We start from the raw sequence: 144,179 nt of genomic DNA, 5'->3' as shown, positions 1-144,179 counted from the left end.
AAGCCTACAGTATGTAGTATCACCCCATGTATGTAAAAAAGGGAAATGTATAAAGGAGTCTAAAAGACTACATACCACATTTTTAAATGGCTGCCTCCGGCAGTTGTGTCTTGGGAAAGAGGGCAAGGGCAGGCATGACGAAATGCCCTGGAATCATTTGCGCAGGTGTCCCCCTATAAGACTGAGATCTGGAAAGCCAGACGGAGTGATGGAGACTGCAGGTGAAAGCAGCCTCTCCTCTGACCCCAGCTGGCTTCTGCTTGAAGGGAAAGAAAGAGAACTAAGGGGAGAGATGTTCTCCAATTACAGGAGTCCCTATAAATAAGGTACCACAAGCACAATGAGGGTGGGTGGCTTAATGGGAGGCTTAGAATACATTTCATTTAGCACCACTCAGCTAGTTATTCCTGGCTGTAATGCCCTCAAGAAAAGGGAGATAAGAGGGTCTGTTGTAACACTGGGGTAGAGTGGGGAGGAGGGAGTGTTGCAAAGTGCTGAGGAACTCTGTAAACCCCCAAGCCTGGCATAATGAGTTGTGCTCTGACATCGGCAAAGGGGTGATAAGGAGGACTACTCACTTTATCAGGGAGAGAGGGAAATGACATCAAGAAAAAGGCAATAACTTGCCTTTTGTGAGTCATCCAAGAGTGTTGGGACAGAGTACCTTCAGAGTCACACTCCACAAGCAGTCAATTGGAAAACAGGCCCAGGGCTTTAGCAAACAGGAAACACCACAGTGTAGTGAAGGCAACCTGGTGCAACCCTCAGCAGGTGCAGGAATGTTCCTATCTGTAAGCCCAGCTCCAACTTTTTGGAATCTGGTGCTGAGCCATGTGCATGGTACAGAGTGGGAAGGAGCTTCAGTCTGTGAAGAGTGCCAGGGCAGAGATGAAAGTTTCCAAAGCCGAAGAAAGCCGCCGAACGGTACTTTGAGAATGAGAGCTACTGGTGAATAGAACAGATGAGATCAGGGTTCCCAGGATGCGTCAAGGTGAAAAACTTCCTCTCTCATTCCTCTCCCCCAACAGCCATGGCTATGCCCAGGAGTGACTAATTCAGAATTCCAGATCCTGGAGGTAAAGGGAGGAGCACAGTTTTTAGTGATTGGTGCTCTATCTCTACTCCCGACACTGCCAATAGAGACAAAATCTACCTACAACTAAGTATGGACTTGGAGAGAAAGAGTATCTTAGATTTAAATCATCTGGTGGACTACAGCTCTTGTCAAAGGAACCAAGGAAGTCTTGCTTTGGATGTAGGCAAGGAAAAAGTCAGGGTACCCCCAATCTTGATGCGCAATTCAAACTCAGGGCAGCCAAGATGAAGTTAGACAAAAACAAAGACACTTTTACTAGGAGGTCAGAGAAAGAGCCATCTCTGCTTTCTCAGTAATGTTTTATTCTTGAATATTTTAAATATTCAAACGGATTTTCTAGAAGCCAGAAAGTAATTATAGGACCAGAGACAACCCATGACAAGGATGGCATAAATGGTTTCATTGTGACATCTGAAATATTTTCACATGACAGGCTTAAACATGTTAACATTTTCATTTCATTATACTGGCAACATAATTAGTTTCAGGATATAAGTACTGAAGGTGTTGATCCAAATGTAATCTCTGTATTTTAGCTCTGAGGTATAAATGTCAATGAGTTACCGTTGTCTGAGGCACTTAAGAAAGTCAAAAATATAGAGAGAAATAGCTTTGCTTTGTACTTTTTTGGCATGTCACAGCTCAAGTAAGTGGTGAAATAGTGATGACAGTAAGTGTGAGGGCTTAACCACACTAATCAATTTAAAACTTGTGAGGTTTATAGATATACCCATCAATGAAATAAAAGAGAGAGTTCAGAAATTTTTGGTGTACATATATGTTAATTGATTTTCAGCAAAGACGAAAAGGCAGTTCAACAAATGGTGCCCAAATAAATGGACATTCATTTGCAAAAGAAGGAAGGAGAGAAAGAAAAGAAACTAGGTCAACACTTCTTCACGTTTTTCGCAAAAATCCACTCAAAATGGGTCGCAGACCTAAGAATAAAATCTAAAACTTTAAAACACTTAGAAAAAGAGCAAATTGGAGGGGTTAATGAAAATATTCTTTATTTTGACTATGGTGGTGGCTACATGACCCTACGCAGTTCAACATTTATTGAACTGAATATTTTTCAAAGGTGAATTTTAATGTATACAAATTATATATTAATTTAAAATTTTTCAATGGCCAGGTGCAGTGGCTCACACCTGTAATCCCAACACTTTGGGAGGCCAAGGTGGGTGGATCATTTGAGGTTAGGAGCTCGAGACCAGCCTGGCCAACATGGTGAAACTCCATCTCTACTAAAAATACAAAAATTAGATGGGTGTGGTGGCACACGCCTGTAATCCCAGCTACACGGGAGGCAGGAGAATTGCTTGAACCTAGGAGGCAGAAGTTGCAGCAAGCCGAGATCATGCCACTGCACTACAGCCTAGGCAACAGAGTGAGAGTCCATCTCAAAAATAAATAAAATAAAATAAAATATTTCAAAATTGTAACTGTTAAAAAAAGGGATCAATTTACATAAAACCAATCAACTCTGCCACTAGCCATCAAATGTGACCTGGGCAAAACTTAAGTTTCAGGGCTCAGTTCTTTAATTAGTATACTGAAGTTAATATAAGTAGTATCTGGGACATAGAAATATATTCACAAATGTATCTTGGATTGATTAGAATAAGGAAAACACTGAATTATACACAATTTAGAAAATATGAATTACATAAAATTCAGAAATATTATTACCTCAAAATGCTATTTCTTAGCCCTTGAAAACAACTTTTAAAAGAGTTGGTGGCCGGGTGTAGTGGCTCACGCCTGTAATCCCAGCACTCTGGGAGGCTGAGGCAGGCAGCTCACTTGAGGTCAGGAGTTCAAGACCAGCCTGGTCAACATGGCTCTACTAAAAATACAAAAATTAGCCAGTGTGGTGATGGGCACCTGTAATCCCAGCTACTCAGGAGGCTGAGGCAGGAGAATCGCTTGAACCCGGGGGGCGGAGGTTGCAGTGAGACAAGATCATGCCACTGCACTCCAGCCTGGCCAATAAGAGCAAAACTCCATCTCAAAAAAGAAAAAAAAAAGGGGGGGAGGAGCCAAGATGGCTGAATAGGAACAGCTCCGGTCTACAGCTCCGGTCTACAGCTCCCAGCGCAAGCCACGCAGAGACGGGTGATTTCTGCATTTCCATCTGAGGTACCGTGTTCATCTCACTAGGGAGTGCCAGAGAGTGGGCGCAGGTCAGTGGGTGAGCGCACCGTGCGCCAGCCAAAGCAGGGGCGAGGCATTGCCTCACTGGGGAAGCGCAAGGGGTCAGGGAGTTCCCCTTCCAGGGGTGACAGACGGCACCTGGAAAATCGGGCCACTCCCACCCGAATACTGTGCTTTTCCGACGGGCTTAGGAAACGGTGCCCCAAGAGAGTATAGCCCGCACCTGGCTCAGAGGGTCCTACGCCCACGGAGTCTCGCTGATTGCTAGCACAGCAGTCTGAGATCAAACAGCAAGTCGGCAGCGAGGCTGGGGGAGGGGCGCCCGCCATTGCCCAGGCTCGCTTAGGTAAACAAAGCAGCCTGGAAGCTTGAACTGGGTGGAGCCCACCACAGCTCAAGGAGGCCTGCCTGCCTCTGTAGGCTCCACCTCTGGGGGCAGGGCACAGACAAACAAAAAGAGAGCAGTAACCTCTGCAGACTTAAATGTCCCTGTCTGACAGCTGTGAGGAGAGCAGTGGTTCTCCCAGCATGCAGCTGGAGATCTGAGAATGGGCTGACTGCCTCCTCAAGTGGGTCCCTGACCCCTGACCCCCGAGCAGCCTAGCTGGGAGGCACCCCCCAGCAGGGGCAGACTGACACCTCACACGGCCGGCCAGGTACTCCAACAGACCTGCAGCTGAGGGTTCTGTCTGTTAGAAGGAAAACTAACAGAAAGGACATCCACGCCAAAAACCCATCTGTACATCACCATCATCAAAGACCAAAAGTAGATAAAACCACAAAGATGGGGAAAAAACAGAGCAGAAAAACTGGAAACTCTAAAAACCAGAGTACCTCTCCTCCTCCAAAGGAACGCAGTTCCTCACCAGCAACGGAACAAAGCTGGACGGAGAATGACTTTGACGAGCTGAGAGAAGAAGGCTTCAGACGATCAAATTACTCCGAGCTATGGGAGGATATTCAAACCAAAGGCAAAGAAGTTGAAAACTTTGAAAAAAATTTAGAAGAATGTATAACTAGAATAACCAATACAGAGAAGTGCTTAAAGGAGCTGATGGAGCTGAAAACCAAGGCTCGAGAACTACGTGAAGAATGCAGAAGCCTCAGGAGCCAATGCGATCAAATGGAAGAAAGGGTATCAGCCCTGGAAGATGAAATGAATGAAATGAAGCGAGAAGGGAAGTTTAGAGAAAAAAGAATAAAAAGAAACAAGCAAAGCCTCCAAGAAATGTGGGACTATGTGAAAAGACCAAATCTACGTCTGATTGGTGTACCTGAAAGTGATGGAGAGAATGGAAACAAGTTGGAAAACACTCTGCAGGATATTATCCAGGAGAACTTCCCCAATCTAGCAAGGCAGGCCAACATTCAGATTCAGGAAATACAGAGAACGCCATAAAGATACTCCTCGAGAAGAGCAACTCCAAGACACATAATTGTCAGATTCACCAAAGTTGAAATGAGGAAAAAATGTTAAGGGCAGCCAGAGAGAAAGGACGGGTTACCATCAAAGGGAAGCCCATCAGACTAACAGCAGATCTCTCGGCAGAAACCCTACAAGCCAGAAGAGAGTGGGGGCCAATATTTAACATTCTTAAAGAAAAGAATTTTCAACCCAGAATTTCATATCCTGCCAAACTAAGCTTCATAAGTGAAGGAGAAATAAAATACTTTACAGACAAGCAAATGCTGAGAGATTTTGTCACCACCAGGCCTGCCCTAAAAGAGCTCTTGAAGGAAGCGCTAAACATGGAAAGGCACAACCGGTACCAGCCACTGCAAAATCATACCGAAATGTAAAGACCATTGAGACTAGGAAGAGACTGCATCAACTAACGAGCAAAATATCCAGCTAACATCATAATGACAGGATCAAATTCACACATAACAATATTAACTTTAAACGTAAATGGACTAAATGCTCCAATTAAAAGACACAGACTGGCAAATTGGATAAAGATTCAAGACCCATCAGTGTGCTGTATTCAGGAAACCCATCTCACGTGCAGAGACACACATAGGCTCAAAATAAAAGGATGGAGGAAGATCTACCAAGCAAATGGAAAACAAAAAAAGGCAGGGGTTGCAATCCTAGTCTCTGATAAAACAGACTTTAAACCAACAAAGATCAAAAGAGACAAAGAAGGCCATTACATAATGGTAAAGGGATTAATTCAACAAGAAGAGCTAACTATCCTAAATATATATGCACCCAATACAGGAGCACCCAGATTCATAAAGCAAGTCCTGAGTGACCTACAAAGAGACTTAGACTCCCACACATTAATAATGGGAGACTTTAACACCCCACTGTCAACATTAGACAGATCAACGAGACAGAAAGTCAACAAGGATACCCAGGAATTGAACTCAGCTCTGCACCAAGCAGACCTAATAGACATCTACAGAACTCTCCACCCCAAATCAACAGAATATACATTTTTTTCAGCACCACACCACACCTATTCCAAAATTGACCATATCCTTGGAAGTAAAGCTCTCCTCAATAAATGTAAAAGAACAGAAATTGTAACAAACTGTCTCTCAGATCACAGTGCAATCAAGCTAGAACTCAGGACTAAGAATCTCACTCAAAACCGCTCAACTACGTGGAAACTGAACAACCTGCTCCTGAATGACTACTGGGTACATAACGAAATGAAGGCAGAAATAAAGATGTTCTTTGAAACCAACGAGAACCAAGACACAACATACCAGAATCTCTGGGATGCATTCAAAGCAGTGTGTAGAGGGAAATTTATGGCACTAAATGCCCACAAGAGAAAGCAGGAAAGATCCAAAATTGACACCCTAACATCACAATTAAAAGAACTAGAAAAGCAAGAGCAAACACATTCAAAAGCTAGCAGAAGGCAAGAAATAACTAAAATCAGAGCAGAACTGAAGGAAATAGAGACACAAAAAACCCTTCAAAAAATAAATGAATCCAGGAGCTGGTTTTTTGAAAGGATCAACAAAATTGATAGACCGCTAGCAAGATTAATAAAGAAAAAAAGAGAGAAGAATCAAATAGATGCAATAAAAAATGATAAAGGGGATATCACCACCGATCCCACAGAAATACAAACTACCATCAGAGAATATTACAAACACCTCTATGCAAATAAACTAGAAAATCTAGAAGAAATGGATAAATTCCTCAACACATACACCCTCCCAAGACTAAACCAAGAAGAAGTTGAATCTCTGAATAGACCAATAACAGGAGCTGAAATTGTGGCAATAATCAATAGCTTACCAACCAAAAAAAGTCCAGGACCAGATGGGTTCACAGCCGAATTCTACCAGAGGTACAAGGAGGAGCTGGTACCATTCCTTCTGAAACTATTCCAATCAATAGAAAAAGAGGGAATCCTCCCTAACTCATTTTATGAGGCCAGCATCATCCTGATACCAAAGCCTGGCAGAGACACAACCAAAAAAGAGAATTTTAGACCAATATCCTTGATGAACATTGATGCAAAAATCCTCAATAAAATACTGGCAAACAGAATCCAGCAGCACATCAAAAAGCTTATCCACCATGATCAAGTGGGCTTCATCCCTGGGATGCAAGGCTGGTTCAATATACGCAAATCAATAAATGTAATCCAGCATATAAACAGAACCAAAGACAAAAACCACATGATTATCTCGATAGATGCAGAAAAGGCCTTTGACAAAATTCAACAACCCTTCATGCTAAAAACTCTCAATAAATTAGGAATTGATGGGACGTATCTCAAAATAATAAGAGCTATTTATGACAAACCCACAGCCAATATCATACTGAATGGGCAAAAACTGGAAGCATTCCCTTTGAAAACTGGCACAAGACAGGGATGCCCTCTCTCGCCACTTCTATTCAACATAGTGTTGGAAGTTCTGGCCAGGGCAATTAGGCAGGATAAGGAAATCAAGGGTATTCAATTAGGAAAAGAGGAAGTCAAATTGTCCCTGTTTGCAGATGACATGATAGTATATCTAGAAAACCCCATTGTCTCAGCCCAAAATCTCCTTAAGCTGATAAGCAACTTCAGCAAATTCTCAGGATACAAAATCAATGTGCAAAAATCACAAGCATTCTTATACATCAATAACAGACAAACAGAGAGCCAAATCATGAGTGAACTCCCATTCACAATTGCTTCAAAGAGAATAAAATACCTAGGAATCCAACTTACAAGGGATGTGAAAGACCTCTTCAAGGAGAACTACAAACCACTGCTCAAGGAAATAAAAGAGGATACAAACAAATGGAAGAACATTCCATGCTCATGGGTAGGAAGAATCAATATCATGAAAATGGCCATCCTTCCCAAGGTAATTTACAGATTCAATGCCATCCCCATCAAGCTACCAATGACTTTCTTCACAGAATTGGAAAAAACTACTTTAAAGTTCATATGGAACCAAAAAAGAGCCCGCATCGCCAAGTCAATCCTAAGCCAAAAGAACAAAGCTGGAGGCATCACGCTACCTGACTTCAAACTATACTACAAGGCTACAGTAACCAAAACAGCACGGTACAGGTACCAAAACAGAGATATAGATCAATGGAACAGAACAGAGCCCTCAGAAATAATGCCACATATCTACAACCATCTGATCTTTGACAAACCTGAGAAAAACAAGAAATGGGGAAAGGATTCCCTATTTAATAAATGGTGCTGGGAAAACTGGCTAGCCATATGTAGAAAGCTGAAACTGGATCCCTTCCTTACACCTTATACAAAAATCAATTCAAGATGGATTAAAGACTTAAATGTTAGACCTAAAACCATAAAAACCCTAGAAGAAAACCTAGGCAATACCATTCAGGACATAGGCATGGGCAAGGACTTCATGTCTAAAACACCAAAAGCAATGGCAACAAAAGCCAAAATTGACAAATGGGATCTAATTAAACTAAAGAGCTTCTGCACAGCAAAGGAAACTACCATCAGAGTGAACAGGCAACCTACAAAATGGGAGAAAATTTTCGCAGCCTACTCATCTGACAAAGGGCTAATATCCAGAATCTACAATGAACTCCAACAAATTTACAAGAAAAAAACAAACAACCCCATCAAAAAGTGGGCGAAGGACATGAACAGACACTTCTCAAAACAAGACATTTATGCAGCCAAAAAACACATGAAAAAATGCTCACCATCACTGGCCATCAGAGAAATGCAAATCAAAACCACAATGAGATACCATCTCACACCAGTTAGAATGGCGATCATTAAAAAGTCAGGAAACAACAGGTGCTGGAGAGGATGTGGAGAAATAGGAACACTTTTACACTGTTGGTGGGACTGTAAACTAGTTCAACCCTTGTGGAAGTCAGTGTGGCGATTCCTCAGGGATCTAGAACTAGAAATTCCATTCGACCCAGCCATCCCATTACTGGGTATATACCCAAAGGACTATAAATCATGCTGCTATAAAGACACATGCACACGTATGTTTATTGCCGCATGATTCACAATAGCAAAGACTTGGAACCAACCCAAATGTCCAACAATGATAGCCTGGATTAAGAAAATGTGGCACATATACACCATGGAATACTATGCAGCCATAAAAAATGATGAGTTCATGTCCTTTGTAGGGACATGGATGAAATTGGAAATCATCATTCTCAGTAAACTATCGCAAGAACAAAAAACCAAACACCGCATATTCTCACTCATAGGTGGGAATTGAACAATGAGAACACATGGACACAGGAAGGGGAACATCACACTTCGGGGACTGTTGTGGGTTGGGGGGAGGGGGGAGGGATAGCATTGGGAGATATACCTAAAGTATAATAATAATAATAATAATAATAATAATAAAAGAAAAAAAAAATTAAAAAAAAAAAGAGTTGGTGGTTTTTTTTTAACCTTTGGGAACATAAATATTTCTTCAAAATAAAACAGTAAGGTGTAAAACAACCAATCAAGGTTTTTCCCTCTTTCATCATTAACAATAAAGCTTCTAGTGCAAAAAGCAATACAAAGTTGCCATACCATGCCCAAGCTCTGTATTTTCAAAAAGCTTGCTACACATAGCAGTTTCCCAGCAATGCAGATAAATTCTAGGACACCTTAGGCCTATCTCTTCCCTGCACGAAAGCTCCTGCAGAAGGAGAAAGTTGGCTTCTTGGGAAGCTGTGTACAGGCATATTCTCTCTCCTTGCCTGATAGGCACACCTGTGAGCAATGTCCCTCTAGCCCTGCTACACAGAAATGCATGCTTGGTGGCTGAGGTCTCTGAGGTCTTGTTGGGAGCATAGCTATGGGCTAGGCTGGTCGCATGTGTATAATCTGCTGTGGAGAAGCTCCAAGCCTAACCTCACCTGCAAACCTGAAATGCAGCTCAGGACACCTACATCAGCTTCCTCAAAGGCCATCACCATTATAAATGGGTAAGTGGATTTAAACTCTATTTAGACAAAAATTTGGATGAGAAGTAGCCTTTTTCTCCTTTGGGAAATTTAAAAGACACCTTGCAATCTGGAGAGACAGATGAATCCAGAGAGTTACAGCCATCAACTGCTGATGTGGAACAGAAGTGCTAGTCTTAATCTGAAAGGAACACTTAATTGGTGAGTGATGAATTGCTGGAGGTTAAAGGTGGACTGGTGTGACAGTGAGAAACTCTCGGAGAATGCAGCCTTGCCAAGGGAGTGTGGCGGGGGGGTGACATACTTTCATGGGTTTTACCTCCAGGAACCCCACCAGGTTCTTGCAGTAAAAAGTCAGGAAAGAGCCCCTCTAAGGCTCTGTCAGGGGAATGGAAAAGTGACCATTGTGAAATACACCCAGAGCATTCCCCTACAAATGCCCACTCTCAAGGGAGAAGCACTTTACCAGAGACTTGCCCCATCTGGGGGAAGAACAATTCTCCAACTCCAATCCCAGCTAGACTTCCCGACTCGCCAAAGGGTGCAGGAGGCAAGAAACACTTGTGAGGATCACAGCCAGGAACACAGACCCACGAAAAGACTGAGATTTCATCATTAGAATGAGAATTCCATATTCATAAACATGACTTATAAGCAAGATCATTTGATTCTATAATCATAAAATCATAAAATTAGAGAACTTTTAATCTTAACCATAAATTTAAGATTTCTATATTGTCAGAAGATTATAGAACTTCCCCACATGTTACCTACCACTAGACCAACAGGGCACCAGTATGATGGCAGTCCAGTGGATTATAACTGAAAGAGCTGTAAGATTCAGACTACATTTAAGAAAGAAGCCCCAAAACAACAGGCAAGCACACTACAGAAATCTGAAGCCTCTGGCACCTACAGCTATAGAAAACATGAAACACAGCCCAACTCCTAGCTAGATTAACATAAAAACATCCCTTTAAGGCCTATTTATCTCAGTTCCTATTACTTGATACATAGTATTTGTCTTTCAACAAGAAAATTACAAAGCATGTTAAAGACAAGAAAAGCCTGGGTGCGGTGGCTCACGCCTATAATCTCGGCACTTTGGGAGGCCAAGGCGGGTAGATCACCTGAGGTCAGGAGTTCGAGACCAGCCTCGCCAATATGGTGAAACCCCGTCTCTACTAAAAAATACAAAAAATTAGCCAGGCGTGGTGGCAGGTGTCTGTAATCTCAGCTACTCGGGAGGCTGAGGCAGGAGAGTCACTTGAACCTGGGAGGTGGAGGTTGCAGTAAGCCGAAATTGTGCCATTGCACTCCAGCCTGGGCAACAAGAGTGAAACTCCGTCTCAAAAAAAAAAAAAAAGGCAAGAAAAAGTCTAGTCTGAAAAGGCAAAGCAAATATAAGAACAAGATTTAGATATGGCACAGATTTGGGGACTATCAGACAGGGAATTTTAAATAATTATGATTACGTTAAGGGCTTTAATGGGAAACAACAGACAACATGCAAAACATATGGGTAATGAAAGCAGAAAGATGGAAACTAAGAAAGAATCAAAAGAAAATGCTATAAATCAAAACCACTCAGTGGGTTTGAAGAGATATTAATAGAAACTTCCCAAACTGAAATACAAGGAGAAAAAATAATGAAAAAAAAAACACAGAGCATCCAAGAACTGTGGGACAAATTCAAAAGGCATAATATACACCAAGGGAACATTAGCGGGAGAGAACCAAGCAGAAGGTAATAATGACCATTTCAAAATTAATGATAGGCCAGGCACAGTGGCTCATGCCTGTAATCGCAGCACTATGGAAAGCTGAAGGAGGTGGATCACCTGAGGTCAGGAGTTCGAGACCAGCCTGGACAACATGGTGAAACCCTGTCTCTAGAAAAATACAAAAATTAGCCGGGCATGGTGGCGGGCACCTGTAATCCCAGCTACTCAGGAGGCTGAGGCAGGAGAATTGCTTTAACCCAGGAGGCAGTGGTTGCAGTGAGCTGAGATCATGCCACTGCACTCCAGCCTAGGCAATAGAATGAGACTTTGTCTCAAAAAAAAAAAAAAATTAATGATAGACACCAAACTAAAGATTCAGTAAGCTCAGAGAACACCAGCACTATAAATATTTAAAAATGACACCTAGGCATATCATATTCAAACTGCAGAAAACCAAAGACAGAGATAATCTTAAAAGAAACAGTGGGGAGGGGAGACACCTCACTATAGAGGAAGAAGTACAAAAATTATAGTGAACTGTTTATCAGAAACCATGAAAACAAGAAGAGATTAGAGTCAAATAGTTAAATGATCAACACTGTGGTAAGTGCTATGAGGAAGAGATAACATTATCTATAGCCAAAGAGTTAACTAACTGGGAAAAGGAGGTTAACATGTAAAAAATAGATAATTTAACAATCACAGCCGCATTTAAAAAGTGAAAATGCCTCCCTTTAATCCCATCTATTCCTATTCCCTAGGGGTAGCTGCTTGTAACTGTTTGGTATAATTCCTTCCAAATAATTTTCTAAGATGATAAAACTATAAGTATATATTTAAGATATACAATGCTTTCTTCCCTCCTCCTCCAAAATGGGATCACATTGCATAATTTACAACTTACCTTTTTTTTGTCAACAAAATATCAGAGATATTTTTATGGCTGTGAATGCACCTGAATCCAGCCTGCCCTCACTGTTTGCAGTGACTATATAGCTTTTTCCTATTGATGAAAATTTAAATTATTGATAATACTACAAATTACCTACTACTACAAATTAACTACTCTCTAGACAGTTTTTATGTATATCTTTGTCCAAGTATTTTTTCAGGATACTTTCCTAGAAATGGATTTGATAGATCAAAGGGAAGTATATTTAATATTTTTAGACCAAAAAAACTATATCACTTTAGGCTCTTATCAACCTTGTGACGTTGTGATCCTATATTCTCCAACTCTGAATACAACGTACATCTTTCTGGAGAAAAAGAATGGCTTCTCATGGCTGTTTTATGTGCCAGTACCTAATTCCACTGGGGAACAAGCATCTTTTCAGGTGATAATTAGCCATTTGTGTTATTATTATTTTTTGTAAATTGTCCATTCTCTATTGGCTTGAAGACACTTTTTAAAAAATGTTAAGAGATGGCGGTCTCACTATGTTGCCCAGGCTGGTCTTGAGCCCTGTGGCTAAAGCAATCCCCTCACCTCAGCCTCCCAACTAGCTGGGACTATAGGCATGTGCCATTACATCCAGTTTTTGAAGTCACTTTTATAGTAGAAATATTAATCCTTCATATATATGTTGCACACATTTTCCCCAGTCATATATCTTTTAAACTTGCTTATGACATATTTTGCTTCACAGAAATTTTGAATTTCTATAAAATCAAATCTGTAATGTTTTCCAGTAACAAGCGCATACCCTTCATTCTACATGTGTGGAAACTGTCAAGTCTCATGCCCAATTATATATTCCAAGCTAGTACTAGAGTTGGCATCAGGATCCAGGTCTTTCCACATAATGTCTTCCAACAATGATGAAACAACAACAAAAAAGATAAATGAAATCATTTAGTAGGAACTCTTAAGTTGGAGTAGGACATCAGTGGAGAGGGAGAGCAGAAGGGCTGGCCTAGCTGGGAGAGTCTTTATGGAAGAGAGAAAAATTTAAACGGAACCTTGATATATGGATAGTATGTGGATTGTTGGGAAGAGGACATGAAAAAGGCAGAGAGGCAGAGTGTGCTGGCATATCTATGGGATAAAGAGAAGAACAGCCTGACTAGATCACAAGATGTAACCTGGAAGTAGGATGACTAGGAAATAGGTATCCACAGAGAGAGATTACTGGAACCATAAGAATACTGAATTTTCTGCATATAAAGCAGGGGAATGAAATCCCTCTGTAAAATATTGGCTATTCACTTCCCTTAACCCATGAGATTGCTATGATGGTAAAGTCTCCAGAATGTCGAAGAGAAGTGGCAAAGCCAATCGCACTCATCCTCTCCCTGCTGGATATTCAGGAAAAAGCAGAGAGAGCGAAGGATAGTAGCAGCAACCAGTCTGAAATTTACCAATCAAAAGCTTGAGATCTATTGCTAATCAGGATATGAAGGGTTCAGTTTTGAAATCAGTCATTATAAGGAGCAAAAATAGGAAGCGGAACCAATACAGGAATCATAGAATGAGCATGAAGCAGGCCCAGATACTAAGGAAGTTTTCCAGAAAGCAAAGATGATTCTCAAAGGAATAAATCTTTCTACAGGTCCAGATCCACCGATAAACTAATGTTACTTCTCAACTATCTCCTTTGACATATTGGTAGCCAACCCTGGAGCCCACTGCTACCAGCACTGGTGACCCCACCCATCCCAGCAGTGAGTCTGCCTCATGCCTGTGTGCAATCCACAGGGGCCCAAGAACTGGCCCACCTGGGGCCTGCCACCTGAGACCAGCCTACCTGGGACCCACTGACTCCACATCAGCAAATCTGCCCCCTCTAGCAGAGGGGATGCTGCCCACCCACATGTGCCCCTCAGGGGCCCAAAACCCAGCCTATTTAATGTCCTTGTCCTCAGTAAACAAACAATCACAGCTTCCACAAACAATCACAGCCTAAGCCACTGAGAAACTTGTGGATATTGCTGACATTGATTACAGCTGAAGAAATCATATGGAGACTACACTACTGCACTCAACCAGAACCAAAGCCAGAGTATCATACTCAACCAACACTATAGATACATCTACAGAAAAAGGTCTTTCTCTATGAAACCTACTCCATAAAATTGGAAGAAGTGACTGCACATACATCAACACAGGGACAAAAGAAACATGATAAAGCAAAATATGACATGGCCAAAGGAACACAATAATTTTCCAAAACAGACCCCAAAGAAAAGGAAATATATGAAATACCTTTTAAAAATTCAAAATAATGCCTGGCCAAGATGGTGAAACCCCGTCTGTACTAAAAATACAAAAATTAGCTGGGCATAGTGGCAGGCTCCTGTAATTCCAGCTACTTGGGAGGCTGAGGCAGGAGAATCACTTGAACCCAGATGGCAGAGCTTACAGTGAGCCAAGATCATGCCACTGTACTCCAGCCTGGGCAATAGAGTGAGACTCTATCTCAAAAAAAAAAAAATTCAAAATAATAATCTTAAAGAAACTCAGGAAGATAGAAGAGAACACAGACAATACAAGGAAAGCAGGAAGATGATTCATGATCTAAGTGAGAAATTCAATAGAGATAGAAATCATTAAACAAAAAAAAAAACAAATCTTAGAACTGAAAAATTCAATGAATGAAATAAAAATACAATTGAGAGCTTCAACAACAGACTAGATCAAATAGAAGAAAGAAAAACAACCAAAAACAAAACAGAAGAGAATGAGGAGGACGTGAGGGTGATCTGGCAGTAACATCTGTCACCCCACTAATCGCCAGGGCTGATTTGACTATTCTGTCTGGCTAAGCAGGTGTCCTCTTCCTCCCCCACAACTCCATGTGTGTCCCTCCCTTCGTGCTTGGTTGAAGAGGAGGAACTTCCCCAACAGAGGAGGACCATTCTTTAGCCAAGGGTATACAAGCAGCTGCGCTCCCCTACTAGAACCTCCAAACAAGCTCTCAAGGATGAAGAAAGCCTATGTAACACATGGGACACCATTAAGTGAACAAATAATCCAGAAAGAGAAGAGATAGGAAAGAGCATAGAAAACCTATTTAATGAAAGAGGCCAGGTTCAGTGGCTCACACCTGTAATCTCAGCAATTTGGGAGGCTGAGGCAGGAGGATCACATGAGCCCAGGAGTTCAGGACAAGCCTGAGCAACATAAGGAGACCCCATGATATGGTTTGGCTCTGTGTCCACACCCAAATCTCATGTTGAATTGTGATCCCAAGTGTTGGAGATGGAGCCTGGTGGGATGTGATTGGATCATGGGGGATGGATTTCTCCCTTGCTGTTCTTATGATAGTGAGTTCTCACAAGATCTGGTTGCTTAAAAGTGTGTAGCACTTCCCCCTTCACTCTCTCTCTCTTCTGCTCCACCATGTGAAGATTATGCCTGCTTCTCCTTCACCTTCCAACACGATTGTAAGTTTCCTGAGGCCCCCCTAGCCATGCCTCCTCTAGAGCCTGTGGAACTGTGAGTCAATTAAACCTCTCTTCTCCATAAATTACCCAGCCTCAGGTATGTCTTTATAGCAGTGTGAGAATGAATTAATACAGAAAATTGGTACCAGAGAAGTGGGGCATTGCTATAAAGATACTTGAAAATGTGGAAGCGACTTTGGAACTGGATTATGAGCAGAGATTGGAACAGTTTGGTGGGATCAGAAGAACACAGGAAGATGGGGGAAGGTCTGGAACTTCCTAGAGACTTGTTGAATGGCTGTGACCAATATGCCGATAGTGATATGGACAGTGAAGTCCAGGCTGAGGTGGTCTCAGATGGAGATGAGGAACTTATTGGGAATTGGAGTAAAGGTCACTCTTGCTATGCTTTAGCAAACAGACTGGTGGCATTGTGGCCCTGCTCTAGAGATCTGTGGAACTTTGAACTTGAGAGAGATTATTTAGGGTATCTGGCAGAAGAAATTTCTAAGCAACAAAGCATTCAAGATGTGGCCTGGCTGCTTCTAAAAGCCTGCACTCATTTGCATAAACAAAGAAATAACCTGAAACTAGAACTTATATTTAAAAAGGAAACACAGCATAAAAGTTTGGAAAATTTGCAGTCTGACCATGCAGTAGAAAAGAAAAAAACATTTTCTGGGGAGGAATTCAAGGCTGCAGAAATTTGCCTAAATAAAGAAGAGCCAAGGCAATGGGAAAAATGCCTCCAGGGCATTTCAAAGAGCTTCACAGCAACCCCTCCCATCACAGGCCTGGAGGTCTAGAAGGGAAAAATAGTTTTGTGGGCCAGGCCCGGGGCCCTGCTGCTCTGTGCAGCCTGAAGACATGGCACCCTGTGTCCCAGCCATTCTAGCTCCAGCCATGGCTAAAAGGGACCACAGTACAGCTCGGGCCATGCCTTCAGAGGGTGCACACCCCAAGCCTTGGTGGCTTTCACGTGGTGTTGGGCCTGCAGCTGAGCAGAAGACAAGAGCTGAGGTTTGGGAGACTCTGCCCAGATTTCAGAGGTTGTATGGAAATGCCTGGATGTCCAGGCAGAAGTCAGCTGCAGAGGTGGACCCCTCAAGGAGAACCTCTACTAGAGGAATGCAGAGGGGAAATGTGGGGTTGGAGCCTGCACACAGAGTCCCCACTGGGACACTCCCTCGTGGAGCTGTGAGAAGAGGTTCACCGTCTTCCAAAGCCCAGAATGGCAGATCCACTGACAGCTTGCAATATGTGCACGGAAAAGCCACACGCACTCAGCACCAGCCTGTGAAAGCAGCTGTGGGAGCTGTACCCTGCAGAGCAATAGAGGCAGAGCTGCCTAAGGCCTTAGGAACCTAACCCTTGCATCAGTGTGCCCTAGATGTGAGACATGGAGTCAAAGGAGATTATTTTGGAGCTTTAGGATTTAATGACTACTCTGCTGGGTTTCAGACTTGGATGGGGCCTGTAACCCTTTCATTTTGGCCAATTTCTCCCTTTTGGAATGGAAGGATTTACCCAATACCTGTACCCCTACTGTAACTTGGAAGTAACTAATTTGTTTTTTATTTTATACGCTCATAGGCAGACAGGACTTGCTTTGTCTCAGGTAAGACTTTGGACTTGGACTTTTGAGTTAATGCTAGAATGAGCTGAGACTTTGGGGGACTGTTGGAAGGGCACAATTGTGTTTTGAAATGTGAGAAGGACATTTGAGGTTTGGGAGGAGCCAGGGGGAAATGCGAGGTTTGGGAGGTGCCAGGGGCAGAATGATAGGGTTTGGCTCTGTGTCCCCACCCAAATCTCATGTTGAATTGCTTTGGAAGTGGGGTCAAGCATTGGAGGTGGGGCCTGGTGGGAGGTGACTGGATCATGGGGATGAATTTCCCCCTTGCTGTTCTCACGATAGTGAGTGAGTTCTCATAGATCTGGTTTATTTAAAAGTGTGTAGCACTTCCCCCTTCACTCTCTCTCTCTCCTGCTCTGCCATGTAAAGATTGTGCCTGCCTCCCCTTCACCTTCCGCCATGATTGTAAGTTTCCTGAGGCCTCCTCAATCATGCCATCTGTACAAACTGTGGAACTGTGAGTCAATTAAACCTCTTTTCTTCATAAATTATCCGGTCTCAGGTATGTTTTTATACCAGTGTGAGAATGGACTAATATACCCCTACTCCATGAAAAATATTTTAAAAATTAGCCAGGCATGGTGGCCTACATCTGTAGTCCCAGCTACTCCAGAAGTTGAAGCAGGAGGATCACTTGAGCCTGGGAGCTCAAGGCTTTAGTGGGTTGTAAACACACAGAGAGGGAGAGAGAGAGAGAAGAAAAGAGAAAGGGAAAGGAAAAGAAGGGAAAGGGAGAGGAGAAGAGCAGAAGGAAGGGGAGAGGAAGGGAAGAAAGAGTAGGGGAAGGGGAGGAGAGGAGAAGGGAAGGGGAGGGGAGGGGAGGGGAGAGAGGGGGAGAGGGAGGGGGAAGGGGAAAGGAATGGGGAGGGGGAGGAAAGAAAAGGAAAGAGAAAACCTATTTAATAAAATAATACCTAAAAACTTCCCAAATCTTAGAAGCGATATAGACATCCAGATACAAAAAACTATCTCGAAATAGAGTCAGCCCCCCAAATCCTTTTTGAAGCACATTATAATTAAAACTGTCAAAAGTCTAAGTTGGGGTACAGGTGTGGTGACTCATGTCTGTGATCCCAGTGCTTCGGGAGACTGAGGCAGGAGGATCACTTGAGGCCAGGAGTTCAAGGATAGCCTAGACAACATAGTGACATCCTGTCTCTACAAAAAATAAAAATAAAAATTAGGCCAGATGTGGTGGTTCATGCCTCTAATCCCAGCACTTTGGGAGGCCAAGGGATTACTTGAGGCCAGGTTTGAAACCAGCCTGCCGAACATAGTGAAACTCCATCTCTACTAAAAAAAATACAAAAAAGTAGCTGAGAGTGGTGGTGCATGCCTGTAATCCCAGCTACTTGGGAGGTTGAGGAACGAGAATTGCTTGAACCCAGAAGGCAGAGGTTGCAGTGCACTGACATCATGCCACTGCACTCCAGCCTGAGCAACAGAGTGAGAGACTTTGTCGAGGAAGGAAGGAAGGGAGGGAGGGAGGGAAGGAGGGAAGAAAATTAACCAGGGTGTGTTGACATGTGCCTATAGTCCTCACTACTCAAGAGGCTGAGGTGGGATGGTCCCTTGAGCCCAGGAATTCAAAGCTGCAGTGAGCTATGATTATGCCACTGCACTCTAGTCTGTGAGACAGAGTGAGACCCTGTCTCTAAAAAGTAAAAAATGAAAGTCAAGACAAAGAAAGAGAATTCTAAAAACAGTAAGAGAAAAGCACCAAGTCACATATAAAGGAATCTCCAGCAGACCAACAGCAGATTTCTCAGCAGAAATCTCACAGGCCAGGAGAGAATGAGATCATCTATTCAATGTGCTGAAAGAAAAACACCTGCTAGTCAAGAATACTACACTCAGCAAAGATATCCTTCATAAATGAAGGAAAAATAAAGTATTTTCCAGACAAGCAAAAACTGAGGGAATTCATCATCACTATACTGGCCCTACAAGAAATAATTAAGGGGGTCTTACATCTAGAAGTGAAAGGAAGATATCTACCATCATGAAAACACACAAAAGTATAACAGTCACTGGTAGTACAGATACACAAATGAGAAAGAGAAAGGAATCAAATGTTATCACTACAGAAAGCCACCAAACTGCAAAGATAAACTGCAAAGGTAAACAATAAGATGGCTCATGCCTGTAAACTCAGCACTTTGGGAGGCCAATGCAGGAGAATCACTTGAGCCCAGGAGTTGGAGATCAGCCTGGGTAACATAGTGAGACCTCATTTCCACACATACATACACACACATACACACACACACACACACACACACACACACACACAAATTAGCTGGGTGTGGTGGCATGTGTCTATGGTCCTAGCTACTCAGGAGGCTGTGGTGGGAGGATTGTTTGAGCCCAGGAGGTTGAGGCTGCAATGAGCCATGACTGTGTCACCACACTCCAGCCTGGGCAATAGAGCATGGCCCTGTCTCCAAAACAGTAATAATAATAAATAGCAATCAGAGAAGAAGAAAGGAACAAAGGATATTCAAAATGACAAGAGTAAGTCCTCATCTATTAATAACAACCATTTAAATCCCCCAATTAAAAGATACAGACTGACTGAAAGAATAAAAAATAAGACCCAACTATATGCTGCCTACAAGTAACTCACTTCACCGGTAAAAACGCAGAAAAACAAAGTGAAAGAAATAAAAAAGATATTCCATGCAAATAGAAACCAAAAGCATGCAGGAATAGCTTTATTTATATAAGACAAAATAGATTCTAAAAGAGACAAGATAATTATATAATGATAAAGAGATGAATTCAGCAAGAGGATATAACAATTTTAATATGTATGCACCCAATACCAGAGCACTCAGATATATAAAGCAAATATTATTGAGTTAAAGTGAGAGATAGGCCCAAAAACAATGAAGTTAGGGGACTTCAGTGTCCCACTTTAAGCACTGGACAAATAATCTAGACAGAAAATCAACAAAGAAACACTGGACTTAAACTACCCTATGGAGTCAATGGACCTAACAGGCATTTACCAAAAATTTCATCTAGTAGCCGCAGAATACATATTCTTCTTTTTTTTGTAATTTTTTTATTATACTTTAAGTTCTGGGATACATGTGCAGAACATGCACTTTTGTTACATAGGTATACATGTGCCATGGTGGTTTTCTGCACCCATCAACCCGTCATCTACATATTTCTCCAAATGATATCCCTTCTCTTACCGCCACCTCCCAACAGTCCCCGGTGTGTGATGTTCCCCTCCCTGTGTCCATGTGTTCTCGTTGTTCAATTCCCGCTTATGAGTGAGAATATGCAGTGTTTTGTTTTCTGTTCCTTTGTTAGTTTGTTGAGAATGATGGTTTCCAGCTTCATCCATGTCCCTGCAAAGGACATGAACTCATTCTTTTTTATGGCTGCATAGTATTCCACGGTGTATGTGTGCCACATTTTCTTTTTTGTTCCCATCCAATTTTTTTTTATTGTGATAAAATATACATAACATAAAATTGATATTTAATCATTTTAAGTATACAGTTCTGTGGCATTAACTACATTCACATTGCTGGGTAACCATCACCACCATCCATCTCCAGAACTTTTTCATCTTTTTATTTTATTTCTTTTTTTATTATTATACTTTAAGTTCTAGGGTACATGTGCACAACATGCAGGTTTGTTACATATGTATACATGTGCCATGTTGGTTTGCTGCACCTATTAGCTCGTCATTTACATTAGGTATTTCTCCTAATTGCTATTCCTCCCCCACCCTCCCACCCCACAACAGGTCCTGGTGTGTGATGTTCCCCGCCCTGTGTCCAAGTGTTCTCATTGTTCAATTCCCATCTATGAGTGAGAACATGTGGTGTTTGGTTTTCTGTCCTTGCAATAGTTTGCTCAGAATGATGGTTTCCAGCTTCGTCCATGTCCCTACAAAGGACATGAACTCATCCTTTTTTATGGCTGCACAGTATTCCATGGTGTATATGTGCCACATTTTCTTAATCCAGTCTTTCATTGATGGACATTTGGGTTGGTTCTAAGTCTTTGCTATTGTGAATAGTGCTGCAATAAACATATGTGTGCATGTGTCTTTACAGTAGCATGATATATAATCCTTTGGGTATATACCCAGTAATGTGATTGCTGGGTGTGCCACATTTTCTTTATCCAGTCTATCACTGATGAGCATTTGGGTTGGTTCTGAGTCTTTGCTATTATGAATAGTGCTGCAATAAACATATGTATGCATGTGTCTTTATAGTAGAATGATTTCTAATCCTTTGGGTATATACTCAGTAATGGGATTGCTGGGTAAAATGGTATTTCTTGTTCTAGATCCTTGAGGAATCGCCACACTATCTTCCACAATGATTGAACTAATTTACACTCCCACCAACAGTGTAGAAGCATTCCTATTTTTCCACATCCTCTCCAGCATCTGTTGTTTCCTGACTTTTTAATGATTGTCATTCTAACTGGCGTGAGATGGTATCTCATTGTGGTTTTGTTTTGCATTTCTCTAATGATTAGTGATGACGAGCTTTTTTTCATGTTTGTTGGCTTCATAAATGTCTTCTTTTGAGAAGTGTCTGTTCATATCCTTCACCCACTTTTTGATGGGATTTTTTTTCTTGTAAATTTGTTTAAGTTCTTTGTAGATTCGGGATATTAGCCCTTTGTCAGATGGATTGCAAAAATTTTCTCCCGTTCTGTAGGTTGCCTGTTCACTGATGATAGTCTCTTTTGCTGTGCAGAAGCTCTTTAATTAGATCCCATTTGTTAATTTTGGCTTTTGTTGCCATTGCTTTTGGTGTTTTAGTCATGAAGTCTTTGCCCATGCATATGTCCTGAATGGTATTGCCTAGGTTTTTTTCTAGGGTTTTTATGGATTTAGGTCTTAAGTTTAAGTCCTTAATCTATCTTGAGTTAAATCTTTGTATAAGGTGTAAGGAAGGGGTCCAATTTCAGTTTTCTGCATATGGCTAGCCAGTTTTCACATCACCATTTACTAAATAGGAAAGCCTTTCCCCATTCCTTGTTTTTGTCAGGTTTGTCGAAGATCAGATGGTTGTAGATGTGTGGTGTTATTTCTAAGGCCTCTGTTCTGTTCCATTGATCTATATATCTGTTTTGGTACCAGTACCATGCTGCTTTGGTTACTGTATCCTTGTAGTAGAGTTTGAAGTCAGGTATCATGATGCCTCCAGCTTTGTTCTTTTCGCTTAGGATTGCCTTGGCTATATGGGTTCTTTTCTGGTTCCACATGAAATTTAAAGTAGTTTTTTCTAATTCTGCAAAGAAAGCCAATTGTAGCTTAACGGCAATAGCATTAAATCTAAAAATTACTTTGGGTAGTATGGTCATTTTCACGATATTGATTATTCCTATCCATGAGCATGGAATGTTTTTCCATTTGTTTGTGTCCTCTCTTATTTCCTTGAGCAGTGGTTTGTAGTTCTCCTTGAAGAGGTCCTTCACAGCCCTTGTAAGTTGCATTCCTAGGTATTTTATTCTCTTTGAAGCAATTGTGAATGGGAGTTCACTCATGATTTGGCTATTACTGCTGTATAAGAATGCTTGTGATTTTTGCACATTGATTTTGTATCCTGGGACTTTGCTGAAGTTGCTTATCAGCTTTAGGAGTTTTGGGGCTGAGATGATGGGGTTTTCTAAATATACAGTCATGTCATCTGCAAACAGAGACAATTTGACTTCCTCTTTTCCTATCTGAATACCCTTTATTTCTTTCTCTTGCCTGACTGCCTTGGCCGGAACTTCCAATACTATGTTGAATAGGAGTGGTGAGAAAGGGCATCTTTGTCTTGTGTGGGTTTTCAAAGGGAATGTATCCAGGTTTTTCCCATTCAGTACAATATTGGCTGTGGGTTTGTCATAAATAGCTCTTATTATTTTGAGATACGTTCCATCAATACCTAGTTTATTGAGTATTTTTAGCATGAAGGGGTGTTGAATTTTATCAAAGGGCTTTTCTGCATCTATTGAGATAATCATGTGGTTTTTGTCATTGGTTTTGTTTATGTGATGGATTACATTTATTGATTTGCATATGTTGAACCAGCCTTGCATCCCAGGGATGAAGCTGACTTGATCGTGGTGGATAAGCTTTTTGATGTGCTGCTGGATTTGGTTTGCCAGTATTTTATTGAGGATTTTTGCATCAATGTTCATCATGGGATATTGGCCTGAAATTTTCTTTTTTTGTTGTGTCTCTGCCAGGTTTTGGTATCAGGATAATGCTGGCCTCATAAAATGAGTTAGGGAGGAGTCCTTTTGTTTTTCTATTGTTTGGAATAGTTTCAGAAGGAATGATACCAGCTTCTCCCTGTACCTCTGGTGGAATTCGGCTGTGAATATGTCTAGCCCTGGGCTTTTTTTGGTTGGTAGGCTATTAATTACTGCCTCAATTTCAGAACTTGTTATTGGTCTATTCAGGGATTTGACTTTTTCCTGGTTTAGTCTTGGGAGGGTGTATATGTCCAGGAACTTATTTCTTCTAGATTTTCTAATTTATTTGTGTAGAGGTGTTCATAGTATTCTCCGATAGTAGTTTGTATTTCTGTGGGATCAGTGGTGATATCCCTTTATCATTCTTATTGTGTCTATTTGATTCTTCTTTCTTTTCTTCTTTATTAGTCTGGCTAGCAGTCTATTTTGTGAATCTTTGCAAAAAACCAGCTTCCAGATTGATTTTTCTAAGGGTTTTTTGTGTCTTTATCTCCTTCAGTTCTGCTCTGAACTTAGTTATTTCTTGTCTTCTGCTAGCTTTTGAATTTGTTTCCTCCTGCTTCTCTAGTTCTTTTAATTGTGATGTTAGGGTGTCAATTTTAGATCTTCCCCACTTTCTCCTGTGGGCATTTAGTGCTATAAATTTCCTCCTAAACACTGCTTTAGATGTGTCCCAGAGATTCTGGTACATTGTGTCTTTGTTCTCATTGGTTTCAAAGAACTTATTTATTTCTGCCTTAATGTTGTTATTTACCCAGTAGTTATTCAGGAGCAGGTTGTTCAGTTTCCATGTAGCTGTGTGGTATTGAGTGAGTTTCTTAATCCTGAGTTCTAATTTGATTGCAGTGTGGTCTGAGAGACTGTTTGTTATGATTTCTGTTCTTTTGCATATGCTGTGGAGTGTTTTACTTCCAATTATGTGGTCAATTTTAGAATAAGTGCTATGTGGTGCTGAGAAGAATGTATATTCTGTTGATTCGGTGTGGAGAGTTCTGTAGATGTCTATTAGGTCCACTTGGTCCACAGCTGAGTTCGAGTCCTGAATAACCTTGTTAATTTTCTGTCTCATTGATCTGTCTAATATTGACAGTTGGGTGTAAAGTCTCCCACTATTATTGTGTGGGAGTTTAAGTCGCTTTGTAGGTCTCTAAGAACTTGCTTTATGAATCTGGGTGCTCCTGTATTGGGTGTATATATTTTTAGGATAGTTAGCTCTTCTTGTTGCATTGGTCCTTTTACCATTATGTAATGCCCTTCTTTGTCTTTTTCGGTCTTTGTTGGTTTAAAGCCTGTTTTATCAGAGACTAGGATTGCAACCCTGCTTTTTTTTTTTCCTTTCCATTTGTTTGGTAAATATTCCTCCATCCCTTTATTTTGAGCCTATGTGTGTCTTTGCATGTGAGATGGATCTCCTGAATACAGCACACCGATGGGTCTTGACTCTATCCAATTTGCCAGTCTGTGTCTTTTAACTGGGCATTTAGTTCATTTACATTTAAGGTTAATATTGTTGTGTGTGAATTTGATCCTGTCATTATGATGCTAGCTGGTTATTTTGCACATTTGTTGATGCAGTTTCTTCAAAGTGTCGATGGTCTTTACATTTTGGTATGCCTTTGCAGTGGCTGGTACCAGTTTTTCCTTTCCACATTTAGTGCTTCCTTCAGGAGTTCTTGTAAGGCAGGCCTGGTGGTGACAAAATCCCTCAGCATTTGCTTGTCTGTAAAGGATTTTATTCCTCCTTTGCTTGCAAAGCTTAGTTTGGCTGGATATGAAATTCCGGACAGAAAATTCTTTTCTTTAAGAATGTTGATACTGGTCCTCACTCTCTTCCGGCTTGTAGGGTTTCTGTTAGCCTGATGGGCTTCCCTTTGTGTGTAACCTGACCTTTCTTTCCAGCTGCCCTTACCATCTTTTTCTTCATTTCAACCTTGGTGAATGTGATGATTATGTATCTTGGGGTTGCTCTTCTTGAGGAGTATCTTTGTGGTGTTCTCTGTATTTCCTGAATTTGAATGTTGGCCTGTCTTGCTAGGTTAGGGAAGTTCTCCTGGGTAATATCCTGAAGTGTGTTTTCCAACTTGGTTCCATTCTTCCTGTCAGTTTCAGGTACACCAATCCAACGTAGGTTTGGTCTTTTCACATAGTCCCATATTTCTTGGAGGCTTTGTTCATTCCTCTTCATTCTTTTTTCCCTAATCTTGTCTTCACACTTGATTTCATTAAGTTGATCTTCAATCTCGGATATCCTTTCTTCCACTTGATCAATTTGGCTATTGATACTTGTGTATGCTTCATGAAGTTCTCGTGCTGTGTTTTTCAGCTCCATCAGGTCATTTATGTTCTTCTCTAAACTGGCTATTATAGTTAGCAGTTCCTGTAACCTTTTATCAAGGTTCTTAGCTTCCTTGCATTGGGTTAGAACATGCTCAGAGGAGTTTATTACCCATCTTCTGATGCCTACTTCTGTCAATTTGTCAAACTCATTCTCTGTCCAGTTTTGTTCCCTTGCTGGCAAGGAGTTATGAACCTTTGGAGGAGAAGCAGCATTCTGGTTTTTGGAATCTTCAGCATTTTTGCACTGGTTTTTCCTCATCTTCATGGATTTATCTACCTTTGATCTTTGATGTTGGTGGCCTTCCAATGGGGTTTCTTCGTGGGCACCCTTTTTGTTGTTGTTGATGTTACTGCTTTCTGTTTGTTAGTTTTCCTTCTAACAGGCCCCTCTTCTGCAGGTCTGCTGGAGTTTGCTGGAGGCCCACTCCAGACCCTGTTTGCCTGTGTATCACCAGCGGAGGCTGCAGAACAGCAAAGATTGCTGCCAGCTCCTTCCTCTGGACGCTTCGCCCCAGAAGGGTGCCCGCCAGATGCCAGCCAAAGCTCTCCTGTATGAGATGTCTGTCGACCCCTGCTGGGAGGTGTCTTCCAGTCAGGAGGCATAGGGATCAGGGACCCACTTAAGGAGGCAGTCTGACCCTTAGCAGAGCTTGAGCGCTGTGCTGGGAGATCTGCTGCTCTCTTCAGAGCCAGCAGGCAGGAACATTTAAGTCTGCTGAAGCTGCACCTATACCCACCCCTTCCCCCAGGTGCTCTGTCCCAGGGAGAGGGGGGTTTTATCTATAAGCCCCTGACTGGGGCTGCTGCCTTTCTTTCAGAGATGCCCTGCCCAGAGAGGAGGAATCTAGAGAGGCAGTCTGGCTACAGCAGCTTTGCTGGGCTGTGGTGGGTTCCACCCAGTTCAAACTTCCTGATGGCTTTGTTTACAATGTGAGGGGAAAACCACCTATTCAAGCCTCAATAGTGGCAGACGCCCTTCCCCCCACCAAGCTTGAGCGTCCCAGATCGACTTCAGACTGCTGTGCTGGCAGCGAGAATTTCAAGCCAGTGGATCTTAGCTTGCTGGGTTCTGTGGGGGTGGGATGCACTGAGCAAGACCACTTGGCTCCCTAGCTTCGGCCCCCTTTCCAGGGGAGTAAATGGTTCTGTCTCACTGGCATTCCAGGTGCCACTGTGGGTATGAAAAAAAAAAACTGCCGCTAGCTTGGTGTCTGCCCAAATGGTGCCCAGTTTTGTGCTTGAAACCCAGGGCCCTGGTGGTGTAGGAACCTGAGGGGATCTTCTGGTCTGCGGGTTGCGAAGACACCAGAGACAAAGTGTAGTATTTGGGCTGGATGGCACAGTCCCTCACAGCACAGTCCCTCATGGCTTCCCTTGGCTAGGGGAGGGAGTTCCCTGACCCCTTGTGCTTCCTAGGTGAGGTGACACCCCACCCTGCTTCTGCTCTCCCTCTGTGGGCTGCACCCACTATCTAACCAGTCCCAATGAGATGAGCAGCTACCTCCATTGGAAATGCAGAAATCACCTGCCTTCTGCATTGGTCTTGCTGGGAGCTGCAGACGGGAGCTTTTCCTATTTGGCCATCTTGCCAGCCACAGAATACACATTCTTCCTATCAGCACATGGAACATTCTCCAGGATAGACCACATATTAGGCCACAAAAAAACAAGTCTCAACAAATTTTCAAAAACTGAAATCATATCAAATATCTTCTCAGACTACAATGGAATAAAACTAGAAATCAATAGCAAGGAGAACTTTAGAAACTTTACAACTACATAAAAATTAATATTCTCTTGAATGGTCAATGAGTCTGTGAAGAAACTAAGAAGGAAATCAAAAAATTTCTTGAAACAAATGAAAATAGAAATACAACATACCAAAACCTATGGGATACAGCAAAAGCAGTGCTAAGAGAAAAGTTTATAGCAATAAACATCTACATCAAAAAAGTAGAAATATTTCAAATAAACAACCTAATGATGTACCTTAAGAAGGTAGAAAAGCAAGGGAAAACCAAAGCCAAAATTAATAAAAACAAAAACGTAATAAAGATCAAGCAGCAGCCTGGGCAACACAGTGAGAACTCATCTCTACAAAATATCAAAATAAAAATAAATTAACCAGGCATAGTGGCACATATCTGTGGTCCTATGATCCCAAGCTACTCAGGAGGCTAAGGTGGGAGATCACTTGAGTCAAGGAGGTCAAGTCTACACTGAGCCATGATTGTGCCACTGCATTGCAGCCCAGGTGACAGAACAAGACCCTGTCTAAAAAAAAGGAGGGAGGACAAAAAAGATCAATGAAACAAAAGATAAAATCTATAAACCATTAGCTAGACTATGAAAAAAAGAGACACAACACAAATAAAGAAAATCAGAAGCAAAAAAAGATACATTACAACTGATACCACAGAAATAGAAAGATCATTAAAGACTATTAATAAACAACTATACTCCAAAAACTGTAAAACCTAGAGGAAACAGATAAATTCATGTATACATATAACCTACCAAGAAATAGAAAGCCTAAACAGACTAACAAAGACAAACCCACCGCCAGATGGCTTTACTGTTGAATTCTACCAAATGTGCAAAGAAGAACTAAAACCAATTTTCTGAAACTATTCCAAAAAATGAAGAGCAGGGAATTCTTCCTAATTCATTCTATAATGCCAGCATTACCCTGATACCAAAGTGAGACAAGGATACAACCAAAAAAGAAAACTACAGGCCAATATCCCTAATGAACATAGTTGTAAAAGTCCTCAACAAAATACTAGCAAACCAAATCCAAAAGCACATCAAAAAGATAGTACACCACAGTCAAGTAGGATTTATCTCAGGGATGGAAGGATGGCTCAATATATGCAAATCAATAAATGTGATACCTCTCACCAATAGAGTGGAGGACAAAACCTTATGATCAATAGATGCACAAAAAAATTTGATAAATTTTAACATCCTTCATGATAAAACAAAACTCTCAACAAATTATGTGTAGAAGGAACATACCTACACAATAAAAATCATATATGACAAACCCACAGCTAACATCAGACTGAACATGGAAAAGCTGAAAACTCTTCCTGTAAGAACTGGAACAATACAAGGATTCCCACTTTCATCACTCTTACTCAACGCAGTACTGAACGTCCTAGCCAAAGCAATTAGGCAAGAGAAAGATATAAAGGGCATCCAAATTGGAAAAGAGGAAGTCAAATTGGCCCTTTGCAGAGAACATGACCTTATAGATAGAAAAACCTAAAGACTCCACAAAAAAACTCTTAGAACTAGTAAATGAATTCAGTAAAGTTGCAAGATACAAAATCAACATATAAAAATCAGTAGATTTTCTACACACCAATAACGAATTATCTGAAAAAAAATCAAGAAAGCAATCCCATTTACAATTGCTACCAAAAAATACTTGGGAAGAAATTTAATCAAGGAGGTGAAAGACGTCCACGATGAAAACTACAAAATACTAATGGAAGAATTTAAGGAGGACACAAAACATGGAAAGACCTCCCATGCCCACAGACTGGAAAAATTAATATTGTTAAAATGATCATACTACTGCAAGCAATCTACAGATTCAATGCAATCTCTATCAAAATATCAATGATATTCTTCACAGAAATTTTTTAATCCTAAAATGTGTGTGAAACCACAAAAGACAAGTAGCCAAATCACTTCTGAGCAAAAAGTACAAAGCTAGAGGCATTACACCACCTAACTTTAAAATACATTACAAAGCTATAGTAACCAAAACAGCATGGTATTGGTATAAAAACAGACATATAGACCAATTGGACATAAAAGAGAAACCAGAAATAAATCCATATATTTACAGTCAACTGATTTTCAACAAAGGCATCAAGAATATAAATTGAGGAAAGGACACCCTCTTCACTAAATGGTGCTGGGAAAACTGGATATCCATATGCAAAGGAATAAAACTGGACTTTTATCTCTTACCATATACAAAAATCAACCCAAAATGAATTAAAAACTTAAATGTAAGTCCCAAAAGTATAAAACTACTAGAAGAAAACATAGGGAAAATCCTCAGGATACTGGTCTAGGCAAAGGTTTTATGGGTAAGCATAGGCAACAAAAAACAGAAACAGGCAAATGGTACTACCTCAAACTAAAAAGCTTCTGCACCACAAAGGAAACAACAAAGTGAGGAGACAATCTGTAGAGTGGGAGAAAACATTTGCAAACTATACATATGAAACAGGACTAATATCCAGAATACATAAGGAACTCAATAGCAAAAAAACTAAGAATCCAAATGAAAAGTTGGAAAAACAGATAAATACCACAGGTCCTCACTCATATAGGAGCTAAAAAGTTGTGCTCATAAAAGTAGAGAGTAGAATTGTTGTTATTAGAGGCTGAGAAAGGCAGGGGTAGGAAGATAATGGTTAACAGATACAAAATTAAAACTAGATAGGAGGAATAAGTCCTAGTGCTCTGTAGCAATGTAGGATGAATACGGTCAACAATAATTTATGGTACATTGAAAAAGGTAGAAGATTTTGAATGTTCTCAACACAAATAAATGATAATTTTTGAAGTGACAAATATGTTAATTATCCTGATTTGGTCATTGTACATTATATTTGATCATTGCACATGTATTGAAATATCACCTTATCTCACAAATAGGTCCAATTATGAGGTGTTACCTAAAAAGGAAAAGAAAAAAATATATACTTTTGGGACATACTAAAGAAGAAAGGAATAAAATAAATAATAAAGCAAATATTTTCTAAAATTGCTATGATGGGTGATTTCATCTATTACTTAAACCTATTTAATCTAACCTCACATTTTTACAGATGAGAAAACTTAGATTCAGAGAAGTTAAGTAAAATTTGCCACCAAATTTTACAGTTTGGTAGAATGTGATTCAACTGAAGTCCATCTAATTCTTTTTTTTTTTTTTTTTTTTTTTTTTTGAGATAGAGTCTCACTCTGTCTGTCGCCCAGGCTGGAGTGCAACCTCCGCCTCCCAGGTTCAAGTGACCTCCGCCTCCCAGGCTCAAGCGATTCTCCTGCCTCAGCCTCCCAAGTAGCTGGGACTACAGGCAAGTGCCACCACACCCCGGTTAATTTTTGTATTTTTAGTAGAGATGGGGTTTCACCATGTTGGCCAGGCTGGTCTCAAACTCCTGACCTTAGGTGATCTGCCCACCTTGGCCTCCCCAAGTGCTGGAATCAAAGGCGTGAGCCACCACGGCCGGCCTGAAGTCCATCTAATTCTAAAGCATAATTGCTTTTTACTAAACCATGATCCTCTCAAGAAAAAGCAACAAGGTTGAAAGTAAAAATATGTTAGAGTGTAGGCTAAAATTTTCAGCTGGAATACTTCTATAATAGTGGTATTTCCGGGTGTTATTTTCAGGGGACTTTCCCCTTACAGTTTATATATTTCTTCGTTAATTTTCTTTTCTTTTTGGTTGTTTAAATGAGCAATAGTATTTTTTTGTAAGTAGAAGAGTATTAAAGAAATATTAAAGTACTTAGTAAAACTGAATTTAGACTGGTTAAAAACCTTTTAAATTATTATCTAGTGTTGGTGAGAGATGTAGGGAGAAAAGTCATAACACTGCTAACATGTAAACTAATGTGTAAATTAATAGTCTTTTTGGAAGGCACTTTGGCAACCTCTACACTAATGTGTAATAAATTTATCCTCTGACTGGCTGGATGAAGTGGCTCACACCTGTAATCCCAGCACTTTGGGAAGCTGAGGTGGGAGGATGGCTTGAGATCAGGAGCTCAAGACCAACCTGGTCAACAAAGCAAGACCTCCATCTCTACAAAAACTAAAAATATTAGCAGAGCATGGTGGCATGCACCTGTAGTATTGGCTACTCTGGAGGCTGAGTGGGGAAGATTCCTGGATCCCAAGGGTCCAAGGTTACAGTGAGCTATGATTGAGCCACTGCCCTCCAACCTGGGCAACAGAGCAAGACCCTGTCTCTAAATAAACAAACAAAAAACTTAACTTCTGTTCCAATTTTAGTTCTAGAAATCTATCCTGGAGAAATTTCCGTACCAGTACACAAAGATCTGTATGTTCACTGCAATACTGTTTATAATAGAAAGGAAAAAAAGAACTAAAGAACAAAAGAATGAAGAGAGAAAGAAAAAGAAAGAACAAACCTCAACTCCTTAATGGGGAACTGGTTAAATAATTTACAGTAAAACTATATTATGGAATATAAATAATCATTAGAAAGAATGTTGAAGATCAGCTGGGCACAGTGGCTCACACTTGCAATCCCAGCACTTTGGGAGGCTGAGGTGGGAGGATCACTTGAGTCCAGGAGTTTGAGACTAGCCTGGGCAACATAGGGAGACACTGTCTCTACAACAACAAAAAAAATTTCTGTATTAGCCAGGTATGGTGGTGCACACCTGCATAGTCCCAGCTACTTGGGAAGCTAAGGTGGGAGGATCACTTGAGCCCAGGAGATGGAGGCTGCAGTGAGTTGAGATCACATCAATGCACTCAGAGTGAGTAGACCTGGGCAACAGAACAAGAGACACTTATCTCACAAAAAAACAAAGAATTATGAAGATGTGCACTGCTGTGAAAACATGTATTTGTACTGATGAGAAACATATGTATAGGTACTGATGTGGAAACTGATACAAAATAGAGTTAAAGAAAGGAAATCACAGAATATATATGTAATAACATTATATTAAAAAGTGTAAATATGTTATAGATACATAAATAAAACTAGCCATAGGATATATGTGGGTGTGTATACACACAGATATACAGACATATATAGAAAGATCTAGAAAAACAAAAAAATACCCTAATAGTGATTGCTTCTAGAAACAGGTGTGGGATTGGGTATATGCATAAGTAACTTTCTCTTTTACCCTTGCAGAGGTTGACCCACATTTTCTGTAAAGGGCTAGTAATTAAATATTTTAGGCTTGTAGGCTATACAGTCTCTTGCAATTACTCAACTATGCTGCTGTAGCAAGAAAGCAGTCATAGACAAAGGAGTGCAAGTGTGTTCAATAAAACTTTATTTATGAACACTGATATTTGAATTTCATAGGATTTTCACACATCATGAAATATTATTAATCATCTAATTTTTTTCAACCATTAAAAAATGTAAAGACCACTCTTAACTCCTGGGCTACACAAAAACAGGTGCTGGACCAGATTTGGCCTACAGGTCATAGTTTCCTGATCCCTACTCTAGAACAATGCTGCTCAATACAATAGCCATGAGCAGCACACTGCTACTGAGCACTTGAATTGTGACTAGTCCAAATTGAGATGTGCAGTAGGTGTAAAATTACAAAGGCTTAGTACAAGAAAAACCTCCTTAATGATTTTATGTTGAGTATATAGCATATGAAAATAATAGCATTTTGGAAATACTGGGTTAAATACAATTTTTATTTTTATTTTTAAATGAGAGATGGGGGGGTCTCACTATGTTGACCAGGCTGTTCTCAAACTCCTGGCCTCAAACAATCCTCCCATATCAGCCTCCCAAAGAGCTGGGATTACAGGCATCAGCCACTGTGCCCAGCCTAAATCTATTTCTATTTAATACCACCTATTTCTCTTCATTATGTGTAACGTAGCTACCAGAAAATTTTAAACTATACTTGTGGCTCACATTGTATTTCTACTGGATAGCATTGCTCTATATACTTCCACATTATTTGATTTGTTTTACAACAAGCTTTTATCACCTCAGTAATTTTAATAATATTGAGTTAATAATAATCAATGCCAGTGTTCTACAAATATTTGTCACTATACCTGAGAAACTATATTATTCAATTATCTAAGAAAATTATTTCAAGCCAGGCATGGTGGTGGCTTATGCCTATAATCCCACCACTTTGGGAGGCCAAGATGATGAATTGCTTGAGCTCAGGAGTATGACCAGCCTGGGCAACATGGCAAAACCCCATCTCTACGAAATATACAAAAATTAGCAGGGCGTGGTGGTGCCCGCCTGTAGTCTCAGCTACTCAGAGGCTGAGGTGGGAGGATTGCTGGGAGGCACAGGTTGCAGTAAGCCATGATCATGCCGCTGCATTCCAGCCTGGACAACACAGCGAGACCTTGTCTCAAAGAAAAGAAAAAAGCAAAAATGAAAATTACTTCATTACTGTAGTACCTAGAGGAAAGAAACACCTTCTATTACTGCTCCATTAACTCTACTCTAACCACTTGAAACTTCCAAACCTTCTGCTGCCCTTATAAAGAAAATGTATACAAAACAAATATCCAATTAAAATAGTCATCAAAATCATCTGGCAATGTAAGAATAGTCTCATTAACAACAGCTACTCAAAAATACCACAAATCAGGCCGGGCACTGTGGCTCATGCCTGTAATCCCAGCACTCTGGGAGGCTGAGGTGGGCGGATCACTTGCGGTCAGGAGTTTAGACTGGCCTGGCCAACATGGTGAAACCCCATCTCTATTAAAAATAAAAAGATTAGCAGGATGTGCTGGCAGGTGCCTGTAATCCCAGCTACCTGGGAGGCTGAGGCAGGAGAATTGTTCGAACCCAGTAGGTGAGGGTTGCAAGTGAGCCAAGATCACACCACTGCACTCCAGCCTGGACAACACAGCAAGCCTCCGTCTAAAAAAAAAATTGCATAAATCATCATCTATTAACCTTGTAGAGATGTAGGAGAGCAGCCATAAATAACTTTAAGATTTCTTTTTCACTCCTATTTAGAAGACTTTTATGTTTGAACTGTCAATGTTGATGATACTTAAGTTCTCTTCTATTGTACCTATTAAATGAGATAAACACATAAAGCTCATGAAAGTAACTAGTATGTTAGTAAGATAAATAAATATTAGTAATGTTTACAATTTTTGCCTTATCTCCACCTTACAAATGGGATGTGTTCTGAAAAGTTCATTAGTAAGTCAACTATTTAGAATTTGACATGCATTTTCTTTTAGACATATATATATACACACACACACACACACACATATATATACAGGATATATTCACATGGATATAAACATATAATTTCAAATAGTACATAAAAGTACATAAAGTAATACATACTATGTATACATGTCTTAGTCCATTTGCTATATAGGAATACCTTAGTCTGTTGCTATAAAGGAATACCTGAGGCTGGGCAACTTATAAAGAAAAGAGGTTTATTTCGCTCACAGTTCTGTAGACTGTACAAGAAGCATCTGCTTCTGGTGAGGGCTTCAGAGTGCCTCAATTTATGATGGAAGGTGAAGGAGGGCAGGCATCACATGGCAAGAGGAAGCAAGAGAGAGAAGAAGGTGGTGCCAGATTCTTTTAAACAATCAGATCTTGCAAGAACTAAAGGAAGCAGTCACTCACTACCAGAAGGAAGGCACCACGCCCTTCATGACGTATGCCTCCCCATGATCCAAATATCTCCCACCAGGCCCCACTCCAACACTGGGGATCAAATTTCTGCATGAGATTTGGAGGGGTTAAGCATCCAAACTACATCAATATATAATTTTAAAATGCTGCTCAACGTCAGGATATGAATGCCAGGAATAAGTTTATTCTCTCTAATATCAGAGGGGCTCCTTCCTCAGTTTTCTAAAGCACTAAGACAATCTTAAGCATATAGTAATCACTAAATAAATTCTTAGTTAATATAATTGTATGTGTTCATTCTAGATCTTTTTGCTCTGGAGGATTTTAGTATGAAAAGGAGGAAACATAGGTAGAATATAATATAATATTCTCTTATATTTAGAGTGCTTTGTGGGAAAGAACTAGAGTTACAGTTCGGCATCAAAGAACTGATCTAGGACTGTTACCTGCAAATTATGGTGACCTATTTAGCCTCAGTATCAGAACTTTCTAATAACTAGGATATCAAACAATGTTGTGGTTTCTATGAAGTTTTTTTTTTTTTTTTTTTGAGACGGAGTCTCACTCAGTCACCCAGGCTGGAGTGCAGCGGCGCAATCTTGGCTCACTGCAAGCTCCGCCTCTCGGGTTCACGCCATTCTTCTGCCTCAGCCTCCCGAGTAGCTGGGACTACAGGCACCCACCACCACACCTGGCTAATTTTTTGTATTTTTAGTAGAGACGGGGTTTCACCGTGTTAGCCAGGATGGTCTCGATCTCCTGACCTAATGATCCACCCGCCTCGGCCTCCCAAAGTGCTGGGATTATAGGCATGATCTATGAAGTCATTTTTTTAAAGTATGAAGCATTCCCGAATCAGAAGGCTACAAACCTGAACCATATTTTGTTCCTAAACCTTAAAGTCCTTAATTGAGATGATTCGATGTTGAGGTCTCAGACTTTTTAGGAATGGCCACTATAACAAGCCAATATTTAAAAATAATTCCATCTGCTATAGAACTATTAAGATGTTTATATTCAGTGTTCCCTCCATGAAGCCCTGTGACAAATTTTTTTTTAGAGCTGAGTATTAGGAAATGCCTCTTTCCTTAAGAAATGTTGAGTCTATGTGTGTGTGTATTGGGAGGGTGTTCTTCCTAAATGCAAGGAAAATATAACTGAATTTTTCAATTGACCACGAGGAAGCTTAGATCCAAATGTGAGGCTCAACTATAGGAATTCAGTAGGCTTTATAGCCTGTTTAGTTGATGTTTTTTCAACTTATATCTCAACTTCCTACTCTTTTATAAGATCCTTATTTATGAGGTCTTGAGTCTTACTAAATGTTTAAAGCGCACAAATATATTTATATATAAACTGCCTCGGATTTTTTATGAATCAAGGCAGAGGAAGAATAAATGTTTATGTTTTTCTTTTTTGCCTTACATAAGTCCTCTTGAGTCTCTAAGTAAAAATATCTATGTGAGAGAGATACATCTTGCTTGAACACATGGAACGGGACAATCCATATACAGGAAGCTAAGGACGATTCGTGATTAGACTTTCTTGGACATGAAACGTGTTTGATCTTCATAAGTGTGTTTACCTGTATCATTTATTACCTATAAAGTTAAATACAATCACATGTGCATATTAAATATACAGAACATTCTCCATTTTTCCTTTAACATGGGTACAGAAGCCCTGATTTGTTCATACAATATCCATGACCAAATAATCTCTTTCTGCCACATAAATTCTTTTCATGAGCAGCGCACTTCAACAACAATTGTACCTACTAAACCTGGGTTTTATGTAAAAATTATTTCAGAGGGCACTGGAAACCCCAGATTTCTCTTCGATCCTCCAGTTCTTCAGAAAGCAATTTCTAACCCACCAGTTCTACCACCCTTTTAGTCTCCATAAATTGTTGGTAAGAGCTGCATCAAGGCATTCTGCCATCAATTATGTTCACAACAGTAGCCCAATCATATATGCACTATCACTGATTATCCTAAAGAAATACTGCACTTAAGAGAACCAACTCTAAATCATCATACATCTCATTCCAGCAGACGTAGCTAAGAAATAAAAACAAAAAATAATTATATATATACCTCAATATTTATAGAAAAATAAAATTTCATATAATACTTTCCATTCAGACCTTTCAGAGTATTTTGTTTATATGTTTGTAATGGTAAACATATAATGTACTGAAACAATGGCTTTGTAAATTATTCTATTATCCAAATCCTAGAACAATAACTTATGCAAAACATTTAACCTTAATATACCCTTTACAGTTCAAGATTTAGTTCTTCATTAAAAAGTGAACTTTAAAAAATATAAATTTGATTTAAATTTTTTTGAATATGTTATTTTAAAAAATTTTTCACTCATTGAAGTTTGCCATTTTTTATGGTTTAGTTTTTTAAAAACTTATCTTGGATACATAGTATATGCTTTTTGATTTTGAAGAGGTAATCTACTCCAAATATTCTATTTTCCTTTTGTTCGATAATTACACATTTTAAAAGACATACTACATGCCAATGATAAGCTGCTTTCATTTAAGCTGGTTCCGATTTTCTCAAGCAATTCTCATTTCTCTGGCTTGGTATATTGGGCCAAATTCCAATGGCTGTGGTTTGTGACATTTTTGTGTAATTTCCATGATTTCTAAAAGTACAAACACCAGTTTGAATTACCTTTTCAGTATTACCCCTACATAATTCCCTACACAGTGACAAGATCAAATTGCCTTTTACATTTAGTACTTCACTTTTAAAAACTTTATAATAAACCCTAGATTTACTAGAGCCAGATCCCACAATTTATTTCACAAACTGGATATTATGGGACAATAATCAGTAATTTTCAAGTCCATCTGACACGTCTGTTGTGGTTTAAGACTCTCATTTTATTAGGTTTTTTGGGTTTTGGTTTTCTTACTTGAGAAAATCTTATAAGGCAACTTTATTAGTCAGGTTTTCCTTGTGGCACTTACTGTCTGAATAAAGTAGATTAATGAAATTGTTTCATATTAAGCTTTTTAATGCAAATTATTAAGCAACAAATTGCTTAAAATCTGCGAAAATTTGCATTGATTTATGAGGTAATTAGCCTATTGCTTCCTTTTAAGAACAATTCTCAACCTACAATTCAGACAGATACATGTGAATACAAGTACCTGTCAACTATTCCCTCAACATTAGTAGTACACAGAAGGGGACAAAATTGACCAAATTATTCTCTAATTACTATATTGTCATAGCTGTTCCTTCTAAAATGTACACAGTAAAAGTTTTTATTACCAAATCCAACAACCTAATAATCAATTTACCAAAACATCAAAAATTGGAGTTCTCCTTCAAGTAAGTGTTGGTGGCAACAACCCAATTACTCAGCCCAGATGTTAAAAACTGATACCTTCCTTGATAATTAAAAAGTAATTTGTAAATGTAAGATGACACATCTTTAATGAGGCTTGTAGGAGAAAAAGAGTTTACATTAAAGCCACTAAATCTCAGATGTGAAAAATGTGACAGTATGTGAGAAGTTATAAAATAAGTATTTTTAAAAGCTTTGTGTATTTACTCTAATTAGGTTGTGTTGGAAACATGGTAGAACACTTAGAAAAACTAACTCCTCTCACAAAATAACCAACAGAAATATAGTTTTGCTTAAAATTCAGAGGATTCTTTTTCCTATAAAACAGCCATTTAATGACATTCCAAAACACCTAAAAAATGTTGTTCAATGGAAATACCACTATGTTCTAAAATATTTTAAACCTTCTATATACACAAAATATACAATAAACTTGTAATTCAGAAATAAAAAATTATATTTCAATATTGCCAGTTTTTCCCATACATGTTATTACTCTAAAAAATAATTTTTAACATAGAAAAATCTGAATTTGTGGCTCAAGCTCCTAATCCTAGGGTGAGAGAATTGGGACATACTGGATAATTTCCCTATTTTTACTCCCCTGTCATAGCCCAATGTTATTCTCTACTCTGACTGTAAAAACTAGTGTTACAGCTTGACCCTAGAAGGGGAGGTTTCTTGTTTGTTTTTTTCCTTAGGGGGATGGGAGGAGGAATCATTTCATTGGACCATATTATAATAATTTTGACAACAAAATGTCTTCATCACCTACTATTCATTCTCACACTGTACTAATAATTGCGTTAGCTTAAAATATGTTTATTGATACCAATTATCATTGGTCAGAAAACAATTTTCAGTCTAAAATATCTGAATCTCAGGAAAAGGATCACAAGATTTTTTTGAGTAAACTGCCAGTTCGTATTTTGTGAAGAAAATATGAAAGGATTACTGTGTCACATAGAAATAACAAAGCCTTATAAATGCAAGTGTAAACTTATTGTAAGACATTTAAAATAATTGAAATGAACACTATTGGAAAAAGGCTTATAAAGGGACTAAAAAGAAATGAGAACCAGATCTCAGAAACTGATGAATTCATCAAAAAAAAAGTAAAATAATTCAAATAAACTTTGTGTTTCATCTCTATGGCAGTTTTATTTTCCTCTTTATAACCTCAAATTTTGCTGCAAAATACTAGTATCCTTAAGATGTTTCTTTATTCCTTCCCAACCGCAAAGACAATATTTTAAGGCTACTTCCACAATATAAAACTTTCATTAATCAAATTATTTCACAACTAGTTTAAACTAATTGCAAATGTAGCAAGTGTCTCAGTTCTAAAAGGCACTTACATTTTTGGGTGTCAAGCAGAAAGTTATATTTTCAAACAGTTAGTCTTGATGAGGAAATACAAGACCCACTGGAAACCTATTCACCACCTAGAGAAACAATATTTCCCTCTAAGTACTGGCTGGACCCCCACTTCAAAGTGGGTATGTCAGAAGTTTCTCAACTCCTCTCAGGTCCCTTTCGCTGAGCTTCTGCCTGCCAACAGCAAATCCAAACTGCAGAAGGCTCTTTCTTTAGAATTTTTTTGCTAAATATTTTTGGCACTAAGGCTATCTAACACATCAGAGATTTTCAACAAATACCACATTTTTGCCAGAAAGCCAGGAGTGTTTTGTCTAGAAAAATCTTGTCTTTTTGTTTAGAAAAAATTTCTGTATCTGCCACAGCCTATCTTAGTCTGCTTTCAATGTTGTAATGTGTGAAACTATAAAAACCTAAACCATGAAAAAGGCAAAGTACCAAATCACATAGAGCATGCAATCTTTTGTATGTAAAATGGTAGTATGCTTCTAGATGGACAGGCCATTCCAAAAGAAACAGGTAACACCAAACTCCTCTGAGGCGAAGAACTAGGAGGCTTGAAGGATTGGAAAGTGAGAACCAATTCTTTTCACTGTATTCCCTTAGGTAGTATTTGCATTTTATTTTATTTTTTAATTTTATTATTTTGCTGGGTGCCAGCATTGTTTTTTAAGGAAAACAATGAGAAAACACTCCTGAGAAATACATTTCCTGTGAAATGCAGTTTAGTCAATAATATTTGAGAATCTACTAAGTATAAATTTCCACACATAATTTAGGTACACGATAATCTGATGAGATGAATACAAAGCTTCAGTGGAATATCAATTGGGTTATATTGTGTCTGTATATAAATGTACATATACATCCTTCAGACTATATCAATTTTCAGAATCATCCACACACATCCAAATAGTGTTTCCGGCATGAAGATATGTAATTTCTAGAATGAGGTACAAACAATTGACAGGAAGAAATGTCAAAGATTGTAGATTTTTCTTTCCCAGAACTGTTTACCTATAGTGATGCAATACTATTTGGCTTATCAAGTTCCTAAGCAGTCAGAAAGTGACTCTCTGCAGAGAACCTTCAGATGTGATAAAGTGCTTTTAATTTAAAGATGGAAGCATTCCAGATGTATATGCACTTATAACAGGACCCAATGCAGTTGAAAAACAAAATAAGCAAAAATTGTAGTACAACCACTTGATTTTAACTGCTATGTCAAAGTTCTACAAAGAAAATTATATGAGATGAAATGTATAGCCTGAAAACAGAATAATCATTTGGAAAAAATTAAAATTGTAAACACCTTTCAATTTGGACAACTAATGAATATGGAGATTATGATAATCGGTTTCATTTTTGAAATACGTTTGAACTTGAAAAATAAAATATAATGGGCCACAAATAACTTTTATATTCACAGATGTCATAACACAATTATTTTTTACTTACCCTGTTGTCTCTGAGAAACGTTTGAAATGACTTTCTATTATTTTACTTAAGCTAATACATACAAGTAAACAATACAATTTAAACTAAACCAGAAACGTAAAATCCAAACTGTAGTTTTCAGAAGGATCCCAGCAAGTGTTTAAATACATACATAAATGCTTCTTTGTGTATCATTAGTTTGTTTTTTTTAAGTAGGTAATTCCAGTGCAGGTGAGGATGAAGACCTAGCCGATGTGTTTCAAGTTCATAAAAGACCTGTAAAAGTAGCATCGTGTTAAAACTGTAGCAATATTCATCTTGCTAAGTCAATACTGATGTCTGTAAACAATTCCTGTAACCTTGCATTTTACTTTTACAGTATATTAAAACATTACTCTTAACATTCGTTTGTCACTTCCTTCCCATAGGTGACCTATGGCTTTTTCCCCCCTAAAAAGGGCAGCTTCTTTGCAAAACTATACTAAGATGAATAAAACAATTATTAAAATCATAAGAACAAAACCATGGAGAACATTTCCACCAAAGGGCTAAAAGCAAACAGAAAAAGGAATATGTAATACTGTTCTTGCCTTCAAGACATGTACTGTCAGGTTAAACTTAAATCGTTTCCACACACCCTTTTCTGGAAAAAAATATAAAATATTGCTTAAGAAAGCACTCTCCTTGTTTTTCTTTCTCCTGCTCCAGTTTCCAGGAAAACTTAGAAGTGTTATCTTCGTTTTCTCGTTATCATTATTATTGCTGCAAGATTGTTTTCAAAATTTAATCAATATGCTTTGCACACTTCTTTTGTCTTATGCTTTGTCTTGTTCAGTATTTAGTAGAGAGTTCATAATGTCTAAGTATTCGGGTAAAACTGCAAGTCAAAGGATGACAAAGTTTTAAAAATCTGTTTATCTATGGTTTTGTATTTTTCCAAAGAAACTATAATTTTCACCTGATTTCTGCATCCATTTTCATATCGCTTGAACAGGTTATATTTTTCCAACAACAACAAAAAGACCCATTGCGAACAACTAGAAATATTTGGAAGTTTTGATATTTTGTCTTCCTCTTCTTTTTGATCATGGTAGTGACGGGAGAATAAACTTAAGTCAGAGATATTTACTGAGAGAAAGAGTAAGAACACACACAAAGGGAAAGAAAGCAGAAAAAACAACTTTACAAGTGCAAACTCAGTAGGAAACATTTGAGGAAATAAAAATGTTCCCCCTCTTTCCCTTGTTCAATCTCCATCCCCACAGAGGAAAAACAGAATACTTACAAGGTAGCATCTGCGTATTTATCAGTGTATGTGTGTTTTCTCTCTTCTCTGGGCTTGGATACTTTGAGCTAATTTGGAAGTGCCCGTTTGGTTGCCCAGAAAATGATGCTTAAGGGTCTAAAAACGCATAAATTAGGGAGCCCTACAATGGCAAAGGACGGTCATTGTACCTCCTCTCTTTATGCGCTCTTACGGTGGGACCCAAGAGCCTTTTTTTTTTTTTTTTTTTAACACTTTAGGTGACGCAGAGAATGAGGGGCTGATAACTGGAGAGGATGAAGCGAGCCCCCGCAACACCCTCCCCCCAAACTTAGCAGCACGTTCCCCACTCCGCAATTATACCGGACTTTGGTGCGAAGTCACTTTAGAAAACTGGGGTCTGGACGGGGCCAGGCGCGGAATCCATGTCTAGCCTCGACGCCAGCCTCCGAGTTTCTATTTCTGGTGCTCGAGGGCTGGGGTAACGGCCGCGGATGGAGGAGCGAAGGATGGGAAAAGCAACGGGGAGTGATCTTTACAAGAAACACCCAACTGCCCCTTTTACCTTTTTTGCCTCCATTATGGGGCGGGGGCTGGGGGGGCGAGAGGAAAAGATGTCAATGACCATTGTTTGCTCGTTTGGGATGTTGCTCCGCCCCCCGAGTCTGTCGTAAACCTGGCGCCGGACTAAAATAAACCCCAGATCCCGCAGCCCGGGGGGCTCGCCGAGCCGCCGACTCCTCGTCACAGGCTCAGCTGCCGCGGCCGAGGTGGCGGCGACGAGCGGCCGCCGCGTCCTGCCGGCGCGCGCCCCGGGCCCCCCTACCTGGCCGCTCGCCGAGCCATGTCGTTGAGCCCAAAGCACACGACGCCCTTCTCCGTGTCCGACATCCTGAGCCCCATCGAGGAGACCTACAAGAAGTTTGGCGGCGCCATGGACGGCGCGCCACCCGGCCTGGGGGCGCCCCTGGGGGCCGCGGCCGCCGCCGCCTACCGCGCGCCGCCCCCTGGGCCCTCCTCGCAGGCGGCGACCGTAGCGGGCATGCAGCCTTCTCACGCCATAGCGGGTCACAACGCGGCGGCCGCGGCGGCGGCGGCAGCAGCGGCAGCGGCGGCGGCCGCCACCTACCACATGCCGCCCGGCGTCTCGCAGTTCCCGCACGGCGCCATGGGCGGCTACTGCAACGGCGGCCTGGGCAACATGGGCGAGCTGCCCGCCTACACGGACGGCATGAGGGGCGGCGCGGCCACCGGCTGGTACGGCGCCAACCCGGACCCACGCTACTCGTCAAGTGAGAGGGGCCAGGAGCGCGGGGCTGCGGGCGGCTCAGGCGTTTCCCGCCACAGCCGAGGGGCGCGGGGGCGCGGGACGGGGTGCGCGCGGCTTAGGCGGTCCTGGGGCCGAGCGGGCGCGCGGGGCGTCCCGGGACGCGCGGGGTTTCCGGGGACCCTGGGCGCGCGGGGGGTCCTGGGACCTGACCGGGAACGCGCGCGGCGTCCTGGGACCCGTTGAGGGCGCGCGGTGCCCTGGGACCCACCGAGGGCGCGCGGGGCGTGCTGGGGCCGGAGGCCGCGGCGCTCAGGGGGTCTTGGGATTCAGCGAGGGCCGGGCGGCGTCAAGAGAGTGGCGGCTGGACCGACTCCCGGCGGGCCTGGAGCTCACTCGCCTTCCCCCTTGGGCCTCTTCCCCAGTCTCCAGGTTCATGGGGCCGTCGGCGGGCGTGAATGTGGCCGGGATGGGGTCGCTGACGGGCATCGCGGACGCCGCCAAGTCGCTGGCTCCGTTGCACGCGGCGGCGGCGGCAGCCGCTCCGCGAAGGAAGCGCCGCGTGCTCTTCTCGCAGGCGCAGGTCTACGAGCTGGAGCGGCGCTTCAAGCAGCAGAAGTACCTGTCGGCGCCCGAGCGCGAGCACCTGGCCAGCATGATCCACCTGACGCCCACGCAGGTCAAGATCTGGTTCCAGAACCACCGGTACAAGATGAAACGGCAGGCCAAGGACAAGGCGGCGCAGCAGCTGCAGCAGGAGGGCGGCCTGGGCCCGCCGCCGCCTCCGCCGCCGTCCCCGCGCCGCGTGGCGGTGCCTGTGCTGGTCAAGGACGGCAAACCGTGCCAGAACGGCGCCAGCACGCCCACCCCCGGCCAGGCCGGTCCGCAGCCGCCGGCCCCGACGCCCGCACCTGAGCTGGAGGAGCTGTCGCCCAGCCCACCCGCGCTGCACGGCCCGGGGGGCGGCCTGGCGGCCCTGGACGCGGCCGCCGGGGAGTACAGCGGCGGCGTCCTGGGCGCCAACCTGCTCTATGGCAGGACGTGGTGACAGCGAGGGCGCCCCGGGGCTAGGTCCTGGTGCAGCCGAAGGGTCTGCAAGAAACTGCTAGAACGGATGGGGGAGGCATGCGAAAACCGACGCGCGCGTGTAAACTGCGATTCAAAACGAACCGGTCTCAGAGAGGAGCAGGCTGTGAACTTCTTGCTGGGGGCGGGGGACAGCGACAGCCCGGAAACCGAGTAGTGTAACATTATGCCACGAGGCTTTGAGGTGGTGATTTTCTCCTCCTAGAAGTTCTTAAATGACGCGAAAAGTGGAGAAGTTCACACGGCATTCTTAACTACAGCTCTCAAAGTTGGAAACTTTGTTGGCGTTTGTAACTATAAAAATCAACCCAGCTTTAACAATGAGTCTTTTTTGAAGTGGAATTTATCTTGGGAGATTAATTTTCGAAGGGCCCCCTAAGTGCAATTTCATTAATGTTTGATTGAAAGTAAATTGAATTGTAGCTCAAGGTGGATCATACACATAGCAACATTATTTTAGAGGAATTATTGCCATTTAGGTAATAGAGCAATGGAATCAAAATAAAATACTGATTATATGGATTGATGGAGCTTTTTAAATTTAATGCTGATTTCAAAATGTTTTGATGATTATTTGGCAAGCGAGTGTTTGTATGTTACCCTAAAAGAGGATTTTCCCCCCTAAGATGCAGCTCACCATAAGAAAGAAAGGTTGTATACTATTTGTATATGAAATCTGGTCTCCCAAAATTAACTGAGAAAATAAATAACCCTATCCTTCTGTAAACATGGTATTTACTCTCTTTGAGGTATTTTCTTGTCTGAATTTGAATACCTTGATAAAGTACTAGAACAAACAAGTAAAATTTCTAAAATTGACATCAATTAATCTATATTCAAAGCATGACAAGAAGAAAGGTGATGAATTGTGATCAAGATATAAGGAATACGTAACTAAAATATAATTTTCCACCATATTTAGAACTTAGGAGTTGCACTGGTTTTGTTGGTGTTTTATTGTACAAATAATGTATTTACTCTTTAATATGCCGATTTATATTTCCTATGTTTCAAATGGATATTTAAATATAACTTAAAAGAAACGAGTTCTTTTTTCTAAAAGTCAAGTGGTCATTTCTTTTTCATTAGTTTATACAGGGCTTGGTGTGTTTTTAAAATACTAGTTGTCATGATGTGACAACACAGCTCAATTTACTCATAAATGACTGGTATTGGACTAAAAATACTAAAAGCTGAAGAATTTGTGCTTATAAATAATTAATGAAAATTAAATAACATGGATAAAGCACGATTTGCAAATGATCAAAACAAATAGTTACCGGAGACCCCAAACCTCTTCTAAATTGGAGATTTTAGAATTACAGCTTGGGGCTGAAACATTGTGTTTCACTTCATTGTTAGAACATTTTTCTGAATGTGCAACATGAATTCATAAGAAGGTGTTTTAGAAGTTAAACTTGCACTTTTTCTAGACTCTTTTGTATAGTAATTTTTTAAAACCCCAGTTTCTTTCACACACGGAGAAAAAACACTAAAGAAGCAAGTGAATCACCCTTTATCAAGGGGCTGTAAAAGAATTTTTAGAAAATGAGATCTAATTTTTAAAACATTTTATGTAAGAACAAATAATTGAGCAGACAAATTTGTATGAAAATGGTACAGTACACCCACAGAAAATTCTCTCAACTTGGGGTTTTTTTTGGCATATTAATGGAAATGACTTTAGAAATGTTAACTAAGCTAGCAAATCTGTTATTATGTGCCACATTTCAAAATGTTTGTTTATATTAGTTTGATTTGTTTATATTAGTTTGATTTCCTCACAATAGTACAATAATTCTGAAATTTTACTTGTAGAAAACGTTCTAAAAGTCCACGTGGTTGGCAGTGTTTTTTGTTACAGTCCAATACCTACAAAAACAATAATAGCTTATAGTCCAAGGGCTCCGGGTAACATATTTAAAGAAAATGAGTCTTCATGGACAGTTTATTTCTGGAACAAAAATCCTTTAGATGAAGAAGTGCACTTTCTTTAAGAAATATGTCACATTAAGAAGAAACAACTTTTATATACAATATTTTCTGAAAGTGTATTTTGTGTGGGCATATCTTATTCCTTTCAGCATTCCTTTAAGCAGTAAAAAACCCCAAGCCAGAAATAATTCTTGCAAAGGGCTTAACATTCTACACCCAGAGACTTACTGAGTGTATGTGTGCATATCCTGAAATTAGGGAAAGGTTTGATTCTTGAAGCTTAAAATAGAAATGTTTTTACCATAGAATCCCACCTTCTGATTAATGCAAAACGAGCTGTTTTCTTCTTTTTGCAATTAGTGCTTTGCAGATCTTTTATAAAAATACAAATGGCCAGACTAGGTGAAACTCATTAACTGAAGAGGAGGATAAGTGTCTCCACAACTGAGAGGGAGGACTGGCGCAGGGTCTGAGTGGAACAAAGGCCCCTCAAAGTTTGGCAGAGGCCACAGCAAACCTGTTTCAAAAATGCTTACTCAGCAGATGTGACCTTTTCCTAAATGTTTTTGGGTTTTACAACAATCTAACTTATCTTTTCCAATTGAGGCACGGAAACCAAAAGCCAGAATCAAAGTTGCAGAGAGGAACGGAGGGATTGCAGGTACTTTTCTGTAATCTGTGTTGGGATGTATATTGAAGTGCTGTGTGTGCGAGAGTGTGTGCAGTTTTGAAGGACACAAGAAGGGTGTTTTGTATATGGAAGGACGGGGATGTAACCCAGTTGTCTTCTATTTAAGTCTTTGCCTAGAACTAAAACCTAATGGTCAGAACAAGTAGACTTCTATCAACACAGATGTTGTGTTCAATCTCCATTCGGCTAGTGACTGTTTACTTTCAATTTAAAGCAAATCAGAGACTCAATCCTGTTCACTAAATGCAAGCATCTTCCATAGACTTGCTTTGTTAACTGCATTGAATACTGATGATTTTAAAAGACTTTTTAGAATAAATTTGTGAGCCATAATTATATAAAGACCTATCAATTGGATTTTTAGATGTGAATTTGTGCCGAAGAGAAAATAATGCATTATGTGGTGGCAACACAAATTTCAGACACAGTTCAAAGCATGGATAATACTCCCTCACTGCTTACCATAACACTGATGTGTGGATGAAACCCTGTATGTTAATTATTTGAGTACAGTTTTTTGAAACACTATTACTTGTTATCCTGCAACCCAGTGAGACAGAGAACGATGATACATTTTTAAAAATATAAATACCCTTTCACTACTAGTGAGATTTGGTGAACATCTGGGGAAGTTTCAAAGTAGATGCCTAGACTGCGGAACTGCATTCACATCTCATCAGGAATTTGCGCTCTCCAGTAAGTATTGAGATAACTTTGTGATTTCAGGATCACTTTTGTTTTTATTATTTTTAACTTTAGAGGTAATGGAAGTTTCTGGGAGAGGTGGGTTTGGTTTTGTTTTTGCTTTAGAATGTTTACTTGCAATTGAATAAAATGCCTTTCGTTTTTTGAAATTCCATGTAACCTTCAGCAATTGTTTAGGTGACTTCTAAAAAAGTGTAACTAGGAACTAGGAACATTGCCTAAATTTAAGTTGTGCAAACTATTTTGCAGTAGTGAACAGCTGTGTTCCTATTTCATACACATCAATTAAAGCCTGTTCTCTTTTGGCCCTCATTCCATAAATAAGGCATGGAGAAACAAGCCACAGGAGGATTCTGCTTTACTGAGTGGAGGAGAAATCCATCGCAAATGGGCCGTTTGCTAGTTCATTCGTTTGGTGACTTTTTCCTGATAGGAAATAGCAGAGCAGTGGGTCACCAGGAATAGAGTCTGGCGAGATCGCAGCTCCAGGACCCTTTCGGGGTGGGCAGGAGGCGTCAGTCAGTGGGACGGAGCCAGATCGAGAAATTGGGGACTCTAAGTTGACTCTTAAGGGAATGTCCAGGTTTTAGATTTCTAAGCATAGCGAAATTCGGTTACTTTCACACTTGGAACTTAAAACGGCAGCCTCGGAAGGAAGACCATTTCTGGTATTCTACAGCTCTGCTGCTTGCAGGGAGTTGAGATGCAGCGGCAGGTTGAGAAGCTGCGGCGCCGCGTGCGGGGACGCGGACGAGGAAGGAGGGTGCGCCCAAGGGTGGAGGAAGGAGCTTTCTGCGCCCATCCTGTGCGTGCGGCCGGCTCGCGGGGCTCCCGGGAGGGCGAGCCGCGGGGTCTGCGGGCTGGGCCGGGCGGCTAGCGAGCCGCGGGGGAGACCCAGGCGCCGGGCGCGTGCCCCACGTGCACCGAGGGCCCGGCGCTTCCCGACCTCTCTGGGGGAAAGTTGAGCCAAGCACCTAGGACCTGAGCTCTGAGTAGCACGCGGGGCCCGGGCGCCGCCGCCATCCCGCCCCCGGCTGCGAGGTTGCCGCGCCCGGGCCCTTCAGTTCGGTCCAGGCGCGCCCAGCAAAGGAGTGCTGGGACCCCGGCCTCACCCGGCCTGTTCCTGGCATCCCACGTCATCGTACGAAAATTAACCTATCGCTCATTACACCCAATTTGCCTTTGTAACGCTAAATGGCAATCTAATACCAGTTTGTAGACGGCTTTGTACATTAACATACATTACCCCAATTGATCTTTAAAGGGAAGACAACTGCTCATTACGGGCCCTTAGCCCCAGAGTAGTCAGGCTGTTTCCAGGTTCTAAGATTTTTGTTTAATAGGAGACCCTGAAAAAATGTGCCGTTTAAAGAGAATATAATTGCGTACAAGAACTACTTAAAATTGGCCCAACTAATTCTTTACATCACAATTTGGGAGATATTTACAGCTTTAAACATTAAAGCTCTAAAAAGCATTTTGCTTATTGAAATGGACAGGGCATTTTCCTGGAAGATTCAAACGCGGAGCCAAGTTGGAAAGAGATGAAGACTAAGGATGGAGAGAAAGAGGCAAGGGTGAGGTCACGGAGCAGGGCCTGAAGCCGGCTCAGCGAGGGAACACCTGCCAGTTCTGCAGAGGAAATCTGCCGTCATCAGTTTCTCCATCAGGCCTTTCACTCAGATGTCTTCCAAACAGTGCTTTAAACATTCAGTCAAAAACTGAGTTAGTCTCAGGACAGCTTAAAACTAAGCCAAAACTAAAGGTATGAGAATATAAGGAGTGGAATTGTGGGTTTTGACTATGAACTATGAACAGTAAAACATTTATAAGCTCCTTTGGAATATGCAATGCTTTACTAAGATGGCTATCTACATTTTTAATATTTGGGAGATAAACTTACAGAGAAATTTAATAGAAGGCATTATCACTTGAATGTTGAGCGAAGGCAATTATGTAAGGGTTGGGTTGGTAATTCCTGATGGAGAGACTCTTTGTCTCAACAATAAAGGATCCTGCTCTGGTCACCCATCATTAGCAATGAACTCAATAGCTACAAAATACCTTCCTATTCAAGGTTGAGGTGAGATTTTTTTTCCCACAGACTAAGTTTAACAAGTGTGCTTCAGTTGAATATTAAAGCAAAAATATCCTAAGTCAGGAGGTCAAAGAGAAACTGTACTTCACAATCTTGGGCTAGGAGGGAAAAACTGAAACAAAGCAATAGTCTTTGTATGTGTGTCTAAATATGTTTTGGCAATCAAATGAAAATGCATATGTAAGTGCTGTATGTGAACTCCAAACACACATTTAAGCAATTTATAGTGTACTTAGTAGCAAGGAAAAACATGAGTACAAATTGCAATCTAATGACATACAAGAAATATGCTAAGGAGCATAGACTATTTGGCCATTAATTAAAATTGTCAACTTGAAGATTTAAAACAAGTCCTTAAAATTGGAGAAGTCTACATTAAATTTGTAAAAATGTAATTTATCTCACAAAGATTTTTGAGTTAGCCAGATCAGTCACTGACATAATACAACAAAGTTAAAGCTTTTGTTATGTCTTGCTGACCCTGTCTTTTAAAATCTGCTTCTTCATTGACTTCTTTGTCCTTTGGTTTGGACATCTGATTATAGAAATAGTTTTCTGCAAAAGTTAGTTTTAAAAAACCATGCTTGGTCAAGATTTTCGAAGTTGAAATACTGCAAAATAACAAGAACACAAAACAGTTTTAAAAGTTTAACTTTATTTTTTTACTAAAGTCCAGAAATTTCTGTAAGACAAGTACATTAATGAAATGTTTCCAAAGAAATACTGAACAATATATACTCTAGTTTGCTGAGGGTTCCAGCTCAAGAGTTCAAACCTAATTCTTGTGCAATAAAAATCAGCATGGATCTTAGATGATCTAGAATACACTGTGTTTTGAAATCCACAGCTGGTTTCATTTTTAACCATTATGAAAAACCAGTACTCCTATTCCATCAAATGTGTTTTATAAGCAATAATAAATTCAGATCCACTGTATTATGCAACATACATCTTTGGAAAGCAACATAAACAGTGAGATCAGATCAGTAGAAATATACACAGTTAAAAGAAATACACAAAGTACTGTAGTTTTATTAAAAACTACTACTTGAGAAAGAAATCTTTCCACAAATAGCATAAAACTGTAGAATGATGAAAGGATTTGGGAAAGCTTTACAAAAGCTTAATTCCAATTGTATCTTCCTGAGGGTGGTGGCAAAGGGTATTTCCTTCCTTCTCTGGGATATCCCTGAAAATAAACAAAAGAAAGAGTTTATTTTCTGGACCGATACTCCTGCAAGTCAGTTAATTTTAAACCTCTATGGAAAAACACATCATAAGGAAACTGAGTATGTGTTAAAGGTACAGCAATGGAAAGGCCCCATAAAAGGTGCTTTGATCCAGAGCTTTAATACAAACTTGTTGCAAAGTTGGAGGTTAGCACAAATGCTATTACTGAAAAATAAACCAAAAAACCTTAACAATCACAAATGCACACAAATGAACTAGAGTTAAGTGTTTTGTGTAAACAACATGTACAGACAGTGGTTCTCAATTTTCCCACTGTCCTAGCAGTAGTAATTCAAGTCACTCTGTGGTAAGATGCCCACATCAATTTAGACTTATTACACAAGGAAAGTAACTTTGGTTTAACCAAGGCAAGAGCCTGCTAAGTCAGTTAAGGCCAAATGAGCAATTGATTTTAGGGATTTTTTATTTAGCAACAAATAGTAGAGCATTAAATGATATATTAAGGTTATTACACAATCCATTAGTCATGACCTTTATAACATATCCTCGTATGTTTGCAAATAACATTTCTGTATAACAAAAGATAAACCTGACACCTCTTCATTATAAGTCCTTTTCTAGGCCTCTAGGGTTTTGAAATGGAACCCACTCCCACCTCATTTTGCCACCCAGAGAGCACTTCAGTACTTGAAACATGAACATGTGCAGACTCAAGGCCAGAATGCAGGCTAAGGCCTTGTTTGGTCATATAAAACTTCACTAAAAATACAATGAAGTAATGACTCTATGTTTTTAACAACAAACTTCTGCAATTTAATATTGCTTCAACAATTGTGATTTAATAAAAAGTATCTCCCTGGAAAAGAGACTGAGAAAGAAGAAATGTTATTTTCAAAGTCCTAAAAGAATAATAAATTTACCAATTAGTTTATATCTTCTAAGTAAATAAGAATTTTACCTCCTATAACAGCAGAGAGTTCCTTTAAAAGGAAGATCTCCAAAGGAGAGAGGAAAATGGAGAACTGGGGTCAGCAGTCTAGGCAGCCAGCTCCCAGTTCTCCTGCCCAACTGTGTGGGGTTTTCAGGGTTTCAGTTCCTGACTTGGAAAATGAGGTGACTAGACTACACATTCTCCAAGGTTTCTTCCAGTTACAAATACGACCTCACTTCAAAAATGCTCATCACTGAAACGGCCGAGTGCCATGCCATCTAACCATAGTAACATAAAGAGCCTTAGTTCACTGATACGATATTTAGAGGTCCTGGGCTGAAAGAATTCAAAGCAAAATTCGATAAACTGATTTAAATAAACCATAACAAAATCCTCTCAGAAGACATTAACTATTTGCAATTAAGGTGATTATCTTCTTGTAAGGTGGAGATACTTGTAAGAATACATAAAAAATATATACAAAATATGTTCCTTAGCTGTGAGAAGAGAGGTCTTACTAATTAATATGTGAAGCACTGCAAAAGGCCTGGAAGCAACACCAGGTAAGCAATTTAAAAACCACTTCACATCACTGCAGGTGCCAAAGTCCATACACATTACTCTGAATCATAGCATTCCAATCTTGTTCTCTAGTAAGGATTCCATTAAGAGCATGTAAATACTGGCCAGGGTGTCAAATTGCTGGAGGAAATTATGTCAAATAGACCTCAGTCTTAAATGCTGCTAAAACTGGATACTGTAAAGAGAAGGACATGAAGCTCACATATACTAAATTTGTCTACGAATTATGATATTCATTCAGTGATACAGCTGCTTACATTGAGAAGAAAAATATGTGGAAGATTATCAAGCAGAGATTTCTTTTATGAGGAGGGATATCAGATGAATCAAGACAGGAGACTTCTAAAATGACAACATTTTAAAATGACTTCTAAAAGACAACAGCTGAAAAAGCAGACTTACTTTCCAGCTTCTAGAAAATCATCACCCATTAAGAGGGATCTAGGTTCTATTAAAGAACAATATCCTTAAAGGAAAAACAATGTGTTTTGGTGACTGACTATATTTGGACTAATTATCACTGACTGCTATGATTTAAAGGGCTTTTGGGTTAGAAATTCTTTGGCATCTTCAAGGTATATAACCTATTTAGTGAAGCAGGTACTCAACCCATATACATTTTTAATGACAGACCCAAGTTTAGCCAAGCTACTCTAAGCTACTCTATCAGTGTCTTCTCCAGAAATGTTGGTAAGAAAATATGGAGTCCTGTGAGGCTTGTTGAAATATAAAGTAAGCAGTATGCTTTTCATCCCACAACCCATTTACCTGTCTCCCTCCACGATCATCTCGTCTGGGTGGATACCCACCAGGCCCAGCTAGCATCTGGTACTGGTTTGGCTGGAAGGCTGCATTCTGGGTTTGCAGCATCCGGTTCCATGGGAGCAGAGGTTCAGCCCCAACGCCTCTGTAGGAAAGTACCAGTTTTACATCAGAAGCCACGCCTATTATACAGCACAAAGCCTAAAATCGGCAGGTATCATCTCCAAATGTTAATACAATCCAATTTACCTGGATTTATCATATGGGATACAGAGTATCAGAATGACCTTTGTGTCCCTTATATCCAGTATAATCTAACATGTTTCATGAAGCATCAGCATTTATTACAATGGATGTTTAAACTCAACTGAGAAGTTCTGACTTTTAAAAATTATTTTGTTCATTTTCAATTGGGAAATTTCCTTTTTAGTCACTTAAAGATGTAGACCCAAGATCACCAAGATGGCTACATTTAAGATGCTATCTAAAGAGTAAACATGTATAAGACAGGAGAATGAGGCTTTATTTTCAAAAATGTCCAGACTCGTTCTTGGATCCATTCTTTCTACTTAATTGCAGGTTGCAAATGAATTCTTACTGCTGAGTATTTTGAATCCAGGGTAGGAGACTTGGCTGTTTTTTCCCATCCATTATTCTGTTCAATATGTCAGAAGGTCTGATTGGGAGGAAACCTTTTCAAGTTCTATTGATGCAGCTTTCAATTGACCACGGTGACCTAGCAACATGAGCACTAATTGGCATGGGCTGACTGGCATTTGGTGTACAGTTTACATGGGAACACAGATTCAACGGCTATTATAACCCAGTTTGCTGTCCCAGATTACTAGTCGAAAGAAATGTTTTAATTGTGTTCAAGTGCCTATTTTAACTTTGCAGATGCAAAGCAACAGGTATAATGTACTAAATCATAACTTAATTAAAAACTGTCACATAAACAATGTAGCAAGGATATACCTTCTAAAGGCAATCACCATTTAAGACTTTACTTTCTCCTTAAGGCACTTTCCATAACTTCCATTTTATGGAAGGCACTACAAAGAATAAACAGAGGCAAATGCTCCAGTATATTTGAACATCAGAAGCTTTGGGGCCGCTGACCATGTTAGGAGGAATTCAATAAAACTTTAAATTCACTGAAGTGCTAACTAGCTGGTAATCAGTTATAACCATATCAGCATAAGAATTTCACTTCCGAGGTCTTAGGGGAAAAAAGCCTGGCGCTGGGCTCATTGGGTAAAGCATTCTTCTCACAGCTATTCAAGCCTGAATCCATCCTCTCTACCCCCACTCTCCTCCCTTCACTTGGAGCTTGCCTTCTTTTTATTAAAACAACACCAGAGATAATTATTTTTGTGTGATGGCTCGAAGAGATGAACTGCTCTCTAAAGAACTCTAGAAAGGCTAAAGTTTTTCTTTATAGTTGGTGGCTGAAACCAGAGCTCTAGTAACAATGTGTTATAAGTAATTCAGAATACAATTAAAGATAAGTTTTTATCTCAAAGAAAATGCATATGGCTAGGGCTTTTAATTATTTTTCAGGATAATTACTAGCACAAATATATTTTAGCAAGAATGCCTCCATCTGTTTTGCAAGAACAGCTCCGTGTGCAGAGAGAGGAATGGTCTCTTCCAGTCTCTGCAGGAGTGAAGGGCTAAACTAAGGTTTGTGCTGTAACCAGTCTCCTCAAAACTGGGCCAATTAATGCAAAACCCACGGGCTAAAAATACAATTCACATCTTAACTGTGATCAGTTTTTCTTTTGAGTCTTACAATAATAAAATTCAATTGAGTTTTAGGAAGATCTGCTGGCATAAATAATATACATTATAAATGCAATTCAAAACTATTTTATGTTCCAAAAACAGGTTAAGAACAAAGCCACAGTTTAAAAATGCAAAGTTCTTTTTGTTTGAATTGATCACTTATAATGTTTTTGACAAAGATAATTTTTATGAAAAAAATCATCAATAATTAAAATTAAACAGAAGAACAAAGCAAGGATGTCATGTACTACCCTCTTCTGACTTTTATGACAGAAAGGCCTTTATTTTCAACGTTTATCATATGTCTAGACTAATTATATACTTTGCAAATACTTACAAAACTAAAAATTTGCCTAGGAAATTATGTTTTAAAATCTGGGATGGAAGCACAGAAACTGACATATCCTAAATTCTAAAAATTAGCAATTAGGCCAGGCACAGTAACTCAGCCTGTAATCCCAGCACTTCAGGAGGCTGAGGCAGGCAGATCACTTCAGCCCAGGAGTTTGAGACCAGCCTAGGCAACATGGCAAAACCCTGTCTCTACTAAAAATACAAAAATCAGCCAGGCATGGTGGTGTGGGAGCCTGTAGTCCCAGCTACTTGGAAGGCTGAGGCATCAGAATCACTTTAACCTGGACGGCAGAAGCTGCAGTGAGCCAAGATCATGACATTACACTCCAGCCTGGGTGACAGAGACCTTGTCTCAATCAATCAATCAATAAAAGAAGTTAATAAATAAGGCAACTTATTTGAGCCATTTGGCATCATAGATGGCAACAATATTCTTAAGTTTCCAAATTGTTTTGGAAAGTTACTGGAGATGTGAACTACTACCAATTTGAATATTTTAAATGTATACATATGGTAAAATCGGAGTTTTAAAAGATTTTTCATGATTGAGCTTAACACCCATAGGTAAAAAACTAAATGGCTGCCTTGCAAATGACTGAAAAAGAGGCCTCCATTGACAAGAAGAACCCAAACAATGTGGCAGAACTCAAGTGACAAAGGGAACTCCAACGCTGGGTATCTATTAATTCTAGGCTGTGTCTGTGTTGGGAGGATGTTCCTGTTGTATTAAATCTACTGGATATATGGATTATACATACCATCTTAAAGTAGGAAATTATTCAAGAAATGCAATGTAATAAAAAAAAGACACTCAAAATTCTCTTAATAGGATTCTCAACAAACACTCAGAAGAATAGTGTCGTGGAAACATACTGAACTAAGAACTGGTAAAACCTGGTTCTGGAACAAAATGGTATATTTCTTAAATGTCTGTGATGTAAGACTTTTATGATGGAACTCTATTATGCTCACATTTACCTTTTGCTTTCAGGCATAATTTTAAGTATCTGACTAAAACTAAACCAAAAAACATTCCCACAAAACTTGTCACTAACCTGCTGGGTTCACAAAGTCAGAATAATACTAGTACTTGGCTAGGGTAGAATAAGAACAAAACCTGATGGACAGCAGGGCAAGGGAAGGGACAATGACGATGATCTTAGGAAAACTTTTAATGTGAACAGAGGGGAGGAAAGCTGTTGGGGCCTTAGAAGTGGAAACAGATCCTTTACTTCCTTTGAAGTCCCTACGTCTTTATATTATGCTCAGAGTAAATATTCTGGTAAGTTTTGTTCCAGTGAAAAGTTTCTTGGTAAAGAATGGCACAAAAGAGTGACCTTAGGTAAGCTGCTGAACAACTTCTCTGTGCCTCACTTTCTTCATTTGCAAAAATGTAAAAATAACAGCATCTATTTCAATGCATTGCTAGGAGGAATAAATGAAATCATTCTTATTAAAGGATGTTAATACAGTGTTAACACTTTGTAAGCAGACAAACATTTGCCATTATTAGTATGGAAAGTGAGCAATAAGATAGGGAAACCAAGTATATAATTTAGGAAAAATTTACCCCTTAATTTCTGCTTAAAATTGGTGGTACTGAGGAAAATGAAACAGCACATACTGTGTGCTTTCAGAACATATACTAAAATCAAAATATTAATACACACATTGCTAGTCGTATTACATTTAATGAGACTTGCACTAAAAGTTGATACTATTAGTAAACATCAAATAACATGATTCCTTTTATCCTCTTGAAGATAACAATGAAATGAAGTTCTGGAGTCTCTAAAGAGTTATAAAGTTTTCTTAAAAGGGAAGCTGCATTTAGAACCCCATTTATAAAAACAGTATTCATTTCAGATGTGAACAGATTAGAGACTGTTAACATGGCAGAGGAGAAGAGAATAAAACAGATTAAAACTGGGAAGGCAAAAAAGAAAGCCTTATTATGATGGGGCTTAATTTGTTTTTGCATTTACTGATGTTGGCAAAACTATCATGAAATGATGCATCTTAAAGCTGAACTTTAAAAATTATTCTACAGATGTTAATTATTCATAACATGCCTAGTTGTCTTGTCATAGAGTCCATCTGACTTAGTAGCACACAACTTATCAATGAAGGAATACATGTTAAACATCCCTTGTTATTAAACCATGTCACATTCTTCCTAGTCCATGGTACTTATTAGACTGCAGATCCCATAATCCTCTTCTGAGTCCCTTCTGCGTTTAATTCAGTTCAGTCTTAAGTAGTTAAAGAAACTGTCTTCAGTGGCAACTAATAACTACTGACCTACAGTGACACTGCCCTACAATAGGCTTGTCAGCCCTGAAAAAGTTGTACCAAAGAAGCTGATTAGGACTTCAAGAGGTCTGTAGCAAGAATCAATGGTTGGTCTGTACTAACACTGCATTGCCCGCACAGAAATGATAAAAGTGGAACACCATTAGTTATGCCTCATTAAGCTGCACAACCCTTCTAAAAAGAAATTTGTTTAGCCTGACCAAAACCTAATACAGTTTTAAGCTGTGTTGCATTTTTCAGGGCATCTCAAAAGCATCAATAAAATAAAGGCCAAAAACCAAGAAAAGTAAGGAAGTATATTAAACATGAGTCTTTTAATTCAAAGTATTAGCTATATATTTTCCTAAAGGATAGGCACAAGGGAAATTGTTTTTTGTGGGAAAAAGTACATTTCAAACCACGGAGGTTTTAGCTTCCATAAAACCCATAAACCCCAAATGCTGGTGTCAGAAAGTATTTAAAAGTCCTGTCTACTTTAATATTACCTGTCAAACCTTTGCTGCTGGAAAAGGGGAGGAGGACCTCGCCAGGAATCCTGGGGCCTCATATCTGAAAAAGAAACAGGAAAGGGTTAAGAAGATTTTAAAAGTAACCAATATTCAACTACCCAATATTTTATAATTAAAAGTTCTTGAAAAAAATCTGAGAAAGACTGTAAACCAAATAAACTAGTATCATAATAACACACACCACAAATGTAAAAAGGTAAGTAACTAACAAGGTCAGCAAATTTTTTGTTTTATTATTTTTCCTTTGATAACAAAATAGGTTTAGTAACCCCTGGCCACTAAACTCACATAATCGTGTGGTGTGTGTGTGTGTGTGTGTGTGTGTATGTGTGTGTAAGTAAAGACACATATATTACACAGTTTTTACATTTATATTTTAAATGCTGTGCAAAAGGAAAGGTTTAGTTCTTTTCCATAAATAGAATTAATACAAACTGAATGAATAGTATCTACAACAGAAATCCTGAAATTTTCCTTCTGAAGGCATAAATTGCTACCATTAACATTAAGCAGAGCACACACAATCTCTCCAACACAAACCAAGAAAACACGTTAATGAAGGGACCACCCACTTCTCCATCTTTTCTGATAGTTTTCTTGTAACACAAAGCTGAACTAGCAACATCATCTAACTAGAAGAAACAATTAAATGGCTCCTGCTCTTCCACATAAACTGAGGGATATGGGATGAAAGAAACATCTGGGCCTGTCTGTATCAACGAACCACAGCTTGCAGTCACTTCACCTTCAGCGGGGTCTGCTGTGACCTAATTAAAACTGCTGGTTCCAGAAGTTGTCTAATGAGTTCACCATGTGAGGACAGTAACTTCCTCTAGACTCCCGAGACCAAGGACAACAACGCTTACCATAATGTATTCAGGCTCACATTTTAATAGAAACACAAACTAGAAAAATGCTTTTCAAAATTACTTAAAGAAGAGTTGAAAGCTTATCTCTGGTTAGAAACCAAAAATATATATGGTTTTTACTTAAGAAAGAGAGAGAAAGAAAAAAGTAGAATCGTGCTTTAAAAGTCCCATAACAAAGAACATGGAATCAATAAAATGTCTAGCCGCTCACAATGATTCTAGCTCATAACTGGCAGCCTCAGCCCTGGGCTTCCTTCCCATCTCGACATGCTGAGAAGGCCAGACTGAAGAAAGTTTTCTTTATGTGGGCAAACTACCTGAAGGAGGGCAGCCATCTGCAGCTGCCACAGCCCACTCCCACCTCAGTCCATGGCCAGCTGGAAAAGCTTCTGCAGCCATACCCATGGGTGCCAAACCCACCTCTCAGAAAGGTGCAGGAAGCCCTTCACCAGCTGTCACTTCCAGGCAGATTCCCATTGTTATTAAAAGGTGGTATCTTTAGTCAATTGGAATTAAGTTCCTTTTTTATCTCTTAAAAACCAAACTACTAGCAGTCAAACCGAGTAACAATGTGGAGGATGCTGACTACCACACACTCCACAGAAAGCAGAGGAAGACAGTTCCCCACCCTAGGCCCAGAGTAAGTTCTGAGTCATTACTACAGACTATACACTATCAGAAAATCAATTTTCTGAAGAGATAAAAGTAAAAAGTTCTTACAATAATAGCAATCATTTCATTTGTATGGTTTATTTCTATGGGAAAACTTAAGATACATTTACATATATGACTTTCAATGAGTTACCATGTGTGAAAAAGTAATCTACTGAAAGTAAAATCAATGTCTGAGCCACTTTTTCAGCTCATGTACAAAATTAGTTTAGTGAGAATCAGTTAAAATGTTCCCAGAAGTATTTCATTTTAGTGCCCTTATATATACAAAATTTGCGAAAGTCAAAAGAAATACAGCAAATATTCATCCGGACCCCTCTACTTCATATCCCCTGGAATCACTGCGGTTACCCTGGAAACATATCCTTTTTTACCATTAGGACTTAATTCCATATTGTGCTTGCCTGGTGTCTTTTTATGTATGGTATAATCGCAGGATACACATTCTCCATGGTACTTACGAAAGCTTCCACAGTGGCTCCCTAATAAATTTAAAATTGAATGAAGACAATACAAAGATACAGCTACATTAAGAGAAACCTTCAGAAACAATGTAATGTTTTAAGAAAAATAAAGGCGGGAAAAAACCTTGTATATTTTATCCTAGAAACTGTGCTAATGGAGATGAAGCCATCGCCACCTATAATATATATTCATTAGACTCAAACATGCTGTTCTTAGATTAAGCACAGCAGTATTTCTAAGTAGAACTGGAATGTAAAGTTTACTAAGTGTAAATGCTTTTTTTGGAGGAGAAAATAATTGTCTAACCTATACACCTAGAAGTGTCTTAAAAAACAGCAAACATTCCTAATATATCACTTCTAGTGTGCCAGGTGCCTCTCTATTTTCCATTTTCTATCTCTCACCTCCAGGACAATTTCTTTTTTCCATATAAACTCAGCACATACAAAAATTACAGTTTTTTGTTAAAACCTAAGCAAATTTTCCAAAACTTTCAATAAACTCTGATGCAACTGTTAAAATACTCCTTGTTTTCAATCCAAAAAGAAAAAAGGCGCAAAGAAATATTTCAAGGCTATTTTCAACCAAATTTCTTTATATGGCTCTTAGTAACATATATAACCTGGAAGTATTCATAAAGCAGAAATATTTCCTGGCTGATCTGTAATGAAGTAGATGGTAAAACAAACTTATTATCATTCATTTGTATGGCTCTAACAGAAGATCCATTCGAGAGGAAGAAAAAAAATTCTGAGATGGTGAATTGCACTTTAGAAGGTACAGGCGAGAGTGGAAAAATGACAATTAATTTTTTCCTTTGGTCTTTAAAAATTTATCCCTTTTCTAGAGCTCTAAGGCCACGTAAACCAAGCTTCGCCAATAGCTTCTCAAGTGACAATTTACCTAATCAGCATGGCAATCACAGAAAAGATTCCATGTTTACTGATTGCACTAGTCAAAAATCACTTTTCAACGTGGCTAATTGACAAGTTTACAGACTAAAATGAAGAGAAGTCACATTTAAGGTTCTCTGGGCTACAGAAACCAAATGCTTTATTCAGACTGAGTACTCAGGGCTACACTCGATTCCAACAAGTTATCAGTACTCAGACAATTACTCATCAGCCAAAACTGACACATCAAAGACAAATCAAACACCAACAATAAGAAATACCTACAGCAGACACTTGACAGTTGTCAGTTTGACCAAATGGCCCTTCTTGAGTGCAATTTCATACTACACAAAGAAAATGATTATGATACTAAAAATATTTTAGACTGAATAAATGGTTTAGAACTCAATCTTACTAAAACAAGCTATTTGACTAAATTTTAAAGTTCAAAATTCTATAAAAGGAAAGATGATCTTTTATCACTTAATACTTTCACAGTGCTTATTATGTACAAGGTACTATTTTAAGTGCTTAGCTACTTAAATTCATTTAGTCTGGTTATTTTGTCAGATAAATATTCTTATCCTCTGTACTATTTTCAAAATGAGGAAACTGGGACAATGACCAAACCTGTCAGAGGTCACACAACTATTAAGGGTCAGAGTGAGGCCAGGGGCTATGTTCTCGTAACCACTCTCTACTACACTGTGCAATCTCAAAGCTTCACATACATTTATGCTGTCGGTTGAGATGGCACTTCATTTTAATTTATTTCAGAAGACGCAGAGGAGAACCACCCATGATTTTGTGCTTCTTAATCAGGAGGCTCAGAAACTTACAGTTTCAACAGGACTGGATGGGGGGTTTAACAACTACTCTCAACATCTTAAAGGTTTACAACTGACATTATTACTCATATCCAATTAGGATAGGAAAGAAAAATAACACATATTTTAGTTGTAAGCATCTAGGCAAATACAGGATTTATAGGGAGAAAATAAGAAAACATCTTGGCTAAAACACTGGAATCTCTGCTCTGTTTAAAAGGATAATACTACCCCTCAAAATCTGGCACTTAAAATGTAAAGAGAAGGGATCAGATAAAAATCAGTATCAGCGGTTCCTGAAGCGCAAACCAAAACCCAACATCACTCCAAAGAGAACAGCCAGTCTGTCAAGGGACAGAAAGAGCAGAGAGGTGCTCTCGAAGCCATGACAGCCTGGGTGAAACGAACCAGGTCCCCTTCCTGGCCAAGTCTACCTCCCTAGGGACAGAAAGGAAGCGACAGAGAGATGTGGCGCTTAGATTCACTCTACAATCCCGTCCATCCAAGTCCAAATCATCTTAAGAATGCTTTTCCTTGCCCTCTCTCTCCCTTTTGTGTTTTTCTTCCTCTTATAGCTAGATGTGGATGAATGGATGAAAGATTGATACATAGGTGAAGACTGGTTCTACACAAATATTGAATCTAGAAGTAACGAGATCACAAAATAAATATGTCAGAAGTCTTAATGACAGTAAACTAAAAGAAAAAAAAAACAACACAGGCCAGACGTGGTGGCTCACGCCTGTAATCCCAACACTTTGGGAGGCTGAGGCCGGCAGATCACTTGAGGCCAGGAGTTTGAGACCAGCCTGGCCAATATGGCAAAACCCTGACTCTACTAAAAATACAAAAAGTAGCTGGGCGTGGTGGTGCATACTTGTAATCTCAGCTACTTGGGAGGCTAAGGCATGAGAATCGCTTGAACCTGGAAGGCAGAGGTGCAGCGAGCTGAGATTGCACCACTGCACTCCAGCCTGGGTGGCAAAGCAAGACTCTGACCAAAAAAAAAAAAAAAAAAAAAAAAGGCAAATCATATGTTGGCCTATGTTTAAAGAATATTAGGAAAATATCAGATTTCCTTTCTTCATTGTCTGCAGCATTTGCCTGAACTTACCATACTTCAATGACCATTCTAGATGAAGCTAATTATTTATCCAATACATTTCTTACAGAAGTATCAGGGAATGATTTGTGAAATGACATGGTTGCCTTCTAGGAAGTCCAAACTCTTAACCCAAGCTTTCCAAGGTTTTTTTTTAATAACCAAGAGCAATCAAAATCCATCAATCTATTCAAATCTTTTTTGAGCTTTTACGTTTCTAGTTTATATGCAGACAATCCCCAAATTTCTATCCAACTACGTCCTCTCTTGAGCAAGAACCTGACTCCTATGACTACCTAGCACAGATGCCTCTAAAGTCTTTCAAGCACTTTGACCCCCACAAACTCACTCATCACATTCTTTCATATTCCTTCACCCTCTTGGGTTTCCAAACTCTGTGAAAGGCCTCAGTAAGCACCCAGGCATCACAGTGGACACACAGGACTCTTCATTCCCTTCTCCCTCTCCTCCTCACTGTTCATATTCAATTATCCAGACTTTCAGCCTTTCATTCCTCCCACCTTCCAGACTTTGGATCCACTCTGCCAGTGTAGTTCAGACCATCATCAACTCTCCTTAACCCACAGAGTTGTGGTTCTAGAGTGGAGATGTATCTGGTTCATTCTTCCAGAGTTTTTAAAACCTTATAAACAAACGGACTAGTGCCCAAATTAAATCAGCAAGGGACAAGAACAGCCAACTTACAAAAGAAAAACTGGTCAGTAAAAATATGACCAAAGTAGCAACTGAAAAATCATATCTTAAAACAAAGACACATTATTCCTTATCAAATTAGCAAGAACTTTATTTATTTTATATTAAAGAGACAGGGTCTTGCTGTTACCCAGGCTGGAGGGCAGTGGCGCTATCATAGCTCACTGCAGCCTCAAACTCCCAGGCTCAACCAATCCTCCCACCACAGCCTCCTGAGTAGCTGAGACTACAGGCACATTAAATCTGTGCCTGTTAAATCTGTGCTTGGATTACAGGTGTGAGCCACTGCACCCAGCCAAGAACTTTTAAAAAATAACACCTGGTGGCTGGGCGCAGTGGCTCACGCCTGTAATTCCAGCACTTTGGGAGGCCGAGGCGGACGGATCACGAGGTCAGGAGATCGAGACCATCCTGGCTAACGAGGTGAAACCCCGTCTCTACTAAAAACACAAAAAATTAGCCAGGTGTAGTGGCGGGCGCCTGTAGTCCCAGCTACTCGGGAGGCTGAGGCAGGAGAATGGCATGAACCCGGGAGGCGGAGCTTGCAGTGAGCCAAGATTGCGCCACTGCACTCCAGCCTGGGCGAAAGAGCAAGACTCCGTCTCAAAAAAATAAATAATAAATAAATAAAAATACACCTGGTATTGGTGGGAGTGGGATATTAGACATTCTCACATGCTATTGTAGGAAGTATAAATTGGTATACTCTTATTTAGAGGTTAATGTGGTGATACTGACCAAAAGTCTAGAAATTCACCATACCTTCTGATCCAGCAATACCATTTCTAGAAATTTAGCCTGCAGTTAAGAAATAAATATATTTTTAAAAGATTATTGGAAAAGCCCTATAAATTAAAAAAAAAAATTAAGCAATATACTTCTAAATAATCCATGGGTACATAATAAAAAATAAAAATCAGAAAATACCATGAACTAAATGATAATAAATATGTGAGACAAAACTTTGTGGGATAAGGCTAAAGTGATTAGAGAGAAATCTGTAACACTGAAGTGCATATATTGGAAAAGACCAAAAATAAATTACCTAAGTCTCCATCTCAAAAACTTGGAAAAAGAATGCCAATTTCATCTCCCAAAAAAGTAGAAGAGAATAAGGAAGACAAAAGCAGAAATCAATAGAAAACAAATGTACATGGAGGGAAAAGAAGAAATATCTATATATCAACAAAGCCAAAGGTTAGTTCATTGGGGGAAAAAAAACAATAAAATTAAATAGGTTCTCAAAAAAAATTAAATAGATCCTAGCAACACTAATCAAGAAAAGAAGAGTGACTATATATTACCAGTATCAGCACTTAATTTTGAAATCTTACAGTCATTAAAAATATATTCAAAAATCTTATGAACAATTTCTGGCAATAAATTTGAAATTTTAGAATGGGCACATTCCCACCAAAAAAAAAAAAAAAAAAAAAAAGAACTTACCAAAACCAACATAAGAATTACTGAAAAATCTGAAAAGCCAGAACTAAAAAATTTGAATCTATAATTGAAAACCTTTTCATAAAGGAATCTCTAAGCCCAACTGGCTTGACCATTGAATTCTTCTAAAAATTAAGAAATGACAACAATCTTACGATAACTCATACAGAGAACAAAAATGTAGAAAATATTTTCTAACTTGTTTTACAAGGCCAGAAAAACCCTACCCCAGAACGTCCAAAAAAGGGAAATAAAACTAATCTCCCTCATAATACATAGATTTTAAAAATCCCACCATACACTGACACATAGAATGTACTGACATATAAAAAGATGATATATTCCAGAAATTAGGTTTACTCCAGAAATGCCATGTTGGTTTAATATTTCAAAATCAATCAGTGTAATTTACCATATTAACACAACAAAGAAAAAACAAACAAAACCCCCAGGTTTTAGAGAAAAAAAGCATCTGATAAAATTCAATGCCCACTAGAAACAAAGAATAGAAGAACTTCCTCAATCTGACAAAGGTTATCTACACAGAAAAAAACTGCAGCAAACATAATATTTAATGATGAAATAGTAAAAGTCTCCCCCTTAAAACTGATTGGGAATGAAATATCTACCATCATCACTTTTATTAATTATGAGGTCCTAGCTTGTGCAATAAAGCAAAACAAAAAACAAACAAAAAAGGCATTAAGATTAGAAAATAAATAAAATGGTCACTACTTGGAGATGACATAATTGTGTACACAAAAAAATTTCAAAGAACATACAAACTATTAGAAGAAATGAATCTAGTAAGGATGTCAGATACAAATATCAAAAAAATCAACTTTATTTCTACATACAAACAAGCAATTAGAAAATGATATTTAAGATACTGTTACTTAAAACATCAAAACACATCAATTATATAGTATTAATTCTTTTTGTCCTGAATTTTTTATTGTGATGATTTCAAACTTAAAAGTTACAAGATGAGTACAAAGAATTCCCACATCCCCTTCACCCACATTCCCTAAATGCTGGCATAAACCTCTATTCATCATATGACACCAATAAAAAAGTAAAAAGGCAAATTGCCAAGTGGAAAAAGATATTTCCAATATAAAACTACTCTCATAACCAGAATATAAGAACGCCTACAAAACAAAAAGATAGACAACCCAATTCAAAAAAACCACACAAACCTTGAACACTACATCACACAAACAAAAATATCCAAATGGTCAATAAACATTTTTAAAAATGCTCTACTTAGTTACCAAGAAGATGCTAACTAAAAGCTCGGTGAGATACTCACTCCCTGCTTAGTCAAATAGCTAAAAGTGCAAAGACTGACAACACCAAGGGTTGGCAACAACATGAAGCAATCAGAACTCTCCTACACTGCTGGAGGAGTGTAAATTCATACAAACTGAATGTGATTTGGGAAATGTGTCTGGCACTTTCATTCACTAAAGCTGAACATACACACAATCCTTCAGTCTTGCAATTCCACTCCTATGGAGTACATACCCATCATGAGTGTTTACATATGTGCATTGAAGGACGCACAGGTTTCACAGCAGTCCAATCCAGCAACCTCAAACCAGAAACCAATCCAAATGCTATTCCTACTGGATAGGTAAATAAATGGTGATATAGTCCTATGATTCAACACTATAAGCAATGAAAATAGATGAACTGCTGGGCGCGGTGGCTCATGCCTGTAACTCCAGCGCTTTGTGAGGACGAGGCGGGCAGATCACGAGGTCAGGAGTTGGAGACCAGCCTGGCCAACATGGTGAAACCCTATCTCTATTAAAAATACAAAAATTAGCCAGGTGTGGTGGCACATGCCTGTAATCCCAGCTACTCAAGAGGCTGAGGCAGAACTGCTTGAACCTAGAAGGTGGAGGTTGTAGTGAGCCAAGGTTGTGCCACTGCACTCCAGCCTGGGCAACAGAGCAAGACTCCATCTCAGGGAGACCAAAAAAAAAAAGAAAAAGAAAATGGATGAACTACTGCTACAAGCAATATAAATCTCAGAAACAAAGACTGAAAAAAAGGCAAGTTTTTAAAAGGGTAGTCATGTAACAGCTTTTTAAACTATTAGATAATGTTAAAAAAACAAAAAGGTAATGTATGATACTGTGATACTGCAGTCAGGATAGCGGTTCCCTTTAATGGGCAGGGGGTAGTGCCTGGAAAGGACACAATGGGGGGCTTCTGAGGACTGACGCGTTTCTACTGAATCTGAATGGTGGATACATGAACATACCCATTTCATAAAAACTACACTGTATAGTTCGATTTGGCACTTTAAATATATTACATTTCAATAAAAAAGTATATGTAAAAATACATGTACAATAATCTAATTTTCAAAACTTGCACACATGAAATAATAAAAAGAAACACTGCTTATTTCAGGACTGTGGAATTATGGGTGTTTTTTATGTTTTATTGCTACATGCCACATTTTATTCAATTAACATGTACTGTAGTTAAAAATGCATTTTAAAAATATATTTAAAAATCACTAAAAATATTTTAAAAATTAGCTCTCCTCCCCTCGTAATCTGTTCCGAGTATGCTCCGAGTCTAATTTTGTACCAGTTATGCTATGCTTAATACCACCCAACTACTTGCCATGTACTTCAAAGCTCATTATTTTCTCTCAGCCTAGAGTAGCCCAAATTCCCCACTTGTTGGCTCAATTTAAATATCACATGATTGCCAATTTTTTGTCCATAAACTTTTTCACTCCTCCCATTCCTGTGCCCTTTGAAAAGATGTTAAATGTCATTAGAGTCCCAGCACTAATCCTCAGTTGAGTCAATGTTTACAAGTCACGAGGCAGAGGGTACTTGTTTCTTGCTCTAAATCAATCCCTACCTTACAAAACGTATCTCCCAATTTTTTCATGACGTAACTGAAATAAAGATATTCTAACTGGAATAGATTCTAATTAAAGTCTATAAGTATTTTGTATTTTGTAAGTACACATTAAATCTAATAACAGCCACAACAATGGCAAATAAGGAGTTATTTAACCAAAGTAATATTAATAGAAGTAGAGAGGGGACTCCACTATTTGAAATAAAATACACAGATGCAAACAAGAGTTGTCCATTTCCAAAGAAGGCAGACCAAGAACTATAGAACTGTAGGCCCCTAAGGGCATGAAATTCTCTCCTTTGGTGTAAAGCTAATAAATAAAAGAACCTTCTGGCTTCTTTCCCTTATTATTGGAACATGATCCTTCTGCTAGAAGCAGAAGGCCATGGTATCCATGTAAATGGTAAAAAGTCACAAGAAAAAAGAAACTGATAAGGAATGTGTCAATAACAGCTGGCTTTAAAAATATGTTGGATATGCTTTCACCATTTATTGGTAAAATCTTAGGGCAAAGATAGCTCATTCAAAATGATTAGACTCTCCTGTTGTACATGGTATGACTTTATACTGAATATATGGAAATACCTAGAAATGTTATTTGCTAAATCTTACGGGAAGCAGCTGTTAACCACTGCACCAAGCAGATTCCCGCAGGACCACTGACTCTGTACCTCTGTGCCCCTTCTGTGCTTCACCGAACAGAAGTCCATAGTTTTCATGATAGAGCCTCACAAAGCTCCACTCAATGTCATTAAGCCATACAGCAAAGCTACACCGCCAGAGAGAGGAACAGAGACAGAGAGTGAATACACTAAAAACAGAGGGCCCTGAAAGAGTAAGACCTATAGAACCAATTTCTTCTTGGGTACTACATCCAGAAAATCTGGACTTCTGGTGTGTAACTTAACTAGCATTACAACAGTGCTAGGTGCACAGTACAAATATTTCCCATCAATTATCCATTTTAACCTGGCACGTTCTTTAATAAGTACAGCTTCGGTTTAAAAACAGCTCTGAGAGGTATCTATAACAAAGTATCACTCTGTTTTTTGGAAATCAAATTTTTATGAAATATTTCAAACATTTACAAAAAATGTTTTAATGATATATGACACCCAGATTTAACAAACGTGAGCATCTTGCCACACTGTTTCTTCTCCCCCATGCTGCCCTTGTAGCAACCAGACAACCAGGAATGGAGAAACAAAGCCTTCATGAAGACATTCGTTTTGAGAAACACTGGCACATGACTTACACTTCTTTGATAAATGGGCATAGCAACGGAGCTCAAAAATAACATTAAATGGGAACACAATTTAAAATTAATGTAAAATCTATGAAGTCTAACATTCAACTATCTTTTCCCTTTCCCACTGCAATCCAAATGCCATGTTAATTATTTTTGTGGTCAACATTTCTGACCTGTCCACAAAACAGATTATGAAGGGTTAAGGAAAGACTAAGGTCTTCCAGAACTATAGGGTTAAAGGTATAGTCTTTCTAAAGCAGTGCCTGGCTATATTGTAGGTAGCACTGATACAATTTGAATCAAGAAAGGGACACTTTTGTCTTTCAGGCAACTAAGTGATGACGATACATATCTATCACATCTGATTTAATTGCACTTGAATTAATGAAATAAATTGCAATCATTTCCACATACTTTTTTGCCTGTGTTAACTGAAGATTAAGGAAGAAATCCAAATTATCTTATTCATTTAACTATATATAGTCAAGATGAAAAACAGACCCAGAATAATCAAAGTTATCCTGAGCAAAAAGAACAAAGCTGGAATAATCACATTACCTGACTTCAAAATATACTACAGAGCAATAGAGTAACCACAACAGTATGGTACCGGCATCAAAACAGATAACAGACCAATGGAACACAACAGAGAACCCAGAAATAAATCCATACATCTATGGTGAACTCATTTTCGACAAAGGAACCAAGAACATACACTGAGGAAAGGACAGTCTCTTCAATAAATGGTGCTGGGAAAACTGGATATCCATATGCAGAAGAATAAAACCATAAATTTATCTCTCACCATATACAAATATCAAATAAAAATAGTTTAAAGACTTAAATCTATGAAACTGCTACAACAAAACTTTGGGGAAAATCTCTAGGATATTGGTTTGGGCAAACATTTCTTGAGCAATACCCCACAAGCACAGGCAACCAAAGCAAAAATGAACAAATGTAATCACATCAAGTTAAAAAGCTTCTGCACAGCAAACGAAACAATCAGCAAAGTGAAGAGACAACCATGGAATGAGAGAAAATATCTGCAAACTATCCATTTGACAAGAGTTTAATAACCAGAATATGTAAGGAGCTCAAACAACTCTATAGGAAAAAAACCTAACAATCTGATTTTAAAGTGGGCAAAAGATCTGAATAGACATTTCTCAAAAGAAGATGTACAAATGGCAAACAGGTATATAAAAAGTTGCTCAACATCACTGATCATCAGAGAAATGAAAATCAAAACTACAATGAGGTATCATCTTGCCCCAGTTAAAATGGCTTTTATCCAAAAGACAGGCAATAACAAATGCCAGTGAGGATGTGGAGAAAAGGGAACCCTCGTGGACCACTGGTGGGAATGTAAATTAGTATAGAGCTACCATATGATCCAGCAATCCCTAATGCTAGGTATATACCCCAAAAAAGAGAAATCAGTACATCAAGGAGACATCTGCACTCCCACATTTACTGCAGCACTATTCACAGCAGCCAAGATTTGGAAGCAACCTAAGTGTGCATCAACAGATGAATGGATAAATAAAATGTGGTACATATACACAATGGAGTACTGTTCAGCCACAAAAAAGAATGAGATCTTGTCACCTATAACAACGTGGATGGAAATGGAGGTCGTTATGTTACATGAAACAAGTCAGGCACAGAAAGACAAACTTTGCATGTTCTCACTATTTGTGGGAGCTACAAATTAAAACAACTGAACTTGTGGAGACAGAGAGTAGAAGGATGGTTACCAGAGGCTGGGAAGGGTAGTAGAGGAAGAGCTGGGGAGGGGAAGATGGTTAATGGCTATGAAAAAATAGTTAGAAACCATGAATAAGATCTAGTATTTGATAGCACAGCAGGATGACTATAGTTAATAATAATTTAATTGTACATTTCAAAATAACTAAGAATATAATTGGATTATTTCTAACACAAAGGATAAATGCTAGAGGTGATGGATACCCCATCTACCCTCATGTGATTATTACTCATTGTATGCCTGTGTCAAAATATCTCATGTTCCCCATAAACATATACAGCTACAATGTACCCACAAAAATAAAGATTAAAAAATATATGAAAGATTTTGCATAAGGTATTCTCTTACAACTCTTCTAACTTACGTGTTTTTAAAGTTCACTGTCTGCACTGATACAACAAATCTTTTTCAGCAACGAAGATTAGAAACCAACATTTGCTGTGATATCTAATTTATAACGTAAAATAACCGATTTGTAAAAGCTTACTTGACATAAGTTTCGGAATCTGAGCTTGTCCTCTCAAAAGCGGCCTGTATAAGTTTCCCTGGTAAGTCGCAGGTGGTGGTGCAGCATTGCTGTAAATGCCAGTTCCTGAGCCTCTTGGCATAACATGGCTATAAAGGACCCAACACAAGGAAAAAAAATTGTATAGTGATATACCCATCATAACACAACTGACACAAATAAAACAAATGCTCATAGCCACGTCTTCACTAACAGATCTGATTCAGATAATACAAACAAAAAGGTGGTTTATAATTAAAACTCAAAACTACATAATGGTAATAGTGATAGCAAATGTTCACCTGCCACACCAAGACTCTTAATTGATAACCATTTAAACATTTACAACTTACATCACACAAAAAATAATATGAATATTTTTCTTTTTTTGCATTATGTTTCAGTTTTGTCCTTAAGGATCCATGTTCTTGCTATCACTGTATACATGACTACTCTACATCTTGCTATTTTTAATTTACTATATCAAATACTTGCCTGTATCTTCTTCATCTTTGTAATTCCAACACATAAACCTATAGAATACTATGTTGATGTCTTACACTTTACTAAACCATTTCTCTCATTTCGTACTAGTAGTATAGATTACAATACAATATAAATATTTGGGCATATAATTATGCTCATCTAAAATTATTTCCTCCTCACAAATCCAAGAGGTAGGAATTTGGACCAAAGGTTAAGAGTATCTTCTGAACTCACTGCTCTATTTAGAGGAAATACTACGTTGCTTTCCAAAATAGTTAAAATAATGCAAAAAGTTAAGACTATTTTAAATCTGCATTTCTTTTACTGCTACTAAGAATGAAGATTTTCCAAAACAGTGACAATAACAGCTAATGTTTACATAGCATTTAGGAACCACCCTAAGTGCTTGACAGACATTAGGCTCACTTAATTCTTACAACTTCATAATTTTAAGAATATGTAGGTACAATTACTGTCTCCACTTCAGACATAAGGAAATGGAGGCACAGAGTGGTTCGGTAAAGTTCACAAATATATTAAGTGGTTAAAAAAAAAAAAAGGTATCTGAATCCAGACATTTAAGATCTAAAACCCATGCTCTTAATCACTCTGCCACACTATCCCTCTTAATATTTGCTGTATAAATTACATGTTGATGGTGACCTTCTGCCTAAATAATTTTTTGAATCTTAAGGTTTCCCCACTAATTGGAAACATCTATTTATAAGTTATCATTATTAATGCATGAATCCTAACTCATTAATATTATGGCAAGCCTGTTGCTCTTTCTATACCAGCTTTACCTGTTATTGTTTACAAGTCCCCTCTCTCTATAGTATCTTCTACAGCTAGGAAAAAGACAATTCAGTTAACTAATAAGGGCAAAGGATAAAAATCGGAAATTCATAGGAGAGGAAATACAAATTACTAATAAACATATTAAAAGATAATTTCAGTAGGCAGGGAAATGCCAATTCAAGCAACTATGAGATACCACTGTTCAAGCACTGGGCAAACAAAAATTTAAGAGACTGAAGGCTTCTATACCAATGTATTGGTTAACACTTGAAAAAGAGTCTCCATCATACATTAATTAATTCAGCTAAAACTTTCTTGCGGGTAAAGAGGAGCTTTTATTCCCTTGAAGTAACAGTCAGAAAAATAGTAAAACGTCTTAGAGAAAGTAATAGAATTCTCATGCAACACATATAGCAATACATAAATGGAGAAGTTAATTTTTAAAAATGAAGAAAAGCAGACCAGTATCAAAGTTATTAAAATATCTACAAAACAGTTGTATTTTATAGTCTGTTAGATGTTTGTGGCGTACAATAATGTGTTGTCCAAAATGTCTGTTTAGGTTTTAAAGATGGAGCTCCACTCTTTGCTGGGTTTTAAGCATGTAAGCAATGTTATGAGAGGACATAGTAGCAGTGGTGGTCAGCCATGGTGGTGAGACAAAAATATGTGTGTGAAACAGACTCAGTATTTTCTCTTTTTTCCTTTTTTTTTTTTTTTGGTTTAGATGGAGTCTCCCTCTGTCGCCCAGGCTAGAGTGCAGTGATGCAATCTCAGCTCACTGCAAGCTCCGCCTCTCAGGTTCACGCAATTCCCGTCTCAGCCTCCTGAGTAACTGGGACTACAGGCACTAGGCGCCCGCCACCACACCTGGCTAACTTTTTGTATTTTGTTTAGTAGAGACGGGGTTTCACTGTGTTAGCCAGGATGGTCTTGATCTCATGATCTGCCTGCCTCAGCCTCCCAAAGTGCTGGGATTACAGGAGTGAGCCATCGTGCCCAGCCCAAACCCAGTATTTTCATAAAGTTAAAAAATATATATATATGGCATAAATACTGACTTGTTTTATGGGATGATTCAGAAAAAGCAAAATATACAAGGGCTAGAAACTGTCAACTCACCCCAAAGTCCTGAAGGCTGCCTGATCCAGGTGCACAGGCCTCCGGTCACGGTTAAAGCCAAGCTGAGGCTTCCACTGCCGTCCATTGCTGGATTTTTCCCAGTCACTAGGTTTCAGTACTGCTGCTGGCTTTCTGACCATTTAAAAAGACAACACTTAGTAATAGGGATGAAAGCCATTTGTACAAAATAAATCTAGGTAATTTACTGTTGTTACCTTGCTCCTGGAAGCATTACAGCTTTAAAAATGTAATCTTCAGCAAACTGTGGGTCTTTAAAATTAATACTGGAAAAGAACAAGAAGCAATTCAATGATCTGATTATATCAGCCTGTCTTAATTATCATGTAGACTGAGGTATTTTTCATATTTAAGTCCTCTCCAAAAATTATTTTAGTTAATAAATGGGTTTGACAAATGGCTAAATGTCTTCCTCACCAAACTGTCTCTAATTCCTGGTACATATAACCTTCATGTAACTTTCTCTGTGGGAAAAGTCATGTTCTAGCTGACTATTGGTGATGACAGAAGTAACAGACATTGCCCCAACTCAAATTTCAAAATGATATTGTAGACAGGTCGAAGAGTTTACAACAACAAATAAAAATAAAATAACCTTTAATTTTGTTCAGTCCATTGCAAAAACCCCAAAGCATCTTGAGGCAGATTAGCTCTTATTTTAATAAAGAAAAGATGGATATACCAATAGAAATATTTGCAAAATCAAAAAATGCACACAAATAGCTAAGAAATCTATGGTGGGTGGGGGACGGACTTACAAAAAAAATTAAACTTCACAGTTGGACCTTGTACCCTTCTCTCCTAATGTGTGATTTTTAAGTAATAAAATAATTTTCACCATTTGAAAACTACACAAATATGCTTTTTTTTTTTTTTTTTTTTTGAGACAGGTCTCACCCTGTTGCCCAGGCTGGAGTGCAGTGGCACGCTCACAGCTCATTGCAGTCTCAACCTCCCAGGCTCAGAGATCCTCTCACCTCAGCCTCTCTCATAGCTGAGACTACAGGTATGCAACACCATGCCTGGCTAATTTTTGTATTTTTTGTAGAGATGGGGTTTCCCCACGTGGCCCAAGATAGTCTTGAACTCCTGGACTCATAAGACCCACCCACCTCAGCTTCCCAAAGTGATGGGATTACAGACATGAGCCACCGCGCCCGGCCAATATGACTATTTTTAAAAGCTATACACTCAGGCTTTGAGTATAAGCTGGGTCGAACTTTTCTGGTAGTGATGGCAGTGGTTGTGGTATGTATGTTTGTTTACCTATCCCAAAGGTTGGTAAGTACCTAAGTCTGTCTTCTGACACAGCAATGCTTCTTCCAGGACTCTGGTTATACACCAGATTTATACTTAAGGATACTTATAACACTATTATTCATAATGTTTCAAAGACTGTAAAACCTAAGTGTATGAATGACAGTGGACTGGTTAAAAAAACTAGAGTTCTTCCTTTTTAGGAAGAACTCAGATAATATTTTTAAAAATTTAATAATAGAAGGCCAGGTGCAGTGGCTCACAAGGTCAGGAGATCGAGACCATCCTGGCTAACACGGTGAAACCCTGTCACTACTAAAAATACAAAAAATTAGCTAGGCATGGTGGTGGGTGCCTGTAGTCCCAGCTACTCGGGAGGCTGAGGCAGGAGAATAGCGTGAACCTGGGAGGCGGAGGTTGCAGTGAGCTAAGACCACACCACTGCACTCCAGCCTGGGTGACAGAGTGAGACTCTGTCTCAAGAAAAAAAAAAAAAAAAATTTACTAACAGAATACTTAATGACCTTAATGACATGGGAAACATATATACAACAGACTAGACATATTCATCAATCGATTATCAGTGATTTTTCTCTATAAGTTAGTAACTTGTTTCCTTTTTTTTAAATATTTTTCAAAATTCCTCCAATGATTACACTTACAGTCAGTTAAAAAGGTTTTTAAAAAAAGTTTTATTGACCTGGTTGACATTTTTAGATAGCAGTTTTCTTTCTGAATACTGCCACTTTAACTAGAGTCCATCTGCTTTACAGAAATTTTCATTTTAAGTACACAAAAATGGATTCACTTACAATAAATATACCATGAGCTCAATAACAGCTGAACAATACTTATTACTCAACTAGTTCTTCTTACAACTCACTCTTCACTGGTAACTGTCTTTAGCTCAGATTTTCTCTACTGGCAAGATGGCATGGGGCAGGGCAAGGTAGGACAGGCAGTGATAAAGGTTTAAGAGGATGACAGAGAAAATGGTAGTTAAGTATTTGTGCTCATTAGGGCTTTGCAGATAAAAAGTCAAGTAACAAAGCAAGACTTGCAAATAAAGTGTTTTGAAGCAGGTATCTGTGTTTCAGCAGGGCTTTTTTAGCACTTTGCCAAACTATTAGAATACCTATTGCATGCACGGTTCATGGTGGGAGGGGGGTTATGCACACCGCCAGGCATCAAGCCTGCCTCCCCTTCTAATAAGGGAAATAAGGAAGAAAGTGGAAAATGCAACAACAGGCACAGAAAAGATGCTGAGTCAAAGCATGTGTGTGTATACACCTTCCATATAAACATCTTTGTCAGTGTGGACTGAAGGTATGTGTGTACTGGGGGGAAGGAATTATTTCACCTGAGGACCAAGGAAAACATCATCCAAGAGGCTGCGGTTTAAGATGAGACAGGATTGGTTACAGGGTGGCAGAGGAAACAAACGGAACAAAGATATGGAAAGGGTCCCAGGACCAAGGAACAGTACAGTTTTACTGGTGCAGCCCTTCTCAATGGGGACGTGGGAGGGAATTAAGCCCTACAAAAAATGATGAGTGAGTACATTCTCAATTCTCCCAAGGAGAAAACATAGCTAGTATCATTCTAGAGATACAGGACACAAACTGCTACCTACAATCTGATACATACAACAGACGCTTTAAGATCTCAAGGCAGAATTCTCCCATGGAACTCCAGTTGAGAAGGGCTAAATTAGAGTAAAAACGCATTTGAGCAGAAGTGGGGCAGGAAGAAAGGTAACTGAAGTGGGTTATGGTCATGGAGGGTTTGTGTGAGTATAATGTGATGCCTTTGCAAGTAGTCAATGAGGACGTAAAAGTGATCAAAGATAATTTCAGAAAGAACAACCCAGCAGCAGTGTGCGAGAGAGCAGAGGGACACCCATAAAGAGGTCACCAACAGAGCCTAAGCAACAGTCCGACACACATCTTGGATGGGAATGTTGGGAAAGTAAATAAAATGGTAAGGCTGGAACTAGAATGGAGATCGAGCTCAGATGAAGATCTCCAAGTCATGCACAGAAAGACGTGAAACTAAGAAAATAAAGGTAATAGCCAAGGTAATAAGCTCCCAGGGAGAAGAGAAAATCCCAGGGTCACAGAGATAATCACTTCTGCAGGAGAATGGTTATAACAAGAGATTTAATAAGACAGCTGAAACTAAAGTTTGAGAAAACAAATCCATTTGTTTTCCAATTATTCCTTAATAAAATTGTTCTTAAAATTCCATTATTCATGCTCATGCTCTGAAAGGGAAAAACTTTCCAAGTCAATAGGACAATCTCCAAGATCATCCCTACTTCCCCTCAGAACCACATTCAACAAAAGGATCTACACACTTAATACAATACAAACCATCAGGAGATAGAAAAGGAGTATCTAAAAATAAGTTTGGAAGTTTCCATTCAAAGACAAGGACACCATTTATGATACCAAAGTATTAATATCATTTTTCCTTGGATCTTTGAGAACAATTTGAAGACACACTCTCTCCTAAAATGGATTAAGCTTCCAAGGGTTGAAAGATTCTTAGTATCTTAATTTGTTCCCAAAAATGTATACTAAGATCTATTATGTTTTTAGAAATGTATTTTTCCAATGTGATAACAGCCATGACTCAGATTCAAACAAACTTCCTAAAAGTCAAACACACAGACTAAGCAGGAACCCATTAGGCAAAGACTCAAAAAGGTAACTTTTTATATGGACCCAAACTTTTGAAGGTCTTTTTTTCATGTCTATGTCATTTAAATTCCATCATCAGAAGCAAAAGGTTTACTTGTGGAAGGCTTATCTAGGGAAGTAGTAAGTAATACTGAGGTAAAGAGAGAAGCACCCTCATGCAAGCTCTGAGAAGCAGAGGAAGGAAACGAGTTAACACAGCCTATGGACTCAACAGTCTGCCCAGCTGAGGTAAGAGATTTGTGTTTAGATTTGTATTGCTTCATCTAATTCTGTAAACTGAAGTATTTTAAAACAATAGTATTTTTATCCACTTTTTCCAAATGCAGGTGAAACATTGTTGACTCATCAAGCTTTTATGTACCAGACCAGCTTTCCCCCAAGTAGCATAACAGATCCTTTCCTTGATAGGTAACCTCACTATTTTAAATGCTTGATTGTCTTCATAAACACATCAAGGGCAAAGTAAATAAAAATTTAAAACCTAAGCATGGTTGAAAATAAGGAAACTGAACAGTGCTTTTATTTATACCACAAGTAGCACTTTCAGCACTGCTGGTAAGAAGAAAATATTGTAGCAAAGTCTCAGTAGAAAAGGAATGGAATATAGAACACCTTTCTCTGATTCGCTTTAAGAATTATCCTTAGAAATGCTATTTTAAGTATTACCGTTAGAGAGTGTTAGCACACTTCAGAAAGAAAGCAGAAAACTCCAAATATCAAGTTTCATTTTTACACGACCTTTCCCTGATACATTCCATAATTAATGCTAAATTGGCATACAAAGGCAAACTGTTCTTGCAGGAAAATCTCATGATTCATATACTTGACATTTTAAAACACTTAAAGAGTTTATAGGATTGTGACATTCTATCAGAAGAGGTTAACCAATTCAGCATCGTAAGGGAAACCCTCCCAACTGTTTTCCACCATCAAATCCACTGCTGACTGCATGTATTCCACTTCCTTCAGGCTTTGGATTTCGAGTTATCTGCTTGCCAAGCATAAGCCTTGCAAATGCTGCAGAAATAGTTACTTAAAAAATCCATCTCCATACACATTCACATTAAAACAAAAAATCTCCTTGAAGGGATAAAACATTCTATATCTTGTCTGATTCATCCAAAAGTGAATACAAAAAGTCTAAGAAACACTCCTCTGAAGAAAAAAAGTTTAGGCTCTTCAAAGACTTTGGCAAACACTGGTTGCAACACTATGAACAACTGAGCTTTTTAAATATGGGTTTAGAACTCTGCTAGGTGCTATGAGAAAAAAAAAAACAAAAACCTAACAACACTACTGCTGGAAGCAACACATATAAAAACTGTATAAATTATGCTTTAGAAGAAAAGCAAAGCAATAAACAGCAGGCTATGGGGCAGGTGGAGAAAAGAAAGGAAGAGCACTCCAAACAATAGGAGGAAGAGGCGGAGATCAAAGGGTATTTAAGGGATCAGCCTGGGCAGGAAGGAAGCATCCTGAGGACCTGGGGGTTCAAGCACAGAGCCAGGGCCCTGCCAAGGTGCGTCAGGCCTTGAAAAAGTAAAAGCACACATATGCACTTACCCTCCAGATGACAGATTGGGAGGAAAACTCACATGCAGAAGCTAATATGTTGAGTAATTTATGGAATTAGAAATGGGAAAAAAATGTGATCTCCTAGGTTAGAGTTGACTATATTCTCTAAGGGTCTGTCTACGAATTTAAGGGACTTCAACAGCCTGTATAACATACTTCTGAGCACTACAGATAAGAATGAATACAATGGGAAGAACTTACCTAAACTCAACTTGAGGAAACGATTTCTCAAATATCAAATGGAATACTAGATGTATTTAAATAAGGAAGAGGAAAAAAATGCCAGGAGTCAAAAGAGAAATAACTGGCAAATGACTGGTGAGTATATTCTGAGATTTTTTAAATCTGAAAATTGTAAGTTAAAGTTATAAAGCAAATTTAACACTGGAATGTACAACAAGCTCTAAAACAAACATGCAAAAATCTGCTGTAAAAACTGGATCTCAGCCTCAATGTTGCCACCCTTCAGAGAAAACACTGAAAATTACTTTTACCTAAGGGAAAAGTTAACTTTGGTCTCCCACAAATCTTCAGCAAATTAACCTAATTTAATTGATTTTATTATAAAGTTATTTTCAATATACACCTGAATATGCATTTAGATCTGGAATTTGTTTTATACATTTTTTTTTTTTTTTTTTTGAGATGGAGTCTTGCTCTGTTGCCCAAGTGGCGTGATCTTGGCTCAATGAGGCCTCGGCCTCTCAGGTTCAAGCGGTTCTCTCACCTCAGCCTCCTGAGTAGCTGGGACTACAGGCGTGCACCACCATGCCCAGTTAATTTTTTGTAGTTTTAGTAGAGATAGGGTTTCACCATGTTGGCCAGGCTAGTCTTGAACTCCTGATCTCAGATGATCCACCCACCACCCTGGCCTCCCAAAGTGCTGGGATTACAGGTGTGAGCCACCGCGCCCGGCCTGTTTTATGAATTTAATAATCTTGTGAACATAGTGTGTACTAAATACCAAAGGCCCCTTTAGGCTCAGAAACAACCAACCAACAACATCATCATCCAAACAAAAATTCCAAAATGTTTCCATTAATTCTGTAACTCTCCTCTGGGCAAGCCTCTCTATCCTAATTAGAAAGTTAAGTAGAATTAACTATTTCTAGAGGGTTAGGCAGGAAGGCCCTTGAATATATGCAGAAAAAGAAGCACAAGCAAACATGTGACAATCCAAAGAGAGAACTGTGGAATTAATTGGCCTGAAGCGCCAATGCTTTAATGAAAGCCAGAGACCCCAAGGGTTAATACACAGTGTTCACACTGAATCTGTCAGAGCCAGATTGTTGGTGATGGGTTTAGGAGCGTGGCTTTCAATTCTGTACTCCACCCTTAACAAAAGAGCACAAAGACAAAGAGCCAGGACAAATTAGGTGTAAAGATAAACAAAAAATTATACGTAAAGATAAATGTAAGCAACTCATCCAGAAAGATTTTTCAAATTCACAGTAGTTTTCTTTAAATAAAAGCCTTTCTAGAATGGCAATCATTTACTACCTGAATCCATTAAAGATAGGAAATAAACATGTTTATACTTCACAAAGGGAAATCTAAAAAAAAAAAATCTAAAATATTTCCTGAGGGGGAGAGAAACAAAAATGGATGGAAAAGGAGGATTCAGGATTAGCAGGCTTTTATCAAATTCTTGAATACCTGAGATGTGTTTGCTTTAGTCTTACCTAAAGATTGGAGGAAATGACAACTAAATTCTGTCATCAAAATTTGTCATTATAAAATACAAATGAGTAGTCAATTTGTTGGATTTCAGCCCAAATGGTCATATTACATTTTATATTATTTTTACTCAATAGAAAATGCTGTCAGCACCAACGAACTGAGATATAAATTAGTTTTCCAGAGAGAAGAAATTAGCCCTTTAAGTTTATAATTGCTAATAAAAATTTTCACAAATATATTCTGTTCTATGTCATCTTAACTAAAATATACTACAGAATATTTTTGTTTTCAAACTCTGCAGGGCCATGATTATAAACATAAGTAAAATAGTCTGTTGTAATACAGGGAAGCTGTGTGAACCTCTGGGGTGTAGAGTTCTGTTTGTTCCTATATAACAAACTGCTAGATACTCCTACTCTTTACCTCCCACTTGCCTAATCCAGGAAGAATTACAGGTTGTCATGGGAAACCAGAAAACAGATAAGCAAGCATGTTAAATCAGTAGCCTTAACAATATACATAATTTAGAGTCAAGAGGCTCTGCTCTAAGGTCTGCAACACAGGGACTCTCCAATCTCGAAGCATTGGTGGATTAACAGCTGCCATTTCCTTGTGAATCAAAGGTCTTTTAAAATGGATTTGCAAGTTCAGAGCTGTGTCCTGGGTGAATACCAGGAATTTTGGAAAACTTACCTGACTACAGTGTTCTGTGTCAGATCCCTTAACATAGGAACAGGAGAACATACTATTCTAGAAGGAAACAAGAGAAGAAACATCTATCTGTAAACTGTAACTTTTTAGGTAAGTGGAAATAAGATGTTGCTATGTTTGTTAGTCTTTAGAAAAGATAAATCATTAGAATGCACTAACAAAAACAATAAAAACCATTTATATCTTTAAAAAAAAAAAGTAAGTACCACATAAATGAAATGGTTAACTATCAACCCTAAGGCATTCAATCTCATTAGTACTCAGAGAACTGCAACTATAAACCATAAGATGTCAATGAGCATCCACCAGACTGACAGAAATTAAAGCTGTGACAAGGGTTTGCCAAAACGTAGAGCAACAAGATCTCTCACAAACTGCCACTGGGATTACAACACAGTGTAACCACCTTGACAAACCACCTAGAAATATTACCTAGAAAAAAAATGAAGATACACATACTCTATGGCCAGCAGTTCCATTCCTGGAAATGTGGTTCACAAACTGGTCTCAGAACCCTTTCACATTCTTAAATCTCAAAGGGCTTTTGTTTATAGTGGTTATATTTATGAACATTTACTCATTAAAAATTACGACTAAGAAATTTTTAAAATACTAAAAGATAACCCTACATGTTAACATAGATAACATTCTTATGAAAAGCTATTTTTTTTTTTACAAAGCAAAACAAAGTCATTGTTGTATACTTTCAAAAATCTCATTAATATCTGGTTAGTATCTATTTAATAGCTACTCTCCTCTGCTTCTATCTCTTGAGAGGCCTCTGGAAAACTCCACTGTGCACTCAAGAGAGAAAGTGTAAGAAAAGCAAGTAACACCGTAACATCTTAGTATCATTATGAAAAGAGTTTTGACCTTTAGGATATCCTGAAAGGGACTCCCAGAGCTCCCTGCACAAGGTGACACAGCTACTATGAAGAGCTGGGGCTTTGAACCCAAGCCTTTTTCAGTCAGCAAGGTTTTGTCTTATTTTAAATACAATTTTCTCACTATTATTAGAAAATAAACATTTAGACAACAAGGAAAAAAATCCTAACTAAACTTCCTTCCAGTCACCTCAATTATATACAAAATGAAACTTACTGATCTGGAAGAATGGCTTCTTCATCCAAAGAAAACTTTCCTTGAATCCCATGACATAGTTCAGGGGGTACATCCACTGGCTGTGGAAAAATGCATTCCTGATCTCATATGCAAAGAATGGAAAACTGGGACTCAAGCAGATTCTTGAGTGTTCATAGCAGCATCATTCATAAGAGCCAAAAGGCAGAAACAAACCCAAATATTTACCAATAGATAAGTGGATAAAAAAGTACACATACAGTATTATTCAGCCATAAAAAGGTATGAAATTCTGATACATTATTTAACATTATTTAAAAGGTACAGAAATTCTATTTGGGAAGATGAAAAAGTTCTGAAAAAGTGCTGATGGTTATACAACACTGTAAATATACTTAATGCCACAGAATTATAACCACTTAAAAATGGTTACAATGGTAAATTTTATGTTATGCATACTTTACCAAAATTTTAAAAAGTGCATTTCTAATTAACCAAATTGTGTAACATACCTCTGTGGAACCTGTCTGGTACAGCTCTAAAATGAAGTCATGGAGTGGGTGATGTTTCCCCACAAATAAGACATCACCTCCAAGGCTGTTTCTTCTGGCTACAGGGAAAGAAAAGAATAAGACCTACACATAAAAAAATTGTACCTGCAAGACCAATTTTATGAGCATAAAACAAGGGAAAGCATCTAAGTGTTAAGAATTATAAAATTTATGAAAAATAATTTTAAAGTGATAGGTTAGACAAGAGTAAGTTCTAGTATTTGATAGTACTGTGGGGAAGTTAGTAATTTATTACATATTTCAAAATAGAAGAAAAAAACTGTAATGTTCCCAACACAAAGAAAAGATAAATGTGAGGTGATGGATATCCCAATTACCCTATTTTGATCATCACATATTGTATATAGGTATCAAAATATCACATGGACCCAAAAAATACGTGTAACAAAAAGACTGTTCTAAAAGACAATCTTTTGGATAAGAAATTGTTTCTAGAGGCTTATTATAATGGTATTAAATTTTTCAATAGAGCCCAGCTTTGCAATTTCCGAATATGAATACTTTTTACTGTCAGTATTAATTACAAATTGCCTCCTTTTATGTCATATTTCAAGTTAGCACTCTAAGAGCATATGCTTTTGTTTCACCCTAACCTTTTAAACAAAGTAGTTATTATTGGGGGGAAAGGAGGAGTAGGGAAAGGCAGATGGAGAAAATGAATAATATCTTCCCAACAGGCAAAAGATACTTTCGCATGTGCATGTCATATAAGAATCAAAATGTCAAAGGATATTGCTGAAGTATTGCTTTTTAAAAAATTTAACAAATACTTGTAAGTTAAAACATTTTATTCAACTACTACTCAACTTACAGATAATGAATTAAGAAGCAAAGTCAACGTCTGTAATAAGAAAATAAAATCAATGATTTATACCCCCCTTTATGGGAAATCTGACAAACGGGAGAAGGAAGGTCTAATTTTATACAGAAATATAAAGTGTATATTATACAGATCAGTGTTAACTAAGAAGTATAATTCTTACTCTCTTCTGGAGTGAGGTCTGGGTATACCTCTTCTAGGGCAGCTCGTAGCCTTCGCTCATCCACGAATGGCAAGAGAGCAACACCTGGGAAAACAAGTGTAAATGAACCACCCCTGCTACCAGGATCACCCAAATTCCAACTTACCATTGCTCGAAATGAACGTTTCTAGTAGAGTTTCCTTGCTGATACAAAAACGTTTTGGAACTGAACTCTTATTGTCTCATTAAGCCAAAACTCAGATGCTAATATTTCCCCTGTAGTTGCAGGAGAAAAAATTCTACGTATTTTCCATTCTTAAAATGGCTTATATGAAAAATCATGTTTTCTGAATCTTAACTCCATGGTGATAAAAATTTTAAATAAATGAACAAATGGCTACCTGGATACCAGTATATGTTCTCACTTTAGTTACTAAGATGCCCCCAAGCAAGCCAGTTACTCTCCCTAGGGCTTGAGTGTGTCCTTTCATCTTTCTAGTACTTGGTTTCATCTTTTGTAAAATGAGAGCATTTCAACTAAAATACTCAATTCTGTTCAACCAGAATGCATAGATCTCCTCCTGCTCTAAAATTCCATAGTATTCTTTTTACATTTTAAGGCCTACTAATTAATTTATATACAAAAAAATTTTAAAGACTTGCTTAAATAACTTAGGGGGCAGGGGACAGAACAGAGGCTATTCATTTGGGGCTTAAAATGATCCTCTGCAGTATGCTGAAATTAAGGGCACTTATTTGGACCCAGAAGCATAATTTTCAAAGAAGCACATCACTAATACAATGCTATAAGAAAAATATACAAAGTTATTGAAGCATATGTATTTTCTGCTCTACACAGTATAAGTAGTATTTTGGCTAAATAAAAATTTTACGATACATAGCAAAGACAAATGCTAAATAGCATTAAATAATTCTGAAACTACTGCTACTCAAAACCACTGTTATCTGTGATTATTCCCTTTAAAATTATGAGAAATGAAAAGGTTTCCAAGTCTTAATTATTTAGCTATTGCATTTTCAAAGTTAGGAATCATATTCAATTTCACTACCTAGTAAGAGATTTTTTTTAAAAGATAGGGTCTCACTCTGTCACCCAAGCTGGAGTGCAGTGGCACGATCATTGCTCACTGCAGCCTCAAACTCGCAGGCTCAAGCAATCCTCCCACTTCAGCTCCTGAGTAGCTGGGACTACAGGCACATGTCTCTACCACACCCAGCTAATTTTTTAAATTTTTTGTAGAGATGAGGTCTCCTTGTGTTACGCAGGCTGGTCTCAAATTCCTTGTTTCAAGCAATCCCTCCAACTTGGCCTCCCAAAGTCCTGAGACTACAGGCATGAGCCACTGCACCTGATCTTTTTTTTTTTTTTAAGTTAAAAAGAAACTAAGTTCTAGTATGAATTTTGAATGGCCTAAAAGAGTGATTTCAAGGCTCTTAATACCTAACATGTGAGTCAGGCTATTTCAATAACTGGTAAACACATGAAAAAAACCCAGGAAATTGCTAAAATATTATTTAGTCATACACTTAAGAGAAATATATCAAGGGGAAACTACAGCATCATCTAGCTTGTTTTCTACCCACTACATTTAAGATATATATATATATAAAATAAAATATATATATATATATAAAATAAGATATATATATAAAATAAGATATATATATAAGATATATATACATATAAAATAAGATATATATATCCTACCCACTACATTTATATATATATATAAAATAAGACTTTTCTACAATATCAATTCCAGAAGCTAAATCCAATCAGTTAACAATGTGAAGTGCTACTCAACAGCAAGAAAATTACTAAGCAATAAATTTGCCCTACTGGCCAGCACAGAAAGGAATGCCTTACATCCAGATATGACAGAGCTAGAGTGAGCTGACAGTAAACATGAGAATAGCAGCTACTGTTTCCTGAACACTTCTTATGTTCATGCATTATCTCACTGAATTCTTTCAATACCCAGAGGGAGCCCAAGTAGTGGTAATAACTTAGGTATTACACAGTCACTTCAAATGTGAGCTCTAGTATCAGACTTTCTGAGTTCAGGTCTTAACTCAGGCAGACCTGAGTTCAGGTCTGCCACTGTGTAACTTGATGGAATTACTTAAATTCTCTATTCATATATAAAATATACAGCAATCAAAACTACTATGCCATATATCTATATAGTACTAAGCAAATTGACCAAAACGATATTGCTTTCAAATTACGTGTGTTGGGCCGGGTGCGGTGGCTCACACCTATAATCCCAGCACTTTGGGAGGCTGAGGTGGGCGGATCACCTGAGGTCAGGAGTTCCAGACCAGCCTGGCCAACATGGTGAAATCCCACCTCTACAAAAAATACAAGAAAATCAGGCGGGTGTGGTGGCACTCGCCTGTAATCCCAGCTACTCAGGAGGCTGAGGCAGGAGAATTGCTTGGACCAGTGAGACGGAGGTTACAGTGAGCTGAGATCGCATCACTGCACTCCAGCTTGGGCGACAGAGTGAGACTGTCTTAGAAAAAAAAAAAAAAATTACATATAATGTTGGTAAGCACACGTTTAAAAATGTTGACGTATCCAGATATACTTCATCTTCTATTAAGATGTACTCAACCCAGGTAAGAGCTTAACTAAGTATTATCACTACTTTCACTAAGTAAGTTTTAAAAACATGTATGAGGAAGAAACTGTATTTCCCAACAGTACTAAATTTTACCTCAAGCAAAGTGTGTTCTCACTACTAAGCTAAGTAAAAATATTTATATAAAACATTGTATAAAATACAAAAATATTTGAGGTCAAAATTTAAACCCATCCTAAAATTCATGTGAAATCTCAAGGGACCTTGAATAAGAATAAAGTTGGAAGACACAATTTCTGACTTCAAAACTCACTACAAAGCTACAGTAATTATAACAGTATAGCATCGGCATAAGGACAAACACATAGCTCAATGGACTAGAATAGAGAGCCCAGAAGATTTTCAACAAGAGTGCCAACTTATTCAATGGGGGGAAGAATGGTCTTTTCAACAAGTGGTGCCGGGAAAATTTGATATGCACATGCAAAAGAATGAAGTTGGACCATTACTTTACACCATATACAAAAATTAATTCAAAATGGATCAGATTTAAATGTAAGAACTAAAACTGTGTAACTTTTAGAAGTAAACATAGGAAGAAAGATTCATGATGTCGGATTTGGTAAAGATTTCTTGGATATGACACCAAAAGCACAGGAAACAACAAAAAAGAAACTTGATTTCATCAAAATTAAAAACTTGTGTGCATCAAAGGACATCATCATAGGGTGAAAAGATAATCCACAGAATAAGAGAAAATATATGCAAATCATACATTCAATAAAAGATTAATGTCTAGAATATATAAAAAACTTCTATAATACAACAACAAAATTAACCCAATTCAAAATTGAGCAAAGGACTTGAACAGACATTTCTCCAAAGATTTAGAAATGGCCAAAAAGGACATGAAACGATGTTCAGTTTCATGAACACTAATCATTAGGAAAATGCAAATCGCCACCACAATGAAATACCATTCATACCCATTAGCATGGTTATTACTAATAAAAACAAAATAACAAATGTTGGAGAGGATGTGAAGAAACCTGAACTCTTGTACATTATCTCACTTTTCCCCTAGAGTTAAATTATATTGAAAATACCCTGTCAGTGAAAGAAATAATATATACCACAATGACAGAGTTGACAAGTCACCTGCATGTTTATATATTTAATTATCTACTTAATAAACCCAGACAACGATTTAATAATTTACTTATTTAACAAACACAAAAATATATTTGCTTCTTAATTAATTTACTTAGTATTTTTACATCCCTCACTGTCCTATGCATCTTCTCTCTCTGCTTTAATCAAGACATCCTCCACAAAGCACCTTGAAAAACCCGAATCTCCAATCCATTTAACATGTAATAATACATGATCATGAAGCACACAACACTTATATAACCCCAATGGGTGCATTTCCATGATCATTCCACTGAAGTGATATGATATTTCTGCTACTAAATAAATCAAGTCAACTCCAAAGCCTCCTGATTTTTCAATTTGTAAGTTGTATTATTTATTCCCCTTTGTCTCAAGATTCTCTGTAAGTCATTTTATTGGCCATTCCAACCACAGGGAACAATAAGTAAAAAATGAAAATATGACTTTACCAAATGTGTTTATTACCCTAGGACAATGTATGGTGGAAGAAAAGGTTAAAAAATTTGCTGCAGGATGACTTTAGAGTGAAACAACAGCTGGTTTACTGTGTAAGAGATATTTCTTTTTTTTTTTTTTTTTTTGAGACGGAGTCTTGCTCTGTCACCCAGGCTGGAGTGCAGTGGTGCTATCTCGGCTCACTGCAAGCTCTGCCTCCCAGGTTCACGCCATTCTCCTGCCTCTGCCTCCCGAGTAGCTGGGACTACAGGCGCCTGCCACCACGCCAGGCTAATTTTTTGTATTTCTAGTAGAGACGGGGTTTCACTGTATTAGCCAGGATGCTCTCGATCTCCTGACCTCGTGATCTGCCCGCCTCGGCCTCCCAAAGTGCTGGGATTACAGGCATGAGCCACTGCGCCCGGCCGAGATATTTCTTTATTGTATTTTACATTCAATCATCATCACATATTGGTTGAGTGGTAAATACACCTTAAAGTTAGTACAAATTTTATATAGCCATTCCTACAAAATCTGTTAATGGAATGAAAAACTAGTAGGAAAAGTCATGATCAACATTAAGTATTTAAACTAAATAAAAGTTTCTAGCATATTTTTCAAAAGTTTCCATGGAGTATACGTAAATCTCCACATGGACACTACTGTGTTTCTGTATTTCTCAGCAACCTCAAAAGGTGTTAATGAGCTACTGACTGAATGTAACAAGCCCCATTAATTAATCACAAAGGAAACAAAGATGTAATTATCAACCTATTTCAACTCAATTTACTGCTTCTAAGAATGTTATAATTAAATTTACTATTAATCATTGCTAATCCCAGGTTGGATGGAGAAATATCAACATTTCACATATAATTCTCAAAATATTTACCTTTTAATATTTATTTATTTATTTATTTATTTATTTTATTTATTAATGAGACAGGGCCTCACTCTGTCTCCCAGGCTGGAATGCAGTGGTGCAATCATGGCTCCCTGTAACCCAGACCTCCCAGACTCAAGCAATCCTCCCACCTCAGCCTCCCAAGTAGATGGGACTACAGGTGCAAGCCACCATGCCAGGCTAATTTTTGTATTTTTTGTAGAGATGAGATTTCACCATGTTGCCCAGGCTAAAATATTTATCTTTTACAGAATTATTTCATTTCAAAAATTATGTTTGTTCACAGTTTTATCAGAAAAGAACATCTAAATTTTACCTTGCCATGCATATTTCTTCCCATTCAAATCAATAGCAAAATCTTCAGGATAGAAGTCAATTATACTAGAATCCTATATTAAGGAGAAAAGTAAAGAATCAAAACAGAAGTCACACATCTCTGTCATAAAGAATTTGATATGACTTTCATTCAAGTCATAAGGTCTGATGAGAAAATAAAGTGCATTCCTTTTAAAAAATGTTAAGAGACATTAGGTCATTAATCCCAAGTATAGTAAAACAAAATGAACAATGTTATTTTAAAAGATGAAAAAGCATTACTGCAGAAGAATTTTAGAACTGACAACTATGGGCTTCAGGCAGGCAGAAAGTAAAGGGTTTACGTATTCTAACACTTCCTACTTCCCGGCTGGGTCTCACTCTTTCTAGCTAGCATACAAAACAAAGTTCACAGGTGATTTTGGGTAAGGCAGTCTCCTCATCTCTGGTGGCTACCAAATATGGCTGGAACAAATAAAATTAAAGACTTACAGGTAGCCAGAGAACAAAAATTTTTTCCTGGCCGGGCACGGTGGCTTACGCCTGTAATCCCAGCACTTTGAGAGGCCAAGGTGGGCAGATCATGAGGTCAGGAGATCGAGACCATCCTGGATAACATGGTGAAACCCCATCTCTACTAAAAATACAAAAAATTAGCTGGGCATGGTGGTGAGCACCGGTAGTCCCAGCTACTCAGGAGGCTGAGGCAGGAGAATGGCGTGAACCCAGGAGGCGGAGCTTGTAGTGAGCCAAGATGGCGCCACTGCACTCCAGCCTGGGCAACAGTGCAAGACTCCGTCTTAAAAACAAACAAACAAAAAAAATCAAAAACTAAACAAAAAAATTTCTCCCCAAAACAAACTGATTTACTGTGCAGGGCCAAAGAAAGCAGGAAATATATGTGTGTTTGGAGTAAAAAACATACTTTGTTTCTGTACTTCACTGTTTTAACTATCAGCTGCAAAACAATTGTAACTGATACTAATAAAATGTGACAAAAATCCTGTCACCCACACACTCAAAATACTGAGACTCACAGGATCACTCATGAGCTTCCGCCATGATGGAGGTAGAAAATTACCACTTGCAGCTGGAAATACTCCCATAAGTTGTTCTAGTGGTTTAAACTGCAAAAAAGAAAAAACGTTAAAGACCCAAGATTATTATCTAATCCAGAATTCTATAAACTTTATGACTTTAAGTAATTAAGCTTACCGGTTTCGTACCCTTCTCAAAATCAGATGGCATGTCTGCAATGCCTTCAAAGTCTGAAGCAAATGGTGCATAATGAAATGGGTAATACCACTTCCAGGAAGCACAGCCCTAGAATCATTAAAAAGTAACAACAAAATCAAAAACCTATGTTAATGATGAACACAATTAAAAAAACAAAAATTAGGACTGTTAACCTATAATATTCTATTTATAAAACACATGACTTCTGGCATATATTCCAAATACTGATCTTTTCCATGACTCCTAAAAATTGTTTAAGTTTGAAGTTTCAATTCATATCAATGGCTCTTTGACTTTAAAAATGCTACAAAGCATCTTTGAAAAATCAGTAGTTACTGCCAAACTTCATATTCACAAACACAATTTGGTAAGATTTTTATCCTTAAAATACATTTGGTGACATTTCTTTCCATCTCTAGAGCTGTCATCATCAAGTAAAACCAAAAGCAGTCACAGCAGACATTTACTGAGCATGTAAGGTGGTTAGAGACATTATTGGAACAGCAGTTGAAAGTAAAACAGCCATGAGTTTCATTTTAAAATTCACCATTATATTTTCACCTGACAAGTTTCTTTTGACTATAAAAACATGTGAGTAAACACAGCAAAAAGAAAACAAAAGCAAGTTATACTCACAGGAAAGAGATATCTAAGATGTGTTAAGACAGTGTCTAGTGAATTTAAATCTTGACAGTAGGAGTAAAACACGCAGAGTACTTAACAGTCAATACTCAGTGCACTGTGTTACTTTCTACTTGTCAACACACTTCATCTATTCTCAGGTCACACCAAATTTAACTTGGTTTGCTCTCTAAGCACGAAACCAGATATTAACTATCAGTGTTACAATCCTCAATATGTCTACCTAATCTCTCACCAATCTGACATTTCAATTATCAAAAGGTAGGATACAGGTTATTCCAATTAGAATGTGCTTCATGTATCATCACTATATTATGAAGAGAGTAGCATTCAAATTCCTTTAGAATTCTTATTGGTATTTTCCAGGCTTTGTCTTCTGTTCAGTCATTTAGTGACTGTCAATTCATCACTCAGTTATTTTTAAACTCCAATTTAAAAAGCACTAACCTTTCATCATCTTAAAGACAAAGAGCAGTCAACCACATTACTTGATGCTGAAAATACTTTTAACAAAAATTAGCTTTGTTTCTATATTAATACCTAAGAAGCTTCCACGTCTTCAGAAACAAATATTTACAAATACGGACTTCTGAATAGGGAGCTTTAAAAAATGAGCCTGGGTTTGTTTTCAAGATCCAGCTCAATAATACTATTATTACAGAAATTACTGGGCTGGACGCAGTGGTTCATGCCTGTAATCCCACTACTTTAGGAGGCCGAGGCAGGCGGATCACGAGGTCAGGAGTTTGAGACCAGCCTGACCAACATGGTGAAACTCCGTCTCTACTAAATACAAAAATTAGCCGGGTGTGGTGGTGCGCTCTGTAATCCCAGCTACTCAGGAAGCTGAGGCAGGAGAATCACTTGAACCTGGGAGGCAGAAGTTGCAGTGAGTTGAGATCACGCCATTGCCCTCCAGCCCAGGTGACAGAGCAAGACTCCATCTCAAAAAAAAAAAAAAAAAAAAAGAAATTACTATTTTTCTTAAATGATTAACTACAAATTCAGAGGAAAATATTCTTTTTGTACCTGGTAATAATATCTAAGAACCCAGCAAAGTCCTTCAACGTACGACTGCACAACTTTCCGACGGAATTTCTCATCAGCTGCATCCACATCAAATTTGTTCTTGTAGTACCGCTGCTTCCAGCCAGCTTCCCATAACCTAAAACCAGGCACAGCTCATTTATGCTGAATTAACACATCTTCAGTAACAGGCTGTCTACCAATTTATATCCCAAATCAGTTTATATTTAATACCCAGGGGAAATGTGAAAGAGTTAAACACTCATGCTAACACATATTCATTTAATTATTTCTAAAAAGTCTAATTTCATAGGATTTATTATCAACTTAAAGACAGTTAAACACACCCCAGTCACTGATTCTGGTAAGACCATTATAAAACCACATTTTAAAAAATGTTATTGAAAAATATATAGAACACATTTGCTCAAATTTTAATACTACTTTATATGTTTCTTTGTACAATTCTAAAGCTACATTTTAAGATTCAAATATTGAAGATATTTTATATAGTTCAAGTTCCTTAGTTTGTTAAAATATATTTAAACCATACAAAGAAAGTCAACTAAATTACTTAAGACTCACACAGGTAACTTTTTTAAATGTAAAAAATAGTTTATAAAAGAATAATCTAGACATTAGGCAGAAATTATGTGTATACCTACTCTCTCTATCCTTGCTTGGGCCTTATCCCTCTTTCAGCTAAGAGCTGTTGATGGCTTAAGGAAAGGAGATAGAGATATATATAGAGAGACGTACACATTCTATATCTCTATATATCTATGTATACATACACACACACAAACATATGTATGTTATGGTAAAATCTAGAAGCAGGTCAATGAATCCACTAAATTATCATTCATCACTGAAAATACAATGTGACCAACCACATTTTCACCCAATGTATTATGTTTTTTTAAGAATCCATTTCTTATTCTCTAAGATTTAACATTTAAGGAACATGAAGAAGCCAAAGAACACTTTTAAAAACATCAGAACAGATCAAAAACATCAAGATGATTCTCCATTTAGGCCTCTTTTCCATGTGCCAGATCTCACATATTAATTGCAGTCATGTTTCAGAATATACCGTATCAATTTTAATCTACCCCTCCCACAACACAAAGGATTCATAGAATAACAATTAGAAATATCTCCTATTCATAAGGTGGATTATCACTATTTTACAGAAAATATTAATGAAAAAATGCTAAAAGCCCCAAGCATTTCTTGGTAGAGGCATTTCCACCCTTAATCATCCTCTAGGATTAAACAATAAAATACTAAACAAATCAAGTTACCTATTAAACTAGTATTGATCATGATGGCTACATAGTAAACAAAACCAAAGACATGCTGTAAGAGGAAAATCCAAAGTACAGAAAGTAGAGGATAGAAACTAAAGATATACAGAGTAAATGTTCAATCACAAGTAGACATGGATCTGAAATCAAAGGATGTTAGAAAAATGTGCAGAACCACATATGACCCTTGCAAAGTTTCTAATCATAAACACAAATCACACACTTTCCATGTCCTGTAAAAGAAGCATGAGCTGTAGGTGACTACTGTCTTGTTTACCTTTGAAATAGATCGTTTTCCTAAATTCTTAATGAGCTACAATTATTGAGATTGTTGGCCTTTTGCACTTGGAGCCCACGGTTCAAATCTGGATTTAATTACATGAGAGGTTGTTAATCTTATTATATAATGATCTCAAACTTCAGGATGAATTAAAGAATCAGCTTCCTATTTTAAATTTAAAGTATACAGTTAAAGGGAAACTCCTCTGTCATGAAATATAATTGCGCATATGCAAGTCTGTGGTTTTTAAAAAACATACATATTGATCTCTTAACAGAATGATTTCTGCATATTTCATTTTGAGGAAGAACTCTTTCAATAGAGAAGATTAAGGCAAACTATATTAAGTGTCTAAGTATAACTGAACTTTCTAGGTTAAGCAGCTTGAAAATTTCATCAGTCTCCAAACAGCAACATTCAGATCACATAGTCAGAGCTAAACACCTCATATCTAGCTGATCTTGTGCCTGGTCTCAGAGGGAAAAGTGGATTGGAGGACGAAAGCCTGCACGCATACTAATCTAGACACTTAGGTTTAACAGCTACAGCTTACACATCTCACTGGAATTTACTGACTATTCTAACCCTCCACATTAATTACTGATGGATAAAAAGATCACAGGCAAGCATCTGAAGGCACTGCTGCTCTAAGCTAAATAGCATTAATTAGACTGCATCTATTTCAGCAATTTGCTAACAAAGTGCTACCAAAAAATGGCTTCACCTGACATTATCCTCTGGCTCAGGTTCACTGTCACTGTCTTCTGCTTTTCGCTTAATTCCTCCTATTGGAGACGGGGAGCCATCAGATGTGAAACTCGTATTAGGAGATATCGAAGGACTCTGCAGACAATGATGACATTACAGAAGAAGGATTTCATTATTCATTTTACAGAAGAAGGTACATCCAACCACCACTACTTACCGTGTTTCACAGTAACATTTTTAAAGCTACTACATAGAGATGGTAAACATATTTAGACGGTACAGAGACTGATCTTGCTCCATTTCACTTCCCCTCAAAAGAAGTAATGTAATACCCAAACTTTCTATGCTTAAACTGAAAAGAATTAACATTGTTAGGGCAAAAAAAAAGTTTCTGAAGAAAAAAAAGTTTTAATTTTATATATTTTTTAAAATTATAGTACTTGAATTTTATTTTCCTTCGGTGGTTCACAATCATTTGTGACAATCAATTGTAACAATTCCTGTTAGGAATTCACAATCATTTGCCACCTACCAAATGGCAAAGCTATGAGGGGAAAAAACATACATATATTTTATATATATGTATAGCTCTATGTTATATATAAAATGTATTACATATATAGCATATAATATATAATAATATAGATGCAATAATATATAAAATGGTCAATGCTGGTGAGAATGCAGTTAAATGGTTAAGTCTTCAACCTAGTACAACCACTCTGAAAAGCAAGTTTAATAAGACTGTGTTAGATAACTTAAATTACTTTATATGTTCCGTTTTAAAAATCAATCTACAAATAAAAATCTATTAGTCATCTTAGAAAAATGCAGATTTTATTAGTATTTCAAAGACTTAGCTGTCATTTTAAATTCAGTACTATCTTCCCTTTGTACCTAACTCAATTAACATAATAGGTTAATTTTAACTAACATATTTTAATATAACCCTAACATATTTTAATATTTAAAAATTAAAAGAAAATGTTCTGCAACTTTAGTTACTCAGGCTAAAGGACCACATCACCAAAAACATAAGGGGCAGAAACATTTCCACAGTCAAGTTTTTCTTCTGTTACTCACAGTATATTAGCTATTTCAAGTAAACTGAATTTTTTTTAAACTGAGAGCACAGAAGGCCATTTCAATGATATAACAATTATAGAGTATCCACAGCATAAACACAGTTCATACCACAGGTCAAGAAAAGTTAAAATAATATGAAATCATATTTCACATAGAACTTAGAGCACGTCTCTTTTAAAAACATAATGTCAATGTTATTAATGAAAAGGTACAGACAATGTTGTCAAAAAAACCCAATAAAAATAAATACAGGAAGGCACTGTTGTACTTGGAAAACAAGGCAGGTATTGTTGTATTTTAGTTATACAGATCTGAGTCTGAAATACCAAATTCAACCTTTACTGGCTGTGTGGCCTTGAACAATTTATTACTTAACCTCTGTGAGCCTCATCTTAAAATGGGGATGATAACGTTCTGTTTCCTTACAAGTTATTGCAAGGATTAAATGCATCAATACATGTGAAAGATTACTGGCATGCTGCCTACCTGGTACATGGTAGTTAACCATTCAGTAAGTAATCACTATTGTTTTTTCAACCCTACACTAATCCATTTGGATTAAATTATGAGAGCGACATTCCCATTAACTGTCTACAGAGAAGTTGTGTAAAGAGCAAACTTTAACAAAATTAATTACTGACTAACAAGATATAAACTCTATCTTTAGAAAACAAAAATAATAATATACTTTCTAGAAAAAAATGCTGTTCACCATTTAATGCTAAATCTCCACTGCTCTGTCTCTACCAACAAAAATATTCCTTTGTGAACATACCAGATTCATATTAAATTCAAATTTCATAAGCTGTTTTTTTCATCAAATTAGATATAATGAAACCACACTGAAGAATGCTAAATATAAAACCACATATATAAGGAAATGGAAGCTATTTAATAAAACACTAAGAATGTTAATCATCAGTAGACATGTACTAGAGACTACAACCCAACAGCTCAGAAAAATAAAACACGAGAAATCTGTAACTTTAATGGCTCCCTTTAAATAAACTGGTAATTTGACTTCAAAATTTCCTTAAATTTAGAACATTCTAGGTGAAAATCCCACTCTGCAAAGATTCGAATTCCATACTTCCTCTATATAGAAATAATTGTGGCAAGGGAAGTTAATTAAGACAGAATCAAAGAAGCAACCTCATCACCAGTCTCCCCATTACTACTCCTATGGCAGATGTTATCGATCCACAGTCTGGTCCTGGGGCCTAATACTACCGGGCCTGAAGATAATACTGGAATCCTTCTTGAAGCAACCACAGCTGGCGAAGTTTAAATCTGCCTGCCTCCCAAGATTTAAAAAAAAAGTACTCTACCATCAACAGGGCATATGACACCACCAGTCACTCTCAGTTCTGCTCTGTGGGGATGGTAGTCACTAAAATCTTGAATGATGGGCATCAGCTATTTCTGTTCCATATAAGCATCAATAGGATAACTAACAGAATAACAAAAATTAAATATCCAAGCTTATTCAATTTCCTTGGATATATCATAGCAAAAGTGTATGTTCCTTCCTCTACTGTTAGATCAGGGTCTGTTCCCTCAGCCCTGCTGCTGTCCCACTGGGTATTCTGAGAGCTCATGGTCTATTTCCACTACAACAGGAAGGTGGTGGACAAAGTACAGCCTTGCAGGATAGGTTGATTTGCTTCTGGAGTTTGGATTACCAAGTTCAAATATGGAAGAATACCACAGGGCAAATAAATGTATGCAGTTGCTGAGTTCACAAACAGGGAGTAACCAGTAAGGGCTACCTTAAGATATTTATTCAGATTTATTTCATGCTGAATTGGAGAGCCAGAGTTTACACCTAAGGAATACTATTTTGCAAAATGTTCACAACTGCCCACTGAAGGAAAGGGGAAATAAGAGAATAAAACCCATCCTCCTCCTCTTGCCCCAGCTTTGAGACATATGGATGTCCCTTGACAAGCTTCTAGCACCATTCACCACCCTGTTCTTTGGAGAAGGGAGCAGTGTGCGGTTCATCTGCATTACAAAAACACTGCAGCCACTTAGCTTATTTTTGAGACAGAGTCTCACTCTGTCACCCAAACTGGAATCAGCTATCTCTTTATATTCGCATGTATCAACAATCCTACGTGCTCTTCTTTCACATCATTTGGATATTTTCATATTGATAAAGATGGACTTAACAGAACTAAAGATTTCTCAAGGCAAAGCAATTAAGAAAAACTATAAAACAAAACTCCAGGCTGTGATAAATTTCACACACACACACCACCCCTGCAAGAGGTATGTGATATTCATCATTCTTAAATGTCACATAAAAGTAAGCCACTTACAGAGTTATTCTGCATCCTCATTTCATAGGCTGCTTGTCTCGGATTACTGGCTACTTGAGAACCTGGTGAATTTCTTGAACCCAAGGCATGAGGAGTTAATATTCCACTAGGAGTGAAGGCTGGTTGATCTCTCTAACATAAATGGAAATGAATGTAGAAATTAAAATTAAATCACAACACAGTTAGATGACAGAAAGAAAGAAGGGCAATGGAATAAAGTCCAAACTGTAAGCACTTTACAGAATTCACTAAAAGACCAAATGATCGTTAATATTACAAGGTTGTCTACACTTTGATTTGATGGTAACTTATAACTTCTAAACAACAGCCTATAATACTTAATAACTCAGCCCTAAAGTACATATAATACACTGTACTGAAACATAGAGAAAATCTTTCAAGTCTCATTATGCTAATCCACTGCTTTTTACAATTACAGAAAGCATTCAAGACACAATTTCAGGCAAATAAAAACAACATAATTTAGGTTTTAAAAAAGTTGAATTTTGAGTTATACTTAGGAAATACAACTTTTTAAATTTATTTATTTATTTTTGAGACAGAGTCTCACTCTGTTGTGCAAGCTGGGGTGCAGTGGTGCGATCTCAGCTCACTGCAACCTCTGCTTCCTGAATTCAAGCGATCCTCTCACCTCAGCCTCCCGAGTAGCTGGGATTACAGGCGCATGTCACCACACCCAGCTAATTTTTGTGGAAATACAACTTTTATTTACCCTTCGCCTTCCTAGAATTTAACTCTTTATTTCCAATTAATTAGATATGATTATAGCTAACATAGGTGATAGTCTTGGCTGACTGATAAAAGATATTGGCAAAAATAATAATATTTAAGTAGAAACCAAATATGCCCCTCCCAATCTAAATGATTTTGAACCCACTGCAACAATAAATAACTCTACTTTTCTCCCTTCTTGTTTCCTGAAATTGCTTAATTCTAACAAAACATAGTAAAAGACAGTCCCTAAACTCCACAAGCTTGAAAATCTAGTAGGGAAGATAAGAAAACAAGAACTAAAGAAGTTAAATGACTATAAAATATTATGCAATTAAGTAAGAAAACATGTATCAGAGGTAGGAAGCACCAGAGTTAAAAGAAAGGATTGCTCAACCTGTACTATGAGCATAACCAAGAAGGGAGGCCTTGTAGAAAAGGTAAGATGTCAGTGAGCTGCAAAGTCAAAAATCCATTCAGAGGTTACAAATGAAGGCAACACTCTTAGTCAGCAGGGACATGGTGTATTTAGAAGACAACAAGGGATATGCTGGACGGCTGGAATTCAACTGGATGACAGTGTGCTCTGAAGACCAAACTAAGACAGAATTGGATTCTGAGGGGATTAAGGAGTCAGTGGTGCTTTTAGAGCAGAGAAACAAGTTTAGAATGTTGTGTTCTAGAAAGATTAATCTGACAAAGATGTAGAAATAAGAGTATAGTAACTTTCAAGGGGATACAAAAGATTGACCATTTTTACTTAAAAAACAATACTTGATTGCTGTAAACCATTCAAATAGCTAAATGCCACCCACCTCTCACCTCCCAAGTGTATCCCTTCAGACATCAGAGCCTAGAGGACCTTCTTTAAATCGACACCAGTGTTCTTTCTACAGGTAAAAAGGCAACTGGGTGGACACTTACATCCCTGACCAAGTCCTACTGGACAAGGAATAAAGCTACTGTAATGAACATCTTCCTCATAAATTGTAAAATTACGCTATTGCCAATCTCATGAAATCAATTAAAACTTACCTTCATTCTCTTTCTTTTTTCTTTCTGTCGTCTTCTAAAACTGTCCTAAAAGTATAAAATCCACATATTCTGTCAAATAATTACACAAAAATGTCAGAGTTAAGCATTACCAGGAATGATTTGGGAGGCAACTTAAGTTTTAAAGGACGACCCCAGAAATCTAGGTACATGATTTAAACCAGGCAATAAGAGTATATGTTCAAAATGCTGCTTATCAGAACTTAACAATGGAAGACTGAATTTAGATACAATTTAATGGTTCTTGGTAATTCTGTTCAGAAAGCTTTTGAATCATTTCAGGAAAATGCAAAGCCATTACAAAGACCCTTGGTTTTATCCTGGAGCAAACAGGCTGTCAATATGGAGAAGATACAAGTTAAAAAACAAAAACAAAACAAAACAAAACTCAACAATTCCTAAGGTTTAGTTGAAGGTAGTTAATAACTAAGGTATCCATTTTTTAAAAAATCAGCAAGACAATTTAATTAGACTCTGTTACCTAAAAAGGGCTCTTACTCTGTAGCATGCATGGCACAATGGAGAACAGAAGTGGAACTCTATGCAAACATTATCCACCACCCTGGCCAGATTCCAAAAATATCAATCCAATGAAAAAAAAGGAAGGAAATTGAGATGTATGCACGGCTTACTACTCTGGGCCAATTTAATTCATAGGAGAGGGTCCAGCCCAAGTTGATTCTTCCCCCTACTCATTTCCAAATTGTAGCCATGGTTTCAACTAGACAGAATTTTGTGTTCATCTTGTTTCCCACTAACTCTGGGCCATTCGCAGGCCTCCCATACCCATGCCCAAGTTTCCCTGAGTATCAAGGAACTGAAATGACAGCTAGGGTGGCCATAGCTACTGTTGCAGCCTAAAACAGGGGCCAGTGGATCCTATACTGATGGTCATCCTAGTAGGTACACTTCCAAGTCAGTCCTACCAACTGCAATATAAGGCCTTAAGGAAATTGGAAATTGGTGCTTTCTGCCAGGCAAAAAGCTGAATGCCAGATACATAAGTCTCCTGCTCTAAAGTGGAGCCCAGGTGATCAACTACCCTAAAACCTCCTCTGATATAGAAACCACTGATTTATTTAATCAAGCTTCTGTCCCATCTTCAATGAAACTTCTCTTGTGTAGGTCACCAATGACCTGCAGACTATGAAATCCATTAGTCAGATTTCAGTCCTTATCTGACCAGGATTCTTTCCTCCTTGGATCAGTCTTCACTTGGCTTCCAGGAGGCTACACTCACCTGATCTCCTTCCCTCTTGCTATGTGTCTTTGTTCCTCAACTCCCCAGCCTCTTAACCCATTTATGCCAAAGGTTGCAAGTCTTTTGTGTGAAAAATCAGACCTCGGTGATGACCTTTAGCAGTAGGATATAAATAACTCCCACAAGCTTATCGTTCCAATAATGGAACACTGGGCACAAATGAGTTACTGTTGGTGCTCCCCTGGGCCTAGTACTTGGATCTCTCCACTTCTCTCCTCCCATGGGAGTCATCACCTGGTCTCATGGCTTTGAACACCATCTACATGCTGATGACTCCCCAACCAGAGCCTCTCCATACTTAGCATCTCCATTTGGCTATCTGAAACTTCACATGTCTGAAATAGAATCCCCACCCCACCTTTGCACCTCCCAGTCTTTCCATGAGGGTTGCTCAAAACATCTTTCAGTCTGTTGTCACCTTTCCTTCTCTTACACTCTATATTTAATCTATTTGCCAATCCCACTGGCTCTACCTTCAAAACATGCTCAGAATCCAACTGCCTCTGATGATCTCCACTGCTACCATCCAGGCTCCCTTGGATTACTGTAAAAAAGGCTCCTCACTGGGCTGGGGCTCACTGCTTTGACCTTTCCCTCCATACAGTACTTCCAACATGGCAGCTAGAGTGATCCTTTTACAGTATGTGTCAAATCTTGTAACTTTTCTACTCAAAACCTTACACTGATGCACAATGAAAGTTAAAAGTCCTATGATGACCTGTTGGGTCCTACCAGACTGGGCCCTCCGTCTTCTTTCTGACTTCATCTCCTACTGCTCTTTCTTTGCCTCCTCTGCTCCTTCCACACTGGCTCCTCTGTGTTCTGTGAACATCCTGAGTATGCTCCTGCCCCAGGGCCTTGGCACTGGCGATTCCCTCTGTCTGTAATATGCTTCCTGCAAACATCTGCACGGTGTGCTCCCTCACATCCTTTACATCTTTAATCAAGGTCAGCTGTCAGTGAGGCCTTCTCTCGTCACCTTTTCTAGAACTGTAACGCCCAACCTCTCCCCTCCCAGATGCCTCCTCACCTGCTTTAGTTTTCTTTGTGGCACTTATTCTCTAACACTTAATGAGGTTTACTTAGTTACTGTGTTTATCTTCCAGCTCTCCCAAGAGAATGTAAACTCCATGAGGGCAGGGATTTCTGTCTCCTTTTTTGTTTTTTGCTGTATCACTAGCACTCAGAACACTGTCTGGCACTTGGTAAATACTTAAATATTTGCTTAATAAACGAACAACATTCCCAAGATAAAAGGCAAACATGGAAGCTCATACAATAAAAAGCAACACATTTCTTGCCTAAATGCTCAACTTTAATAACAATTTTTTTTTCTTTGGAGACAAGAGTCTCGCTCTGTCACCCTGGCTGGAGTGCAGTGGCATGATCCCGGCTCACTGCAGCCTCCACCTCTTGGGTTCAAGCAATTCTCCTGCCTCAGCCTCCCAAGCGGCTGGGATTATAGGCGCCCACCACCACGCCCAGCTTAAATTTTTGTATTTTTAGTAGAGATGGGGTTTCACCAAGTTGGCCAGGCTGGTCTCAAGCTCCTAACCTCAGGTGATCTGCCCACCTTGGCCTCCCAAAGTGCTGAGATTACAGGCATGAGCCACCACGCTTAGCCAATAACAAATATTAATGTATTCCTTTTCTACCATTTGTTCTGCTGGTCTGTTAAATGCCTATCTCTAACGGTGGTAGTCACGCACAAACAGAAGACCACCTGGGGGGACCTTATGGATCTCTCCCTTTTTTGTGCTATGAACTCCTTTGGAAATCTGTCAAATGCCAGGGACGCACTTCCCAGAAAAATACATATATCCAGAAACTTTCCTATTGCATTTTTGAGGGTTTCCCCTGGTGTCCAATCATGCTGAAGGACATGGCATGACTTCAGGGACACCAACAAAGATCCAAAGCTTTAAAATGCCCTCTCCTGCCAGGTCAGCTGAAAAATCGTATTAATTAAATCTGTAACACTATGGTGTCTACCAAATCCCACACTTCCTCCTCTAATGCCAACTCAAGGTGCAGAGTCTGCTAAAGAGACAGTAGAAGGCTACTGTAACTTGAGGTTTTTAAACCAAGTGGTACAAAGTATGTAGCAGCAGATCAAGGGATGCCACCGTAATTGTTGAAAAAGTAGTTAAAAATGTTCCAGTTGACATCTGATCCTCCAGACAAAGCTAGTTCTGTAATTTGAATTCTATATGCAAAAAACTCTTGACATCACACAAAAACATTACCAAGTACTGAAGGCTTTTCGAAAGAATGCTTACAGTCAACTCACTATGTTACATAAAATGACACCCAAAGTTCTAAAAATAAGAGATCACTAGCTACAGTATACGAAGTTGATGAAAACAGAAAATAAGATTCAGTGACACATTTTAATGTGTTGGGAGATCATGAAGCAATGTAGCAGTTATATACGTTGTTATCTGCTTAAAATAGCCACATGACTTTTATAAAATCAGTTTCTGAAAGGATTTCCTTACTGTTTCTAAGAAGCTATTATCTGCTTATTTTGCCCACTGCTGGCCTCCCTTGCTACACCCTGCAATCACCCTCCAATCACTCTGCCTCCAGGCTGCTGCCCCTCCACTCCTATCAGCTCACCAGTGGATCCCAAACCCTGTCCACAGATGAAGTGCCTGACCATCTCACTGTGATCCCTTGAGCATGGCTTCTTATCTCTTCAGGAATTTCCTTCTACCTCTCTAGAACTAGCTCCTCTTTCTCTTTAAATGTCCATGGTTCCCTAGGCTTCTGTTAAAGGTACTTTTACTCCACACAAGCTCCCAGGGTCACACTCATAGTACACTCATAGTTTCAAGTACCTTCCATTAGTTAATGGTTCTCAAATCTCTTTTCAAAAGACTTCTGCCCTGAGCTTTATACACATTCAACTGCTTAATGGACTTTTCTCCTCTCAGGTGTCCTATAGCCCCCTCAACATTAAACATCTCCAAAATGAAACTCAGTTTTTACTTTGTCCCCACCTCAACCCATTCCACCCCTAGTGCTTGCTATCTTAGTAAATGGCACCAGCAAATTCCTAACTGCCCAAGCCAGAACCTGGACTTTTCATGTAAGCACTCATCCATAATATGCAATCAATTTTCAAATGCTTTGTTATTTTATTTCCTTCTTGTGTTTCAATTTCTTAAGAGATTCAGCTCTCCACAGATCTACGTTCTCCCAACCCTCTGCCCTGGCTGATATAATCCAACCCACACTCCCTACATTATCAATTCTTCTTAACCTGTCTTCCTGCCTTCAAAACATGACAGCCACTAGTTCAATCCCAATAGCCTTCCGGCCTTGGTACCCGCATTTCAAATCCTATTGATTAGAAATGTGTTTGGATTTATATTCAGATTATGAAGACAGAAAAAACATTACAATGCAACTCAAACAGGGTACAATACATAGTTCCACAGAGCAAGCAGCACAACCTTTATAAAATAATCAAAGCACTGACCACTCATGATTACATTAGTGTTGACACACCATAATGATATAAAAACACACTCAAAGAGATTAAAAGTAATCACAGGATCATCACAGCCTATTAGAGACAGGAGCAATTTTAGCTACTGCAATAGAAACACTTTACCTCATCATCCTTTCTCTTTTTAAAAATGCTATCCTCAACTTCACCAACTGCTAACATGATCATCTGTACTCTTTGCAGATTGACATAACCACTTTCTGTAAGGTAACCCTGTAAGTGATAAAATATATGTAAAATGATCTTCTTATAAAAGCAAATATTTGTGTTTTGAAATCATTCAAGAATGAACTTACCCCAGTTTTGTGTACCACATTTTTGTATATGTTAACCAAACGGTCAATTGCATTTTCCCTGTCAGCAAGAGACAAACATTATGAATTAGGACCAGTAGGCACAGTAAAGTCAAGAAGCCTAAAACAGTAGTTTGAAAAGCTACACAAATGTACCTACCTAATCTCTAACGACGGCAAATGAGGGAGGAAGTCATTTCCCACAAAGAAGCACATGAAAACCCAGTCATCAATGCTCCTCTCAACATCAAATGTGAATGGTAGGCTGGCCATTGTGAGTTCTCTTTCCAAATACTGCAACCAAAAAGGAATTTTGCCATTACAGCTATCAAAGGCACCCTGCTTTAGAGTGCTGATTTCAATGATTATTGCTACATACCTCACGAAGAACATTAAGCCGAAGGAAGATAAACTCTCCTTCTGCACAAGGAAGACTATCAGCAAGTTCATCATGCTGCAAGAACAGGAATGAAGATGAAACAAGTCTACTCTACGTCCAGTAATTTTTTCCAACCAAGCAAATTTTAAGGCTTTTTCTAACGCACGATCCATTTTAATATCACAAGTATTTAATTTTTAAAAGCTCACCAACCCATTTTAAAATAAAAATTACCCATAAAATCAACCACGTCTAGACCAGGGGTCAGCAAACATTTTCTGTAAAGGGCCAGACAGTAAATTATTTTGGCTATTGGGGGACATATATGATCTCTGTTTAATAGTCTTTCATGTTTTATTTTGTTTTTAACAACACTTTAAAAATGTAAAAAACATAGCTCACAGGCCAAACCTGGAGGACTGAAGTTTGCCAACTGATGACCTATACCCAACCAACAATTACCCCTTCCTTGTGAATAGATGTGCATAGATACATGTATACTGTCTTTATTGTATTACATATCTGAAATAATACACTATATTTATCTCTTTTTTCACTTAACGATGTCTTTTACTCCCCTCATAAAGTATATGACTCAAGAGGCACCATATTATTGAAACAGAAGCCCCTTTAAAGGAGGCTGGACATAACCAAGTGAACCTAAAATACATAAAAAGTGGGAGTAACTTAAAAGTCTCAAGAAGCTGTAGTTCCTTTTAAGAAGAGTATTTCAAACAAATAACTTCCACAAACAAATTACAAGCTATGGGCATTATTATCTATGAGAAGTAAGCCTCGTGTAGATATAGGCAATATCAGAAAAAGTGCTAAGTAGAAAGGATGAGTGTGCGCATGTTTTTGAATGCAGGTTAATTTTAAAGTACTTTAAAAGATACGTCTCTGTCGAAACGGTCTCAAAAGAAAAAAAAAGAAAAGATACATCTCTGTGAAGGGTAACGACAACAGAACAAGCACATAAAAAAACTAATCAACCACAATCTTCATCCATTTTAAAAACAAGGCAACTCAAATATTTAATGCTATTTAATTGTATACTTTAAAATGGTTGAAATGATATTTTATGTCATATACATTTTACCACAATAGATTTTTTTTTTTTTTTAATGAGGCAACTACCATCTCAAAGTTCTTACCTTTCCCTTCTTTTCTCTTGGCAAACCTTCACAATCTTTGACCTCATGCCCAAACTGATTACAAAGACCACATGGTTTGGGCTTGTTTGGTTTGAATTCTTCTCTAATAATGGTAAAGTTGGGTTCATGTGTGGCAAGGCCAAGCATAATGAGATCAGCTATCAATCAAAAATGAGAAAAACACTGAACAGTGAGTATTCTGAGAGAAGTCTTACCATAAACTACTGTGAGACGCCAACACAAAGAAAAGCCCAAATGAGCACCCAAATGAGCAGCAAAGCCCCAAAGCCTGACACTTCCTGGCAGTTCCCAGTTAACAGGAAGTCCTCTAGATACGTGGACCTACAACATAGACTGCCACTAAGGATTAAACACTTGGGAAATTCTCCATTTTAAAGGTATGGGGAGTTAAAAGGTTGAAAAATGTAAGAAAGAAGAAAAGAAATTAAAGATTATTGATCACAGATTAAACAGCAACTCAATAATAGTTCCCTGTCGAATATAAAATAACCAAGGCATTTTGGAACTTCCAGGTAACCATGAATAATCCATTACTGCACACCAACCCATCAACTTGCTATGGTTTAATCCAAAAGAAGCAAATCCCAAAGAAGAAACTTACCATCTGCTCCACATAAACAATGATGAGTATTTGGGTCATGGTTAGGCTGGGCTAAACAAGAGAGAAACATGTATTTATATTAATATATTCCACAAGAATATCACTTCATACCAAATATTTTCTATTCAATGGCTTTTTAAAAATAGAACATATAATCAAATATTGGTAAGTAAGCTTTACCTCTTTGCCTTCTAATGTAATCCATGATTTTATGTTCTCCTTCACCAGGTGCACTAGCATCAGATAAAATAACCTATAAAAAAATTTTTAACACTTTCAGATTATCCCCAATTTTCTATAGGCACAAAAATCAAAAGAATTATATGTCTCAAGAAAAACTGAGATAAGTGTTACGGGAAAATTTTCTGAATAAGGGGTGGGTGGGTGGGTGTGGGTGTGTGTGTGTGTGTGTAACACCAAAACGACTTCATTGAAAATTTTCTCAATAAAGTAGGGGTGTGTGTGTGTGTGTGTGTGACACCAAAACTACTTCATTAACTTACGACATGGAATGGAAAGGAATGAAATGTCTGGGTCAGACCTAGCCATCAGAAAAACTGATCATTCACAAGCTCCTATTTTCACTACTATGCAAGGATATAGTGCTGAACCATATATGCCCCAAGAATAATCAATAACAGATATCTATTAAATATAATTTACCATTTCTCATTAATAGGGAAGCCAGCTTATGAACCTAAAATTACAAACAGGTTCATTTAAATATTATTTAAATATTTGGGAACACGGCCATTTAAGGCAGCCCCACAACTTACTAATCTTGCTGTATTTTGATATGTAATAATGGAAATTTCCACTTAAAAATTACTTTCCTATATATATTTTTTAATTATGAATCCCAATTTTATGGCTTCATAGTGATGGTAAGAGGACAAAATTGGCTTTAAGAGAAAATTCAGCTATCTAAAACCTAACCATGCAAGGATACCCCAACTCCAATAACCCTGGAAGCTCTTCTTTCCTCCAACAGTCAACTACCATTTTATGGGGCAGGGCAGAAGGATAAATAATGTCAGTCATATCAAAGTACAGCCTCGAATGATCACCCTAATCTTTCTGAAGTATCAAAATGTGAAACTTACTGTCAAATTTTTCCACCCAGGGTCATTATTTAAACGATCAGCTATGTAATAGCGAAGGCATTTAGCAAGATTGTCCATGAATTCAGTTCCCTAAAATGATAGAAAGAAATAAATTAACCTATCATTTAAGAGTTAGCAATAGCTAGCAAAGTATGAGACTACTTACTGGTGTAATACAGTTGCTGTCAAATCTTTCTTTTATTTCTTCTGGAGGAAGAAAGCCACCTAGAGAAAAGAGGCAACGTTTTGTTCTCCCCATAAAAAGTGAGATAAATTACTCAATATTAAGCCAGAACAACAAAAACAAAAAGTTCAAATACAAAAGAAAGTGAAGTTTTGTCATCCGAGGAACAATGTTCCCTCACTGGGAAGAAAATAAGATTCCATCTCTCAAATTTAAATTATTATTATTATTATTATTATTTGAGACAGAGTCTCATTCTGTTACCCAGGCTGGAGTGCAGTGGTGCAATCTCAGCTCACTGCAACCTCTGCCTTCCGGGGTTCAAGCGATTCTCCTGTCTCAGCCTCCTGAGAAGCTGGAATTACAGGCGCCTGCCACCACGCCTGGCTAATTTTTGTATTTTTAGTAGAGACGGGGTTTCATTGTGTTGGCCAGGCTGGTCTCAAACTCCTGACCTCCAGTCATATCTGCCCTCCTCGGCCTCCCAAAATGCTGGGATTACAGGGATGAGCCATCGCACTCAGCCTTTTAAATTATGTTTTAATAAGACTGTAAAACAATATATGGTACACAAAAGATATTATATTGTTACATAAAAATAATGAAGTTCTTCACTCTGTAAGAGAATACACACACACACACACACACACACACACACACACACACACATATACACCAGTTAGAGGCCATATTTTTGATAACAGTTCCTAAAGTAAAGGTGCCTAAGAAAAATGAAATTTAAAATGCCAAGTTCATCACAGCTTTACAGGATAAGAAATACAATTATCAGGTAGAGGAACATAAAAATCCTATTTTTTCCTCTATGTCACTATTAGCTGCTTCTCAAGAAACAAATATATTTCATCACATCTTCAAAAAAAAAGGCATTCTTAAAATCAGAAACATTGTTATAAATACAAACAGGTTTTAGAGTCTTAAATTACAAGTTGCAGCTAAAGGAACTATATACTTGTACACTTCCAGCAAAATTAAAGTAATATAAAATTTATTGTAATTGCAGGCCTGAGCTGACTATACTATGGCATCCTTTTTCAACTGCAGAGTACAATTATCTGGAGCCAAGACACTGTGGCTTTTCTGGTCTATTTTACCCCCTTAAGTAGCAGAACACCAAACACAAACCTGCCACAACCATACCCTACCTCACACACAGGTGTGGTAGGAGAGAACCAGTCCCAACTGGCATCAACACTCCCTGATCTTCCTTTTCTCTGAGGCTTAGTCAGTTCCTACCCATGTAGCCACCAGGAATTTTAAGGCTTTGGGGAACTGCAAAAATGAAGACATCCCACCTCAACCCCTCCAAACTTGAAGGAACCATACTGTGCCTGCTCCATCAACCTATATTGAAAGTATGCAAATGACTTGGCAACAGCCTGTAAATGTGGATCGAATCACCTCCGGCTTCCTCAGATAGACCTCTGAGTTTCAAAAAGCAAGCAAACCAAAGCTGATTTGAGGAAAATGTTTACAGCACTATAGCTTTCTGACAGCCGCCACAGAGAAAAGTAGTAAAAAATACTTACTATATTTCTATTCTACAGAGACATAAAAGTTTGTTAAAGAGCTGCACTGGCCCTGAGAGGAGTTGACAATCTGCACTCTCCACCAGAATTCCCTATTCCCAAGGCTCCCTTTTACTGGAGAGTTTGAAAATAAACAAGCCTATTAAGCCTATTGGTAGATTTCATGAATTACTTTTCCTCAACAGTGAACACTGGATATTCTGGGATCCTTATTAAGTTAAAAGCTTGCCTATTTGTAAGAAAAAGTTGCCACCACTCCCTCATTCTGCATACATCTTATAAAAAAAAATCCAACTTCAAGATGCATATTCTTTACCTTTTGCCAATATTTCTTCCCTGACTCGCTGCTTCTCGACTGCTGCTTCCATTCCTTCTTTTGATGCCCTGAACCTCCTTGAACGCTGCTGGTTCATTTTAGCACGTGGTGCCTGAAAATGTATTTCATATTCCATAACACTAATCAAAATATTCACAAATAAATCTGTACATTATTTTGAATCAGTTGTTCTTATAAAAGTAGTACACTAAAACGGAAGAAAGGTAAGTAATGTGTCTAATAATCCTTTCATGACAGATACCAGATCCTGAGAACTTAAATTTGGACTGAGAACCTAAAAGCTGAGCTCAATCAGGTGAATGAGTGCCATGTCAAATGGACAAACATCCTATGAAGCCCTAGCACTTATACTGCAAGTCCTCCCAGTCTAACACCAGTTCCCCTCGGTTAGGGTGCTTGATTCAGGGCACCCAAGAAAGAAAGCTCACTTTACTCAAAAGACCCAGCCAGCATTTGATGAGTAGTTACTACTGAACTAAGATCAGGAAGACCTTCTCTATGTCCACACCTAAAAGGAAGAATGGTCTCCAAATGGGATCCACAATGTCTCATAAAAGCAACAGAAAACTACTTCTTTATGTGAAGAATCTCAGTGCACTTCTATTTCCCACAATAAGCTTTGTAATTATTACTCTGTCTTTTCAATAAGGCATAGCAGTTAGAAAAGAAATAATGTTTTAACCAGAAGTACTTTTAAATCACTCTAACCAAATGCAATTTCACTGGAAAAGCCCAAATAAAGTGAACTAGATTGTAAGATTTTGGAAGTTACTGAACTGAGTTTTGGGGTGGGAAGAAACTGTGAAATATCCTGTTTACATCTAAATGTAAGTTATTTAATATTCTCTTTAAACAATTCCCTTTACTGTAGAACGAGACCATCTAATGAAGCCCTCTCAAGTACAAAGATCTATATCTACATTTATATATAAACAAAAAAAGTGTGTATAAACATGTACATATACATATGCATATAAATGTGTACATATTTTATACTTGATGTAGCAGAAAGAACACACTGGAGTAAAGCTAAAGATTTCTTAAAAAAAAATTAGCTGAATATAAACTGAAATGTGCTCTAAACAAGACATATTCCTTTTCTTTTTACTCTTTACTCCATTCTAACTGCAACTTAGCAAGTTATCAGGTAGCTAAGGTTTTTCACTGAGTAAGATGAATCTCACAGAAAAGTTAATCTTCTTGGATTCAAAGTTCTCTGGATTTCCAAAATCATTCCATTAGCCGCTGGGATGCACTAAAATTAAAAGAATCTACTTGCACATAGCTAAATAAATTTAGAGTTATATCTTACCTTACCCCCCTGATAGAGTTTGCTGGTCATTTATAAAAGGAGTTACTTGGTATTATCATCATAGGTCAGTAACTTACTCCTCTCAAATCATTTTCATGACTACTCATTGCCTAAAGGATACAATCCAAACTCCAGATGGTAAGGTTTTCTTAAGCTTTTGCTACACTTCCCTTCTCAATTCAAACCACCTGTAGTTGCCAAAACATGTCAGTGTGGTCAAAGACATGGAAAGTGTGTTTACCTGCCACATTTGAGAAATCTGGAAGGTCCTCCCTCCCCAAACCCTGTCCCATCCATCTCCCACCACCACCCACCAATCTCCCAATTATTCTTCATTGTTAAAGAAATGGAACAAAAGTCACCTCTTCTCCATATCCTAACTTCCTTAGTAGCACTGACTTCCTCTTCCCTCAACACCCTGCATGTATTATCTAGTGCTTATAATGCCTATAAATAACTAAGCTCACCCATTTATCTATGCCTCCTTCCCTTTGACGGTAAGCCAAAAGTTCAAAAGCAAGGGCAGTCGCCAACATCCCCAGTATTTCACAGTACTGGGCACAAAATAAGCACAAAACAACACACACACAAAAACATCTGAATGAATGACTGAAGGATGAGGCTTGCTTTCTCAAGTTCATCACTGTCAACATTTTTCATTATTTAGCTGATTTTCATTCTAGACACTGGTAACACAGCAAAAACCAAAATGGAGGCTTCTAAGTTAATTATTTTAGCACTTACCACTCCATCTATTGCCATGTAGAGAAGTCGTCTTGGTCTTACAATACTGAAAAGTCTGTCAATGTACTCAAAAATTGCAACCATCATTTCATCTTCATTTTTTGGTGCTGGTCTATAATGACAACCAAACAATGTAATATAATATAGTGTTTCCTCTGTGATTTGCTATATCAGTGACAAAAATGGGTTACGTACTTGTCTTCAGGATGAGTACAGGGATGGATGATTCCATTCATATCCAAATACAGATTATCAAACTCCACATCATTTGGATTAGGTTTACTGGCATCAACTGGAATCTTTACACCATTGCATTCTTTTGGCTATGAGGAAGTGATAATTAATAGTAGTTTGATTGTTCAAGTCTAAAAATGACAGATCCTAGGCTCAGTATGAACTTGTGTTTCATTTCTGAACTGGAAATAAAACGCTTCAAGTAACCTTTAAATTATAATAAGTTATTTTATTCCTTAAAGCAAACTGAAGCAGATATTTTATCTGTAGGAAGTAGAGGGCTTCTAACACAAGTTATTTTTGACAATGTAGGAGATGTTTAGAAAATTCCCAAATCATTCAGGTTGTTCAAGTGAGAAATCATAGGAGTCATCTTAAAATTCATTTCCCTCACCACTCACATCACTAAGTCCTGTCAAAGTAACGTAAAAAATGCTCACCTACTTCATCTCCTTTCATTCCCACCACCATGAACACCAAGAAGTTACCATCTCTAACCTAAAAGAGCACGATAACCTTCATCTAGTCTGCCCCACCTCTAGACTCTCTGTTCTCCAGCTCACTTTCTGCATTGTCAGAGTTCTCTTTCTAAAACATAAAAATGTACATCTTAATCTTACCTAATTTTTCTAACGATTCTCACGGCAGGTGTTTACCAATGAGCCTGGAGCCTACCTAGTCTCCTATTCTGCCATACTATTGTTGAGGCCCACTCACTCTCTTGTAAATTCCTGGAAAATGCCTTTTGATCTCTCAATGCCGTCACATGATGCTTCTTTCAGAACTCCTTCTTCCTCCCTTGCCAACACCCACTTCCTGAAAAATTACTAATTTCCAGGGTCTACACTCAAATCAAATGTCACTCACTTTATAACACCTTGTACATATCTCCCAAGAAATTAACTGTTCCTTCTGAATTTCCTCATAATTTTGCTTATTCACTTGTAGCACTTCCACTGTTTTACAATTAGTCAATCTATCCCAGCTACACTGAGTTCCTCTAAAGGTAAGGGCTTACCCACTGCCAGAGATACTCAATTATGTTTTTGTAAATGTTACTTCCTTTGTTTTTCTCTTCCAGAGCCTCAGCAAGAGATTAAGACTATGAGATCTAATTTTTACTATGAACAATAAAAGTCACTTAAAAATATAACAGTTCCTCAAACACATATAAAACATCACTTGTAACAGCAAAAACTGTAAGAAATTTAAAAGCCCATCATGTACATACTACATCGTGGATGAAGCTCAAAAACATTACGTTAAGTGAAAGAAGCCAGTCATAAAGTACCAAGTACTATACAATCCCATTTATATGAAAAGTCTAAAATAGACATGTTTGCAAATATAAAAAGTAGATTAATGGTTGCTTCAGGTGAGGGTGGAGACAGGCGAGGGAGATGGGTAGCAACTGCTAATTACTTTTGAGAATGAAGACCCTCTAAAATCAGACAATAGTGATGATTGCACAGCTCTGTAAATATACTAAAAACCACTGAATCATACACTTTCAGCAGGTCAATTTCATGATATACAAATTATATCTCAATAAAGCTGTTAGAAATAGAAATTTAAAATCAGGTATGGTGGTATGTGCCTGTAGTCTCAGCTACTTCGGAGGCTGAGGTGGGAGGACTGCTTGAGGCCAGGAGTTCAAGGCTGCCGTGAGCTATGATCACACCACTGTACGCCAGCCTGGGCGACAGAGTAAGATCTCATCTCTTAAACAAGTAAACAGATCAACTTAGAGGAAAGGAAACAAGCCCATGAGGAAAAGAATAAACTCATATAACATCCATATACTTGTGAGATGCAAGTGAGATTGGAAGAGCTAGAGCTAGATGGTCACAAACATACTGCTAAGCCAAAAAAAAAAAAAAAAAAAACATATACAGTATACCACTTACAGAAAGTTATGAATAAATAAAACAGCATTCAATATTGCTCACGGATGAATACATATGCAATGAAAGCATAGTGAAAAGCAAAGGAATGATAAACACCAACTTCAGGATATTGACTATCTTTGAGAAGGAATCACGGGAATGCAACTGGGCTTCAAGTTGCATTTAGAATTGGAGGGAAAGAATAACAAAAGGGATTTAAGGCAGAACAGAGAAGAAGCTATTAGGCAATCTTCTGTACATACATGCTGTGAATCAAGAAAAAAAGGCTTGATAAGGAACAGTGAGTGGAATAAGTGGTAAAGAAAAAAGCAGGTCAATTCTTGGCAGGGTGGAGTCTATAGAAAAAGATAATTTGATGACCCCAAAATTAAAATCTATGATGTCAAGAGGCTCTCTGCCTCTTCATCTAACCTCTATACCCCAAAGTCCACATCTACCTTCATCCTGTCCAAGGGCCCACCACACTCAGGAAAATCAAAACTCATTCTTTGTGCCCCCCAGGAAAACAAACAGTAAATATTTCAGACCTGCTGGCCATATGATCTCAGCTGCAACAACTAATATCTGCCTTTGAAGAGTGAAAGCAACCATAAACAACACAACATGAATGGATATGGCTGTATTCCAATAAAACCTGACTCACAAAAACAGGACGTCACTAGCAGGCTAATCCCTGCCCTAGTGCCTAGCACAAGAAAAGGCACAGCTCTTCATATGGAGTGGAGCTACACGATCTACTTCTACCACCTAGGAAAAAAATAAAGTATGGAATAGGTGGGTCCTAATTTTGAGAAAAGAGCTCCAGGTATTCCCAGTAAGAAAACTGAATATATTTTCCCCTCAAGAGTACTGTAGACATGTTCAACACGCTTATTATGTAACTTTAGAATTCCTTTCATCAAGAGAAGACTCTGATGCTCAACAAAGAACTGACTCCTCAAGAACCTTGTCCAATGCTATACCAACATGTTTCCTGTTCAGTTAAAGAGAGATCCTTAATCAAAGGGCAGCTAAAAGGAGAGCCACTCTGAACCCTAAAACCAATGTATTTCAAGTAATGACTTTTAATTATTTTTTTAGATTCCCCAGATGACAGACTGAACACACACTGCAGTCTTCCCTTTCTACCCCGAGACCACATGAAAGACCAAACAAACAAATCTACTGTATAACTACGGCAGAAAACCAGAATTTCTGTGGCTGAGAATGATGAGGGATACCTAAAATATGGGGAACCAATAGCCCTAACTGAAGATGGAGTGCAGTACCTCCAACATGTGAGAAGAGATATGCTGCCAAAGGTGGGCTAACACAAGAGGGCTCTAGGCCCAGAGAGGAGGCTCAAAGGGACAGCTTCTGGATAATTCATCAGCGCCAGTCACAGCAACAGGCAGGTGGGTCAACTCCTGCCCTCTCCTCTCCCTTCACCCACCCAGGTCCCATGTGAACCAGGCAACTTGAGAAAGGAGCTCCCCAGAGAATGTGAAGGCTTAGGTTAGAAAGGCAGTGCAGTGCCCTGGCTGAGCAACAATTCCCAGGAAGGAACAGAGAGCACCTCTACCAGAAGGCTGGCAGTCAAGGTAGCTCTGCCTGGTAGGAAGCCTGCTCCTTCGTGACTTCATGGATAAAGCAGGGGATATATTTATTCCAAATAGGCAGGTGGGACATCATTATATTTGTGCGTGAAAATGCCAAGAAATCAAGATAAAGAAGGTATTTAAAGAAGTAAAGATAATACAAATATACAAATAATGTTTGTATAAATATACATTACATAGGTTTTGAAGTAAATCCCTAAAATGAATTTCACGCCAACCCACTGTTCCAGTCAACCTTATGAGGAGAAACCACCACCAATAGCTCAGTAGATGCATTGTTTTTGTTTAAACCTACAAAGGATTTAACAGGAACATTAGAAAAACTATGAATCATGTCTGAGGTTCCAGGGCAATAGGAGTATCCCACTGATGGAAGTCATATGCCAAACCATACAACTCAGTTTTAGATTTCCCTTAAAGAAGCTTGGAACTATGAAAAGAAATTCAAAACATGGGTGATATTTTAGAGAGAAATGGTCAAAGGGCTAATGAAAAATTTAAATTACAGTATTTTGGCTTAAAAATTCAACCTATAATAAGACATTTTAACACTTGTGGGTGATTAGTATTTTTTCAAGTTGTACGTGTGTTAGATCTTCATTTTTATACGATGTTAGTGAATGAGGACTAATAATTACCACTAGCATTTACGGAGCACTTAACATGTGATAAGCACTGTTACAATGGCTTTTACTCATGGATTATTCCATTCTATCCTCACAACAACCTTGTGAGGTCTGGAGTATCCCACTTACAATTAAGAACACAAATGCTTAGAGAGGTTAAGTGGCTTTTCCAAAGTCACACTACTACAGGTTCAGGAACTAGGATTTAAAACCATGACTCAGAGATGGTACCTTAACCAGTATGTTAGACTAATTAATTGTAATTTCACTAGATTCAAAGTGATGTGTGCCAAGGTCTATATCAAGTACTACAGAGGATACAAAATAGGCAAGGTGTGTGACATTGATCATCATTTGCTACATAAAGTCTTATCAGAAGATTTTATTCTAACATGACAGCATGAAGAGCTTCAACGACCTGCACCCCAGTGAAACTGGTAAATATTACTTTTAAAACAAAAACATTTAAAGCCTTTGGAAATGATCCTGAGGGCAAACAGCAAGCAAATCAAGAAAATCTGTAAAAATTTTAGAACAAAATTCATTTGCAAAAATGCACAGTAAAGTTTAAAAAAAAAAAAAAAAAGGTTGTTCTCAAGAACAGTGAAAGTAGAGTGAGGCCCAGTGGCTCATGCCTGTAATCAGCATTTTGGGAGGCTGAAGTGGGAGAATCACTTGCACCCAGGAGTTCAAGGCCAGCCTGGGGAACATAGAGTCCAGGAGCCCCATCAAGAATCAGGAAGGTACAGTGCATGTACCTGTAGTCCCAGCTACCTAGGATATTAAGGCAGAGGGCTGCATGAGCCCCGGAGTTGGAAACTACAGTGAGCTGATTGTGCCACTACTGCACTATATAGCCTAGGTGACAAAATGAGACCCTACACACACACACACACACACACACACACACACACACACACACAGAGCCAGGCACAGTGGCTCATAACTATAATCCAAGCACTTTGAGACACCAAGACAGAGCACTTGAGCCCAGGAGTTCGAGACCAGCCTAGGCAATATGATGAAACCTCATCTCTAAAAAAAAATTAGCCAGGTGTGATGGCACACCTGGAATCCCAGCTTATTCAGGAGGCTCAGGTGGGAGAATCACCTGAGCCCAGGAAGTCGAGGATGCAGTGGGCCAAGATCGCACTATTGCACTCCAGCCTGGGCAACAGAGACCCTGTCTCAAATACAAAGGAACAAACCAAAACAGTGCAAACTATGGTGAAGAGCAATTGGGAGGAGACTAATAGATCTAATGAAGATACAGGCCTGGACTACAGGCTAGTTTGCAGAAGAAAACTAGGGATTAAGATGGCTGGGAGGAGCCCTCCTGGGGTTGGCACAAATACCAAACACTGACGTCAGAAACTAATCCCTGGAAAGATCTACAATTTAGGAGTTCGAGATCAGCCTGGCCAACATGATGAAACCCCGTCTCTATTAAAAATACAAAAAATTAGCCAGGTGTGGTGGTGCATGCCTGTAGCCCCAGCTACTCGGGAAGCTGAAGCAGGAGAATCACTTGAACCCGGGAGATGGAGGTTGCAGTGAGCCAAGATCACGCCACTGCACTCCAACCTGGGTGACAGCAAGACTCCGTCTCAAAAACAAATAAATAAGGCCGGGCGTGGTTGCTCACACCTGTAATGCCAGCACTTTGGGAGGCCAAGTCGGGCCGATCACAAGGTCAGGAGATCGAGACCATCCTGGCTAACATGCTGAAACCCTGTCTGTACTAAAAATACAAAAAATTAGCCGGGCATGGTGGCAGGCGCCTGTAGTGTCAGCTACTCGGGAGGCTGAGGCAGGAGAATGGCGTGAACCCAGGAGGTGGAGCTTGCTGTAAGCCGAGATCGTGCCACTGCACTCCAGCCTGGGCGACACAGTGAGACTCCATCTCAAAATAAATAAATAAATAAATAAATAAATAAATAAATAAATAAAGCAAGCAAGCCAATAGGTAGTGGGATAACATAAAAAGCAGTAAAGAAGTGGAAACAAACAACAACAAAAGAACCCTGTCAACCAAGAATTCTCAGTCCAGGAAAGCTATGGTTCAAAATTGGGGTGACATAAAGACTCAGATGAATAAAAAGCTGAGAGAACTATTGCTAACAGACCACACTGTCAAAAACTACTAAAGGAAGTTCTTCAAGCTATAAAGTTACAAAAAGTTTACTAAAGTTACTAAAGCAAGTGACTCTAGATGGTAATTCAAGTCCATGCAAACAATAAGCACAAGTATATTTTCCCTCCTTTCTTCTCTTAATTGAATTAAAAAGCAATTGTATAAATATTACATAATATAATGTTGAGCTTATAAGGTAGAATGTAATGTATGTGTAATATATTTGCCCTAATAGCACAAAAGGGGTGGATGGAAACAAAGTTGCAGTGGGCTAAGGAAATGGCTACAGACGGTAAAGTAACTCTTAAAAAAATGTATTGTTGGGTTATGTCAATGTATGTAACACATATAACAATAATATGCAAAGGGGGGATGGGAATTGAACTATATAGCAGTAAAGTTCAATAAATTTTAGCATGTATTACTGAAACTAAGCAAATATAAATCTGAATCTGATTCTGATAAGATACATAGGGTAAGCTCTAGAACAATGACTTTGAAAAAAATATATAGTGGAAAAAAATTACTAATGAATTTAGAATCCTTCTAGTAACTGGCCACTGAATAAGAAAATAAAAAAATTTGAATGCTATATTAGAAAATATCCTCTCATTGCAAAAGAAAGCACAAAGGAGAAATAGAGAAAAATGACATGAGACATACAAAAAAAAAGTAAAATGTAACTCTATCAATAATTACATTAAAATGTGAATGGATCAAACAATCCAACAAAAAGGTAGCTTGTCAAAGTGGATTTTAAAAACATGATCTAACTATGTGTTATCTACAGGAGATACACTTGAGATTCAAAGACCCAAAAGAGTAAAAGTAAATGGATGAGAAAAGATAATCATGCAGAGAGCAACCACAAGAAAACTGGAGTGGCCATACTGATATCAGATAAAACAGACTAAAACAAATAAAAAAATGTTACTGGAGGTAAAGAGGGTCATTTTATAATGATAAAAAGTAAATCCATCAAGAAAAAGATATAACAATTAAAAATACAGGTGCACCTAATAACAGCACCAAAATACCCAAAACAAGACATATGGCAATTCAACAATGATAGTTGGAGACTTCAATACTCCACCTTCAATAATAGAACAAAACAGAAGATCAACATAAAAACAGATAACTTGAACAACACTATCAACAGAGACCTAACAGATGTTTCTAGCACATTACACCTAAAACCAGAATATACATTCTCAGGTGTACATGAAATATGCTCTTAAAAAAAGTAAAAGCATAGAAATAACACAAAGTATATACTCTGACCACAATGAAATAAAATTAGAAACCATTAACAGAAAAAAAAATTGGCAAATTCACAAATACGTGGAAATTAAACAACACAGTCCAAAATAACCAAGGGATCTAGGAAGAAATCAAATGAGAAACCAGAAAATACTTTGGGATCAATACAAATGAAGACGCAATATACAAAATGTTATGGAATACATATAAAGCAGTGTTCAGATGGAAATTTATAGTTGTAAATGCTTAGATTAAGAAATATCTCTTCAGAAGTATTTGGTTCTGAAAAAGTTAATTAAAAAAAAATCTCAAATCAATTACTTAACTTTCCACCTTAAGATACCAAAAGACAGTAAACTAAACCTAAAGCAAGCAGAAAGAATAAAAGATGAGAGCAGTAACTAATGAAACGAAAATTTAAAAATAGAGAAAAATCAATGAAACCAACAAAGCTAGTTGTTTAAAAAGATCAACAAAAAATGACAAACCTTCAGCTAGTTTGATGAAAGAAAAAAGAGGGAAGACTCAAGTTACTAGAATCAGAGACGAGAGACAGGACATTACTGCTAACTTTATAAAAACAAAAAAGATTATAAAGAAATACCATGAATAGTCATACACCAACAAATTAGATAACTTAGATGAAATGGACAAATTACTAGAAAGACACAAACTACCAAAAATGATTCAAGAAAGACATAAACTGCATAAATCCGTAACAAGTTAAAGAGATTAAATCAGTAATCCACAAACTACCCACAAAGAAAAGTCAAGCCTAAATGACTTCACTGCTGAATTACATCAGACATTCAAAAGAAGAATTTGTACGAATTCTTCATGAACTCTTCCCAACAATTCCGAACACATTTTATTGGGCCAATATGACCAATACCAAGACCACACAAAAACATAAAAGAAAAAACTGCAGACCAGCATCTCTTATGAGCATGGATGCAAAAATCCTCAACAAAATACAGTCAGCCCTCCATATCTGTCAATTCTACATCTGTGGAATAGACCAACCATGGATCAAAAATAGTCAGGAAAAAAAATGGACAGTTGCGTTGGTACTCAACATGTGCAGACCTTTTCTTGTCATTATTCCCTAAACAATACAGTATAACAACTATTCACACAGCATTTACATTGTACCAGGTATTTAAGTAATCTAGAAATTATTTAAAATATACGAGAAGATATGCATAGATTATATGCAAATACTACACCATTATATATCAGAGATTTGAGCCTCCATTGATTTTGGCATCCACAGGAGGTCCTGGAACCAATCCCTCACAGATACTGCAAGACGACTGGACTAGCAAACAGAAGCCAGCAATGTATTAAAACATTATACACCATGACCAAGTAGGATTTATCCTAGAAATGCAAAGTTGGTTGAACATCCAAAAACCAATCAATTAAACACATCATATTAACAGACTGCAAAGCAAAATGACACGATCATCTTCATACAGAAAAAGCATTAGAAAAATCCAACACTTTCATGATTAAAAAAAAAACTCAACTTGAAATAGAAGGGAAATTCTCAACATAAAGGCCATCTGCAAAAACAAAAACAAACAAACAAACAAATAACCCAACAGTTAACATCATACTTGGTGGTCAAAGCCTAAATGCTTTCCCTCTAAAATCAGGAACAAGACAAAGATGCCTGCTCTTGCCACTTCTATTCTGGAGGTTCCAGCCAGAGCAATTAGGCAGGAAAAGGAAAAGATATTGGTATTAGAAAAAAAGAAATTAAACTATATTTGCACATGACATGATTTTGTACATAGAAAATCCTAAGGAATCCACTAGAAAATTATTAGGATATATGACTTCAGTAAGGTTATAGGATACAAAATCAATATATAAAAATCAATTACATTTCTATACACTTGCAATGAGTATTCCAAAAATAAAATTAAAACATTCTCACAATAGTATCAAAAAACTAGGGCTAAATCTAACAAAGAAATGCAAAATTTATATTTTGAAAACTACAAAATACTGTTGACAGACAGAAATCAAAATAGTTCTAAATAAATAACATCCCATATTTATGGAACAGAAGACTCAACATTAAGATGACAATACTCCCCAAACTGATTGACAAATTCAATGTCATCTGTACCAGAATCCCAGCTGATTTATTTGTAGAACCTGACAAGCTGCTTCTAAAATTTCATATAAAATTGCAAGGCGCCATAATAGCCAAAATAATCCTGGAAAAGAATAAGGTAAGAATCATCCTCTATTTCCTGATTTCAAAACTTACTACAAAGCAACAGTAATCAAGACAGTGTGGTACTGGGACAAGGATAAACATTTAGATCAATGGAATGGAATTGAGTCCAGAAATAAATGCACATAGCTATTATTAGCTGATTTTTGACAAGGTGTCAAGATCATTTAATGGGGAAAAGAACAGTCTTCAACAAATGGCGTAGGACAACTAGATAGCCAATGCAAGGTGAAGCTGGGCTATTACTTCACACCTTAACTCAACTCAACTCTAACAACTCAAAATGGATCATAAACCTACATTTAAGAGCTAAAGCTATAAAACTCTTCCAAAAAACAGCTGTAAATCTTTGTGACCTTGAATTTGGCAATGGAATTCTTAGATATGCCATCAAAAGCACAAACGATAAAAGAAAAAAGCAGATGAACTGCACTTCATCATCAAAATTTTAAACTTTTTTGTTTGTTTGTTTTTTGAGACTGAGTTTTGCTCTTGTTGCCCAGGCTGGAGTGCAATGGCGCAATCTTGGCTCACTGCAACCTCCGCCTCCTGGGTTCAAACCATTCTCCTGCCTCAGCCTCCTTAGTAGCTGGGATTACAGGCACCCACCACCACGCCCGGCTAATTTTCTGTATTTTCAGTAGAGATGGGATTTCACCATGTTGGCCAGGCTGGTCTCGAACTCCTGTCCTCAAGTGATCTGCCCACCTCAGCCTCCCAAAGTGCTGCGATTACAAGCGTGAGTCACCACACCCGGACAAAATTTTAAACTTTTATTCTTCAAAGGACACCATCAAGAAAGTGGAAAGACAATCCACAGAATGTGGGAAAATATTTGCAAATCATTTATCTCATAAGGGACTTATACTCAGAATATATTCTTTAAAACTCTTACAATTCAATAATAGGACAACCCAATTTTAAAAGGGCAAAGAGGCCAGGTATGGTGGCTCACGCCTGTAATCCCAACATTTTGGGAGGCTGAGGCAGGTGGATCATCTGAGCTCAGGAGTTCGAGACCAGCCTGGGCAATATGGCAAAACCCTGTCTCAACCCAAAATACAAAAAGTTAGCCGGGCGTGGTGGTGCCTGCCTGTAGTCCCAGCTACTCAGGAGGTTGAGGTGGGAGGATAACTTGACCCTGGGAAATGGAGGTTGCAGTGAGCTGAGATTGTGCCACTGCCCTCCAGCCTGGGTAACAAGAGTGAGACCCTGCCTCAAAAAAAAGGGGGAAGAGGAGACAAAGAACCTAAATAGACATTTCTCCAAAAGATACAGATGGCCAGTAAGCACATGAAAAGATGCTCAACACAACCAGTCATCAGAAAATGCAAATCAAAACCACAGGAGATACCACGTCACACACCCACTAGAATGGCTAAAGCCAAGTCAGATAACAAGTGTTGGCAAGTGTGGCATAGTTCTTTGGCTGGCCTTGCACCAACTCAGTTCCTTTTCTTGCTCATAGTTCTCAAAAGTGACTGTAGAATGTGATGGGAATGCAATATCCTGAAATAGGGAAGAACTGCCTGAAAATGTCCAGCCTTGCTCCTGTCCCTCCCAGGAATTTAACATCTTGAGTAAGGGCGCAACTGCCCGGGACAAGGTGGGCTTTGTTCCCTTCACCCCTAGAAGCAGGACTTTTTTTAAAGCATTAGCTCAGTGCGTCACACGAACCCTGAGGTGTATAACCCAGAGTGGGCTGCCTTTCAGGGTTCCTCTCCCGCCATGCAAGTGTGGCCCCTGCAGTCAAGACTCTGTCTGCCCTGGGCATGTTTCCTGAGCCATGGGGGACCCATTCAGAATGAACCCTAGGCTTCTGTTGTCTTTTACTATTTGTAAATAATAAACCCTCTTCATGTAACACTGTACATGGATGTCCTTGTCTCCTCAGACGCAGACAAGCTGGTAAGCAACACACAGTAAACCTGCTTCACAGCAAAAATGTGGAAAAATTGGAACCCTCATACACTACTGGTGGGAATATAAAATAGTGCAATCACTTGGGGCTAGGAGTTCAAGACCAGTAGGAAACACAGAGAAACCCCATCTCTTACCAAAAAAAAAAAAAAAGTTAGCCAAGCATAGTGGCACATGCCTATAGTCCTAGCTATTCAGGAGACTGAGGCAGGAGAATCGCTTGAACCCAGGAGTTCAAGGCTGCAGTGAGCTATGATCATGCCATTGCACTCCAGCCTGGGCAACAGAGTGAGAACCTCGGAAAGTGGCTGGCAGTTCTTCAAATGATTAAACTATATAATCCAGCAACTCTACCCCTAGGTATATACCCAAGAAAAACAAAAACATATCCACATAGAAACGTAACATGAATGTTTAAAACAGCATTATTCCTAATAGCCAAAAGATAGAAACTGTTCAAATGTTTATCAACAGACAAATGGATGAACAAAATGTGGTATATCCATACAATGGCACAATATTTGGCCATAAGCAAATAATAAAGTACTGAAACGTGCTACAACATGGATGAACTTTGAAAACATAATATTAAGTGAAAGCAGCCAGCCAGAAATGACCATATTCTATAGATTCCTCTCATGGGAAAGTCCAGACAAGGAAAAATCTATATAGACATAAAGTAGATTAGTTATTGCTTAAGGCTGGAGAAAAGGTGACAGCAGTTAGAGGGACAACAGCTAAATGGTACAAGTTTCTTTTCAAGGTGATTAAAATGTTCTAAAATTGACTGTGGTGACGGACACACACATCTGTGAAAATACTAAAAATCACTGAGTTGTACACTTTAAATGGGTGAATTTTATTGTATACAAATCATATCTCAACAAAGCTGTTTAAAGAATGTGGTAACCAGCTCCAAAAAAAAATCATATTGGAGAAAATAGAATGTAGGGTCAAGGATAAATGTCCACCTTATTATTTTCCTCCCTTCCCTCAGAGTGATGCCTATCACAAAAGTAGTACTCAAGGGAATGGAAGAGAGAAAAGAGGCAGTGGAGGAAACCTGGATTTCACTACATGAAAACAGTAAGACCACACTGTACACTACAACGCAGTATTACCAAGACTTAGACTCAAAAACATCTCTGCCTTTACTTGGACGCATAAACCACTAAAAATTAATTTACCAAATAAAATTCTGAAATCAGATTTTCCAAACAGCTGCCATTTAGCAAATGCTTCTGTAACAGGATTGTAACTGGTATTAACACATCTAATCCACACAACCACCCTCTGTGATACATACATAGCCAATCTTCATTATTCATGAATCCCATATTTGCAAATATGTCTACTCACTGAAATTTATTTTTAACCCCAAAATTAATAATCATGGTACTTTTGCAGTCATTTGTGGACATGCACAGAGCAGCGAAAAATTGAGTCACCCAACACACACATTCCCAGCTGGTAACAAACGAGGACACGCAGCCTTCTGCTTTCAGCCCTTGCACAGAGACGACCACAGGGGGAAACTGTAGGGAGCAGCACAGTGTAGCGTAATGTGTTAACTTACACCAAATTTGGCCTGAGGATTGCTCCTTACTGATTCTTCACTTGAAGAACTGCAATGTTACTTACATAAAGTTCATTAAGGAAAAGCCTAACTTAGGAGCATACTTTTGTAACAAAAAGCAGAGTCTCGGCCAATCACAGCAGTCGAGCTTCAGTCAATCACAGGTTGCCAACTTATCTGGCCATGTTCAAATAAGCCAAAAGATCAAGCTGTTTCTGTACCTCACTTCTGTTTTTGAGAGCTCCCCAAACCTCTTCTGGTTCTGAGGGCCACTCAACTGGCAAATTGTTCATTGCTCAATTAAACTGTGTTACTTAATTTATCTAGGTCCTGGACATGGTGGCTCACGCCTCTAATCCCAGCACTTTGGGAGGCTGAGGCAGGCGGATCACCTGAGGTCAGGAGTTCAAGACCAGCTTAGCCAATGTGGTGAAACCTCTACTAAAAATACAAAAATTAGCCAGGCGTCATGGCGCACATTGGTTGTCCCAGCTACTTGGGAGGCTGAGGAAGGAGAATGGCTTGAACCCAGGAGACAGAGGTTGCAGTGAGCAGAGATCACACCACTGCACTCCAGCCTGGGCGACAGAGCAAGACTCTGTCTTCCAAAAAAAAAAAAGAACTATCTTGGGGTTTGGTTTTAACAAGAAGCTCCGGCTCTCTAGAGTTTAGGCATTTAAGTCATTTTCCGATGGTCAGAAAGCTGATAAATGGAGGACTGCATGAGCCAAGCAGTTAAAGTATATTAAGTGAAGAAGCTTATGATTGAATCAGTAAAGAGTTCTTAATAAGTGAGCAAAGGGAATAAAATGAAATCATAAAAACACAACCTAAGGCCGGGCACAGTGGCTCACACCTGTAATCCCAGGAAGTCAGGAGATAGAGACCATCCTGGCTAACACGGTGAAACCCTCTCTCTACTAAAAAAAAAAAAAAAAAAAAAAAAAAAATTAGCCGGGCTTGGTGGTGGGCGCCTGTAGCAGTCCCAGCTACTCAAGACGCTGAGGCAGAAGAATGGCGTAAGCCCGGGAGGCAGAGCTTGCAGTGAGCTGAGATCGCGCCACTGCACTCCAGCCTGGGCAACACAGCGAAACTCCTCTCAAAAGACGTAAGAAACTGAAACAATGAACAGATGAGACAGAAAACAAATAGTAAGATGACAGATTTAAATCTAACCATATCAATAATCTTTTTTTGTCTTTTGAGACAGAGGCTCGCTCTGTCGCCCAGGCTGGAGTGCAGTGGCACAATCTCAGCTCACCACAACCTCAGTATCCCGGGATCAAGTGATTTTGTGCCTCAGCCTCCTGAGTAGCTAGGTTTATAGGTGTTGTACCACTACGCCCAGCTGATTTGTTTTTTGTTACTTTTTTAGTAGAGACGAGGTTTCACCATGTTGTCCAGGCTGCTCTCGAACTCCTGGCCTCAAATGATCCATCTTCCCTGGCCTCCCAAAGTGCTAGGATTGTAGGCGTGAGCCAACATGCCTGGCCATCAATAATCGTTTTAAATATAAATGTTCTAAATGGCCCAATTACAAAGCAGACTAGAAAAACAGTTTGGTGGTTCCTCAAAATGCTACACACAGAATTACATGATCCAATGATTCCACTCATAGGTACACACTCAAAAGAATTGAAAGCAGGGACTAAAAAAGATACTTGTACACCAATGTGCATAGCAGCGTTATTCATAATAGACTAAAAGTAGAACCAGCCAAAGTGTCCAGAGTGTGACATATACTCCCATATACAATGGGAGTATCATTCAGCTTTAAAAAGGAATGAAATTCTGAGACATGCAATAACATGGACAAACCTTGAAAACACTATATTAAGAGAAATAAGCCAGACACAAAAGGAAAAATATTATGATTTCATTTACATAAGGTAACTAGAATAGGCAAATTTATAAAGATAGAAAGTGGGGAGGGGGACAAGGAGTTACTGTTTAACGGGTAGAGTTTCTGTTTGGGATGATAAAATTGTTCTGGAAATAGACATTGGTGACAACTGCACAACAATTTGAACACACTTGGTTCCACTGAATTGTACACTTAAAAACAGTCAAAATGGTAATTTTATGTCATGTATGTTTTATCCCAATAAAAAGAGGGGGCAGAGATTCTCAAACTGTATAAAAAAGCCAGACCCGGCCAGGCGCGGTGGCTCACGCCTGTAATCCCAGCACTTTGGGAGGCGGAGGCGGGAGGATCACAAGGTCAGGAGATCAAGACCATCCTGGCTAACACAGTGAATGAAACCCCATCTCTACTAAAAAAAAAAAACAAAAAAATTAGCCGGGCGTGGTGGCAGGCGCCTGTAGTCCCAGCTACTCGGGAGGCTGAGACAGGAGAATGGCATGAAACCAGTTGGCGGAGCTTGCAGTGAGCCGAGATCGCGCCACTGCACTCCAGCCTGGGCGACAGAGTAAGACTCAATCTCAAAAAAAAATAAAAATAAAAATAAAAAAAAGCCAGACCCTACTGTTATGTTACCTACAAAAACGTCCACTTTAAACATAAAGATGCAAACAGGCTAAAATAAAAGGATAGAAAAAAATACACCATGCTGACACTAGTCAGAATAACTGGCTGTATTAATGACAAATAAAATAGATTTCTGAGCAAATATTAACCAAGAATAATGAAGGTCATTTCATAATAAGTGTATTATCCATCAAAAAACTAGAACAATGTTAAGCATTTATGTACCTAATAAAAGAGCTTCAAAATACACAGACCAAAAACCAATAGAACTGAAAGGAGAAACAGAAAAATCCAAAAGATATAGTCAAAATTTCACAGCAGCAGAAAATGTATCCTTTTCAAATATACATAAAACATTTATAGAGACCATATTCTGAACCAGTCTGATAAACTTCAACAGACCTCAAATTAAATATGATCTCTGATAAGGGAATTAAATTAAAAATCACGAACAGGAAAAAATACCTGCAAAATCTCCCGTGTGTGAAAATTAAGTAACACTCTTAAATAACCAACGGGTCAAAGGGAGTTTTAGAATATATTTTTAAGTGGATGAAAATGAAAACACAACATGTTAATATTTGTGGCACACTGTTTAAACAATATCTAGAAGACAATTTATGGCACTCAAGATCTATATCAGAGAGGAAGAAACGTCTCAAAACAATGACCTCAGCTTCTACCTTAATAAACAAGGAAGAGAAAAAACAAGTCGAACTCAAAGTAAGCATAACAAAGAAATAAATATAAGAGCAGAATCAAAGAAATAGAAAACAGAAAAACAATAAAGAAAATCAATGAAACCAAAAGCTAGTTATCTGAGAACAGTATAGCCAGACTGATAATGGGACAAAACAAAGGAAGTAGAATTACAAGTATCAGGAATGAAAGACGTACCATCACTACAGATTCTAACAATATTAAAAGGATAATAATAAGTTAATAGGAAGAAAAAAGAAAACAAAAGAGAAGTAAAAACAGAAGGAGTGAAAACATTTTAATAACAAAAAAAGGATAGTAAGAAAATACTATGAACAACTTTATGTCAGCCAATTCAACTACTTAGATCAGGGGTGTCCAATCTTTTGGCTTCCCTGGGCCACTTTGGAAGAAGAATTGTCTTGGGCCACTAATACTAATGATAGCTGATGAGCTGAAAAAACAGAAAAGGTCTGTGCATAAATCTCATGATGTTTTAAGAAAGTTTACGAATTTGTGCTGGGCTGCATTCAAAGCATCCTGGGTCGCATGCAGCTTGCAGGCCACAGGTTGGACAAGCTTGACTTAGATGAAATGGGCAAAATCTATGAAAGATACAAACTAAAAAAGCTCATCCAAAAAATAAATAAATAAATAGGTAACTTCAATAGTTCTAGATCTACCAAAGAAACTTAATTTGCAGCTTAAAGCCTTCCCACAAAACTCCAAGTCCAGATGGCCTCACTGGTAAATTCTATCAAACATTTTAGGAAGAAACAATACTAACTCTATACAAACTCTTCCAAAAAACTGAAGGAACTCAATTTGAGGTCAACATTATTCTGACATCTAAACTAGACATTACAAGAATGCTACAAATATCTTTTGTGAACAGAGACGTAAAAATTCTCAAGAAAACTTTAGCAAACTGAATTCAACAGTATATAAAAATAATACAACATGATCAAGTGCGGTTTATCCAAGGAATGCAAGGTGGCTTTAGCATTTAAAGACTGATAATTCACCATATGACTAGACCAAAAAATGGAAACTACAGAATGAACTAAAACTATAAAACTTCTCTAAGAAAACACAGGAGACCTTGGCTTTGACAAAGGATTCCTTAAATACAAAAAGCAGAAATATAAAGGGAAAAAACTGATCAGACTTCATTAAAATTTTTAAATGTTTGCTCCCAAGACACTGTTAAGAAGTAAAAAGACAAGCCACAGATCAAAAGAAAATATTTGCAAAATATATCAAACTAAGGATTTCTATCTAGAACATGTAACAAACTCTACATTTAAGTAAGACAACCGAAGGTAAAAATGGGCAAAAGATCTGAACATATGCTTCACCCCGTCCGTGATGATATACAGAAAGCAAATAAGCATCTGAAGGAAATGCAAGTTAAAACCACAATAAGGTAACAGTACACTGGACTACCTAAAACTAAAAGGGCTAACTATATCAAGTGTTGGTGAGGAAGTTGAGCAACTGGAACCTGATATGCTGCTGATGCCAATGTAAAATGGCACAACCAGTTTGAAAAAAAGAAGTCTGGCAGGTTTTTCTTTTTAAGTAATCACACACCTACTATACAGTCCAACCATTTCACTCCTAATGTTTTCCCCCAAACAAATGCAAGCATATGTCCCCACAAAGACTTGTACACAGATGTTCATAGGTTTTTTTTTTCTGAAAGCCGAAAACTGGAAACAATCCCAATGTTCATCAATCATCTGAATAAATAAATAAAATGTGGTGTATCTACACACAGAATACTATCCAAAAATTAAAAGACGAGGCAGGCAGATACTTGAAGTCGGGAGTTCAAGACCAGCCTGGCCAACATGGTGAAACTCCGTCTCTACTAAAAATACAAAAATTAGCCGGGTGTGGTGGCATGCGCCTGTAATCCCAGCTGCTCGGGAGGCTGAGGCAGGAGAATTGCTTGAACCTGGAAGGTGGAGGTTGCAGTGAGCCGAGATCGCACTACTGCACTCCAGCCTGGGTGACAGAGCAAGACTCCATCTCAAAAAAAAAAAGAAACTACTGACACATACAACAATGGAAGAATTTCAAAATAAGTATACTGAATGAAAGTAACTGAGGCAAAAAATGAGTATATATTACATAATCTCATTTATAAAAAATTATAGAAAATGAAAACTTATCATAGGGTCAGAAAGCAAACCAGTCAGTGGTTGACAAAAGACAGGTGGCAGGGAGGGATGGTAGAAAGGAACTACAAAAGGGCAGAAGGAATGTTTTAGAGGTCACGTTCACTGTCTTGGTTGTGCTGGTTTCACAGATGTATGCACTGTATTAAATTATATACTTTAAGCCCGGGAGTTTGAGGCTGCAGTGAGCCGTGACTGCATACTACATTCCAGCCTGGTGACAGAGCAAGACCTCATCTCTAAAAAAGTTAAAAGAAAATTGTACACTTTAATTACCTGCAGTTTATTCTACGCCAACTATACCGCAACAAAGCTGCAAAAACGCCAAAGGTTGGGGGAGGTTTCAAGGAAAGCCAGAGAATGAGAGAGAAAATAAAAATAAAAATACATGAGTCTAGGAGGACCAGTATCCTGAGTCTGGAAAGGGAAGAGAAAAAGGTCAAGAAATCATCAAACAGCATTCCCTAAAACCGAAGAACATAAGACTCCAGACTCAAAGAGTGAGCCACGTACTGATCAAAATGAATCTGAATTTAAAATAACATCTATACCTAGGTACCTAATAATGAAACTTTACACTATCAAGAAAAAGATCTTTTTAAAATCTAGGAAGGAAAACTGATCACAAAAGAATGAAAGCATACGAGCATAAAAATTAAGTTCTTCTGGTTTCCACACTAGCTCTGACATTTATCAGCTGAGTGACCTTGGGTATGATACTCGACCCTGCTGTGTTTCCATTTTCTCATCTGTAATAATAATAAACATAACAATAATCATTATTTTTCTGAGATGGAGTCTCGCTCTGTCACCAGGCTGGAGTGCAGTGGCGGGATCTCGGCTCACTGCAATCTCTGCCTCCCGGGTTCAAGTGATTCTCCTGCCTCAGCCTCCCAGGTAGCTGGGACTACAGGCATGCTGCCACGCGCAGCTAATTTTTGTATTTTTAGTAGAGATGGGGTTTCACCATGTTAGCCAGGATGGTCTGGGTCTCTTGACCTCGTGATCCACCCACCTCAGCCTCCCAAAGTGCTGGGATTACAGGCGTGAGCCACCGCACCCGGCCAATAAACATAGTAATTATTCTAACATAATAACAATATTGGTTGTCTCTAAATATCGTGCTTCTATTATTTGTATGTAATAAAAATAATTATAACAGTAGGAGTCACGTGGTTGTGAGGATCAAACAAGTTATAATAAAGTTCTTAAAACATGGTAAATGCTATAAAACTGCTGGTTAAATAAATACATCACATTAACATCGAACTTGTCATCAACACTACTAGATGAGAGAGTACAAAAGAACAATTTCTTTCAAAGTTTTGAGGGAACCTAATATTAAAACTCGAATTCCTGGCCAGGTGCGGTGGCTCATGCCTGTAATCCCAGCACTTTGAGAGGCAGAGGCTCGTGGATCACCTGAGGCCAGGAGTTCAAAATCAGCTTGGCCAACATGGTGAAACCCCGTCTCTACTAAAACTACAAAAATTAGCCGGGCGTGGTGGCGCGCCTGTAGTCCCAGCTACTCGGGAGACTGAGGCAGGAGAATGGCTTGAACCCGGGAGGTGGAGGTTGCAGTGAGCCGAGATCACACCACTGCACTCCCGCCTGGGTGACAGAGCTACACTCCGTCTCAAAGAAAGAAAAAATAAAAAAGCAAACCTTGAATTCCATGCCCAGCTAATGATCATTCACATGTATAAGGGTAGAATGGAGCTATTTTGGGTCCTACAATGACTCGGAAATCTCACAACCAACACAGCATTTCTTAAGAATTAAGAATAAGGAGGCCGAGGCGGGCGGATCAGAAGGTCTGGAGATCGAGACTATCCTGGCTAACATGGTGAAACCCCGTCTCTACTAAAAGTACAAAAAAATTAGCCGGGCGTGGTGGCGGGCGCCTGTAGTCCCAGCTACTTGGGAGGCTGAGGCAGCAGAATGACGTGAACCTGGGAGGCGGAGCTTGCAATGGGCCGAGATTGCGCCACTGCACTCCAGCCTGGGCGACAGAGCGAGACTCCGTCTCAAAAAAAAATTAAGAATAAAAACTAAGAAAAGGATTCAAAGGAAGAAAGATGGGCCGGGCGCCGTGGCTCACGCCTGTAATCCCAGCACAAGGGAGGCCCAGGGAGGCGGATCACGTGAGGTCAGGACAGAGACCAGCGCAGCCAACATGGCAAAACCCCGTCTCTACTAAAAATACAAAAAAAAAAAAAAAAAAAAAAAAAAGGCCACGTGTGGTGGCTTATGCCTGTAGTCTGAAGCAGGCGGATCACCTGAGGTCAGGAGTTTGAGACCAGCCTGACCAACATGGCAAAACCCCGTCTCTACTAAAAAAAAAAATTAGCTGGGCATGGCGGCGCACACCTGTAGTCCTAGCTGCTTCGGAGGCTGAGGCAGAAGAATGGCTTGAACCCAGGAGGCCGGAGGTTGCAGTGAGCCGAGATTATGCCACTGTACTCCAGCCTAAGAGACATAGCGAGACTCCGTCTCTAAATAAATAAACAAATGAAGAAAGATGATGATCCAGAAAACAGTACCTCCCACTGAAGAAAGATATGATAGCAATAATAATAATAAAATCCCAGATGCAGCTTTCCAGCAAGCCTACAGAATAGCCAGGTGTGACAGCAACAAAAATAAAGAAGACCCCAAGGAGGACAATTCAAGAAGAAAGATGACTCTTGATAGACTACCTGGTAAAATAAGAGTCCGGGCGCGGCAAGATGTAAAGTGGAAAAAGAAAGGCACCCCCAGGGAAAAAGACAAAAGCAGCACAAAAAACAGAATCACAGTACATAATCTGAATCTACACAGTGTCAACAGTCAACTATCCTATTTGATTTTTCAGCTTTTTAAATCTGTATAGTCAAAGCCCTGATCATTTAATTTTGGATGCCCACAACGCAAAAGTACAGCTGACAAACTTGAGGTTAAAGGGAAGAAAAGCCAAGATCGACCTTAGAAAGCATTAAGTCAAGGGATACTTTACACAGGCGATAGAATGAAAAAGGCAAATTACTTAGTTATAAAGCTTACCGATAAAAATATGTATCTAGTGATTTACTCCATTAAGAGTATAGAGGGAGGGCTGAATAAGTGACTAAATCCTCTCCTATTCCAGCTAGAATTTAACAGATCTAAAAATGATAAAGTATAAGTATGATACTTAGAGACAGAACCAAAATAGTTAAAGGTGGAGAAATGGGATGAGAAGGGGTAGAGCAAGAAATGTTGCTTTTTGTTTAACCCACGTGCAAATAAAGTTCAATGAAGTTCGATTAAAATTTTACAAAGGAAACAAGTATTCAATTTAGCAGTTGCTTTTTGAAAAAAACAAGAAATAGTGGGAATGTCACTAAAACAAGGCTTTTGGTTCCTCCTTGGATAGAAGCCAAGAAAGTCTAAAAAAAAAAAAAAAGGCAGAAATAAGTTCACAGTGACAGTCAAGCACTGCCTTCAAAAACTAAGGAGTGAGGTACGCGTGATGTGCCTCCGAACCTTTCCAATCCAGAAATTCTAATTAAGAGTACAAAAACGAATCCGCACAGAATGAAGAAAACAATGAAAACAAAACTCAATGGCCAAAAATCTACTTACGTTATTAACTAACAACAAAAATTGTACTGCTCAAGTACATCCAGTAATCTTGAAAATTTCAACAAGCACCCACCCTGTCCAGTACTCAGGGCACATACAGAAGGGTAACTTCTCAGAATTCTATAGCGCTCATCCTGGACCTGACATACTGCTTTCAGCGTCCAATCTAACCAGAACAACAAATGGTCCCGAACACTGGGAGAAAACCTTTCAGGCACGATTGGTAAACAACGAAAAGCTCGCTGCCAGTGATTCCCTTACAAGGTTGTCAAAAAGCTGGCCTCCGAATCCGTGCATCCATAACCCACTAGCTCAGCCGACCTCGCATGCATTGCTCAACAACAGCCTCTGAACCTCTTCCGAGACCCAAAATGCGCGGTCTCGAGAGGAAACAAAGCAGTGGGCGGGGCCTTCCGGTGCCGGGAAAAAGCTGGTAAAGGAGGAGCGACCCTCCTGCGAGTTCGGGAACCCCATAGGCCCTTGCCCGCCGAGAGTCCCGACTTCCTCGCCCCCGGGGTGCTGAATCCCACAGCCCGCGTCCCACCACGTGTGGGGCTGCGACTGCTCGCGAGGCTGGCAGCAGGGCGCGAGCTCCGGCAAGGCTCCCCGGGGGCAGGCGGCAGAGCCCGAGGGCCGCGGCCTAGACGTGCCGGGGGCCCCGGCTCGAGTGTGGCGGCCGCCTGGCGCCTCCTCACCTTCTCTTCCACGCAGTTGACTATGATGGACGGGTACTTGCGGCTGAGCCAGCGGAAGAACGCCGGGACTCCCATAGCGGCACACGGCTGGAGGCGGCGGCCGACCGGCTGACGAGCGTAACCAAAGAGACGGGAGCAGCGGCTGAGGGCACCAGCACTTCCTCCCACGTGCGCGCTGGAGACCGGAGGTGACGTCACGGTGCCGCCGCCGGGGAAGCTGGGAAGGAGGCTCCGCTGGGTGAGGGTGCGGCCGAAGAGGGCCTCGCCGGGCTGCTTGTGGGAGGCGGAGTCCGGCGGCGGACCGGGTGGCCAAGGCTGCAGCTCGCCCTCGGTGGTCCCACCGCCGGAGCGCGAGGCCGAGCGCGTCTGAGTCGCGGGGGCACACGGGCGACTGCTCTACCGCGGCTCCGCCGGGATCTCCTAGCCCCAGCCCTCCGGCTCCCTGGTCACAGAATCGCTGCGCTCTGCATGCCCGGGAGGAGGTCTCCCTTGCCCGTTTGGTCACCTCTTGTTTGGAAGAAGATGTCTTCTTTTGCCTCTATTCTCACCCATCTCAATCTGGGGTAGAATCGAAGCATCCAAACTCACTCGTTACTTCCATCTCCTGGTTTCTCGCAGTTTTGTGCCGCAGTACGTACCTGGACTATCAAAAGGAGCATTTTAAAGTATTTTACAGTAATAATGGCTGCTTTGCACCAATAATTTGCTTGTTATGCAAATAAATAAGTATAATAGTTACCGAATGGGATCTAGCCGGTATTTAGCATCCAATACAACCTTCCAGCTACAATTATGGATAGAAAATAGTTGCTAATATGATTTTCCAGCATTTACTGAGCCTTTACAGTGTACCAAGACATTGACTAAGGGATTGTCCTATGTAATCTTCACTTGAGCCTTGTGAGGGTACTGTTAGCACCCTCGTGTAAATGATAAGAAAGCCAAGTTATAGAGGAGTTAAGTCACTTATGCACATAGCTTCTGTTTCAGTTCAAGCAAAGGTCGTTTTTCATCCGTCCTTGTTCTAACACGATACTTTTATCCTTTGTTTTCTGGTGGTCCCAAACGAATTTTTTTCATATGAAAGGAGAGGTCTGGAAGAGGAGGTATATTTGTCCGTTTGCTGAAGCCTGGAAGTCTCCCTGAATCCCCTGTTGGTTTGACACACATCACACACAATGCTAAATGCTCACCTCATGAGGCCTCTTTGAAAGTATTTCTCCGAGTTACCTGTCAGGCAGTATTTATTGCCCCCTCCTCTGTGGTCTGATGACTACTTTGTTTAAACTACTAGTGTGGAAATTAGAGAAATAGTCATCTCGTGTTTTACTTAAGGATAGCCAAAACTATTCCAAAGTATTATGTCTATGGTGAAATTCCTCCTTTTACCTGGAAACAGCCCCTCTGGTTTCCCTGGGAGGTGCTATTATAGGAACATGTACACCATAGGCAGTTCAGGGATAGACAGCTGGCCAAGTTGAGCCATTTAGAATCCTTAACCAGCATTTTGGCGGGTTGGGAGGGTTTATTGTTTTGTTTTTGTTTTTTCAGACGGAGTCTCACTCAGTCACCCAGGCTGGAGTGCAGTGGCAAGATCTAGACTCACTGCAACCTCTACCTCCCGGGTTCAAGCGATTCTCCTGCCTCAGCCTCCCAAGTAGCTGGGATTACAGGCGCCTGCCATGACGCCCCGCTGATTTTTGTGTTTTTAGTTGAGACGGGGTTTCACCATGTTGGCCAGGCTGGTCTCGAACTCCTAACCTCAGGTGATCCGCCCACCTCGGCCTTCCAGAGTGCTGGGATTACAGGTGTGAGCCACTGCGCCCAGCCTTACCAGCATTTTTGAGCTTTGAACCATAAGAAATTTAAGACTGCATCTTTCCAGTGCATGAACGCTAAAAGATAAGAATTGGGACTTGTTGCCAGTAGGCAATGAGAGAAGCAGGGTTAATTCCCTGGTTCCAGTTAAATCCCTCTCTTCCTGCAGTTTGAGTAAGTCTGTCCTTTGATTCTGTGAGCCAAAAAAGGTTTGTTTTTTTTTTTTTTTTTTTAGACAGAGTCTCACTCTGTTGCCAGGCTGGAGTGCAGTGGCGTCATCTCGGTTCACTGCAACCTCCACCTCCCAGGTTCAAGCGATTCTCCTGCCTCAGCCTCCCAAGTAGCCGGGACTACCAATGTTCACCACCACGCCTGGCTAATTTTAGTATTTTCAGTAGAGATGGGATTTTACCATGTTGGCCAGAATGGTCTCAATCTCTTGACCTCGTGATCCGCCCGCCTTGGCCTCCCAAAGTGCTGGGATCCCAGGCGTAAGCCACCACTCCCAGCCAAAAGTTTCCTTTTTCCCTAAGCTGGCTTTGGCTAAATTCTTATCCCTTGCAAAGGAAAGAGTCCAGTAACAAAATTTGGGGAGTGCAAGCTAATTCACCTGGGTGGTGAAATTGGTTTGCATAGAAATACAAAAATTGGAGTTTTGGCACTCAGAGAAGGGGCAGGTAAAAGAGCGAAGAAACTTGAAAGATGGCAGGAGGATATGGACTAAGTATTGTGACACTTTCCCTGGCCCAATGTGTCCAGTAAAGCCTGTCAGACTCAGGCTTGGTATGGGTTTTTCTTGTAGAAATCAAATAAAAAGTCTCCAGTTGGGGTCACTGTGGTCTGGAACCACCACGGGGTGGGCAACATAGCAGAGCTCTAGAAGCAGAAGAGGTGAGAATTTATTAGTGTTAGAAATTAGCAGGGAAGCCAGGTGTGATGGTTCACATCTCTAATCCTAGCAAATTGGGAGACTAAGACAGGAGGATCACTTGAGCCCAAGAATTTAAGGCTGCAGTGAGCTATGATTGCACCACTGCGCTGCAGCCTGGGTGACAGAGCGAGACGCTATCTTAAAAAAAAAAAAAAAAAAAGAAAGAAAAGAAAAGAAATTAGCAGAAATACTGAACCAGACTTTGGACTTATGCAGACAGAGAACCCAGAGGTTTTGAAACATTTTTGCCTAGATCTCAACGGGAGAGAGGAAGGCCGCAGCTAGTATCTGGATTATATTAATGTGAAAAACAATATGAAAATATACAATATCTAGAAACTAGGATGTTTTTAAATATCATCAACTCATTTTTAAGCCCCATTAACATTGTAAGTATCATAGAAAAAAAATCTCAATTTTTTTTTTTTGCCTACTATTGATCCCTCTACCAAGTGCTTCCTTTCCTTCTTTATCCTTACAAAATTCATTGTGAATAACCTGATGTATTTAAAACAGTAATTGTGGCAGTTTTGGGTTGAGATAAACATTTTTAATCAGTAGAGTAAAGCAGATTGCCCTCCATAATGTGAGTGGACCTCATTTCATCAGTTGAAGGCCTGAATAGAAAAAAAAGTCTGGCCCCCAAGCAAGAGGGAATTCTCTAGCCAACTGCCTTGAGATGTAATCTGCCTCCCGAGTCCTGAATCTGCTGGCCTACACTGCAGATTTGGATTAGCCAATCTGTATAGTTATGTGAGCCAAATCCTTATAATAAATGTCTTTGTATATGCCCACATGTTGATTCCATCTCTCTAGAAAATGCTGACAGCTACAGATTCTGGTACTGGAAGTGGTTCAAGTGGAACGGAATCTTAGGGATGCATTTTCGTAATTGGTTCTGAGGTTTCTGGAAGTGGTTCTCTAGTCTGATTAGATTAGAAACAGGAATGACTTTCCAGTAGTAAATAAAACACTGATAGTCTATGGTATGATGAAGTAGTAGAATTACACAAAATATTACCAAAACTAAAAAGAAGCAGGATCTGGGTGACCATGTGTATGATACTTTATAACATATTTGCCAAAATAACAAGTATAATGAGATTGGTTGCCCCTAATGTTGCTGGACAGAGAAGGAAAAGAAAAGGATGAGCTCAGGGATTCAAATTCCCAGCTCAAGTATAACATAAGTGACCTGAAACTTTCTATTTCTGCCCTGAAAGAGACCCTTATCTCCTGTAGCTGCAGAGCCAAGATCGTTAAAAATCAACTCCGAATCACATCCTGTAAGTGGCTGAATTAAAATGCAGATTGAATTCTTGACTTTGTAGGTTGTCTACTTCTAAAGTGAGGGCATTGATTGGGAATGAATAGGATCCTGAAAATTGGAATGGGGGTATATGGAAAGACCTTGATGGCACTGGGGACATTGAGTTCGTAAATTCCAATGAGTCATCTTTGCCCGTAGAAGCATTTTCTCCACCCCAGTAGATATCCTCTCCACCCCCACCTGAGGGAACTAACCTTTCGTTGCTTAAGGAATCTATCATGACCTCCCCGATACAGTTGTCTCGCAAGACAATGCTGATTCTCCTCAGGACACACCCCCATTACCCCTCTTGGCTTCTAGAACTATAACTAGACTCAAGTCCTAGCAGTCCCAAAAGGTGAGGCACAAAATGTGATCCACGAGGCATACTACACTCCAAAAGAACTACTTGAGTTTTCTAATTTAGTCAGAAATTCAGGGAATATGTGTGAGAATGGAAATTAAAGGTGTGGGATAAAGATGGAAGAAACATAAAATTGAATCAGGCTGAATGTATTGATAGGGGCCGATTGAGCAGGATTTCTGCATTTAATGTTGCAACTCAGGGAGTTAGTGCTATAACTGATGGGTTGGTTGACTGAAACATGGACCAAAAGGTAGACCACAGTGAGTGAGTGAGAAATGCCAGGACTTAATGTAGAGAAGAGAAATCTCAGAGCTGGTTTACAGGTGGTTCTGCATGATGTGCAGGTACCACCTGAAAGTGGACACTGCAGCACTACAGCCCCTGAGACTGACCTTCCCTGAGCGAGAATGGATTCTGCCAGCAGATGCACCTCCTCCCTGGGTCTCCAGCCTGCTGGCCTACCCCATCAGATTTTGGACTCATCAAGCCCCCACAATTGTGTGAGCCAATTTCTTCAAATAAAACTTTCTCACATCCTATTGGTCCTGTTTTTCAGGAGAATTCTGACTAATGCATTTTCAAGATGCTTCACCTCTCTAAGCTTCAGTTTCTTCATCTGTAAAATGAGGATCATAGACTTCATAGGTTTTCTGTGAAAATTCAGTGATACCATGCCCAGTGCACAGGCCAAAACTTGCTAAGAACCAGGAAGTGATCTCCATTGAAGTGATCGTTGTGCTCCACACTGTTTGCTTTGAAGAAGCCTCACAATTTTATTAGCATGTTCCACTTATTTTGGACAATTTAATAATCTAACAGGCCTCATTTTGCCACTCCCCATCTAGTGTTACCTTTCTTTTCTTCCTTCTTTCTTTCCTTCCTCTCTCTCTCTTTATTTCCTTCTTTCTTTCTTTTTCTTTCTCTCGTTCATTCATTCTTTTTTCTTTTTCAGACAGGATCTTTCTCTGTAACCCAGGTGAAAATGTAGTGGCGCAATGCAACCTCCATCTCCCAGACTCAAGCAATCCTCCCACCTCAGCCTCCCAAGTAGCTTGGACTACAGGCATGCCACCACACTGCTATGGTGTTAACTTTCTAATATTGACTCTGTCTTCATTTTCCCTCACTTATATTTCCTGCTCATTCCCACTTTGCTGAGACTTGTAGTCTTCCCACCACCTTTTTTACAGCTCAAATTCTACTCATTCAAATTATCTCTTCCCCTCTTCTCCATAAAGTCTGTCCCAGCACATGAGCCCAAACTGACTCTTGCCCACTCTCATCTTCCACATCACTCCTGACTCTTTTCGTACATAGTATTGTGTCTTACATTATTTCCTATTTCATTTATGAACATTCTTTTTCCACAAATATTCCAGGATAAGGTAGGCTTTGCTGTAGTAACAAGTAATGCCTGAAACCTCATTAGCTTTGTTTATGTGGTATCAGGCTACTCTCCAGAGCTGTCTTCCATGTGATGACTCGGGCATCCTGCTGTTTTCATCCTGGGATTCTGCCAGCTCAACATGGCCACCACAGTCACTACCAAAAGAGAAGACAGGGCAGGAGGGCCGCACTGGGTGTTTTTAAGGGTCAGGCTTCGTGGTGACTTATATTCTGCTGGCCCAAACCCAGTCACATGGCCCTAACCCAATTGCAGGAGAGACTGGGAAAGAGTCTGAATGCTCAAGAACAGGAAAAGGAAATAGGATTGGTGAGCACATAGCTTTGTCTCTGCCACACTGAATAGTTGCAAATCAAACTACTAAATACCAGTGTAAGGTCCACAGTCTTCGCTACTTACCTTGAGCACCATAAGTAAAATAAGTTATTGCTCTGAAAGAGCCTACCATCAGTAGCAAGGACAAAATATAACCACAAAATATAAACTACTAATAAGTTACAGTTTGATGAATAATAAGTCTCCCTCTGTGGTGTATGATTAAAATCCCAAATGAATTGCACAGATAATAATTGCTACAGACTCTTAGGAAAAAAGTAGAGCTCTTGTCATCTAATGGGATAAAAAAATGACAAGGAGGAAGTATTATGGAATGACACTGAGTCTTGGAATATTAAGATTTGGTTGGAAATGAGGTGTGGAAGGGGACACTGCAGGTTCCTTGGAGGCGAGGACATGTCTGTGTATTTATCTTGTGGTGGGCATCCAGTAGGTTCTCAATAAATATAATACTTTTATTGAATTGAATTCTTAGAGCAGTAGCTCTCAAAGTGTGATTCAGAGACCCCAAGGGCCTCAGAGACTCTCTCAGAGGGTCTGTGAGGTCGAAACTATTTTCATAATATTAGGATGTTATTTACCCTTTTTGTTCTCATTCTTAAGTGTAACTGAAATTTTTCAGGGACTCTGTGACATGCAGTATCAGCAAATTGAATCAGAAGCAGATGTGACAATCCAGTTGTCTTCTACCAAACCAGACATTGAAAAGATTTCCAAAAATGTAGAACAATGCCAATATTCTTACTGATCTTTTTGCAAACATATAGCTATTTTCACAAAAATGTTGCTTATGGTAAGATCTTATGGGTTTCTTATTTTTAAGGGAATAAATTTGTATTTTTAAATTTTCCCAGGTTTGATTTCTAACATAGTAAAAGTTAATAGATATAATCCACTTATACAAAAGCTCCTTGGGATTTTAAGAGTATAAACGAGTCCTGAGACCAAAAATTTGAGAACCTCTGTCTTAGAATGTAAAACTGGAAGTGGGATCTACGAGTTTCTCCTCCCAGAACCCATCCAAAGCTAATTTTTCACATTTCCAGGATTTTGTTATATTCAGATCTTGTCTCAAATGTTCCTTGTTACCTAACACAGTCTGCAATCATTATCACCAAGTGTAATTCACTGGTACAAATGAACATGACATTGGTGAGCAAATGTACAAAACACTTTTGTGTATATCCAGTTCTGTCC

At 38.8% G+C, this 144,179-nt stretch overlaps 2 protein-coding genes and 1 long non-coding RNA gene across 7 annotated transcripts in view; 1 reads left to right on the top strand and 2 right to left on the bottom strand.

The window, feature by feature from the left end:
* Positions 1–43,378, bottom strand: part of LOC129022001 (uncharacterized) — a 49,058-nt gene extending 5,680 nt beyond the window's left edge. The window contains exons 1-4 of one of the 3 annotated variants that reach the window (XR_008496188.1): positions 42,819–43,378; positions 42,492–42,661; positions 41,706–42,410; positions 40,696–41,039 (exon numbers count right to left, since the gene is read on the bottom strand). This is a non-coding gene — a long non-coding RNA (uncharacterized LOC129022001). Of the gene's footprint in view, positions 1–35,903; positions 42,411–42,491; positions 42,662–42,818 lie in introns of those variants that run through there. The other 2 variants (XR_008496189.1, XR_008496187.1) reach the window with 2 other exon arrangements.
* Positions 43,379–43,514: 136 nt separating this feature from the next.
* On the top strand, positions 43,515–45,471 carry NKX2-4 (NK2 homeobox 4). The gene is made up of 2 exons (XM_054468127.2): positions 43,515–44,089; positions 44,490–45,471. The coding sequence occupies exons 1-2, from the start codon at positions 43,642–43,644 to the stop codon at positions 45,110–45,112; spliced, it is 1,071 nt and encodes a 356-aa protein (XP_054324102.1). The 5' UTR covers positions 43,515–43,641; the 3' UTR covers positions 45,113–45,471.
* A 5,743-nt stretch (positions 45,472–51,214) lies between these two features.
* Positions 51,215–139,698, bottom strand: XRN2 (5'-3' exoribonuclease 2). 3 transcript variants are annotated; one of them, XM_054466977.2, is made up of 30 exons: positions 136,817–139,698; positions 113,841–113,968; positions 113,646–113,757; positions 111,569–111,680; positions 109,688–109,746; positions 109,522–109,611; positions 108,599–108,671; positions 108,419–108,469; positions 107,797–107,954; positions 106,643–106,717; positions 106,424–106,557; positions 106,267–106,324; positions 106,076–106,183; positions 101,178–101,222; positions 99,411–99,542; positions 96,020–96,138; positions 93,712–93,847; positions 92,020–92,127; positions 91,842–91,931; positions 90,806–90,878; positions 85,393–85,476; positions 84,350–84,447; positions 83,859–83,938; positions 82,740–82,796; positions 75,030–75,098; positions 74,815–74,946; positions 72,391–72,518; positions 58,983–59,046; positions 54,052–54,190; positions 51,215–51,768 (listed from the first exon to the last, which is right to left on the bottom strand). In XM_054466977.2, the coding sequence occupies exons 1-30, from the start codon at positions 136,889–136,891 to the stop codon at positions 51,703–51,705; spliced, it is 2,853 nt and encodes a 950-aa protein (XP_054322952.1). In that variant the 5' UTR covers positions 136,892–139,698; the 3' UTR covers positions 51,215–51,702. The 3 variants fall into 3 exon arrangements, with proteins under 3 accessions (XP_054322952.1, XP_054322953.1, XP_063515528.1); XM_054466978.1 differs by having other exon boundaries at positions 136,383–136,820; XM_063659458.1 differs by lacking the exons at positions 111,569–111,680; positions 113,646–113,757; positions 113,841–113,968 and having other exon boundaries at positions 136,817–137,001.
* Positions 139,699–144,179: the final 4,481 nt, after the last annotated feature.

Source organism: Pongo pygmaeus, chromosome 21, assembly GCF_028885625.2.
Source record: "Pongo pygmaeus isolate AG05252 chromosome 21, NHGRI_mPonPyg2-v2.0_pri, whole genome shotgun sequence".
In the NCBI taxonomy this organism is placed as follows: domain Eukaryota; kingdom Metazoa; phylum Chordata; class Mammalia; order Primates; family Hominidae; genus Pongo; species Pongo pygmaeus.
This window is presented reverse-complemented; position numbering and strand designations above follow the sequence as displayed.

Excerpts from the sequence above, each read along its gene's own strand:
- NKX2-4 (XM_054468127.2), top strand. The coding sequence starts at position 43,642 with ATGTCGTTGAGCCCAAAGCACACGACGCCCTTCTCCGTGTCCGACATC. Across the intron at positions 44,090-44,489 it reads GGACCCACGCTACTCGTCAA|TCTCCAGGTTCATGGGGCCG; the intron begins GTGAGAGGGGCC and ends CCTCTTCCCCAG.
- XRN2 (XM_054466977.2), bottom strand. The coding sequence starts at position 136,891 with ATGGGAGTCCCGGCGTTCTTCCGCTGGCTCAGCCGCAAGTACCCGTCC. Across the intron at positions 108,672-109,521 it reads CTGGGTGGAAAAATTTGACA|GTTATTTTATCTGATGCTAG; the intron begins GTAAGTTTCACA and ends ATTTTTTTATAG. Across the intron at positions 84,448-85,392 it reads AGACCTCACTCCAGAAGAGA|CCAGAAGAAACAGCCTTGGA; the intron begins GTAAGAATTATA and ends CTTTCCCTGTAG.